The 135,777-nt window shown below is 53.7% G+C and overlaps 11 protein-coding genes and 1 pseudogene across 12 annotated transcripts in view; 6 read left to right on the top strand and 6 right to left on the bottom strand.

The window, feature by feature from the left end:
• Positions 1–294, bottom strand: part of TGM1 (transglutaminase 1) — a 17,017-nt gene extending 16,723 nt beyond the window's left edge. The window contains exon 1 of the mRNA XM_004609439.2: positions 1–294. This exon is cut by the window's left edge and continues 13 nt beyond it. Within this exon, the coding sequence (XP_004609496.2) occupies positions 1–294 (294 nt within the window).
• A 3,094-nt stretch (positions 295–3,388) lies between these two features.
• On the bottom strand, positions 3,389–9,591 carry RABGGTA (Rab geranylgeranyltransferase subunit alpha). The gene is made up of 17 exons (XM_055131483.1): positions 9,378–9,591; positions 9,193–9,249; positions 8,944–9,054; positions 8,424–8,548; positions 8,055–8,242; positions 7,651–7,854; positions 7,018–7,101; positions 6,847–6,929; positions 6,647–6,748; positions 6,435–6,540; positions 6,282–6,333; positions 6,031–6,119; positions 5,772–5,860; positions 5,569–5,685; positions 4,458–4,571; positions 4,153–4,240; positions 3,389–3,598 (listed from the first exon to the last, which is right to left on the bottom strand). The coding sequence occupies exons 2-17, from the start codon at positions 9,193–9,195 to the stop codon at positions 3,450–3,452; spliced, it is 1,704 nt and encodes a 567-aa protein (XP_054987458.1). The 5' UTR covers positions 9,196–9,249; positions 9,378–9,591; the 3' UTR covers positions 3,389–3,449.
• Positions 9,592–29,138: 19,547 nt separating this feature from the next.
• Positions 29,139–43,449, bottom strand: DHRS1 (dehydrogenase/reductase 1). 2 transcript variants are annotated; one of them, XM_055131704.1, is made up of 9 exons: positions 43,282–43,449; positions 42,443–42,606; positions 35,646–35,789; positions 35,434–35,513; positions 30,895–31,027; positions 30,541–30,684; positions 30,020–30,089; positions 29,592–29,672; positions 29,139–29,463 (listed from the first exon to the last, which is right to left on the bottom strand). In XM_055131704.1, exons 2-9 carry the CDS (start codon positions 42,590–42,592, stop codon positions 29,327–29,329), a joined length of 939 nt encoding a protein of 312 aa, XP_054987679.1. In that variant the 5' UTR covers positions 42,593–42,606; positions 43,282–43,449; the 3' UTR covers positions 29,139–29,326. The 2 variants fall into 2 exon arrangements, with proteins under 2 accessions (XP_054987679.1, XP_004609495.2); XM_004609438.2 differs by having other exon boundaries at positions 42,443–42,603.
• Positions 40,160–40,580, top strand: LOC129403430 (elongin-C-like). Its single transcript, XM_055131705.1, has one exon. It carries the CDS (start codon positions 40,232–40,234, stop codon positions 40,568–40,570), a length of 339 nt encoding a protein of 112 aa, XP_054987680.1. The 5' UTR covers positions 40,160–40,231; the 3' UTR covers positions 40,571–40,580.
• Positions 43,450–43,560: 111 nt separating the features above from the next.
• On the top strand, positions 43,561–52,925 carry NOP9 (NOP9 nucleolar protein). Its single transcript, XM_004609669.2, has 10 exons — positions 43,561–43,867; positions 45,034–45,510; positions 48,668–48,778; positions 48,979–49,120; positions 49,240–49,432; positions 50,701–50,841; positions 51,253–51,378; positions 51,529–51,765; positions 51,989–52,094; positions 52,683–52,925. The coding sequence occupies exons 1-10, from the start codon at positions 43,621–43,623 to the stop codon at positions 52,838–52,840; spliced, it is 1,938 nt and encodes a 645-aa protein (XP_004609726.2). The 5' UTR covers positions 43,561–43,620; the 3' UTR covers positions 52,841–52,925.
• Positions 52,926–52,997: 72 nt separating this feature from the next.
• CIDEB (cell death inducing DFFA like effector b) lies at positions 52,998–55,270 on the bottom strand. Its single transcript, XM_004609668.2, has 5 exons — positions 55,139–55,270; positions 54,796–54,940; positions 53,921–54,070; positions 53,450–53,640; positions 52,998–53,325 (listed from the first exon to the last, which is right to left on the bottom strand). Exons 1-5 carry the CDS (start codon positions 55,177–55,179, stop codon positions 53,187–53,189), a joined length of 666 nt encoding a protein of 221 aa, XP_004609725.2. The 5' UTR covers positions 55,180–55,270; the 3' UTR covers positions 52,998–53,186.
• Positions 55,271–57,686: 2,416 nt separating this feature from the next.
• On the top strand, positions 57,687–58,763 carry LTB4R2 (leukotriene B4 receptor 2). Its single transcript, XM_004609437.2, has one exon. The coding sequence runs from the start codon at positions 57,687–57,689 to the stop codon at positions 58,761–58,763; it is 1,077 nt and encodes a 358-aa protein (XP_004609494.1).
• Positions 58,764–63,623: 4,860 nt separating this feature from the next.
• LTB4R (leukotriene B4 receptor) lies at positions 63,624–64,709 on the top strand. The gene has a single exon (XM_004609667.3). The coding sequence runs from the start codon at positions 63,648–63,650 to the stop codon at positions 64,707–64,709; it is 1,062 nt and encodes a 353-aa protein (XP_004609724.2). The 5' UTR covers positions 63,624–63,647.
• A 1,839-nt stretch (positions 64,710–66,548) lies between these two features.
• On the bottom strand, positions 66,549–87,002 carry ADCY4 (adenylate cyclase 4). The gene is made up of 26 exons (XM_004609436.2): positions 86,882–87,002; positions 86,320–86,523; positions 83,547–83,744; positions 83,289–83,450; positions 81,421–81,570; positions 80,881–81,029; positions 80,666–80,777; positions 79,532–79,659; positions 79,221–79,379; positions 78,663–78,795; positions 78,306–78,476; positions 74,638–74,681; positions 74,403–74,489; positions 74,114–74,183; positions 73,730–73,827; positions 73,089–73,173; positions 72,849–72,986; positions 71,896–72,006; positions 71,512–71,690; positions 71,255–71,339; positions 70,220–70,378; positions 68,402–68,548; positions 68,031–68,138; positions 67,803–67,917; positions 67,218–67,342; positions 66,549–67,133 (listed from the first exon to the last, which is right to left on the bottom strand). The coding sequence occupies exons 2-26, from the start codon at positions 86,476–86,478 to the stop codon at positions 66,981–66,983; spliced, it is 3,225 nt and encodes a 1,074-aa protein (XP_004609493.2). The 5' UTR covers positions 86,479–86,523; positions 86,882–87,002; the 3' UTR covers positions 66,549–66,980.
• On the top strand, positions 84,205–84,334 carry LOC129403950 (small nucleolar RNA SNORA70; annotated as a pseudogene).
• Positions 87,003–88,012: 1,010 nt separating the features above from the next.
• RIPK3 (receptor interacting serine/threonine kinase 3) lies at positions 88,013–92,017 on the bottom strand. The gene is made up of 10 exons (XM_055131647.1): positions 91,897–92,017; positions 91,567–91,707; positions 91,067–91,376; positions 90,378–90,520; positions 90,196–90,242; positions 89,661–89,828; positions 89,505–89,569; positions 88,918–89,274; positions 88,730–88,790; positions 88,013–88,237 (listed from the first exon to the last, which is right to left on the bottom strand). Exons 1-10 carry the CDS (start codon positions 91,914–91,916, stop codon positions 88,068–88,070), a joined length of 1,482 nt encoding a protein of 493 aa, XP_054987622.1. The 5' UTR covers positions 91,917–92,017; the 3' UTR covers positions 88,013–88,067.
• Positions 92,018–128,037: 36,020 nt separating this feature from the next.
• Positions 128,038–135,777, top strand: part of NFATC4 (nuclear factor of activated T cells 4) — a 9,695-nt gene continuing 1,955 nt past the window's right edge. The window contains exons 1-9 of the mRNA XM_004609431.2: positions 128,038–128,264; positions 129,276–130,371; positions 131,917–132,079; positions 132,674–132,873; positions 133,356–133,528; positions 134,158–134,298; positions 134,971–135,026; positions 135,253–135,379; positions 135,504–135,777. The exon at positions 135,504–135,777 is cut by the window's right edge and continues 308 nt beyond it. Of these exons, the coding sequence (XP_004609488.2) occupies positions 128,165–128,264; positions 129,276–130,371; positions 131,917–132,079; positions 132,674–132,873; positions 133,356–133,528; positions 134,158–134,298; positions 134,971–135,026; positions 135,253–135,379; positions 135,504–135,777 (2,330 nt within the window). The 5' untranslated portion in view covers positions 128,038–128,164. The remainder of the gene's footprint in view (positions 128,265–129,275; positions 130,372–131,916; positions 132,080–132,673; positions 132,874–133,355; positions 133,529–134,157; positions 134,299–134,970; positions 135,027–135,252; positions 135,380–135,503) is intronic.

The raw sequence follows: 135,777 nt of genomic DNA, 5'->3' as shown, positions 1-135,777 counted from the left end.
ATCTCCGGCCGCGTTCACCGGGCTGCCCCGGGAGGGGGGCCTGCGTCCGCCCGCGCTGGAGCCTCGTTCTCCGTAGGGCTCGGAGCCCCCGTCGTCGTCCCCGCGCCGGCACGAGCAGCAGGGGCAGCAGCGAGCCCAGAAGGAGCGGCCCCGCCGGCGGGAGCGGCGGTCGGCGTCGGGCGAGGAGCGGCGGTCGGGCTCGGGCTCGGGGGACGGCGAGCCCGACCAGGAGCTCCCGCCCCAGCGGCCCACGTCCGAGCGGGGCCCGTCCGACATGCGGGGCCCGTCCGTCATGCGGCGCCCGTCCGTCGTGCGGGAATCGTCCGTCGTGCGGGAACCGTCCATCGTGCCTGCGTGGAGACAGACCCAGCGGCGCTCTGGTCACCCGCAGACTGCCCGGAGCGCGCCAGCCAGCGTTCATTGAACTTGACACCTGGATGCACCCAGAGTCCTGGCAACCACCCTAGAGCCCCTCCTCGGGGCTGCAGGGAAACTTCCCACGCCCCAGTCTTGTCCTCTGCCCCCACGACGCCCACCAAATGGGCAGCAGACGCCCAGTGGAGAAACCTGCAGGACGGGGCGGACACCTGTCACAGCCCCAGACCGAGTAGCACAGCTCCTCTCCCCGCTCCTGCTCCCTCCTCAATCTAGAAGCGCAGGCGCTGAAGCCGCTTCACCGGGACCCGTTTCTTGCCGAGAACCCCCCCTCCCACGGCCCACGCCCGCCGCGAGGAGGCCCCCTGCAGCACGCCGGCGGGGGCCTCGCGGGCTGCGAGAGCTGGGCATCCCGGCCGGCGCGCCCACACGGCTCCCCGCCGCCTGCAAGGGCTGCCCTGGGGGGGCGTGGCGCGGAGTCCCGGCGGCGGCGTCGGGGGACAGGCTCGGGCTGGCCCGCAGCCTCCTGGCTGCCAGGGGCCGGGTCTGGGCGCGCGCAGCCCGGCGGTGCCCACGGGCGCCCCTCACCTGGCGGCGGTGCTGGCGACGGCAGCGCAGAGTCCCGCGGCCGGCCGCGGTGGAGCGGGTGGGGACAGGCGCGACGGGGCTGCCGGGCCGGACGCCGCCGCCGAGTGCGAGGTGTGGGGCGGGCCGGTGAGAGGTTTATGAGGGGAGGGCGGGGCCGGGCAGGGAGGCAAGAGGGGAAGCTGCCCGGCTGTTGTACGGCCCTGCGGGGGCAGAGGCCCGGCCTCTAGGGGCCGGCTCGGCGAGGGGGCAGGCGGGCAGGCGACAGGCAGCATCCTCCTCCTTCCCCTTTCGAGGAACCCAGATGCTGGGGGCGGGGCCCGCGAGAGGGGCGGGGCCGGGGTCTGCGGGGTGCCAGGGTCCCCCTAGGCTGAGATTGGAAGGAATGGGGCGGTGCCGCCCCTGCCCGCACCAGCGCAGGCAGAGGGAACCCCTTCTTCCGAAGGCGTGTGGCAGGGTGCCTCGACTTCCCACGTCCCTCGCCAGGGCACACTCTGTTTGCCTCCCAGAGCCAGGCTCAGCCCTGCGAAACTGGCCCGTGGGCCTGGGCCTTCGCAGGGAGGTCCTGGCCTCTCCGAGGCAAAGCTGGTGACTTCAGCAGCCAGGCCCGTGGACTGGCTCCGCCAGCAGCCCAGACCTGCCGGCTCTACCAGATCTCTCCCCCCACCTCTTTCCTCCTTTCTCCAGCCCCTCCACAGCCCCTGGCATGAGTCAGCCGCCTGCTTCAAGCTTCCCGTGTCCTTCCGAGGTTAGCACAGGGTGTGTGTGTGCAAGAAGGCGCACTCCCTTCTTTGTGGGGGTGCGAGGTCCCTCTGTCGCATCAGTGCAGCCCTCTCTCTCTCTTTCTCTCCCTGAGAGGCCTGGCTGCAGATGGACCCTCCAACCTGGAGCTCTTGGGAATCCTGACCAAATGGCTCCAAGCACCTGCCCACATGCACCCGGACCCCACCCTGGCCTGGCTGCAGATGGACTCTCCAACCTGGAGTTCTTGGGAATCCTGACCAACCGGCTCCAAGCACCTGCCCAGGTGCACCCCGACCCCACCCTGGCTCTGGGAGCAATACCAGGGATACCACACAGAACCCCAAAGCCCAGAAGGCCAGTCCCTTCAGGGAGGGTCTCCTTGGGCTTGCTCAGGGAAGCTGCGGTTCTGTGTGGGGCCTGTCCCTCTGTCCCACTATCTACACTCCCTTTGGCCAGTGACAGAAGTCAGTGAGAGAGACACGAGGGAGGTGTACCAGACAGGCGGGGTCTTGGGAAGTGGGGACAGAGGGATACCCATGCCTGGCAGGGAGCCCCCCATATCCACCCTGTCCTTTTCCTGCCTAACTCAGGGCTCAGACCTGGGAGGGGTCTGTTCTCACCTCTGACCCACTCAGAGGAAAGGGCATTGTAAATCAAGAGTTCCCGGCAGCCTGAGGCAGTTCTCAGGCAGGTCAGCCAGAGTGCCTCTTGGTGGGGGGGCAGCCGCTGTTTGTACCTCACTATGGAGACAGGAAGGGGTAGGGCCCTGCAGGAGAGGGGGTGTGTGTGTGTGAGCATGTGTGGGGCCAGGTGGAATCCCAGGAAACCAGGAAAATATGTTGTCTTATCACTCTCTCTCTTGTTCAATTCACCTTATTTTCCCCACCCAGCCAGGTCTGACTCAGTGCCCCCCAGCCGCTCCCCTTTCCGCTTGCAGGAGGAGGTCAGATGCCTTGGGGCATTCAAAGCCTGGACAAGGGAGGTATGTGCAGATGTGTTCGTGTGTATGTGTGTGTGTGTGCACGTGCGTGCACCAGTGTGCTGAGAGGCACCACAGGAGGCCAAGTCCAGGCTTTGCCGACTGTCCCAATGTGGAAGCAAGAGCTTGAGTCTAAAATCCCAGACCAGGTGGAGGGACAGCTCCGGATCCAGCCCTTGGGCTCACCACCCATGGGTGTGTCCTACGAGCAGTTTCCTCATCCTGTGATGCGACAAGTCATTCACCCCAGAGAGTCTGAGGATCAAATGGGATCAGGCATTTCCAAGAGCACTTCAGCTACAGAGCGCTATTCATGGGGACTGACACTGTTGTCGTAACAGGTGGGGCCCTGGGACTCACACCTGGGAACAGCTTCCTCAGCAGGTGGCGAAGGCCCAGGGCAGAGAGGGCCTCTGGAAGGAGCAGGTGGCGTGAACAAAACTGGATGAGCCTTTTCAGCTAGAGACTTCAGCTGCTTTATAGCGCCCAAATAAGAACCTGAACCCAACCCCCGGCCCCGTCTGAGTCGAGAACGAAGTTATGTCAGATCCAGTCCGGATTCTCTCCCAAACAAGGGCGCGTTGGTTTTCTGGGACGGGGAACAAAGGCAAGACTGAGCATGAAATGAAAGCAAGGAGGGTAATAACTCTTCCCTCCTTTTCCAGGACTGATAGTGGTGGCATGGCAACAAATAGCAGTCGGAGGGAAGCATCCACTGTTTATTTGGTACCAAATAAGTTAGAGGGTGAGGCCGGGGTGGGGTCTCCTAGGTCAGGATGCTGCTGACTGAAGGCAGCAGCTCGGCCAGGCACTCCTGGGCGCCCTCGGCCTGGCACAGCGGGTTACCCTGCACATCCAGGAGGGCCAGCCGGGGGCAGGAGGCCAGGGGCTGCAGTGCTGCAGGCTGCTGGAGGCCTGGGGAAGAAGCGTCAAGGAAAGCTTGGCTGGTTCCCGATCTGCCTGCACCTATCATGGTTCTTTCCCCTTGGTTCAGCAGCTGGACCTGCAGCCGGACGCTTGGCCGAGGGCCATCTCTCACATGGCCCAGAGGGAGGCAGACTCTGGGCCCACAGGGGCAGGACTGGTAGAGACTAAGGCCCAGGGGAAAGTGCCCTGTCTGCAGAGGCATCCTGGCTGAAGTCACCCAGGGCAGACAAAAGTTGCCTTAACTTCCGGTTTTCAAGAGACATCAGAGGCATCAGAGTTCTGAGCTCCTTCCCCATCGACTTCCTGATTTTTAGAACATCCCCTGGCACCTGAGGGCATCTACAGGCAATTGCTTGTGATCTCTGACCTGAAGCAATCACCTATGCTCTTCCAGATGCCCTACCCCACCCCTGACCCCCACAGTGGAGCCTCCTCGCTGGCCTCTTGCTCTCCGAAGGGCACCCTGCCAGCCACCTGTGTCCCTACACGGCCCCTCCCCCAGCTGCTGGAGGGGGCCTGTCAGGAACCCAGAGGAAGGATATGGTTGTTGCTCAGTGCAAGTTCCTGCAGTCGGGGCAGGTTGGTGACACCATCCAGGGCCTCAATGGCGTTGTCACTGGCTTGCAGCACCTGGGGAGCAGGCAGGACAGGAAGGGGTTAGCTCGCGGCTGGCGCTACGTGGTGGGCAGAAGGGGCAGCGTGAGAGGCTGACAGTGCAGGGTCAGGCTGGAGGACAGGCTGGAGTCAGCTGGGGTTCCTGGGTTTCTTTGCAGGAAGGGGGCCTGACTTCAGAGATGGAGGGAGGGGAAAGGTGCGCCAGGACGGACAAGGAGGAGCCCAGGTTTACCTCCAGGCAGCGCAGGGCTGCCAGGGCAGGGGGCAGGGAGCGGAGCCGATTGTGCGACAGGTCCAGGTGAGTGACCAGGAGCAGCTGTTCCAGGTGGCAGAGCGCTGTCAGGTCCTGAGGAGAGGAGGGGACACTGGGGAGGCTCAGGGGTGCCTGGACATGGGTGGCTCACACTTGCCCTGAGTCCCACGCAGGCTCTGGGGGGTGGTAGGGAGGCCAGACGCTCCCCTCATGTTTCAACAGGAGATGCCCCTGTGCAGGACCAGGGGCTGACAGTGCGTATGGGGGAGGGAGGGGGGATGAGTGGGTGGGACGAGGGTGAAGGCAGAGGGGCACCGGCAGAGACAGCCATTGCTCAGAGCAGGATGGCATGGTCTGGGGATGGTCAGGCTACCTAGCAGGATGCAGGATGTGTCGGGACGAGGATTGAGACCCAGTCCTGAAAGGTTTCAGGCTTTCAGCTTTGGCCTGCTCCAGGGAGATAAGTACGGAGACGAGTGGAGGTACGTGGGGGTCCCCTCTGATCTGATCTGGCAGAGGCAGGAGGCAGTCCTGGCAATGCAGGATTTTATTTTTCATTTTGGCTTTTAGGCTAATCCCGGTGTGGTGCTGGGGTTACTCCCAGCAACACTTGAGGGACCACTGGGTGCCAGGGATTGAACACGAGGCCCAATCATGTATGTGCTCCAGCCTTCTGAGCTCTCTCCCCAGCCCTGACTCCAGATTTTAAATGGGGTGGCAGAGGAATGATGGGGAAGTGACAGAAAGTACGGCACAATGAAGGAAAAGGCTTGAAGGAAGAGGAGCTCAACCTTGACTGGGAAGCAATGTCCAGACAGGTGCCTGAGAGTGAGGGCAGAGCCAGGGGCATGTGGCTGGACTGGACAGCCTGGATGAAGGCCAGGGAGTGAGTCTCAAAACTGGCCGAGGGTGGAAGCTCAGACTTCAGGTGTTGCTATAATGTAGCATGTACAGAAATACCAAATTCAGAGCCCCAGGTCTGCAAGTTATGGAATGGTACAAACCAACATCACATCAATTTCAGAAAAGAAGGAGGCGAGCTAGCCAGGTGAGGCCAAAGGGTGGGCCAGCGTGTGCGGACAGCCCCTACCTTGCCGCCCAGGTAGAGCACACGCGCGTCGGCATACTCCATCTTCAGCACGCTGTTCTCCACCAGGAACTTGCTGCGCAGGTCGTCCATGTACGCTGCCCGCATTGGGTCCACGGCCTGGCAGGGATGGGCAGGTGAGCGCGCCAGGGCTGTCCTCGGTCCCGCAGGGCCTCCCCGTCACTGTTCCCACAAGCCAGACTTGCCTTGAGGGTCTGGAAGTACTGCAGCGTCTCCTTCTCATACAGCAAGGGGTCCAGTGCCCGCATCAGCAGAATGATGGTCAGCAGGCACCCTGAGGAGGGGCAGAGACGGTCCCTCCTGGGTACTCCTTTGCTTTCTTCCTCACACCATCCCTGCTCTCCCCAGAGGTCCAGGCCGGAAAGGAACCCTTCCGAAGGGCTGTGTGTGTGTGTGTGTGTGTGTGTGTGTGTGTGTGTGTGTGTGTGTTTGGGGGTGTCTTACACTTATTCTCAGGCTCCAGTTCCTGCAGCTCCTTACAGGATTCCAGTTCAGACTGCAGCACCGTGGACTTCTCCACTGACAGTTCACACCTGCGAATGGAGAGAAGGCCGAGGGAGGTGGGGGGTGATGTCCGCAGCCCCGGAGGCCTGGGAAGCCGGGGAATCCAGGCTGTGGCCCTCCATCTGGATCCCGGCTGCCCGTGGCCTGGCACGCAGAGCTCTTCTGCCCGTCTGTCTCCTTCCAGGGCTCACCTGAAGAGCTGCTCATCCGTGGCTGAGTCTCGGCACCAGGCCTCTGGGCGGCCTGCAGGGAGGAGTGATCACAGGAGGGGAGAGCGATGAGAAGGGGAGAGTTGGGGCGGGGGGCTGCAGCCTGGGGACAGACAGACTCGTCAGGCACGGTACCTTTCATCAGCACACACTCCTTCTGGGCATCGACAGCCATCCACACGACACGAAATGTTTGCTGGGACAACTGGTCATCGAAGGAGGCCGCAGGCAGATCACAGAGCTGGGGTCACGGGGTCAAGGAAGGCCTGGGCCTCGCGCTGTCTCTGCTCCCCCACCATTCTATCCCCCCACTCCTCCATTCTATCCCCTCCACCGTCCTGGGATACCCAGACGTAGCAGGGCCGCTTCTTGCCATCCGGGGTCCTCCACTCGACAGCCAGGGGCGCCCCATCAACCATGACCAGCAAGGTCTCTGTCCCAGGGCCCACCTGGGGACAGAGAGAGGGAGAGAGAGAAAGAACACCGTCTCCTCCACTGCGCCAGGCCACGCTCCTTGATGCTCCTCAGCCAGAGCTGCGGGCCTCACCAGGAGGGGCCGTGAGAAGGACACCGTCAGACAGGCGTCGTCCCGGCTCACGTGCAGGCAGTGCAGGGCGTCCGGGGGGTCCGCTGTAGGGAGACATGGCCTCAGGCCTTCGGAAACCCTCTCCCGCTGCTCCGAAGCCAGAAGGGTCCACCTCTCCCCACCGCTCCTCACCTCGGCCCAGGAGCCAGCGGTGGTAGAACCAGGCACTCTGATCATTGGGGTCGGTGAAGAAGGCGTTCTGCACCAGCTCCAGCTCTGCGGGGCCAGGGAGGACGGCTGGCAGTCAGACCCTGAGAACTTCTGTCCAACCCTCGGCCTGAACCCTCTCCTTGGATTACTGCCAGCTTGTGTGTGTGTGTAGTGTGTATATGTGTGTGTGTGCGCGCAGGGGGATGGCACGCCCACTGGTGCTCAGGACTTACTCCTGACTGTGCTCTGGGATTATTCCAGGTGGGCTCAGGGTGCTGGTGATTAAATCTGGGCTGGCTGCAAGCAAGGCGGGTAAGCGCCCTGCCTGCTGTACTATCACTGCAGCCTGATCTCCAGCCTTTAGCGATGAGAAGGGGAGAGTTGGGGCGGGGGGCTGCAGTCTCCTTCACCCAAGGGCCTTGCACAGGGCTGCACACAGCAGTTTTGCCTCCCCTGGTGTGGGACCTTCCAGCTCCCTGTAGCCAGGGGCTGAATCTTAGGCACTCCCAGAACCGAGTACAAAGTAGGTGCCTGGTCTACCCCCAAGACCAGGTTAAGGCACTGGGACGAGAGGGGGCAGCTGAGTTCTGGCAGGCACCCGGCAATGTTGCTTACCTCTGAGCAGTACGTCCTCAGGGAGGCGACCCTGGGCTCCAGAGTCTGGCTCGGGGTGCAACTGGGGCAGGAGGCAGGAGCGATAATGCCAGGAGGAGTAGTTGGAGAAGTTGCGGGTGATGAGGCTGTCGGTGAAGGCAAGCTCCTCCCCAGGGGGCACGGCGGCCTGTGCTGCCACGAAGCGCCGGTAGTCCCAGCAGTGAACTGGCAGAGAGGGGAGACAGCAGAGCTCAGGCTCAGGTAGGCTTTCAGAGGCCCCAGAAACGCCAGCTCTCTCCAGCCAGCCACGAGGGATGCATTCGGCGCTGTGCTCCCTGCGGTCATCAGTAGCAAACAGCAGGGACTGGCATTCCACCCCACGTAATCTGGGGAAAGCCCCAGTGCCAGGACGCAGGGGCACGTACAGTTTCGTTCATCAACCTCGAGGAAGCGGGCACACAGCTCCAGCTCCCGGGCCCAGTTGGGCTCCGGCAGGCGGCCCAGTAGCCAGCAGCGGTGGTGCCAGGTGCCATAGGACTTGGGGTTCACCCGAAGGCAGCTTTCTAGGAAGCCCAGTTCTGCTTTCACCAGAGCATCCAACTCCTCGGGGGACCTTTCCTCAGAGAGAAAAGGGGGTCAGGGTTCTCCAAAACACCACCCCTGTCATTTTGCACTTAACCCTCCACTGCCCTCCCTCCTTCTCTCTCCTGAGGGTCGCACTCCCCTCCCCCCACCCCTGGGCGAGGGCAGAACAGGGGTGGGGCATGCCTCTGGGAGTGCTGAACCCCACACACTTCTCAGTCTCCAGCCGCTGGAGCACCTCCCGCCGGCAGTTCCAGAGGGTGGCAAAGTCAGGATTGGCTCCCAGGATCTGGCTTGTCAGTTCCAGCACTGATTCGTCCAACTCCCCAGCCTGGCGCTAAGATAGAGAGGGCACAGGGTCAGAGGGCACAGGAGCTTCCTGTTCCAGAGAAACTGCATAGATTTTGTGAATCTTTTACTCTACCATAAGCTTAGGGTATGCATGGCACTTCATATGTTTCCCAGGTCTGATTTTCACATCTAAGTGGCATTTAAAACTTCTCCTTTAGGTTGCACTTCGTGGCATAAGTGCAATGACTAGCCCCATTTTATAGATGTGCAAACTGAGTTCCCATGACAGTCAGTCACTTGTGACCCGGGTCACACTGATGTTAAGTGGCAGAACCCTGAACTGGATTCCGGCAGTGTGACTCTGAAACCCAGTTCTTGGTCTTGGTGTCATGAAGGGGGCCATCTGGGAGGTGGACGGGGGGCAAGCTCGCAGCACCCCACCTTCTGGAAGACGGCCTGGGTGGCTGACTGGTACAGTTTCAGCTTCTGCTCCCGCTCCAGCCTTTTGGCCTCTGCCTGCTCTTCCGAGGTCTTCACCTTCAGGCGCCCGTGCTACACAGGGATGGGCAGGTTTGAAGGGTACAGCTCGCAGGGAGGAACACCCCGCACCCCGGCACTGGGAATTCCCAGTCTAACGGGGCAAACGGGGCCAGACCATGCAGGGCGAGGGGGCTGCGCTCAGGGTCTCACCATAGTGCCGGCTCGGGGTGCACAACCCGGGAGGGGTCCAGTGGAAGCCCGGGAAACCTGGGAAGAGAATGCCAATCACGGGCGCCCCGCCCCTGCTGGCCCCGCCCGAACCCGCGTGGAGACCCCTCCCGCCGCGGGGAGCCGAGGTCTCGGGACGGCACTGCACTCCCGGAAGAGGCGCCCACCTGGTCCGGCCTTGTCCACTGCCGGGCCCGCTGGGCTCCAGCCGAGGGGGGTCACTAAGGCGAAAGACCCGCTCCCGCGCGGAGGCTGCGGCTCCCCGGCCGCCCCGCGGCTCCGCGCACTCCCGCCCCGCTGCGGGCGGACCCACCTGCTCCGGGAGGAGGCGTGGGGGGAACGCGGAGCTGCGGTGTCTGCCACTGAGCGCAGGGCCTAGAGCGCCGTCCGCGCCCGACTCGTAGCCCAGCGCCCTCTGCCGGCGGAAGCTCGCGGCGCAGCGGTGGCCGCCCGGAAAACGCCGGCGTCGGGCCGCTGGGGGTGTACGAGTTGCGCATGCGTGGCCGTGGCGCGCGTCTAATCGGTCTGTTTCCTCAGCCCCGACGACTGCAGAAGTTCCTCCCCGGTGGCCAGAACGTGCTCTTATCGCCCTCGTATGACCACATTTTGGTGCCAATGTCCCGTTCCTAGTTGCCAAATCAAACGGAGGGTGCTGTGGTCTGTGACTTAGCTTCCGCAACCTCTTGTAGCAATGGGGGCTTCGTTCTACCGTGTGACACCCTGTCCCCGCTGCTTTGCCCCTTCATCTCTCCTCTGTATAGGTATTTGGTGATCTCCGGGACCTTTTCCTCACTTGCATTTCACTTCACACTCTTTCTGGGAGAAGGTTCACAAACCCAAGCCATTAAACTCTGCTTGGAGCTCCGTGCAGATTTTCTGGCACACACTTTCCCCTGGGTGACTTCATCCACATTCATGGTTTTAATTGCCACCTGTAAGTTGATGACACTCACATTTATCTCTCCAGCCCAAACGTCTGGCAAGCGCAAGCTTTAATTATACACAGGTATATGCATATTCAAAAGCCCATTGGATGTCACCTGCGTGTCCCCAAGATAACCATGAAGAGAAAAAGTCAAGTCAACATTGTCTCCTCTCTAACCAGTCCAGACTAAACGTTAGCCTCTCTAAAAAAATTAAAATAAAATTTTAGCCTCTTTGTTTCCCTCCCTCCACCCTCCAATTTTCTGAGTATTTCTTAAGTACCCGCTCCATTACCACTGCACACACACATTTTTTTGTTTGCTTTTGGGCCACACCCGGCTCTGCTTAGGGCTTATACGTGGCTCTGTGCTCAGGGATCACTCCTGATGATGCTCCAGGGTATATCATATGGTTCATGTGGTACTGGGGATAGAACCCAGGTCAACCTCATGCAAAGTCATTGCCTTATTCACAAATTGGTCTTTCTTAAACATAGATTCTTCAGTGGCAGAGAATATGCATTATGTGTTGAGGTTTATATGGAACCCTGGATTTGATCCCCATACGACAAATAGAATGAAATATAAATTTGGTAATGTTGAATCTCTGCTTAAAAGCTCTCTGTGGTTCCCAGCTATCTTTCAGGACTTGGAATCTCTCAGCACATCAAGACTTTGGCTTGCCTTCCCTCTGTCCTCATGTCCCGTTTGTCCTTGCTCAAAGCCCTCTCCCATTGCTGAGGCAACTACCTTCAGCTTTCCTAACACCCTAACCTGTTTTCCTCACTCTTCTTCCCCCACATTAGCTCATTCGTAACTCCGGTTCATCTTTAAGATTTAACCCAGGGGCCTGGGATATGTTCCAGATGGGTGGAGTGCATGCCTGGCATTGTTTTATCCTTGGCACTGCACCATTTGGTATAGCCCTGGTGGCTCCCAGAACCACCAGGCCCTGATCATCACCAGCCCTGTACACAGAACCCTCAGGCCTGCAATGCTGGGCCTAGCTGCAAGACAAGTTTTTAAACTCATGTGTAGCCTCTGGATGCCTTAGTCTGATGTAAAAGACTTTCCTATATACTGCCAAGGATGGTGTTAATTTCCCTGTGCCTAGCAAGTCTTGCTTTAAGAGATGGCATCTGCTATCAGAAGAAAAATTCTTGGAGGACCAAAACAACACTTTTTTGGGTCTTGCAGCCACAATACCTGGCCCTCATTCTTAGTGATTTGGAATGAATAAATTAAACATCCCATGGTGACTGCCAGCTTGCCTGGGCCTCAGACTGAGTACTCAGCAGTGGGAGAGATCTGTAACTTCCTCATGGAGGCTTTGTGGGATTCAAAATGGGCAGTGGTTTGTGAGTGTGCGAGTGTGTGTGTCTGTGTGTGTGTGTGTGTGAGAGAGAGAGAGAGAGAGAGAGATAGAGAGAGAGAAGTCATTTGCATTCAAAGTGGTGGGTGTCTATGTTGTATATGTGTGTTTACATCACATCTGAGTAAGAAACATGTTTTTTTTTTATATTCCCCCCTACCCACACACACACTCACATTGTTGTCAGTGATATTATGATGACTGGAGCTAGGCACACACACACCTGGCTATGGTGCTTGCACATTTAAATTGTGATGTTTCAACGGGGGTCACACATCAGATCATGATGCTCACACACTCAGCTGGCCAAGGCACTCACCACCACTTGCACACCTTCACTTTCCATGCTTACACATGTGCTCACCAGGACTCATTGGCACTCTTCAGTGAAGGCTCTTTCCACTTTTAGGGTTCTTTGGGGTCACTGCGTTGTTCATACCACCAGCAATTGTACTTCCTGCCTGTGGTATTTGTTTTATCTTTCAGTTGCACTGCTTGCTGGGGGTTGCATGCCTTACAGTCTGCACACCCCGGGCAATAGTGTGGCTGGAAGTTGCTTGCAGTGGGAGGGATAACAGACAACAGAGCTGCCAGCACTGGGACTGGGCTCGGTGCATGTGGCAGCAGTGGGGATTGAACTTACGACCGTAAGCTCACAAAGCTAAACCACTGAGTTCTAAGTCACGGAGCTCTTCGTCTGGGCCCTAGAAGCATATTTAAACTATATAAAGTATCCAGAATATATTTGGTTCTTTTCTAGGCACAGTAACACATTACAGAGGAGAAGAGCCACTTTTCCTGGCCTCTTGCTTGTACTTGCAGCTCCCTTGGAGAGAGTCCCACTATTTGTTGGTTATGGTGGCACTGGGCACTGTGACAGGAATTTAGCACACAGAATGACACATGGCAAGAACACGTGGTTGGAACATGGACTCTGAAGGCTGAAGGTCTGTGTACAAATCGTGGCTTTGTCATAGATGTCGGAGTGATCTGGGACAAGGTGCTTCATTTCTGGGTTGAATTTTCGTCTATTTCTTCAACCAAAACGTAGGGAAAGTGATCTTACCTGCCTGTGAAGGGCTAAAGCAAAGACTCAATGCATGAGATTGTGAAAGAGCTGAGCAGAGTGCCACACTGAGTAAGACCTCAGTAATAGTGATGGCAGCAGGCTTCTATTTTTTGTGACAAATATGCAAGGAAATTGAGGCTCAGAAAGATTAAGAGGTTATGCAGTTATTGGCCAGATGGAACCTGTGTCTAGTCTTGTTCAACCCTCTTACTTCACCAGCTACTTTTTTTTTTTTGTTTCCACCTGGTTTTGCTTCCTGCTGTGCATACTCATATTTATGCAAACAGATACCTGGAACCCAGAGGCCACAGATGCATATGTGCCAGGATGACTTACATCACAGGCTCTGCAGAGAGGAGGAGGGGGAGGCAGGCTCGAGTCAGCATGATTTGCAATGTGGAAACCGGAAAGGTTGAGTCAAGCAGGCTTGAGAGGAAGTAAGTCTGCATCTGAGAGGGTAGGCCTGCTTGGGAAAACGGCAGGAAGGCCAAGTCAGGCGTGTCCTGTGACGTCAGGATAGGGGAGAGAAAACCAAACAGACTTAGGTGGCTGACAGATGAAAACCAACCTGGTGCCTTTGGAGAGCCAAACCGTGGAACCAGTGACAAGCCTCTTCCTGGGCGGTGCTGGAGTTGGGAGTTGGATTTGGCGTCCAGTGTGGAATGAGGGCGGATCACTGACTGAGGCATCTGAGGGCCGCCTTCTGAAGAGTGTTTGAGGAAGGGTGTTGCAGTCCTCTCCATAGGGAGAGAAACAAAGCAATAATTGTGTCCCCGCTAGGCCCTACACCCTTTATTTAAAGCAGTCATTGTGTTTGTTTTCGTTTTGGGGCTACACCTGGTGGTGCGCGAGCTGAGCAGAGACCACTCAGGGCCGGGCTCAGGGGACTGTAGGGGTGCTGGGGATAGATTCTGGATTGGCTGCATGCAAGGTGAATGCCCTGCCCGCTGTGCTATCTGTCCAGGCTGATACTTCCTTTTTAAGTGCATTAATTTTTGTCCTTTCAGTATAGATAGTTTTCCCCTATCCTTTCTCCTGTCACTATTTTGCTGTGCTTGTTGATACAGGCTCACGCAACACATGCTCCGGCACTGGGTTCTGGTACCCATCGTGCTCTGACTCTTCACTGTGGTGCTTGCCAGGGCTGCCACTGATTCAGTTGTGGTATGAGGGCAATTCTGGTTGTTGTGGCTGCCAAGGGTTGCTATGGTGCTCACCTGACGAGGCATTCCTAGTGGTGAAGCTCCTACATTTTCCTTTTTTTTTTCTTTTTGGGTCACACCTGGCGATTCTCAGGGGTGACTCCTGGCTCTGCATTCAGGAATTACTCCTGGTGGTACTCGGGGGACCATATGGGATGCTGGGAATAGAACCTGGGTCGGCCACGTGCAAGGCAAATGCCCTTCCCGCTGTGCTATCACTCCAGCCCTGAAGCTCCTACATTTTCATAGTGGTGCTCACACATACCTGGTGTGTGCTGGGAGTCACATGTTCTTTGCACCGGGACATGCTCCATGTCTCTGGGTAGTACATTTGCAAGAAAGGCACATTTAGCCACAAGCCATCCTCTGGGCTACTTTTTTATTTTTGGAGGGGTAAGAATTTTCACCACATCCGTTGATGCTTAGGAGATGCTCATAGCTCAGTGCCTGGGGTCACTCCTGGAAGTACTTGGGGAGCCATATAGTCATAGGAATGAAACCTGGGCCTCCTGCATGAGAAGCCTGCACTCAGCCCATTGAATTCTATCTCTTTCTTTCTCTCTTTCTCTCTCTCTGTCTCTCTCTGTCTGTCTGTCTCTCTCTCTCTCTCTCAATGCCTGGTAAATGCTTTTGAAGCAAGTGTCTGTAGTTTTCAGCTGAGTACACACAGTGTGTTCACAGAAGCTTAACTTCCTGGTGAAGGGCATAAAACTGGAGAATACACAGTCAGAGTTCACACAGATGACTGGATGTCTGTGCAGTGTAGAATCCCATGGCCAGAGGTTCAAATAAAGACTACCTTCTTGGGGGCACACCTGACGGCACTTCTGGCTTGGTGCTCAGGGGACTGTGGGTGCCAGGGAACAAAATTGGGGTCCTTGCATGCAAAGCATGTGCTTAGCCCTTTGAGCTCTCTCTCTCTCTCTCTCTCTCTCTCTCTCTCTCTCTCTCTCGCTCGCTCGCTCGCTCGCTCGCTCTCTCTCACTCTCCCAGCCCCTGGTACTAGAGTTTGATGTGTCATGGTTTGTATCTTTGTTCTTAAGCTCCCAATACATCTTTGCACTTGTCAGTGAAGCCCAGTGTATGATTCTATGCTTAATACATGTGCATATATATGAGTTATATGACTTATTTATACTTATATATATACTTTAATTATAAGATACCCGTGGCATGCCGAATGTAGTAACAATAATGGGTCTCATTCTCCTGACCCTGAAAGAGCCTTTAATGCAGCACTGTTGGGAAGGACGAGTAAAGAGAGGTTCCTAAAATCTCAGGGCTAGGACGAATGGAGATGTTACTGGGTCTGCTCAAGCAAATCAAGGATTAACGGGATGATAGTGATATGCACATATTTATGCACATAAGATTTACAAACTATAAGAATAAATCAAATGGACAGCTCTCATCCTCCTATTTTATTTATTTTTGGTTTGGGGCCACAGCCAGAGGTGTTCAAGGCTTACTCCTGGCTCTGATCATGGGGATTACTCTGGGGACCATATATGGTGTTAGGAACTGAACTGAGATTGGTCACATTCAAGGGAAGTGCATTAACCTCTGTGCAAATTTCTCTAGCCCTTCATCTTCCTTTTTTTTTTTTTTTTTTTTTTTTGCTTTTTGGGTCACACCTGGCGATGCTCAGGGGTGACTCCTGGCTCTGCACTCAGGAATTACTCCTGGTGGTGCTCGGGGGACCATATGGGATGCTGGGAATCGAACCCAGGTTGGCTATGTGCAAGGCAAACACCCTACCCGCTGTGCTATTGCTCCAGCCCTCATCTTCCTATTTTAAACTATCCAGTCACAGGGATATGGAAAGGGATTAGTAGATTCCCAAAATACAGGGTGCAGGGGAGAACAGAGGGAAAGGGGTCAAAGCCCACCTTCTTAGAATATTTTGGCATAAATGAAAATACAGAAGCACAAAGTCTTGCTGGGGACGGGGAGATGTGGCGGACAGTACACAGGTAGGACTAAGTTGTATGGACTTTGAGGCAAACCTGCAGGGGGTAAGACTGAGGGACTTGGGACTCCTTCCCTAGAGGTCTGAGAACACGGGGTCGGGGAGGAGCTCATGCAGGGGCAGAGGGCTGCAGTGGGTCTGACACGGGGATCCCTGGAGACCCCACACGTTTGCCTGAGAGGAGGTAGGCAGCAGTGACCACACCCAGGGTGGCCTCCGGGAAGGGCACTCTGCAGGGAGAGATGAGGGGACCCGCAGCCCGGTTCTGATAGACTGAGGGTGAAGGCAGGCCTAGGCTATGGGGAGAAAAGCCAGGAAGCCAGGGACTCAAAAGAGAGGTTTGCACCTGGTAGCCCATATTAATGAGCAATTCCCATGACTACACGTGCTGCAGCTCAGTGATGAGAAACTGAGACTGCCAATCTCGCATCAGGCTGTCCAGTTCCCGAGGACTCTCTGACCCACTCTCCTGAGGCCTCGGGGGCTCTGCCCACCAGGCTTGGGAGTCAGCAGAGACAGTGACTATGGGAGAATGTGGGGTGGGTGGGGGGAGCCCAAAGGCTTCTGGGAAAAGGTGGGGCACAGTAGGGCCGCCTAGTGGGGAGAGGGCCAGCAAGGGTGTGGCCTCAAGGTGGGGACCTTTTTGGGTTAGCAGGCTCTCAAGTGGTTATATTTTCGGAGGGGGCCACTCACCCGCACTTGAGGGGAGAATGAATGTGGGAAAGGCATAGATTGTGGCAGAGGAGATGAAAGCGGAAGAGCCGACAGGGGCAGGATGGACCTCTGCTTGCCCCTTAGCTCTTGCAACATCACCTTCCCCACCCACTGCCTCCTGACACTCTCAGTGCTGAACAAGTGCCCCAGGAGAGGACGTCAGAGAGGGCTTGGCAGGACACACACACAGACACACACACGTACACACACACGCGCGCGCGCACGCGGGCATGCACACACACACGCACTCATTTCTCAATGGTCCTGAAAGTGATATGAAATCACCCGCAAGTTCCAGGCTCAGAAGCTGGGTTCCCACGGGTCATTGCTGTGGTACTTTCGAGCCATCGGCTCCATCTCAGCACAGGTTTTTTTTTTTTTATTAGTGAATCACTGTGAGGTACAGTTACAAACTTATGAACTATCATGTTTACATTTCAGTCATACAGTGATCGTTTACATCCCTCCACCAGTGTCCATTCTTCTCCATCAATGTTCCCAGTATCCCTCCCACCACCCCCAACCCCCCACCCTGCATCTATGGCAGGGCATTCCCTTTTATTCTCTCTCCTTTTGGGTGTTGTTGTTTGCAATGGAGGTATTGAGTGGCCTTCATGTTCGGTCTATAATCTACTCTCGGCACGCATCTTTCAACCTGAGTGGGTCCTCCCAACATCCTCTACTAGGTGTTCCCTTCTCTATCTCAGCTGCCTTTTCCCCCAGCATGTGAGGCCAGTTTCCAAGCTGTGGGGCAGACCTCCTGGACCTTATCTCTACTAATCTTGGGTGTTAGTCTATTCTGCTACACCGCCCTGAGTGTGACCCAAAAAGCAAAAAAAAAAAAAAAAGAAAAAAGAAACTTTGGTACATCTACACAATGGAAGACTATGCAGCTGTTAGAAAAGATGAAATCATGAAATTTGCATATAAGTGGATTAACATGGAAAGTATCAGGGGGAGACAGGGAGATGTGGTTGGCACAGGGCTGGTCAGAGTAGACCCTGTCATTTGTTTTCCTTGGGTCCAATCATGCCTTTATCCTGCCTGGAGACAGCATCAGGACCCAGAAAGATGGGGCGAATTGTCCCTAGATCCATGATAGTCAAGATCTTTTAGGGAATGCTAGGGGCATGTTGAAATGACAGGGCCAAGGAAGTGGCTCAGAGAGCTGGGACGCAGGTTCTGCATGTGGGAGCCTCAGTTTCCATTCCCAGCACCACTGGTTCACCGCAGAACTATCCCAGAGCACAGAGCCACAACAGCCCCTGAATACCACACTGAAATGACAGGGACAAGCTGCATGAATAGGAGGGAGAGATGACAATACCTCTATTGCAAAGCACAACACCCCAAAGGAGAGAGAGAACAAAAGGGAAGGCCCCGCCACAGAGGCAGGGTGGGGTGGGGGGTGGTGGGAGGGATACTAGGATCATCAGTGGTGGAGAATGAGCTGGTGGAGGGATGGGTACTCGAGCATTTCATGACTGAAACATAAGCACAAAAGTTTGTAAGTCTGTAATTGTACCTCATGGTGATTCACTTATAAAACTTTTTTTAAAAAAGGAGGGAGAGATGAGGAAGGTGAGGAGAGCCTGTGGCCAGAGGGAAGGTGACACTCTGGAGCAGGGACTCCAGGGGAACACGTATGGGGTCCTCATACTCTGAGGGGCGGCCGGCTGCTTCCAAATCACACTGATTCTATGTATCTGGAGAGCAAGAACGGAGACAGGGTCTGGCTGGAACTTATCGAGAGGATAGACTTTCCTTTTGCTTGTTTGTTTTGGGGGCCACATCAGCAGGTGTCAAGACTTACTTCTGGCTCAGCACTCAGGGATCACTCTTGGTGTGGCTTCTGGAACTATATGGAGTTTCAGGGATCGAACCCAGGTTGGCCGCAGGCAAGGCAAGTGCCCTGTACTATCACTCCAGCTCTCCAAGAGCTTCTGATCCCTGAGATGGACTCGAAGAAAATGACTCAGAGCCCGGGACACCTCCTGTGTGACTTACTTCCTCGCGGTCTGAGCACTTGGGATGATTTATCTCTTTACTACTTCCCCCGTGCCCCTGCCCTTTGTGGTTGCTGAGATGACTCTTGGTTTCTGGTGAACCAGGAGACCACACTTCTCACTGCTCCGAGGAGCCATCCACGCGCCGGGCACCCCTCCAAAGGAGGGGCAGGGCGACCGAACTCACAGCCTCCAGCCTGCCATGATGGTCCCCCAGCACGGAGCTCTCCTGGAACCCCACACTTGGGCTTCTCTTCCTTTCCGCTCCCCAGTTCCTTCTGTGAGGCTTGGGAAATCCCAGGCTGACTGACCAGGGTGCTCCTAGCAGTGCTGATCCTGAGTGCACAGCGCAGTCCCAGCTGGGAAGGAGGAAGGAACTGGGGAGAGGGCTGGGCAGGGCCCCCAAATTCCCCAGAGTAGAGGAATCTCCTCTTTCTCCCATGGCTTAGCAGGTGCTGACTCAGCCAGGGAGGGGACCTGCAGAACAGCCAGGAATTGGGGCAGGAAAGGTAAAAAGACTTCCTGAGCCAGAGCTCCAGCTTCTGTCTGGAGCCTCCAAAGTTGGCTGTGCAATAGTTGTGAACGTGGGAACATGGTCTTTTCTTTTATTTTTTTTTAATTTTTTTCTTTTATTATTTTTTTAAATTTTATTGAATCACTGTGATTCAATAGTTACAAGCTTTGGGGCTGGAGCCAATGCACAGTGGGTAGGGCGTTTGCCTTGCATGAGGCCGACCCGGGTTCGAATCCCAGCATCCCATATGGTCCCCTGACCACTGCCAGGAGTAATTCCTGAATGCAGAGCCAGAAGTGACCCCTGTGCATCGCCGGGTATGACCCAAAAAGAAAAAAAAATTAATAGTTACAAGCTTTCATGTTTGGGTTATAATCACACAATGATCAAACACCCATCCCTCCACCAGTGCACATTCTCCACCACCAATATCCCAGGTATACCCCCCCTTTCCCACCCTCCCCCTGCCTCTATGGCAGACAATATTCCCCATCCTCTCTCTCTACTTTTGGGCATTATGGCTTGCAACACAGACACTGAGAGGTCATCATGTTTGGTCCATTATCTACTTTCGGCATGCATCTCCCATCCCGACTGATTCCTCCAGCAAACATTTTCTTAGTGATCCCTTCTCTATTCCATCTGCCTTTTCCCCTCTGCTCATGGCTTCATGAAATTTGCTTATAAATGGATAGACATGGAGAGTATCATGCTAAGTGAAATGAGTCAGAAAGAGAGGGACAGACATAGAAGGACTGCACTCATTTGTGGAGTGTAGAACAATATCACGTGAGGCTGACACCCACGGACAGTAGATACAAGGGCCAGGAGGGAGCATGGTCTTTAAATCTGCCTGGAGCACTGGTGGGCACTTAACCGAGAAGCTCAGTGTGTGTGTGTGTGTGTGTGTGTGTGTGTGTGTGCGCGCGCGCGTGCGCTTGTGTGTGGACAATAGACTCAGCAGAGTGAGTGGTGCCCAGGGCCAGCAGCACAAGTCATAAGTGAGACACAAAGGCCATGGACGGAGGGAGACCTTGGAAGGTGGGACAGGGTGAAGGTGCTGGAGGGATGGGTTGGGGGAGGTGAAGGGGAGCTCTGACTGGTTTCCTGCAGTGTAGGGATAACAGGGGAATGAAAGAAGAGTAGCTCCTTGTGAAAAAGCCTTCCCTGGACCTTCCCTGTCTTATTCATTCATTCATTCATTCGGCAAACACTAGCTGAGTGCCCTTGCGCCAGGCACTGTGCTGGTCCGGGCCAGGGCAGTGAGAAACACACAGTCCCCTCTGGGCCTGCGAGGGGGCCGGCCAGTGGTGCTTCCTGGCTCCTGGGAATTCCATAGCGAGAGTGATGAGTGATGTGGCCACAAGAGTGTTGCGGCCACAGGAGTGACGCGGCCACAAGAGTCACGGTTAGAGCTTCGCCCTTGTGCTGAAGCCTGGGTGCCAGGATGCTCCTGGCCACCCTCCTCCACTCGGGGATCAGACCACGTCTCTGTCCTGACTGTGCCCCACAGTGGCCTGTGGTTCCTTGTCTGGCAGCTCACTTATGGGGTGCAAGTCCCACTGCCACTCCCTCGGCCACCCACCCAAGGAGGCTTGCCTGCACTCTGTGTGTGTGTGTGTGTGTGTGTGTGTGTGTGTGTGTGACAAACAACCCCCCTTCCACTCCGCACTCGCTGAGCTGAGCCAGGGAGAAGCAGGACCCTGGAGAAGCAGGTGGCTGAGACAGAGTTGCCTGGGCATGAGGTGGTCCCGGCAGAGCCTGATGGAGAAGTGAATGGGGAGCCACGAAGGTGAGAGACAGACAGGCTGCACCCCTAGGGCTGGGGGTGGGGTCAGAGAGGGATCCCAGGGTGGGGTGCAGGAGGGTGGTTCAGGGTCAGGGATGGCTGCACTCTGTGGCCAGGTTTCCAGGCACTGGGCAGGGAGTGGCCAGGAGGGCGAGGCACTGACGGAGTACACGGTCCCCAGTCCTTGTGCACCCTGTCATGACTCAGGCTGGACTCGGAGAGCAGGGGAGGGGCAGGGAGGACCTGGATGTGAGGTTCAGGGAGCTTGGCAGAGGCTGGTAGCCTCCTGGGTCCTGCCCAGCAGAGGCCCCTAGGGCAGCCACTGGATGGCCCTCCCCTGAGAGGGACACAGAGGCTGAGGCTAGCACTGAGGGTACTAGGGGGCATAGTCCTGGGTGTATACACTGCTGCAGACTCACTTTCTTTCTTTTTTTTGCTTTTTGGGTCACACCCGGCAATGCACAGGGGTTACTCCTGGCTCTGCACCAGGAATTACCCCTGGTGGTACTCAGGGGACCATATGGGATGCTGGGAATTGAACCCGGGTCGGCCGCGTGCAAGGCAAACGCCCTACCCGCTGTACTATCACTCCAGCCCCTGTTGCAGACTTACTGACCAGCACGCCTCCAGGGAGAGGCCTCACCTGCGGGGGCGGGGGGGCCCATAGGGCAGGAGCTTAGCGACACTGTGGACCCTCCAGACAGGGCTTCTCTGTCTATGTCTCTATCCCTGTCTTGCTCTAGCTCCATCTTTGTCTCTCTCAATCTAGCACAGTGTGTGGGGCACTTGCCTTGCCTACAGTCCACTCGGGTTTGATGCCCGACACCCCATATGATCCCCCAAGCAGCATCAAGAGCGACCCCTGAGCACAGAGCCAGGAGTGACCCATAAACATCACTGGGGGTGGCCCCCAAACAAAATAAAATACAATCGACCTCTGTCTTTGTCCCTCTCCATCTGTTTCTCCATCTCTATCTGTCTCTCTCCAGCTCTGTCTCTGTTACGCTCCATCTGTCTTACCCCATCTCTCTCTCTATCTCAGCCGCTCTATTTTTTTTTGGGGGGGGGTCACACCCGGCGATGCACAGGCAGGGGTTTTTCCTGGCTCATGCACTCAGGAATTACTCCTGGCGGTACTCGGGGGACCATATGAGATGCTGCGAATCGAACCCAGGTCGGCTGCGTGCAAGGCAAATGCCCTACCCGCTGTGCTATCGCTCCAGCCCCTCTCAGCCTCTCCATATGAAGGGTCCAAGACTTGGCCCTGATCTAGGGGAGTTTGTTGACCTTATTTGGGACGGGTGAGGATTTCTGCAACTTATGCCAGTCAGGAGCCAATGGATGTTGTGGGTTTTTCAGAAAGGGGCAAGAATAATGGCAGAAGAAACCAGAAGGTTCTAAGAGTTAGAGGTGAGCCTAGTGGCAAGAAGGTGACCAGGTAGAAGTGAGGCTGAGGGCAGTGGCAGGAACCAGGAGGACACAAATAAGGTCAAGTCGAGAGATGGGCGCCTCGAGTTGAGTGAAACGGGGTAGGTGCACCATTCTGCTGGGGACAGGGGTCATCTATAAGCCCCGCTCACACCACACCATCAACACTGCAATAGTAACAGGATCGGTTGAATCCAGACTCTCAGCTGTGGGTCAATAGTGGCCCTGAGGGGCACCACTCCTGGTGATGGCCCTGAGGGATGGACAGCTCAGTGCTTGGCTGGCTATTCGGTGCTATTTGGTCCTGGCAGTGCCAGGGGCCTCCAGGGCCACTGTGTTGGTGCACGGGGGAGCATGGGGGTGTTTGGAACAGAACTGAGGACATTCTGATGCCAGACGTGTGCTCTGACCTTTGAGCCCTCTCCTTGCCCTCTTCTACTGTACAGACCTAAAACCCTCAACAGCCCCCTCTGCCTCCCTCCCCTTCAGGGCTGTGTCCTCCGAGGCAGAAGAGAGTGAGTGACGCCTAAAAGATGCTAAGGATGTCGAGCCTGTGTGAATGTTCATCTCAGGGGGCACCGTGTGCCAGTGACAGGACTGTGCTCCTCTTCTCAAGCCCCCTGGGGGATGCGGGGGCAGTCTGTTTGTGGAGTTCTGGCTTTGCTGCTTTCTGGAGCCACTTCTCCAAGGACAGGGTGCCCGGCCTGCTGAGAGTGGACAGGCAGATGTGTTCCTCTGCATCTAATGCAAACTGCTGCCCAAGGCCGCCTCAGCCGCTGGCTCCTTCCCAGCTTCCCTCACACCCCGCCACTTCTGAGGGCTAGTCTCTCCCACATACTCCCTTAATGGCAGCTGCTAGTTTTGTTTTTTTTTTCTCCTTCTCCTCCTTCTTCTTTTGTGTTTTTGGGCCACACCTGGAGATTCTCAAGGGTTACTCCAGGCTCTGCACACAGGAATTACTCCTGGCATTGCATAGGGGACCGTATAAGATGCTGGGGATTGAAACCTATTCGGTCGCTGCAAAGTCCTCACCTGCTCAGACCCCAAACTTCCAGGTCTTTTTCTGTTTTGTTTTTGGTTTTGGGTCACACCTGGCAATGCTCAGGCATTACTCCTGGCTCTGCACTCAGGAATCACTGCTGGTAATCGCTACTTAGGGACCATAGGGGATGCCAGGGATTGAACCCAGCAGGCCACGTGCAAGGCAAGCGCTCTACCTGCTGTACTATCTGTCTAGTCCCCAGGGTCCCTTCTGACATCCAGGTGCAGGCAGGCCTGGCTCTGAGGTGTCCTCCCCTGGGCCCTACTCACCATGGGCCAGGTCAGCGTGGAGGCGGAGTAGCTGAGCGGCACTGGGGCGAGATGCCCTTCTTGTGGGTGTGGGTGTGGCTGGTGGGAGGGTCAGGCCCGGAGGAGATGGGAGGAGGTGCCTGGTGGCCTGGAGGTGGGATCTGAGACAGGGGCGAGGCTTTGCATAGCAAAGCAGGGAGATGGGAGTGAGAGAGGAAGGTGAGACCTGACAGCCAGCAGCCTGACCCCGATGCCTCCGCCCTCTGTCTCAGGCTCGCCGAGGTGGCTGTCTTGTTTCACAACCATCTTTGGGCACACAGAACGGGACCTTTGTCTCCAAAGGCTTGTTCATGCCTGTCTGCCCTTCCCTGGCTGGGTCGGAATGGGGGAGGGGGGGAAGCTATGTCAATGCCAGCTGACATAAGGGTGAGGAGAGGACTTACAGGGGACAGGACAGGGCACACAGGGTCAGGAGGCTGGTGAAAGGGTGGGAAAGTGAAGGCAGAGGGTCCGCTGAGGAGGGTCTTGTGGGGGGACTGACCCCCGGTGACTATGGGGGCAGTGGAGGCTCTCCTCAGGATGGAGACCCCAGTTACTACCTCAGAAATGTTGTCTGGGGAGTGGTCTGGAGGGGTTCCCTGAGACAGTGGTGGTGGTAAACAGAAACTCTGGTGGAGGGTGGGGTGCTGGAACACTCTTTTTTTCCCCCCAGTGCTGGAACATTCTATGCATGAAACCCTTTCATTGACAGGATTGTAAATCACGGTGACAAAAGAAAAAAAAAAGATGGGCTGGAGTGATAGTACAGCGGGTAGGGAGTTTGCCTTGCACGCAGCTGACCTGGGTTCCATCCTATAGGTCCCCTGAACACCTCCAGGAGTAATTCCTGAGTAACTTCTGAGCATCGCTGGGTGTGGCCTCAAAAAATATATATACATATATATTATACATATATATGTATCTTTTTTTAAAGGAAGAGAAATGGTGTTCAGCCTTTGGACCCCAGGATAAGGAAGGAAAAAAATCTGGGCGTAAGCAGTTAACTTTCTGAAAAATGGGGCTGGAGAGATAGTGCAGTGGGTAGGGCACTTGCCTTGCATGAAGCTGATCAGGATTCGATCCCTGGCAGCTCATATAACTCCTGGCATCCCAAGTACTGCAAGGAGTAGAGTGCAGAGCCAGAAGTAACCCCTGAGCATTGCTGGGTGTGACCTGTCACTGTCACTGTGTGACCCAAAAAAAAAAAAAAAAAACCACCCTTTTTGAAAAAAAAATAGCAGTAGTTAATTTTTCTATTGTGGCAACATTTACAAGGTGGTCAATATTCCTGCTTTCAGGGTGCGCTATCATGCCCTGACCGCTCCCTCCACCCCCAAGCAGAGAGCTGACAGCCCTCCAACACAGTCTCCCGGACTCCTTCCACCCGTCTACCCTTCCAGCACCTCCTCTCCCCCCCTGCACCATCCCCGTCTGCCTTGGTGACCTCAGTTCTCCGGCCAGAGCCTAAGGGTTTGTTTTCGCTGAGTGTTGCCCGCTCCCTGCCAAGCACTTCCCCTGGTTCCGTCCACTGGGTTGGGCCCTGTGCCGCCTCTCTACCCACTCAGCATTGCCACGGGCCTCTGACCGGGAGTGGGGCTTCTTCTGACTTGTTCCAAAAGTTGGGCTCAGAGACCTGTCTGTCCAGCCCAGCATCCAGCCCCTTCCTGCCCCAGGCAGGCCAGCTGGTCAGAGCTCGCATGCCAGAATGCCCTGGGCTCCAAGGTGGCACAGGCCCCGGTCTTTTTTTTTCTTTCCCTAACATTTGAAACTTTACTTAAACATCATGATTTACCAAGTTATCCATAAAACAATTGTTTCAGATACTCAGTGTTCGGGGCTGGAGCGATAGCACAGTGGTTGGGCGTTCTCCTTTCACATGGCCAACCCAAGTTCGATTCCTCCACCCCTCTCGGAGAGCCTGGCAAGCTACCGAGAGTATCGAGCCTGTATGACAGAGCCTGGCAAGCTACCCGTGCGTATTGGATATGCCAAAAACAGTAACAATAAGTCTCTCAATGAGAGACGTTACTGGTGCCTGCTTGAACAAATCGATGAGCAACGGGATGACAGTGACAGTGGACAGTGATTCAGTGTTCAATCCTACCACAGGTGTGACCTTCCCTCCACCTATGTCCCCTGACCTTAGTTGCTCCTGAAATAGGTCTGTCATGCGTGGGGCGATACACTAGCCAGGGGAAACTGTCTAACGGGAAGAAACTGAACAAGCAGAGAGAAGAAATAGAAATAGTAGGTGCATCTTCAGAAAACTTTTTTTTCTTTTTAGGTGTTTGGGCCACACCCAGCAGTGCTCCAGGCTTTCTCCTCACTCTGCACTCAGGGATCACTCCTGACAGCCTCAGAGGACCATACACGATGCCAGGGAATCAAACCTAGGTGCAAGGCAAGCACCCTACCTGCTGCACTCCAATCACTCTGAAAGTTTTTAATTATTTTATTGGTTTTGGGGTCAAACTTGGAGGTGCTCAGGGATGACTCTTAACTCTGCGCTCAGAGGGGCACTCTTGGCATTATTCAGGGGACCATGTGGTACTTGGGACAGAACTCAGCTCCTGCATACAGTGCATGTGCTCGACCCACTGCACTTTCTCTCCAATCCAGACACGCTTATTTTAAATGAATGGATAGCAAAATTTGCAGGCAAGCTGAAATGCCTTTACTTGGGAATAGGCAGAGAGTGCAATTTAGGCTATGCACATTTGGGAACATCTAAAACAAGTCCCAAGGAAGGATAAATTATGCGGGGGCTGGATTGGAGATGATTCAATGACACAGAACCTGCCATGCCTGTTTGAGGTCCTGAGTTTGATCCATGGCACAGTGAAACAACAACAAAAAGAACAGGTAAGAACTCTGGGTGGTCTGGAGAGATAGTATAGGGGTTAAGGCTCTTGTCTTGCACGTGGTTGACTTAAGATTGATCCCCGATATCGCATATGGTCCCCTGAGCATCACCAGTGTCATTCCTGCGCACAGAACTAGGAATAAATCCCTGAGCACATAGACTGTGGCCTAATGACCCCCACCCATGTCCATATAAAATAAAATAAAAACATTGGAAGGGGAAAAATAACATTGGAGGGGTTTTTGAGCAGAAAAGAAAGATGAGGTAAGTAGTTAATCAACAGTAAAAAACCTTAAACTACTCTGCCTACACACTATTGGTCTTCTGGCAAAAAAAAAGTTCAGGATTTATCTGGATGACTGTTCAAACAGTTGTTTGCTTGGTGGTTTTAAAAAATCAATTGATTTTGGCTCAGTCTAAAGGTCTTTGGCCCAGTTAAGACAACATAGCTAACAGTTTTCCTGTGATGACTTCCCAACACCATTAAAAAAAAAAATTGGTGGGAGGGCTAGAGAGATAGTACAGAGGGCAGGGCGTTGCCTTGCATGTGCCCGACCTGCCTTTGACCCCTGGCACCCCATATGGTCCCCCGAACCCTAGCAGGAGTGATGCCTGAGGGCAGAGCCAGGAGTAAGCCCTGAGCACAGCCAGCTGTGGTCTCCCAAACCGAAAAATAAATAAATAAAAGGTGGGGCTGGGGGACAGCTCAGAGATCTGGAGCGCATGCTCTGTGTGTTTTTATTTCCATTTCATCCCCAGCAGCACATGGTCCTCTGAGCACTGCCAGGTGTGATCCCTGAGCAATGCTGGGTGTCCCCTTTCAGGCAAAAGCAAACCCCCTCCTCTGCAAATGGTTCCATTTCTGTCTCTTTCATATGTACAAGTTCCAGAAGAGGCAAAGACTGGGAAATGCAAACCCTTTGCTGCATGCATCGAATCTTCTCCGGATATGCTTGACCATGTGGGTTGTTGTCTGTGGCTGCCGGGACTGTAATGCTCTGGTTCTCTGGCCACCAGTCTCCTGGGAGCACTTCCTTTACACCCCACTCTGTCTACGATGACTCCCTAGTGGAAGCCTGCTGCCCACAGTATAAATATGATAATTTATCTTTACTCATTTCCTCTCATTTGCTCATTTCATCTATGTGCACACCAACTTCCAATTTCATCACACTTTTGTGTCTTAGTTCCTGTTCTGTTTTGTTTCTTAATCACAAAAAGCTACACCTTCATCACATCTCTGCATCCACCCTCCCCTCGCCCCCCCCTTTTTTTTTTGCTTCTTGGGTCACACCCGGCGATGCACAGGGGTTACTCCTGGCTCTTCACTCAGGAATCACTCCTGGCAGTGCTCAGGGGACCATATAGGATGCTGGGAATCAAACCCGGGTCGGCCGCGTGCAAGGCAAACGCCCTACCTGCTGTGCTATCGCTCCAGCCCCGCGCCCCCCCATTCTTGAGGAGTCTGGGTGGGCAGGTGTCCTTCAGGTCTCTGTGGAGGCCCCCCTCCTCCCTGGTGGCTGGCTTGGTGCTAGGCATAAAATAAATGTCTCTAGAATGAATGTTCCTCATTTCTTCTAAAGCATTTCACATGGTCCCATCCCCAGGAGGCTGAGCATATGCCCCTGGACCAGCTCGGATTCAGGCTGGTGGAGGTCATTAACTCTACATCCCAGGGGCTCACCGCCAAGACCAGGCCGGGTGAAGCAGGAGGCAGGCACATCAAAATTCCTGCCGGTATGAGGGACAAGGTAAGGAGTGAGCGTGCATAAACAAACAAAAATTAATAATAACTCAATCAATCACTGTATCACTGTCATCCCATTGCTCATCGATTTGCTCAAGCGGGCACCAGTAACGTCTCCATTGTGAGACTTGTTACTATTTTTGGCATATCCAATACGCCTCGGGTAGCTTGCCAGGCTCTGCCGGACAGGCGAGATACTCTTGGTAGCTTGCTGGGTTCTCTGAGAGGGGTGGAGGAATCGAACTGGGGTCGGCCTCGTGCAAGGCCAACACCCTACCTGCTGCGCTATCGCTCCAGCCCGAAATAAATAAACAAACAAACAAACAAATAATTTATGGGGCTGGAGCGATAGCACAGCTGGTAGGGAGTTTGCCTTCCACTCGGCAGACCCAGGTTCAATTCCCAGCATCCCATTTGGTCCCCCGAGCACTGCCAGGAGTAATTCCAGAGTGCATGAGCCAGGAGTAACCCCTGTGCACCCCTGGATGTGACCCAAAAAGAAAAAAAAATGGAGAGCAGGGTGTCCCGCACTCCTGCGGAGCATGACTGGCAGGTCGTGCAGCCAATGAGCGGGTGTCCCTGAGGTGGGTCCTGACATGGGGCTGAGCAGGCCCGATGGGGCAGGGAAAAGGCCAGAGGAGGGAAAGAGTGCATGGAAATGGAAACCACCCAGCTATCAGAGCCTTTCAAATGGTCCTTAACCCTTTGGGTTTGATAACCAGCACCACAAAGTGAAAAAAAAATCGTAATTAAAACAAAGGAGGGGGCTGGAGCAATAGCGCAGCAGGTAGGGCGTTTGCCTTGCACACAGTTGACCTGGGTTCGATTCCCAGCATCCCATATGGTCCCCTGAGCACTGCCAGGGGTAATTCCTGAGTGCAGAGCCAGGAATAACCCCTGTGCATCGCCAGGTGTGATCTAAAAAGAGAAAAAAAAAAACCCCAAAAGTAGTCTGATACTTAACCCTTTGCTGAGCACAGAAGCAGCACTCGGGGCAACACCCTGAAGGCGACAGGAGACCTTTATTAGCCTCTGGAGCATCTTCCCACCCGGAGGCAGCACATGAGAGATAAGCGTTGGAAAACCAAGGCACCTTGCGGGACCCCCGAGCGGCGCGCAGGAGGCTGGCTCGCTCCACAGGAGCAGCCCGGGTGGGCAGCTGCGTAGTGGTGATGCGGGCCAGAGGCCGAGTTAGAACTTGCCAGAGGAGAGTGTCAGAAGCCACTTGGGCACTCGGAGGAAGCCGGGCAGGTAGGAGGCCAGCCAGCCCACGCCAGACACGCGGGAGAGCGCGGAGCTCACGGACAGGTAGTCTTGGACAGGGCGGCCTGCGGCGACAGGAGAGCCTCACCCCTGCGCCCAGGCCGCACCCGCCCCGTGGAGGGGACTGAGGAGGGGGTTGGGGGGAAGGGGGTGCTATGGGACGGTGCCTAGGGACAGGCCACGTGGCACTCACCGTCCACATCCCGAAAGCCGTAGCGCCTCGCCAGGTCGCAGGAGGGCAGCACCTTCCCACTCAGGCTCAGGATATTGGGGTCTGCGGGCACACAGACAGACAGATGGACTGACGCACAGACAGCAGAGCTGGCCGGCGGTGACTGGGGTAGGGGACTGAGAGGGCTGCAGGGGAGCTCCGGGCTGTTGCTCTCAGTTCCTGGGCAGCTGCTTCCTGTGTTTCTGGCTGCTGGCAGCACGGCCCAGGCGCCAGTTCTTCAGGCTCCCTGAACCCCAGGGCGGGGCACCCTGGCCTCGAGGGTCTCCAGAAGCCAGAGGAAAGGCAGGCGTGTCCCCCACTCCCTCCAGAGCTAGGCCCAGTGGCCGCCAGGCCCCCTCCCCACACCTCCACCCTTTCATGCCATCTTCTGACCCCGCCCCCCTTTTTACCTGTGGCCAGAGCCACCACACATTTGCCGCTCACTTCGGTGGTCTCCGCGGTTGATAAATCCATCTGGAACTGAAGCACAGGGGCAGAGACGCCAAGGCTTGGTTTTCCGGAGCTGAGCCCCACTCCTGTTCCAGGAGCCAGTGAGGTCGCAGGACACGGTCTGAGATCCCCGTCCCGGGCCCAAGGGCCCTGATTGCGCCGTGGGGGACTCACAGGGCCCTCTCCCCAGGGCCAGGGGCTGGGGACGCCTGTAGACCTTCCTGGTGAGTTGAGGGGGGATGGTCAGGAGAGCAGACCTGCCTCCACTCTTGGTATGTGGGGGCTGGGGAGTATCCTGAGCTCCCCGGGTCTCCCAGCCGCCTCTGGGCACCAGGACCCCCCTCCTGCCAGGACCTAGAGCATGTGTGTCATGTGGCCTGCCCAGGGTAGCCCGGGGCACATGCTCTCCCGGCCTGCGATGTCCTTCAGGATAGGTCAGCGGCCCCACACCTCCTGCCTCCTTGGCCCAGCCCTCACCCACCTTCTTAAGCACAGAGTCGGCGGTTTTGTCGGTTTTTAAACGCTCCATCAGCAGTTCTGTCTGTACCAACCCCGGCCACAGAGACACATAGCTGACCCCGTGGCGCCTCAGCTCCAGGGCACAGTCAGCAGCCATCCTGTCACACTGCAGAGGGACGGGGGGTTGGGGTTGGTGGTGGTGGGGTTTGTCAGGACGCCAGCCCTGTCACCTCCCTCCCCTGCACCGGTCCCCCTTCCCCTTTCATGGGGGAGCCCCAGGTGTCTTCCCGGGGCCATTGAGCTACTGAGCTGGGAGTATGGTCTCTGTTCTGTACCTGCCCGTCCCACCCCCCAACGGGGCCATTTGTGTCCTCACCGCGGCTTTGCCCACGCCATAGGCGGCATTGAAGAGGTATTTCAGTCCCCCGGCAGAGGAGATGATCACGATGAGCCCCCGGCCGGCAGGTACCATCATCCGCGCCCCATACACGGAGCACAGGTAGTGGCCCCTAGGAGGTGGGAGGGAAGGAAAAGGCACGGGGTGGGCCGGGCTGGCCTGGGGGCTGTGGCCCAGCGGCGGCAGCCTCTGCCCTTTAGTGGCAGGTGTCAGCAGGAGAATCAGGTGGTTTAAGGCCACATCCCAAAAATGGGGCCCTGGATCCAGGGAACCCCTGGCAGGAGGGAAATGGCCTATTTTAGAAGACTGGAAAAACAGAAGGGAAGAGCTCTGTCCTAATGGCAATAAAGAGCTCAGGGGGTAAAATGTGAGAAGTACATTGGATCTGGGGCCAGGTGAGTAGCCCAAAAGGGTGAAAACGTGTCTTGCAGGTTCAGGTTCAAGACCCCGGTTCTATTCCTGGTATTGTGTGGCCCCCTGAGCACTGCTGGGGAGGCTCCCCACATAAAAAAAAATATACAGTTCCTGCATGGAAAAACTAGACCTAGTAGAATATAATTTGTCCAAAGAAAAAGCAACAGGTAAAATATCTACTGACTTTAATCTATAGATTAATGCCTTCAGCCAATTTTAAGTGTGCCTCAGTGAGACTTTTGGGGAAATGGACTAATCTGAAGCTCAGTGAAAACAATAGCGTGAGAATATCCAGGAAAATCCTGAAAAAGGAACGGGGATGTAAGCTACTCCCTGCCACCCTGCAGGAAAATGTACAATGACGTCCTAGCTAAGTAACACAGCACAGAGAAGCCAATGAAATGAGACAGTCAAGCGACTAAATCCAAGGAGGCTTCAGCAAGTGATAAAGGGACCGTTTCAAATGAATGGGCAAAGATGGATCATCCAAGACTAGCAGCAGGCCAGCTCTTTGGTGGGTGGGAGTGTCCTGCTATCCCAAATTTTTGTTGTTGTCTTTGAGCCACAGCTGGCTGTGCGCAGGGGAACTCAGGGGACCATATGGGGTGCCACAGCTCAAACCCGGGTCAGCCATATTCAAGGCAAGCTCCTTACCCACTACAGTACTGCTATGCCCCCCATGACCTCATTTCTTATTTCAAGATTGCACCCCACAGAGTTATATATTTTGATTTAAAAAACAAATGCAGAAGCCTAAGCAATAATACAGAGGTAGGGTTGCTTTGCATGCTTGCTTTGCACGTGGCCGACCTGGGTTAGAAAACTTATACCACATCTGCCAGAAGTGATTCCTAAACGCAGAGCCAGAAGGCAGCACTAAGCATAGGCAGGTGTGGTCACCCCCCCAACCCCCAGCTCCAAAATAATAATAATAATAATAATAATAATAATAATTAGGGGCTGGAGAGATAGTACAGCAAATAGGGCGCTTGCCTTTCACACAGCCAACTCAGGTTTGATTCCAGGCACCCCATATACTCTCTGAGCAAGCCAGGAGTAATTTCTGAGCACAGAGGCAGGAATAACTCTGAGCTTCGCTGGGTGGCCCAAAACAAAAGCTTTCCCCCCCACCCCCCCAAAAAAAGAAGGAAAGAAACAAAATTAGAGGCACTGGAGAACTGGCACAAAGGGCTGAGCACCTTTTGCATGTTGGAGACCTGGATTCAGCACCCCATGGTCCTGAGCACTGCTGAAAATGATCCCTGAGCACAGAGACAGAAGTAGGCCCTGAGCACCATCTCATGTGGCCTCAATACAAAACAAATTAAAAAACAGAACTATCATATGATTCAGCAATTCTACTCCAAGTATTCACTCTAGGAATAATGTAAAGACACTGAGTCAAACACAGGCCCACTTCTGTTCATCAACACGCCATGTGCATTGGCCAAGATGAGGAAACAACCCAAGTGTCCAGTGACACATGAGTGGACAAAGAAGTGGGATATATACCACAGTGATAGACACTACTCAGCCGTGAGAAAAGGTGAAATCTAGTTTTTGCTACAGCAAAGATGTAGCAAACACCTGCAATAAAATGAACTCTGACCTCTGTCTAGTGCCAGGCACAAAAGTCAGATCAAAGTGGATTAAAGACCTCAGTATCGGGGGCTGGAGTGATAGCACAGCGAGTAGGTCGTTTGCCTTGCACGCGACCGACCCGGGTTCGAATCCCAGCATCCCATATGGTCCCCTGAGCACCGCCAGGAGTGATTCCTGAGTGCAGAGCCAGGAGTAACCCCTGTGCATTGCCAGGTGTGACCCAAAAAGCAAAAAAAAAAATAAAAAAAAAAATAAAGACCTCAGTATCATACATGAATCCATAAGGTACATGGAGGAAAATGTAGGCAGAACCCTCCATAACATTGAAGCTAGAAGCATCCTTAAGGATGAAACACCACTGATAAAGCAAGTGGGAACAAACATAAACAAATAGGACTACATCAAACTAAGAAGCTTCTGTACCTCAAAAGAAACAGTGACCAAAATACAGAGAGAGCCCACAGAATGGGAAAGAATATTTACCCAATACCCATCTGATAAGGGATTAATATCCAGGATATACAAGACACCAATAGAATTGTACAAGAAAAAACCTCCAACTCCCTTGGGACTGGAGCAACAGCACAGCGGGTAGGGCATTTGCCTTGCACGCAGCCAACCTGGGTTTAATTCCCAGCATCCCATATGGTCCCCTGAGCACTGCCAGGAGTAATTCCTGAGTGCAGAGCCAGGAGTAACCTAACCCATGTGCCGTGCCGGGTGTGACCCAAAAAAGAAAAAAAAACCTCCAATCCCATCAAAAAATGGGGAGAAGAAATGAACAGAAGCTTCCTCAAAAAAGAAATACAAATGGCCAAAAGGCACATGAAAAAATGCTCCACACCGCTAATCATCAGGAGATGCAAATCAAAACAACAATGAGATATCATCTCACACCACAGAGATTGGCACGCATTCAAAAAGAACAAAAGCAACCAGTGCTGGCATGGATGTGGGGAAAAAGTGACGCTCTTTCACTGTTGGTGGGAATGCTGACTGGCCCAGTCTTTCTGGAAAACAATATGGACGTTCCTTCAAAAATTAGAAATTGAGCTTCCATATGACCCCACAATACCACTTCTGGGAATATGTCCCAAGGGTGCAAAAAAGCACAGTAGAAATGACATCTGCACCCATATCTTCATTGCAGCACTGTTCACAATAGCCAGAATCTGGAAACAACCAGAGTGCCTGAGAATAGACGACTGTTTAAAGAAACTTTGGTACATCTACACAATGGAGTATTATGCAGCAGTTAGGAGAGATGAAGTCATAAAATTTGCTAATAAATGGATGGACATGGAGAGTATCTTGCTAAGTGAAATGAGTCAGAAAGAGAGGGACAGACATAGAAGGACTGCACTCATTTGTGGAATATAAAATAATATAATATGAGACTGACACCCAAGGACAGTAGACACAAGGGCCAGGAATATTGCCACATAGTTGGAAGCTTGGCTCATGAGTTGTGGGAGAAAGCAACTGGAATAGAAAAGCGATCATTAAGACAGTGATGGTTGGAGGAATCGGTCGGGATGGGAGATGTGTGCTGAAAGTAGATAAAGGACCAAACATGATAACCTCTCAGTATCTGTATTGCATACCATATGCCCAAAAGTAGAGAGAGAGTATGGGGGAAATTGTCTGCCATGGAGGCAGGGGGAGGGGTGGGATGGGGGGTTTACTGGGGACATTGGTGGTGGGGAATGTGCACTGGTGGAGGGATGGGTGTTTCATCATTGTATGATTGAAACTCAAACATGAAAGCTTGTAACTGTATCTCACAGTGATTCAGTTAAAAAAAAAAAGACGTAGCAAACATCCACAGGTGGAAATACATTAGGAGAAATGCATATAATGGGTAATCTCATGCATCCGTGAAATAAAGCAAGGGAACAGGAACAGAAATAGCAAGCAAGAACAAACCCCTAGACTCCAATGCCAGAACTGCGGTTACCACTGCTGGGGAGTAGTGAGCTAGAAGGATAGAGGGGGGTGGTGGGTTGTGGTGGAGGCTACTGACACTTTGGTGGTCGGAGTGGTATGATAATATTGTACCTTGGGAAACATAAACATTTCAGTCTTGTAAGCCAATGTTACCTTGGTTTAAAAAAAAAGAGGAAAAAAATTGAGTCTCACAAATGATAAAGATAGATGGATTAAAACGACCTCTATTTACATTCATTAAAAGCAGCTATCAGATGGGGCTGGAGCAATAGCACAGCGGGTAGGGCATTTGCCTTGCACGCGGCCGACCCGGGTTCGATTCCCAGCATCCCATATGGTCCCCTGAGCACAGCCAGGAGCAATTCCTGAGTGCAGAGCCAGGAATAACCCCTGTGCATTGCCAGGTGTGACCCATAAAAAAAAAAGCAAAAAAAAAAAAAAAAGCAGCTATCAGAGCCCGAGGCATGCTTTACTAGATGGTTAGATAATGTCTAATATGGTTGAGACATGACCTAGCTCAGTGAGTGGTAGGTGCAGGGACCTGGGGTCACGTACCTGAGTCCCACATTGTTGACATCATCCCAAATGGAGGCAGGACAGTTCCAGAATTCCTTCCCAAAGTGGTTCATGAGTGCCTGGAAGACACAGGGTGCAGCAGGGACGTGACGATCTGAAGGCAAGGAGGTGGCAGGAAGGCTGGCTCATGGAGTGGGGGTCCCAGGGGAGAGATCCAGAGAGTGAGGCTGGGGTCAGAGTTTGAAGCCTACCTGGACCCCGGCATAAGCATTGTTCACTAGCACGTCCAGGCGCCCGTTCTGTTCCCGATCCACCTGCTCAAACAGGCTTTGCACTTCACTCTCCTGGCTTGAATCACACACCACGGGCACACACCGGCCGCCTCGGGCTTGTGCCTGGTTAGGGAAGAAAGAAATGCAGTCTGACATTCGGTGTGAGAGATGACACGTTCCCCATCAACACCCGACTAAGGAGAGGGAGCCAGCCTGAAGCAGAAGGAACAGGCGGCCGATACCGCCCCCTGGTGTCTGTTTGAGGAGTTTCAGGACTGCTTAGTTTAGAAAAACGGATTGGGATCTCAGGTTTAAAACCGACATAGCAGCTCTATCAAATGAGACTCTGCGAGCCAGAAGGGAATGGGGTGATATAGTACAAAAAACTCAATGGAGTGAACATACTACCAAAAAATCAACTATCCAGCTAGATTATCACTCACATTGAAGGGACAATATAGAGCTTCATGGACAGGCAACAATTTAGGGAATTCATACCCTTAAAACCAACCTTGCAAAAAGTGTTAAAGGAGTTTTAGGACAGGACAAACTTCTCAGCATGCAGAACTGACTAAGATACTCACTCATGGTTGCCCTTTGCTAGATTAAGTACTTACTCTTAGCTTGCTAAGGGATTTATAGTGAATTAAGTCTCATTTATATTATATATGCTATGTCTTACTAGTACTCCCTTTCTTAAGATAAAACACTTTGTACTTGTATAGGCCTATTTATATTTTTCCCTTTAAGTTTTCTTATTCTTATTTTTTTTGATGGGGTGAGCATACCCAGGGGTGCTCAGGGGTGCCAGGGATAGAACCTGGGTTGGCTGCATGCAAGGCAAATACCCTACTAACTATTGGCCCCAGTTTTCTTAATTTGTTTCACTCTTACTAAAATTTATACTTGTAGGCTTTACCTATTTCATGTAAACTCTAAAATGCATTAGGAAAGAATTTTAAAAATGGTTATATTAATGACAAGAAAGAAAGAATTATTACCATTAATGAGACCCAAGTACAAAATAAAAGTTAGTGCAAAAGTATCTCAGATACCAGAAATAAAAACTTATCAATGTAAATGATTGTAGGTATTATATTGTATTAAATGATTTTAATTTCTTTATATAGGTTAAAATCAGATAACAATCAATCATCACAAATTGACTTTTATTGACTTGTTTTCTGATAATGGCATTTGCCATCCCTCTAAGTATTCTTGGAGCAAGCAATTACTGTATCATAGTATCACTGTCATCCCGTTGTTCATTGATTTACTCAAGTGGGCACCAGTAATGTCCCTATTCCTCCCAACCCTGAGATTTTAGCAGCTTCTCCTTACTCGTCTTTGCTAATGATTGGAGGCTCTTTCAGGGTCAGGGGAATGAGACCTATCGTTACTGTTTTTTGGCATACCGAATACGCCACAGGTAGCTTGCCAGGCTCTGCCATGCGGGCAGGATACTCTCGGTAGCTTGCTGGGCTCTCCAAGAGGTATGTATACATATTTTGGAGCAAGCAATCTGAACTAAATTTGTTTTGTTCCTGCTAAGAGGACAGGCTGGGGATAGGGGTAGGGAAACTGAGGACATTGGTGAAGGGAATGTCTAATGAGGGAATCTCAGTGGTGGGATTGGTGTCAGAACATTGTATGCTTGAAAAAACTGTATTACGAATAACTTTGTAAATCACGGTGTTTTAATAAACATAAATTAAAAAAAACAAAACCAACATTTATTGAGGCCTACTACGTGCTGAGGGATGCTCTTGAGAAATTAGTGTATTCCTCCTTGTCCTTGGTCTTTTCCAACTGGGGTGCCTTTAGTTCCCGCCTTCACCACTCCCAGAACCCCTACTCAATCCCATTCCTATTCAACAACACTCCCTCCTGGTAATTGAGAAATCAAGCTTTCAGGTAAGACCTACTTCTATGTCTTGCTTTGCCTCATCCTCTACAAATGTTTCCCAATCCCCTTAGCTCAGAGGGAGATGAGTATCCCTTACCTTCTAATCTTTTTCCTAACTGCTTATCCATCTCTGGTCTTTCTGCCTTAAACGGACTCTTCATACTGCACTTGGTATGAAATACCTAAAATACAAAACTGTTTGGGGCTGGAGCAATAGCACAGTGGGTAGGGCGTTTGCCTTGCATACGGCCGACCCGGGTTCGATTCCCAGCATCCCATATGGTCCCCTGAGCACCACCTGGAGTAATTCCTGAGTGCAGAGCCAGAAGTAACCCCTGTGCATTGCCGGGTGTGACCCAAAAAGCAAAAAAAAAAAAAAAAAACAAAAAACAAACAAACAAAAAAAACCCTGTTTAAGATCTTCCAACAAGGATCATCTTTTAAGAAGATAAAGCCCAAGTTATCTACTAGGGTTTTCTGGTGGTTCTCAGGGCTTATTTCTGGCTTTGAGCTCAGGAATCACTCATGGTGGGCTTGGGGGACCATATGGGTGCCACAGTTCGAACCCAGGTCAGCCATGTGCAAGGCAAATGCCCTACCCACTGTACTATCACTCCAGCCCTCTTCTGTTTTTATGTTCTGATGTTATTTATTGCAATCGCCACAGTCTTTGCTCTTCTCCCTGTTCATCTAGCTCCCTTTGCTGAATCCTTTTTCCTTTTTCTTTTTTTGGGGATTACACTCAGCTGTGCTCAGGGCTCATTCATGGACCTACACTTGGGAATCAAGTCTGATGGGGCTTAGGGGACCATATGTAGTGTAAGGGATCGAACCTGGGCCCATTGCATGCAGGGCAAGTGCCTTACCCCCTGTACTATCTCTGGCCCCTGAATAATTTTTCTTAAATTCCTTTTCCTAGGTCTTCTCTTCCAAGGTTAAGTTGAAGAACCACTTCTAGAATGTCCTCCTGAGCCATTCTCCAATTACTTTGATGCCCACTGCATGCTTCTAGGGAACTGTGCACACCTCCTCCTTATGGCTTACTTGGTTCACGTGACATTGCAATGGTTCATTTCTCCTGCTCACCTCATGCCAAAGTCTCATTTAGAATCACCAGTTGAATCTTATTAATCTTTTTTTTTTTTTTTTGCTTTTTGGGTCACACCCGGCAATACACAGGGGTTACTCCTGGCTCTTCACTCAGGAACCACTACTGGCGGTGCTCAGGGGACCACATGGGATGCTGGGATTCGAACCCGGGTCGGCCGTGTGCAAGGCAAAAGCCCTACCCGCTGTGCTACCGCTCCAGCCCCGAATCTTATTAATCTTGATAATCCCAGTGTTTCACCCAGTGCCTTGCAAATCAAACATGCTCAAATCTTTAACTTTGATTTATAATAATAATTAATAATAATAATAATAATGTCAAGTGAGATGCCAGCCCCTTGCCATCTCAGAAGGCCTACCTGCACATATCCTGAACCTCTGCTTGCCCCTCTAGCCCTTTAAGTGAGGTTTATCTGCTGAATGACATCTCATAACCCTTTTGGAATCTGAAGCAGATTCCCTTTCCTTCCGGTCAGGGCCAGCAGCCTCTGTGTCCGTCCCCCACCATCTCAGCAGGCACATTTCTACATCTCCTGACAGTTTAACTCATCACACCTCACACTGCTCATACTGATACTTCCTCACTGAGTGAAGACAGGCAGCAAAGGAAAAGAGCAACTCCCAGACTATTCCCTCAGAGGCTCCCAGAGGGGCTAAGATTCACCCTCAGCACAGCAGAAGCACAGAAGTCCAGTGGGGAAGACTCAGAAACCCACGAAGTCCAGTGAGTGAAAACAGTAACACAGAAGGCCCAACCAGCACCATCCAGCTCTGTGAGCACTCAGAGAGTGACTTTAGTGACACCATGGTGAGGATGTTTAATGAGCTCAAAGAAGTGGCAGAGGCAGTCAGCAAAGTACACGAAAGTACGAATGTGAAAATGAAAAAAACAACACTCGGAAGTTACAGGAATGAAGAGCATGGGTAGATGATATTAAAAAAAAACTAAGGGGCTGGAGTGATAGCACAGTAGGTAGGGCGTCTGCCTTACATGCGGCCGACCCAGGTTCGATTCCCAGAATCCCATATGGTCCCCTGAGCACCGCCAGGGGTAATTCCTGAGTGCATGAGCCAGGAGTAACCCCTGTGCATCGCCGGGTGTGACCCAAAAAGCAAACAAAACAAAACAAAACAAAAAACAACCTAAATAAAGCTCTGAGCAACAAAATAACAGCAGTGAGGAAATCTCTATAAAACAAGAGAAAGAAGAAGTTTAAAAGGAAATACGTAGCATGAGAACTATGGAATGAGATCAAAAGGAATCATATAAGCATCATTCAAGTCCATGAAGGATAGGAAGACAAATTCAATGAAGAATGGATATTTGGAGAAATCATAGACAAAAACTTCCCAGAGTTGAGGAATACAGGCATCGAGATCCAAGAGGCCTGCAGGATTCCAGCAAAAATAGACCAAAACAGACTGGGGGTTGGGGGGGCGGCCCTGGAGCTGGGGCTGTGGTGGTACTCGGGGCGCGGCTGCGGTGGCTGCGGAGCTGACGAGAAACTCCTAAATTTCCTCTGGGAGTGAAGTAGAATTTCTTAAGAACATAATGGATGGAGAAGAGAAAACCTATGGTGGCTGTGAAGGCCCTGATGCTATGTATGTCAAATTAATATCCTCTGATGGCCATGAGTTTATTGTAAAAAGAGAACATGCGTTAACATCAGGAACAATAAAAGCCATGTTGAGTGGCCCAGGTCAGTTTGCTGAAAATGAAACCAATGAAGTCAATTTTAGAGAGATCCCTTCACATGTGCTATCCAAAGTGTGCATGTATTTTACCTACAAGGTTTGTTACACTAACAGCTCGACCGAGATTCCTGAATTCCCAATTGCACCTGAAATTGCACTGGAACTGCTGATGGCTGTGAATTTCCTAGATTGTTAAATAAAGTAAATTATAATAAAAAAAATAGACCAAAACAGAAATATTCCAAGACACATTGCACTTAGAATGACAAAACCAAAGACAGAGAGAGAAAGCAGAAAGATCAAAAGAGGAATGTAAATACCAAGGAAAGCCCATAATATGTTCAGAAGATCTATCAAATGAGACTCTACAAGCCAGAAGAATATGGAAAGATATAGTGCAAAAACTCCACAACATGAACACCTCATCAAGAATAAATACTGTATTCAGCTAGATTATCACTTAGATTTGAAGGAACTACACACCGCCTCGGAGACAGGGAATTCATAGCCTTGAAACCAGTTTTGCAAGAAGCATCAAAGAAGCTTCTTTAAAAGACAAGCCAAATGTCTCAGCACTTTTCCATTGAGTATGGCACTCACTAACGGTGCCTATGGTTGCCCTCTACTAGATTACGAAAGGCATGCTTACTCCTAGCTTGCTAAAAGATTGTATATCTTGTCAATAATGAGTTAATGTTTCATGAAGAAAACAAAAAGCTGAGAACTGCTCACGCACCCATAGGGGCTCCTGCTCTAAACCTGAATCCTGCCTACCCGAGGAAGACACCCTTTGCCGTCCCCATGCATCACCTGCGCCACCACGAGGGGATGGCTGCGATCTCACTGGCCTCCAGCACCATCCCACCTGAGCACCCCTGAGGCCCCTCAGCCAAGCACTCCCACAGCAATGGACACATGGCAACCACGACGATGCCCACCACCTTCTACTTTGGCTGCCAGAAGGCAGAGCTGCTGTGTTCGGGCCTGGTGATCAACAGCGCCTATTACCTGGTCCTCACTGTCCCGATAACGTCTGTCTTGGTGCTCTGCTGTGAGGGCCTCAAGGTGGCTGGAGAGAAACTTCTGTACAGGGCCCAGAGTGCCCCCCCCCACATCCCCGGTGGCAGCTACTGAGATGGCTTCACCTGGTGCAGACCACCCTACAAGTCCTCGAGGACATGTGACCATGCCTACAGCACCTGCCTTACCCTGGCTATGTTGGCAGGGGACACCTGCTCTCCCGCTGGAAATTTGCCATGCTCCTTGACCTGGATGTGGCAAAACCTTACCACTCACTGGGCAAGCTGCCAGGTGTGGCAGGTGCCACAGGTTGTGGCTGCAGGACAGGATACCTCTTCTGTGCCCCTACCTGCCTTTGTCCCTCTCTGCTCTTTAGTGCAGGCTGAGCTGATCTGCTCTCTCCTCTTTCCCAAGGAAACCCAGACACCAAATTGCAATGAAAAATCTTGAGTCTTTGGACTCAAAAAAAGTCAAGTGAAAAGGTGGTATTGGAGTCTTCCCTGGAGTAGAGGAGAGCACAAGTGCATCCCTCTTGAGTGGCAACCCTCAATCCTTGTCACCCCCATACAAAACTACTCAGAAAACTCAGGAGGAGGTAATGGTTAATAGGATTGAAGTTTCTTGCCAGCTCTTTGACCCCACGATGAATAGACATTCAACTTTTGGAGGGGCAGGGATACACCCAGCACTGCTCAAGGGTCATTCCTGGCTCTGTGCTCAGGAACCACTCCCTGTAGGAACCACATGGGATGTCAGGGATAGAACCTGGGCAGGGATACACCCAGCACTGCTCAAGGGTCACTCCTGGCTCTGTGCTCAGGAACCACTCTCTGTAGGAACCACATGGGATGTCAGGGATAGAACCTGGGTAGACCGAGTGCAAGGCAAATGCCCTACCCGCTGGACTGCCGCTCCAGTCCCAACAATCACCTTTTGCGGGAGTGGGGCATAGGGAAGACAGTGGTGCTTCCGCCGAGGGCGGTGGAGGGGCAGACATGGGGGAGGGGGAGGATTCTCGATGCCCCTGAGGCTGGAAGTTCACACTCACCTCCTGCGCGGTGGCCTGCAGCGTGTCCTGGTGGCGCCCCGTGATGTACACCGTGGCGCCGGCCTCACAGAGCTGCAGGGCAATGCCGCGGCCGATGCCCCGGGACGCGCCGGTCACCACGCACACTTGGCCCTTCATAGCTGCAGCCATGACTCGCGAATCTACTGGGTCAAAGACCTACTCTCACCGCGCTTCGCCCGCCTGGCATGCCCTCACCCGCTACCCCGCATGCTATCGCAAAGCGAGCCCGACCCCAGCCCAGAGCAAGTGAGGCCTCCCCAAAGCAAAAAACCAAAATCAAGAACTATCCCAGGGAGGCCTTATGGGAAGGGGATACCCCGGTAATGATAAACGGGGCAGGCACCCGGGCTGGAATTCTTTTTGGTTTTGGCTCTTGGGCCTCATCCGGCAGTGCTCAGGGGTTACTCCTGGCTTTGCACTCAGGAATTAGTTCTAGTAGTGCTGGGGGGGGGGGTACCTCCCTGGATGCGGGGGATTGAATCCGGGTCGGCTGCGTGCAAGGCAAATGCTCTACCCGCTGTCGTATCGCTCCAGCCGGGGGCTGGAATTCTCAGAGAGTGACCACAGAGTGATGATCACGAGACAAAGTCAAGACGTGGGCGGGGCTGTCAGCTGCATCCCCTCGGAGACGGGGTGGTGGTGGGGGGTCTCCGGGTGCGGGATTCCACCCTGCAGTCCCCTGGTCTTGCAGCAGCGTCAGGGGCTGAGACCCTGGACCTGGCCCAGTTAGGCTGAGCTCGGCGCGGTTCCGGCTCAGAGTGCGGAGCTCCAGGTCCAGGGACTCCGAGGCCTAAGTCGAGGGACCTCTCGCCCCTTACCTGCCACCGGTGCCGCCTAGTTCTCCCAGATCTCGAAATCGAGACCGGACCGCGGGGGCGGGATGAGACAGCGAGAAGTGAGTCAGAGAAGGAAGGTGAGTGCTAAGGCGGCTGCCCGGGTTTGGCGGGTGATCCTGGCGCCTAGAAGAGGCGTGGCTGGGCCGGAGCAGGGCGGGGCCGGGCGGGCAGGGGGCGGGGCCAAGAGGGACACACCCACTCACGCCCGCTGGGAGTCGTCGCGGGGCTATGACGTTTCACGCGCGTCCCCAGTTCGCCGGCGTGTCTGAGCCCTGCGGGAGCCGGGTGAGCTCTCGCCCGCTGACAACCCCCGCTGCACCCATGGGGCTGGCTCCGCGCTCCCCCCACAAAGCGGGGCGCCGGTTCCAAGCTGGCGGCACCCGAGGGCGCGGGGCGAAAGGGTCGAGGCGGCCCCCAGCGGGGCGCCAGCGGCCACCCGGCCCGCCGCGCGAAGGGCGCTCGGAGTCGGCTCCGGAGGCGCCCCCTCACCTGAGCCCCGAAGCCCTGGGATATTTTCGCCGAGCGCTGTCGGCTCTGAAAGAGGCTCCCACGAGCGGAGAAGAAAGAGGTAGGGAAATTTAAATTTGAACAACGACCCTCCCCCCATCCCTTGCTCAACTGAATCTCCTCTCCCCTCAGCCCCTACTTTTTTTTTGGGGGGGGGTCACATCCGGCGATGCACAGGGCTTATTCCTGGCTCTGCACTCAGGAATTACCCCTGGCGGTGCTCAGGGGACCATATGGGATGCTGGGATTCAAACCCGGGTTGGGCACGTGCAAGGCAAACGCCCTACCCACTGTGCTATCGCTCCAGTCCCTCTGCCCCTACTCTTATAGCTGTCTCCTAAACAGTTCTCTGCATACTCACCTCTTGGCCTCTGTGCCCACTAATCGTCAGCCTGCTGAATTATTCTAATTATTTTTCCTTATTCATTTTGGTGTCGGGCCCACAACCTGCAGTGCTTAGGGCTTATTCCCAGCTCTGTGGTCAGAGATCATTCCTGGTGATGCTTGGGGGACCATATGGGATGCCAGGGATTGCACAGGGATTGACTGCATGCAAAGCAAGCACCTAACCCCTGTGCTATCCTTCCAGCCTAATTTCTTTAAAAACATGAAGAGTATACTCTTCTCAGCCCACTCACTGCTGAATCCCTACACCTCCCTACAGCAAACCCCAGCGCCCCCATCAGAAGAAAGAGGTAGGTTGGAGATGGGACCAAGAGAGGAGCTTCTGGGCTTATAAAAGCCAGGGCCTAAGTCCCGAGAGATAATATTCGAGGTCCGGGTAAGATGCTTGCCTTGCACGCCATCTCTTGGCACCCCACATGGTCCCCTGAGCCTCAGGAGTGATTCCCCTGAGTGCAGAGCCAGGAGTAACACTGTAACACTGTCATACAAATACGCCATGGGTAGCTTGCCAGGCTCTGCTGTTCGGGTGGGATACTCTTGGTAGCTTGCCGGGCTCTCTGAGAGGGACGGAGGAATCGAACCCAGGTAAGCCGCGTGCAAGGCAAATGCCCTACCTGCTGTGCTATCGCTCCAGACTGGACTGGAGCCAAGAGTAAGCAAGAACACCCAGGGGATGGGCAAGGGCATTTTCTTGCATTCCCGTGGCCAGGGGACTTGGTTTCCTCTCACCTCTCCTCGTCCTCTCACTCTGCACGCCCCGGGATGGAGCGTAATTTATGCTCCTCTGCGCCTCTAACTCACTTCTTTTCCTGGTGTCCTCAGAGCTGATGGTGCGCAATGTGTTGAAGGAAGTGGAGGAGCAGGCCCTCGCTTTGGCCCTGAACCGGACCGGCAGTGAGATGTTGCAGGAACTCTTGGAGTTGAGCCCCCAGAAACCGCTGTGCCGAGTGTGGGCCGCCCTGCGCTCCAACTTACGCTTGGTGGCGTGTCACCGATGTGGCGTGCATGTGTTGCAAAGTGCTCTGCTGCAGCTGCCTCGACTGCTGGGGAGCCCGGCGAAGGATGTGCCGGAGGAGGAAGAGGACGAGGAGGAGGGGGAGGACGAGGAGGAGGGAAAGGACGGACCCTTGGAGACCCTGGAAGAGCTGGTCCTGGGTCTCGCCTCTGAGGTGTGTGCGGACTTTCTCTCCTACTGTGGAGACACACACGGCAGCTTCGTGGTCAGAACTCTGCTGCAGGTGTTAGGCGGGACTGTTCTGGAGTCGGAGCGAGCGAGGCCCCGGAGCTCCCAGGCACCCGGTAAGTATGACCCACCAGCCTAGTGGGGAGCTTGCGGAAGGGAGGGTGTAGGGCATTTAGCAGTGAGTGGGCTGAGAAGAGTGTACTCTTCATGTTTTTAAAGAAATTAGACTGGAGGGATAGCACAGGGGTTAAGGTGCTTGCTTTGCATGCAGTCACTTCCTGTGCAATCCCTGGCATCCCATATGGTCCCCCAAGCATTGCCAGGAATGATTCCTGAGCACAGAGTCGGGAATAAGCTCTAAGCACTTACTGTGGGCTCATTTGGTGTTGTGGGCCCAACACCAAAATAAACAAAGAAAAATAATTAGGATAATTCAGCAGGCTGACGACTAGTGGGTACAGAGGCCAAAAGGTGAGTCTACAGAGAATTGTTTAGGGGACAGCTGTAAGAGTAGGGCAGAGGGGAGAGGTGATTCAGTTGAGTAGGGAGTGGGGCAGGGAGGTTCGTTGTTCAAATTTAAACCATAACCCACAGTAAGAAAAAAGTTATAGGGCTGGCAATATATCTCAGTGGGTTGAGCAGGCCGGGTGTGATCCTCAGCACCGCCTGTCGGCCCCACTAACACGTCTCCATGAGGAGCACTCCAGAGCACAGCCTGGAGTGGCCCCAGAGCACTGCCTGGTGTGGCCCAACCCCAATTGTTTAGTTATTGGTTTGGGGCCACATCTGGCAGTGCTCAGGGCTTACTCCTGGCTCTCTGTATGGGGTCACTCCTCGTGGTGCTCAGGGGACAATATGGGGTGCTGAGAATTGAATTGAGAATTGAAGCTTGTCACATGCAAGACAAGCTTCTTAAGTTGTTGTGTCTTATTTCTCCATCCTCCCTCCCCCCTCCCACACCACCAGTTGATCAGAGGAAGTGCATGCTTTGTATGCTAGAGCCCTGAGTTTGATACCTGATACCACATTCTTCCCGAACTAGTATCAAGACTGACTCCAGGGGCTGGAGCGATAGCACAGTGGGTAGGGCGTTTGCCTTGCACATGGCTGACCGGGTTCGTCAGCATCCCATATAGTCCCCTGAGCACCGCCAGGGGTAATTCCTGAGTGCCGAGCCAGGAATAACCCCTGTGCATCGCAGGATGTGAATCAAAAAGAAAAAAAAAAAAGACTGACTCCAGAGTGGGGGCAGACAGTCTCTCTCCAGCCCCCTATACTTCTGGAGTCCCCGGCAGCCACACCCACATGTGAACTCACTTACCATGTAAACTTATGCCCAGTTAAACATTCTGGAGTTTCTGGAGTGCATGGCTGCAAGTACCAACAACTCTGAACTCTATAATACTGACATCCCAGTAGGAGCACACCAAATTAGATGGAAAAGTAACATAGCTGCCAACTAAGCTTAAACAAAACCACCAACCAAAAGACTCCATTAACAACAACAGCTTAGTAAATAAACCCTCAGACAAGAACTTAATGTGCCTTTAGTGAGATACAACAATTTTCACAAATTTTCTTTCATTGAAGTATTTGATAATTGCATTAGCCATTTGGTTGTAATAAACAATATAAAATATTTTGTGCCTGCTAAGGGGGTAAGCAGGTTGTGAAAATAAGTGGTTGTGAAAATGGGACAATGGTGGAGGGAAGGTCACACTGATGATGGGATTGGTGTTGGAATACTGAATGCCTATAATGAATGCATCATGAAAACCTTTGTAAACTATGGTGTTTAAATAAAGGGTGGGGTGGGGACCAACCTCAGCACCATCAGGTGTGACCCCGAAACAACAAAGAAAAGAAAAGAAAAGAAACTTAACTCAGGCTCCAATTCAAGAAAAGAGTTCAGGAGACTACTGTTTTTTTTTTTTTTTCTTTTTTCCTTTTTGGGTCACACTCCAAGATGCTCAGGGGTTACTCTTGGCTTATGCATTAACTCCTGGAGGTGCTGGGGGACCATATGGGATGCTGGGAATCGAACCCAGGTCAGCCGTGTGCAAGGCAAACGCCATACCGGCTGTGCTATCGCTCCAGCCACCCAGGAGACTACTCTTAACTATGTGCAGATCACTTAACATTCTTTCCTCTTTAAAGTTGCCGTCCCTTCCCTTCCCTTTGTTGCTGCCTTGGTGGCCAGGGTCACACTAATGTGTGACCCCACAGGGGATCTCAGCAGTTGTGTTCATTTCACTGGGGTTCGGAGGGGAGCATTGGGAGGTATGATTGGAGGGGGAGTGGCATTGGTGTTCATGCATGTGATTGCTGGGAAGGGCTGCAGGACTCTGCAGGGTGGGCATACACACTCCCGTGGCACGTGAAGCCCCACACTGTAATGCTGAGTCCAAACTCTGCATGTGAGTGGCACAGGGGTGGAACTCACGGACTTCTGTTTGCTAGGAAGGTACCTGTAGCCACCGAGCCATCTCTGCATTGTTATTCTGTCTGTTTCTTTCTCACTCTTTCACTCACCCGTGGCTCCAAGCCCATTGCTTGACCAGTCACTGTGGGCAGAACTTATGAGAGCCTGCACTACTGGTGACCGAACTAAGGGTTCCCGCCTGCAAAGCCTGCACTCCAGCCCTTTGATCCATCTCTTCTGCCCTCACTCTGTTCCATTTAAAATATACTGGTTGAGGGGCTGGAGCAATAGCACAGTGGGTAGGGCGTTTGCCTTGCACGCGGCCGACCCGGGTTTGATTCCCAGCATCCCATATGGTCCCCTGAGCACCACCAGGAGTGATTCCTGAGTGCAGAGCCAGGAGTAACCCCTTTGCATCGCCGGGTGTGACCCAAAAAGCAAAAAAAAAAAATACTGGTTGAGGGGCTGGCGAGGTAGTAACAGTGGACAAGGCACTTGCCTCACATGGCCAACCGAGATTGATCCCTGGCATCCCATATCATGAGCACCAGGAGTGATCCCTCGGCACCACCAAGTATGGCCTCAACTCTGGGCAGGTAAGGGTTGGAGAGTCAGGATGAGGCTTCATAGTTCCTGGAACCGCTTGATTTCCTGGCTTGAAAGATGACTGTACCCTGTGGGCTCTAGGGAAGCGGCTGTCGTTTCTTAGAAATCTGACAATAGAAACAACACAGGTCATTTGTGCACGTGAGCAGAGACGTGAGTTGTGCCTGGTGTGCGTCTGCACTCGGCATCCACGGCAGGGTCTGGACGGTGCCCTCACCCCTGCCGTGTTCTGCATCTCCCTTCAGAAGCACAGAGGGCCCCCGCGCGGGAGTGTAAGCCCACTGACTTCGAAGTCCCTGCAGCCTTCCTGAGCCGCCTTCAGGATGTGTGCTCCTGCTTTCTCAAAGACCTTGCTGGTAAGGATGGGAGGGAGGAGGACCCAGAATCTACTTCCATCACACCAGCCGGCCCGTTTCCTGCCCCTTCCCATCTGGTCTCACGTTGCAAAGACACTGTCTAGACCTGTCCAGTCCTTCTGGACCGGATTGCGGTTTGTACATCAGATCACACGGCTTTGTGGAGCGCTGCTTTTATTATGTTGGCCCTGTCCCCACAGTATTTGTCACTGACAAGATCTCCAGCTTCTGCCTTCAAGTGGCCTTGCAAGTCCTACACCGCAAACTGCCCCAGGACTGTGCCCACCTCTGCAGCGCCGTGATCAGCTACCTCAGCAGCCGCCAGTCCGCAGCCGATGGCAGGTAAGGTCAGGACCTGGGCACCTACCAGGCTGATGGTGCCAGGTGGAGCGAAGAGGGCGAGGGACGGGAGGTGGGCGGAGGGGGGCGTGAATTGGGCCTGAGGAACTCTGTGTCCCTAGCCCCCTGCTGCTCTTCCTGCGGGATCAGACGAGTTCCAGGCTCCTGGAGCAGTTGCTGCTTGTGCTGGAGCCCCCAAGGCTGCAGAGCCTCTTTGAGGATCACCTGCGGGGGCAGCTGCAGAGCCTGGCTGCGCATCCTATCGCCAACTTCCCTCTGCAGCGCTTGTTAGATGCGATCACGAGCCCGGCATTGGTGAGTCGAGCTGCTCAGGTCTGTTCTGTACCCAAACCCGTTGGAGGTTTGTTCCCGGCACTTTTAGTTTTTCGTGTTTGTGTCTTGGTCAGTGTTCCTTCCAGCCACTGTCTTTGAAAATGTATTCCTGGGGCTTTCCCAGGGCCTAGTAGAAAGTGGCATCTTCCCAGAAAAGCTGTGTCCTGGGTTCTCTCGGGAGCCGGAAGTCTGACATACATGGAGTTGACAGCTTGAGATTCCATGGTCCACTCAGACACCTACCTGCAGATTTACAGGAGAACCAGAGCTGCTGCCAGGCCTCTGTTTCCCTTGGCCGCTCGGCCCCAAGCCGTCATTTCTTTGCATCTCACAGGCTGGGAGCTGGGGAGGAAGAATTCTGGAATTCTAACTCTAGAATTTGGCCCTCCTGGCAGTGTGACCACGAGAGCTCCTCCCCATGTGACACAACCCCTCTCAGCTCCCCTGAAGACTGTCCTAGACTTGAGTCAGTGTCTCAGTGCTTTTTTTCTTTTCTTTCTTTCTTTTTTTTTTTATAATTGGGGGCATCCTTGGTGGTGCTCAGGGCTTACTCCTAGCTCTGTGCTCAGGGACTGTTCCTGGCAGGGCTCGGGGAAACGTGATGTGAGGGATTGAACCTGGGTTGGCTGCATGCAAGACAAGGGCCCTACCCATTGTACTAGCTCTTCAGCCCCTTTCTGCTTTGTCCCTTTGGTATTTGAGCCACACCTGCCACTGTCTAGGGGCTGCTCCTGGGGGTACCTGGGGAGTGATATGTTGTCAGGGGCCAGAGAGACAGCTGGATGGGCTGAGCACACACTCTGCATGCAGGACGCCTGGATTGATCCCGACACCACCAATTGTGACCCGAGGACAGAAAAACAAAATGTGCAGTGCCGAGATCAGATCCAGGCCTCCAGTGGGCAAAGTACATGCTCCAGCTCTTTGGCCCATTCCCTGCCCCCTCAGTGATTTATTTATTTGGGTGTGTGGGGGGGGGCATCATACCCAGCAATGCTCAGGTTTCACTCCTGACTGCACCCAGGAATTACTCCTGGAGATGCTTGGGGGACCATATAGGATGCCAGGGATTGAACCCGGGCCGGCGGAGTGCAAGGCAAAGAAATGCCCTACCCACTTGTACTGTCACTGCAGCTGGTGATTTATTTTAAGCCACGGGTTATCAGCTGCCTTTAGCAGTGTGATTTCTCTTAGAGACTAACCCACAGTTACCCAAGTACCAAAAGTCCTTCCTCCGTGTCTCTCCTCAGCTGGCCCCCGTCTTTGAGGAGCTGAGCCCTGCCCTGGAAGCTGTGCTGGCACAGGGTCATCCGGGCGTGGTCGTGGCCCTCGTGGGCGCCTGTCGCAGAGTCGGTGCCCACCAAGCCCAGGTGCTGCAGCTGTTGCTGGAGGTGAGTGGGCGTCATTCAGACGTTCCTGCCTTCAGTTCTGCTTCTCACCTTGCGGGTTCTTGATACCTTTGGCTCAAGTACTCAAGATTCTCTCTCATGCTGACTGTGTGCATTTGTGATCGTGAAGGGTCCAGCGCCCGGGGAGTTCTCAGGTGCCAGGGGGAGAACATGAGGGAGGCCCAGGGACTCCTGAGAGTCCTGAATTGAGAACTCTCTCCTCCGGGACTGTCACCAGAAAGTGAATTTCAGGAGTAGATATCTATTTGGCATCTTTTGTGTTCAGGGGGGTGGAGGAGGTGGGGCAGGCTGGCTGAGCTGCCCGCATGGAACCTGTATTCTCTCAAGGCAGGTGAATAGGCGCCCCGTGGAGGCTCTAGAACAAGGGTCCAGCTCCTCTGCCCTCCCCTGCAGGCATTCCACTGTGCAGAGCCCACGTCCCGCCAGGTGGCCTGCGCGCCCCTCTTTGCCACCCTGCTGGCATATGAAGTGTATTATGGCCTGACGGAGGAGGAGGGCACGGAGCCCTCGGAGCACCAGGTGAGTCCGGGAAGCAGCCAGGTGGGTGGGCCCTGGCCTCCCCTTTCCCTCCCCCCAACACACACGTGAGGGTGGCGAGTCTGAGGCTCATCCCGATGGAGTGGACAGTTCAGCGGCTGCCTCCTCCAAGCCCCGTCTCTGTCTTCCCAGGCGGAAATGGCCGCAGACCGGGCCCTGGGGGACGTGACGGTCCCGGGGTCCCTGCTGCTCCAGCATCTGCTGCACTTCTCCACGCCGGGGCTCGTGCTGCGCAGTCTGGGCGCCCTGACAGGACCCCAGCTTCTGGCGCTGGCCCAGAGCCCTGCAGGCTCCCACGTGCTGGACGCCGTCCTGACCAGCCCCTCGGTGACACGCAAGCAACGCCGCCGCGTGCTGAAGACCCTGAAGGTCAGTTCTGTGCCCACCCCCATCTATGTCGGGCACCGCTCCCCCAGGCCTGGGCTCAGGAGGGAGGGGGGTGGCTGTGCGGCTCCTGGACCCCTGGGCACATGGCCTTCAAGTCCCAGAGACTCACCCTTCAGGCCGCCCCCTCGCACCGCGGCCCCAGCACGGGCTCTTGTGGTCGGCCCTGGGGGGGACCTGCTTTGCCTTCTCGCTTGTCTCCGTGCAGGGACAGTATGTGGCTCTGGCCTGCAGCCGCCACGGCAGCCGCGTGCTGGACGCCATCTGGAGTGGAGCTGCCTTGGGGGCCCGGACAGAGATCGCTGAGGAGCTCGGTGAGTGCCTGCTCTCCCCTGGACCCTCCCCGACGTCCCCTGATGTGTGTGTCCCTCCCCCCCCCCCCCCGCCAAAGTGCTCGTGTCTGCACGCTCGTGCCAGTGAGTGGACTTGTCTCAATTCGGAGGCTGACTCTGGCTGTGGACTCTCAGCCTGCTCGCCTCTCCCCTCTGCTGCTTGTGCAATCCTTTGCTCTCACCTTTCTCCCACCCCAAGCCAGGCTCAGGTCTAGGAAAAATGGACCTTCGTGGTACAGTAACTGAGCACCCATACCTTGAAAGTTGTAACTATGTCCTAAACTACAATAGTTTTTTTTTTTTTTTTCCAATGGACCTGGGCAGGGAAGGTGTTTGACTTGCATGTAGCTGACTGTCTTCAGCCCCCAGCACTACATAGGGTCCCTCAAGCACTACCTGGAGTGACCTATGAGCACAAAGCCAGGAGCAACCTCTGAGCACTATCAGGAGTCCTCCTTCCCCCCAAAACCCAAACAGTTTCAAAGTGGACCTTCCCTCCAAGTAGAGCTGCTACGAGCATTTTGCGGGTGACTTGATGGGGACACTGAGCTCGAACGGTTCCCTTTCCAGGGGAGCGGAACCAGGAGCTGCTCAGAGACCCTTTTGGCCACCATGTGGCTCGCAACGTGGCCCTGACGACCTTCCTGAAGCGACGAGGGGCCTGGGAACAGCAGCAGGGGGCCGTGGCCAAGCGCAGGCGGGCTCTGGAGTCCATCCTTGGAGACTAAAGCCTGACCGAGGGGCCCCGGACTTTCCCGAGCTGGGACTGCAGTCGAGTCTTCTTAGTAAATGTTTTTATATTTTTATTGGAAATGTTTTCTTGCTGTGTTCTGGGGGAGTGGGGGGGGGGGTGGGGGGAGGGTGTGAAGCACTGTGGCCTCTCAGGGTAAGTGGGAAGCTGGACTCCGTTCTTCAACCCGGGCAAGATGAGGGTGAAGCCCTTGCTTATGGGGTCCGAGGTCCGTGGGGGCCTTGACCCCCTTGTCTCCCATGTCCGAGGGTCCCTGGCCCAGACATGCTCCCATTCCAGAGTGTGCCCGGGTGTGCGCCCGGGGCTGATGCCTGAGGCACTTCTCAGTGGTGGTAGAGCCGGTTCTGGTTCTGCCGCTGCAGCTGCTCCACCCCCTCCACCACGTGGCGCAGGGTGGAGGAGACGCCCAGCAGCACGCTGCCCATGCCCTGCAGCAGAGTGGACAGCCAGCGCAGCAGCTCCCTGTGGGCAACAGGACAGCGTCAGCCGGGCTGAGAGGGTCCCAGAGGCGGGTGCCGGCGGGTGGGGGCAGGGGTAGGGAGGGAAGAATGCGGTGTGGAGGGGGTGAGGGTGGGGGGATGAGGACCTGAGGACTTTCTTGGGGCCGAGTCCCTGGAAGTCACAGCTCATGGAGTAGAGCCCGTAGAACGTGGCTTTGACATTCAGGCTGCCGAAGAGGTCTCGAGGGTTTTGCTTGTACACGTCAAATGTGATGCTGGCGATGTCCTTGCTGTGCTTGGGCTTCTCCCGGCCTAGGCCATATGACAGCACCCCACTCTGTAGGGCACCCCCATCAGTGCCGCGTCCCCTCAGCCTACTCAGAGCCCCCATCCATGCCGCATCCCCTCAGCCTGACACAGCACCCTTGTCAGTGCCACGTCCTCTCACCTGACAGCACCTCCATCCGTGCCACATCCCCTCAGCCTGAGCCTCAGCACCCACTCCCGCCATCCCCAGGAAAGTGCCTGTGCCAGCTTTCCCAGGGTGCGCCACCCACTCCCCCCCCCCTTCCGAGAGCAGGATAAGCCTGGGAGAGAGACAGCGGGTGTGGCCTCACCCTGAGAGGGCTCCACCTCTGCCCGGGCTCCAGCACCATCAGGCACGTGTCGTCCTCCAGCATCTGGAAGAAGTCCTCACTCTCCACGGTGGTCCCGTCCTCCTCCAGCACCAGGGTGGGCTCCCCGCGCAGCGTGAGGGTCTCCAGGGCCTGCAGGTGGCAGGAAGCAGGCGGGCAGAGGAGGCCCAGGGCCAGACCGTGCCCTCTTGGCAGCTGACACCTGGGCGTGGCTGCATACCAGGACGGTTGGCAAGCCCAGTGCTTTGCCGGCCCCTCAGGGCTCTGCCTAGGGGCTGTTGTCGAGGGGCTGAACCTTTTCCCCTACTGCTTTGCTCCAACCCCAATGTGTCTTTCCCCAGTCCCTCCAAGCCGCTGCGGGCTCGGAATTGGAGTTACCCAGACTCACCCTCCCCTCAGCCTCAGCTGAGTCTCAGCTCACCTCTGGGGCCTCCAGAACTTTTCCCATCTTTAAGTAATGTACCTAGCACCAGGTATCCAGTGAGCATTTCACACTCATCATCCTCTCCCACTTCTTCCTGCATGCCTAGGAGGTATTATTCCCACTTGATTGATGAAGAAGACGTAGCTTTGGTAAATTCCCAGGGTTTGGTTTTGTTTTTTGACCAGCAAGTGGTCGAATAGGATTTGAGAGCCGTACATGGCCATACATGGTCGTATAAGTCCATGCTAACATCTGGGTTCCATTCCTCTGCCCGTTCTGTCTATTCCCCTGCTCTCTGGTGAGGCTCCGTACCCTGCCCTAGCCCTCAGAGGGCTGGATGGCCATGGAACCTCAGCCCTTTCTGCTGGTCAGCCCAGGTACCCACTCTTCTGTCCCTTGGCTGACCCTGAGTTGGAGCACAGGGACCACCCACCTTCTCCAGCAGTTCCTGGTATGTGGCTGCGGTTAACCCTTTCCTGATGGTCCGCTTGTGATCACAGACACGAAAAGGTCGCGGGGGTGGGGGTGCAGGGGTCCAGACCCTTCGGCCAACCTCAGAGCTGACGTTTGAGACGGACCTGGTGATTGGGGAGAAAGGGGCGGGGGGGAGGGTTTCTGGGTTAGGTGGGGGGGAACGGTGAGGTCTAGGTTCGCAGAGGGAGAGGGATCGAGACCTGGGGTGCAAGTGGGGGGAGGAGGGTCAGGACAGACCCCAGCAGGAAGAGAGGTGGGGAAGGCCCACTCCAGAGTTGGGAGGAGGGGAGAGTCGCGCTCACCTGAGCAGGCTGCTGGGGTTCAGGGAAGACAGGAGCTCCATGGTGGCTGTGAGGGGGCTGCCTGTCCTGGTGGGCTGGGTGTTTCTCCGCTGTACGGGTGCTGTTTTCTACTACAGAGCCGGGCTCTCAGGCCCTGTCAGGTGGGGCTGAGTCAAGTCGGACTCTGGTCCCTGTGCCTGGCCAGGAAGAAGGACAAAGTCCAAGGGGAGGGAGAGAGGGAGGAATCTGATGGGGTCTCAGGGAAGGCTCGAGGCCCAGACTTGCCCAGCAGATGTCGTGGGACACTGCGTGCTGTGAGGGCAATCAGGAATCCTAAAAAGAGGTTGGAACCTATGGGTGTCTTTTTTTTTTTTTTCTATAGAGGTTTTCTAGGGACAGTTTTCAGGCTCCCAGCCTGTGAGAAGCGGCGCTATGTGATCTGAGGTGCGTGCTGCCACCTGCTGAGAAAGCCAGGAACTGCAGCTTTAGGGCGGCTGGGGAGTGGGTGAGGGTGGGGGTCATGGGGGTGGAGGGAGGAGGAGGGGAGGGGAGAGAGAATGCCCAAAGGTTGTGGGTCCAGGCTCCCTGCCTTCCTGCTTTCCTGTTCCTCCTGGGTTTGGGTCTGGGACTGGCTCCATATTTCTCTAGGCTCCATTTCCAGAGCTGTGGGACAGTCACCTGGATCAGTCACATCCTCACCTTTCTCCTTTGGCCACTGCATGGGCATGAGGTGACATGAAAAGGGGTGGGGGACACGTCCTCCGATGGCATCAGGACTTGGGCTTTCGGCAAACCACATCCCATCTCTGCTTTCAGCTGCAGGTGATCCAGACCCTTTCTCAGAAGCTGGGACACCGGGACTGGGAGCTCAAGTCTCTCTGTTTCCGGGAGGAGCCTTGTCTGAAGCTACGGTAGCTCACTCAGCCCCCCTAAGGACAGGCTGCAAGTGAGCACGGCATTGGGCTGCTGGGGAGTGCACCCGGGTATGCACAGCCTGGCCTTCTGGAAGGTTCCTGTGTTTAGTGGGGACCTCAGGATCACACGCTCTGTGGTGTTTCTCTTGCTCCCCTTGCCCTATGCCCACACTCCTGCTTCCTGAGCTGCCCTGCCAGATACAGGACTAGCCTTCCCCTGAATCAGCCTCTGCTCTGGAGGCACACAAACTGCAGCCATCCTGATGTCCGGGCTCCCAAGGGGCCCCCAGCACTGGCTGTTGACTGGGCCTTCTCCCAGCTCCTTCAAACCCATCGGGTCTCATACATATATGTTGGCTTTTTGAGTCACACCCGGCGATGCTCAGAGGTTCCTCCTGGCTCTGCACTCAGGAATCACTCCTGGTGGTGCTTGGGGGACCCTATGGGATGCCGGAGGAGATTAAACCCCAGTCAGCTGCATGCAAGGCAAACACCCAACCCGCTGTACTATTACTCCAGCCCACTGACCTCCGATATTTTATTTTCCGAGCGCTGCCTGGCCTCCACCCAGAAGCTCCTGTCGGCCGCGCCCTTCATTTCTTCTTGGCACTGTTGTAGGTGGTAATGTGGTTCTTCATGGTTGGTTACGGGGGATGATGCTGAAACCAGTTATAAGTCCCTGACCCCTCTGTGTGATGTCCCCTTCAGCCCCCCAGAACTTCATGCCGTTCCTGGGGCAGGGCTTGAGACAGGAAGTGAGAGGAGTAGGTGGGAAACTGAAGAAGGCAGGTTCAGCGCCATATGGAGCCTGGACCTAGGCAACGATTGAGCACTGAGAGGGAAAGGGCTGGGTGACCTCTGTGGGGCGCAGGCCACGGAAGGCCGGAAACCGTGAGGGCTAGTGGAGGAGAGTACTGGGGTCAGAGCTGGCCATGGAGGGGGGGAGAAGCTGGACCCAGGGGCAGCATGCAGGGGACTCTCTGCTCACCTCGCTGCTGGGAGCCTGATCTGCATCTATGCAGCTTATCTGGTATCTCGGAGAGGAAGCTCTCGCAGGCCTGGACAAGTTCACCATGGGAAGGAGCGCAGGGCTGCAGGGAGGGGCCTAGGGAAGGGCTGGAGGACTCACACCTCTCCCTCCCCACTCTCGCCTCACCCTCTGGAAGCCTGACAGGCACAGCAGGAGCAGGAGCCGACTCCTGGGCCACGGCGGTCTGGCCTTGCAGCTCCCCCAGACCCTGGTCCTGGCTGGGTAAGCGAAACTGCCTACGTGCCTGGGCCTGGCCACTCACTCTCATCACTCCCAATCTGCGGAGAGAAACAGTGTGTGTGTGGTGGTGGTGGTGGTGGTGGTGGGGGTGGGGGTGATTCTGGGGTGGAGATGGGGAGATGGTGCACGTACACAGCGTGTCCCAGGAACTCTGCTGAGTCCCAGGCAGATTTTGGGGCTGAGAAGGTTGTGACTGCGATGTGGCTGACAGCGCAGGCGGCTTAGGGCCCAAACAGAGATACTTGGGGTTCCAGTTGGGGCAGGCTGCAGGGGAGTGGCAGGGAGTCAGCCCCTTCTCTCTCCCCTCACCCCCAGGCAGCACAGGCAACGCCCCACCCTGAATGCCGGATCTGGCCCCTTTCAGGTCCCCCAGAGGTGCAGAAGGATGTCGGTCTGCTACCGCCCCCCAGGGAACGAGACGCTGCTGAGCTGGACAGCCTCGCGGGCCACGGGCACAGCCTTCCTGCTGCTGGCCGCGCTGCTGGGGCTGCCGGGCAACGGCTTCGTGGTGTGGAGCCTGGCGGGCTGGCGGCCGGCGCGCGGAAGGCCTCTGGCGGCCACGCTCGTGCTGCACCTGGCGCTGGCCGACGGCGCGGTGCTGCTGCTCACGCCGCTCTTCGTGGCCTTCCTGCTGCGGCAGGCGTGGCCGCTGGGCTTGGCGGGCTGCAAGGCGGTGTACTACGTGTGCGCGCTCAGCATGTACGCCAGCGTGCTGCTCACCAGCCTGCTGAGCCTGCAGCGCTGCCTGGCCGTCACCCGGCCCTTCCTGGCGTCGCGGCAGCGCAGCCCGGCCGTGGCGCGCGGACTGCTGCTGGCCGTCTGGCTGGCCGCGCTGCTGCTCGCCGCGCCCGCCGCCGTCTACCGCCACGTGTCGGGCGACGGCGTGTGCCAGCTGTGCCACCCGTCGGCGGTGCACGCGGCCGTGCACCTGAGCCTCGAGACCCTCACGGCCTTCGTGCTGCCCTTCAGCCTGGTGCTCGGCTGCTACGGCGTGACGCTGGCGCGGCTGCGGGGCGCGCGCTGGGCGGCCGGGCGCCAGGGCACGCGGGTGGGCCGCCTGGTGAGCGCCATCGTGCTGGCCTTCGGCCTGCTCTGGTGCCCCTACCACGCTGTCAACGTCGTGCAGGCCATCGCCGCTCTGGCGCCCCAGGAAGGGGCCTTGGCGCGGCTGGGCGGGGCGGGCCAGGCGGCTCGCGCGGGAACCACGGCCTTGGCCTTCTTCAGCTCCAGCGTCAACCCAGTGCTCTACGTCTTCTCGGCGGGGGACCTGCTGCCCCGGGCCGGCCCCCGCTTCCTCACCAGAATCTTTGAGGGGTCCGGGGAGGCCCGAGGGGGCGGCCGCTCTAGGGAGGGCACCATGGAGCTCCGAGCCACGCCCAAGCTGAAAGTGGTGGGCCAGGGCCAGGGCAATGGAGACCCCGGGGGCGGGGCGGAGAAGGACCTTCGGGGATGGGGACCCTGATAGCCCAACCCCTGGCCGGGCCTGCCCCCTGCCGACCCCTTTCCGGCCCAACCCTCCGAACTCGAGGAAGCGCTCTGCAGAGCCTGGGAATCCCTCTCTGCGCATCAGCGAGGGGCTGGCTGGGCAGAGTCATTGTATACCTGGGGCAGGTCCAGGTACCCCCACACCAAGGAACTTCAAGCAGTGGTGATGGTGAAGTGAATGAAGGTTCTGGGCTTGCAGGGGGGCATGTGGGCATGCACCCCCCCAACCACCGTGAAGCAAGGGGCCCTTGCCCGACCCCGGTGTCTGTGTGTGCCCCTCTGGTGGCCGTCGTGCACAAGCCATTCTGAAGGCGCCTGTGGTCCAGCAGGGGCGCCCAGACCCACCCGCTCTGGAAACCAAGCAAGCGCTATGGGAAGGAAACACGCGGGGTTTGGGGGAGGGGAGGACATGGGCTCCATTCTCTGCGGTGTGTCAGAGCCAAGTGGTTGGGGGCGGGGGTGGGCAGGGCGCTGAGTGTGGGGTTTGAGAGGAGGGTTTCCTGTTCCATCTGTCTGGAGTCCTTCTTTCCAGAGTTGATGGGTGATGAACCGGCCCTGGGAGCCTTAGAATTTCAGACTTAACCTTCCTCTTTGGGGTCCACTCTCCACACAGAGGCCACTGGCCTGTCAGGGAGGCCCCAAGCAGGTGCTACTCACCCTGGGCAGGCTACTGAGGGTAGGGGGGAGCAGTGAGGGTACTGAGGACAGGAAGTTTTCAGTGCATTGTCTCCTGCCTCTCTCTTCTGCCTTCTCTGCTCTTTTATTTGGGGGCTGGGGGTTGGTGTTCAGGGACTGCTCCTGATTTGGTGCTCTAGGCTCACTCTTGGAGGTGGAGTGCTAAGGATTTTAAACCTGGGCCTCCTCCATGCAAAATGTGGGTTCAGCTAATTATTACTATTACTTGTTTTAATTTTTTTTGAGGGGGGAACCACACCTGATGATGCTCAGGGAGCGGTTAATCCTGGCTCTGAGCTCAGGGATTCCTCCTCCTGGTGGTGCTCAGGGGACCGTATAGAATGGAACCCAGGTGGGCCTCAAGCAAGGCAAGTGCCCTACCTACTGCACTTTCTCTCCTGCCCCAGGGCTCAGCTTACTGAGCTGTCTCTTCAGCCAGATAAGATAGTGTGTGTGTGTGTGTGTGTGTGTGTGTGTGTGTGTGTGTGCGCGCGCGCTCGCGTGCGTGCTTCATGGATGGAACCCAGGCCTTCCACATACAGGGCATATGCTGTACCACTGACCTGCGTTCCTGGCTTTGCCAAGTCTATCTCCTCCTAAGATAGCTCAGCTATTCACTTTTTTTTTCTTTTTGGGTCACACACACCCGGCGATGCACAGGGGTCACTCCTGGCTCTGCACTCAGGAATTACCCCTGGCAGTGCTCAGGGGACCATATGGATGCTGGGAGTCGAACCCGGGTCGCTGCCTGCAAGGCAAACTCCCTACCTGCTGTGCTATCGCTCCAGCCCCCAGCTCAGCTATTCTTGACCTCCACTGCCACACCCAGTACTTCTCACCACTTGCTTTGGGACTCTCTTTAGAGCTAAATGCTTCTCTGGATTCTGACACTTTGTAGTTGTCATTTTTGGACCACACCTGGCGGTGCTTAGAGTTCAGGAGAGCTGGGGGTCCATAAGAGTGCCTGTGGTACCATGTGGAGTGCCAGGGATCAAACCTGGGCTAGCTGTGTACAAGGCAAGCTCCCTACCCACCGTGCTATCTCTCCAGCCCTGGATTCTGATACTTTTTTTTTTTTGCTTTTTGGGTCACACCCAGCGATGCTCAGGGGTTACTCCTGGCTTTGCACTCAGGAATTACTCCTGGCGGTGCTTGGGGGACCATATGGAATGCCGGGGATCGAACCCGGGTCGGCCGCATGCAAGGCAAACGCCCTACCCGCTGTGCTATCGCTCCGGCCCCGGATTCTGATACTTTTGAGTGTGGGGTATAGGATAGGATTCTTTAGGATTCTGTAGACTAGTGAACTCATAATAATGTGCTCAGGATTTTCCCTGTTTCAGCACTAAAACTCTTTTGTCCCAGTCCCACTGTCTGCCTGGTGACCTGAGGGGTCACCCAGTCTCTGCTTTAGTGACTTTTGCACCACCCAGGCAGAGGGCAAATGGGAACAAAGGAGATCCAGTCCTCCATGTTATGCCAGGGGCATAGCTTGGCACTTGAGTGACAGTGGTAGTGCTTAGAATGTCTATCTTGAGTGGAGGAAGGAAGGGCATCGAGGGGCTAGAGAGATATATCCCTGTAGCACGGTCATCCCGTTGTTCATTGATTTGCTCGAGTGGGCACCAATAACATCTCCATTGTGAGACTTGTTGTTACTGTTTTTGGCATATTGAATATGCCACGGGTAGCTTGCCAGGCTCTGCCGTGTGGGCGAGATACTCTTGGTAGCTTGCTGGGCTTTCTGAGAGGGGCGGAGGAATTGAACCCAGGTCGGCTGTGTGCAAGGCAAACATCCTACCTGCTGTGCTGATTCCTCCATCCCGGAGAGATAGATAGTACAGGGTTAAGGCGTGTGCCTTGCATCACACTGGTTCCATTGCTGGCACTGCATATGGTCCCCCCAAACACCAGGGTGAGCACAGAGCTAGGAGTGAGCCCTGAGCACCACTAGGTGTGGCCCCCAAAACCAAAAAGAAAAGAATGATCTGTAAGAGAGATGGAGCTGGCGAGGCTGCTGAGTCAGAAACTTCCATCTCCAAACAGCCCAAAAGGGCTTTTCCTGCCAGCCCTCGCTGGGGCAGAGGCTCCCGGCTTGCTCTGCCACATCCCCACGACTCACACCCCTGTGCGGTCGAAGCTCTTCCTCAGTACTGCATGCACTTCTTGCGGTTTCATGCTCTGGGTTTCATCACATCCTCTGCCCCACAGTTCCCGGGACTGCTCCGCTATGGCTTTTCTTAGCAGAGGGACCGAGGGCACCAGGAGGGCGAAAGGACCGTGCTGACGCCACTGTGCCCAAGAGCCACACAGCACCTTTCTGAGAAGTGGCAGGGGAAGGGAAGCAGGTGGGCTCAGGTCCTGCTTGCAGTGAAGACTTTGCCATGCTGAGCGCTGCATCAGAGGTGGAGGAAGCAGACAGCCTCCTGGCTTCTTCTTTTTTTTTTTTCCTCTCCTGGCTTCTTATCACCGAGGGGTAGACAGAGTGGCCTGGGGACTGCTGCTCTGGCCGCTTTCCTGGTCCCCTCCCGCTCCGCACTGCCCCCCTGGCCATCAGCTGCCTGAGCTCCTTCATGGTTGTCCTTATGTAACTTTCTCTGTTTCTAAGGTGAAGCTGGGCAAGGTGGGGTAGAGGCAGTGCTGGGCTCCTTGCCTGGTGCCCAGGGCTGATGCAGGCTCAGGTGGCAGGGCAGCCTAGTGGGCAAGCACATGAGAAACCCACAGGCAGGCAGAAGCAGGGCATAAGGAAAAAGGGAGGAAACGGGCGCTTGGGGGACCAGCTGGACTTTGGCTTCTACCAGAGAAAAGGGAGGACTGGTAGAGTGAGAACAGAACCAATGGAGAAGGAGTGGAGGGTGGGGTACTGCAGGGTGCCCCCCTCCCAACTCCACTCATGGCATGATGACATGTACCCAAGCCAAAGACCAGGTGTGGCCCTCTCACCCATCTGGTGACCTAACTGTGCTCCAGACCTGGCCACAGCTGTAGTCGATACTTCTCGATAATCTTGAAATCTACATTGTTCACCCCAAATACCAAGATACTCAACATCCTGGGCTCACAGTCTGAGCCCGTTGCCCTCTCTGGCTTCCATCCTTTGGTCTCTCCCATGATGTAACTCAGGACTCGATTCAGTTCTCCGGTCTGGACCTGCAGTGGAGACCACACCCTTGGTATTCACTCTTCTCACCCCTCTTTCCTCTCTCACTGCCCCTTCCTGGACACTTCTGCTCTGGCCCCACCCCTTAGGGGAAGGTGGGGGTTCCCTTGGAACAGAGCCTGTCCCCCCACGGTGGAGGGAGAGGGGAGGCGCTTCAGCTCCACCCTTAGGAACATTTGCCTTCCCCCCTCCCCTGCCCCCCGAGGGACTTCCTCTTGGGCTGGTTTAGCAGACGGCACTCAGACCTGGGGCCAGGCGCCCCTGGCACTGGACAGAGTGCGTGTCAGCTGCACCACGTTGCCCTAAGCCCCAGGATTGGCACCAGCTTCCGACAGTACCGGGAAAACCTGTAAGTAAGAATCCTGGGTGTGAGGGTGGAGGTAGGGGGCAGCTCAAGAAAAAGGTGCAGCGAGATTTTAGAGAGCATGATGGGCGGTGGGGGGGAGGAGAGAGAGCCTGATGGTTAGATAAGTGAGTCTGGAGAACTTGTCCTTGCTGCCTTCCTGGGGGTCCTCCCATCCCTGAGGTGTCTAATGCACCCTGGGCATTGCTGGGGAGAGGGGGGAGGTGACTGGAGGCAGTCAGAATGACAGAGGGACCAAACAGCCCGGCATGGGGTAGAGTGACTAGCTTTTAAGGGGTGTAGCATTGGTGGAAAAAGTCCATCCCCAGCCGCGCCCCCCCCAGGCTGGCTCTGAGTTTCAGGGTCTCTTAAGGGGAAAAGGGCTGAAGGGCCGGGAACCTTGAGTGCTGTTGCTCATTATTTTGCAATTGGGTCTGTGGGCAGGAAGGGGCCTGATGGCCCAGTTAGGAAATGAGTCTTTGTGCTCAGCCAGATACCCTGAAGTCAGATCCGCTGGCAGTGTACAGTGGGGGGGTCTGGAGGGGGCAGAGCAGGGGAGGACACCAGAACTTTCGACCTGAGAGGCCTCAGGACCAGAGAGTCTGGAGCCTCAGGAAGCCCCCCCCACACCCCACCCCTCCACCTCATGGGCGTTGTCGGGCCTCACCCTCCAGGTGCTTCCAATGGCTGCCAACACTACGGGCCCCGCCGCGCCCTCCGGAGCAAGGGCCTCCTTCATCCCGTCGCTGGCCAGCTGCCTCCTGTCTGTGGCGCTGGCCCTGGGGCTTCCTGGCAACCTTTTTGTGGTGTGGAGCATCCTGGCAAAGATGCGCAAGCGCTCGGTCACAGCCCTGCTGGTGCTGAACCTGGCAGTGGCCGACCTGGCCGTGCTGCTCACCGCCCCGTTCTTCCTGCACTCTCTGGCCCGCGGCACCTGGATTTTCGGCCTCTTTGGCTGCCGCCTGTGCCACTACGTCTGCGGCGTCAGCATGTATGGCAGCGTCCTACTTATCACCACCATGAGTCTGGACCGCTCGCTGGCTGTGGCCCGGCCCTTCCTCTCCCAGAAGCTGCGCACCAAGGCGGTGGCCTGGCGGGTGCTGGTGGGCATCTGGGTGGTGTCGGTGCTCCTGGCCACGCCGGTCATCGCCTACCGCAAGGTGGGTCTGACGCCAAACAACCGGACAATGTGCTTCTCGAAGTACCCCACGAACAACGACAAGGCTTTTCACCTGCTCTTCGAGGCCATCACCGGCTTCCTGCTGCCCTTCGCGGCCATCGTGGCCAGCTACTCGGACATCGGGAGGCGCCTGCAGGCGCGCCGCTTCCGCCGCAGCCGCCGCACCGGCCGCCTGGTGGTGCTCATCATCCTGGCCTTCGCCGCCTTCTGGCTGCCCTATCACGTGGTGAACTTGGCCGAGGCGAGCCGCGCGCTGGCCGGAGCGCCCCTGATGGCCTCGGACCCCGCGGGCAAGCGCCTGAGCCTGGCCCGCAACGTGCTCATCGCGCTGGCCTTCCTGAGCAGCAGCGTCAACCCGGTGCTCTACGCGTGCGCGGGCGGCGGCCTGCTGCGCTCGGCCGGCGTGGGCTTCGTGGCCAAACTGCTGGAGGGCACCGGCTCTGAGATGTCCAGCACCCGCCGCCTTGGCACCCTGGGCGGCCAGACCGTGCGGGGCGCCCCTGTCCCGGCCGAGCCGGGTCCCACCAACAGCCTCACGGTGTCCCGCGACGACCCTCCGGAGTGAAGCGCGCAGAGCCAGGATCCGGGGCTGTGGCGGAAGGATGGAGGACGCATCGGCTGGGGGTGCGGGGTGCCCTTGCGGGGGTCCTGACCCGCTTCTGTGGCCCAGGAGAGGACCAGGATGGCGCGGGGAGGGTGGAACGGGGCGCGAGGAGAGGGAGGGGCGTGGCGGAGCCAGGGCCCGGCTGGGCGCGCAGCTCTATTAAAACCAAGTCTGAAATCGGGGCGACTCTGAGAGCCAGGCGTGTGTTATGTGGGATTGTGGCGGGGGGGGGGCGTACAGGAGCACCCTTCTGGGGGTCCCGCTCAAAGATTGAGAGGCATCTTCCCCATCACTGTGCCGTTAAGTTTTGGGAGAGGCATTAGAAACAGACCTAGGGGGAGCTGGAAAGACCCTGTGAGGCTAAGACTCTTGCCTTGCACACCGCTGACCTGGGTTTGGCTCCCGGAACCCCATATGATCCCCTGAGCCCCAACAGGCGTCATCCCTGAGAGCAGAGCCAGGAATAATTCTTGAACACCACTAGGTGTGGCTCAGAAACCAATACCAACCAACCAATCAAAAACAAACCCCAAACCAAATCCCCCCCCCACCAAAAAACCCCAAACAAACAAAAACCGCAAAACCCAGAACCCAGACCGAGGGCCCAAGAGAGAGCGCAATGTGCAGGAGGAGCCTGTGCTTTGCAGGCCGGAGGCCCAGGTTTGATTTCCTGCCACCGTGTGGCCCCCTGAGCACCCCCGGAAAACACCTGTGAGCGCAGAGTGGGGAGCAGCCCCTGAGCACTGCCAGGTGTGCCCCCCAAACCAAAAATAATAAGATGAAATAAAATAAAAATAAAACATACATATAAGCACCTCTCCACACCCTTCTGTGGGGTACGAGTTACACTTTGAAGCACTCCGGAGGGACCACGGTACAGATCAGTGCAGTGGACCTGTGGGGAAGCCTGTGGCAACAGGGCCTTCCAGGCCTGCGATAGCATCACTTAGCTTGACTTCCTGCCAGCACTCTCCCCTCTCAGCAGGAGATGCTCTGTGCCCATGGCTGAGCCCCTCCCTGCCTGCCAGCTCCCAGCCCTCAGATCTTATCCCCTCCATGTCTGCACATCAACCTTTCACCGGCCCTCCCCGCCTCCCCCCCAGATGTACTCTGGCTCAGGGTGGGGGCTGAGGTTTCTCTGTATGCACGAGCACCCTCAGGAACAAGAATTCTCCAGAGGGGGCTGGAGAGGTAGCACAGGGGTAAGGCACTTGCCTTGCATGTGACTGATCTAAGTTCCATCCCGGCATCCCATATGTTCCCCCCAGCACTGCCAGGAGTAAGTCCCGAGCGCAGAGCCAGGAGTAACCCCTGTGCATCTCCAGATGTGACCTAAAAACAAAACAAGCCCCAAACAGACCAAAACAAAAAGAATTCCCTAGGGTACAAAGGATGGGACATTCTTCCCTTGGAGGTCACTGTCGGAGAGCCTGGGTTGACTCTGGGCCAACATTTTAGCAGCAGTGGCAGTGTTGGATTATTAGAGCTACTTCTTCACAGTCAGAGCAATGCAGAGAGCAGAGAGCAAAACCCAAAAGTCCGCATGCTCTCCCTGCAGCCCACCTGGACCTTCCCCATGGATCCCAAAAGATGAGCAGGTGGGCATAAACCACAGACGCAGCAAGACCCACATGCATGTATGGGATGGCCGCAGAAGAAAGCACAGGGCGTCTGAGGGACCGGAGGGCAGGGGAACCCCCCAACTGTTCACATGTTGTCCCTGCGAAGCCTGGGTTCGTTTGGCCACAGCAGCTCAACAAGCAAGGATCTAAGCTAAGTGTCTGGGCCTCTCACCCAGGCTGCCTCGTTAGCACCTGCTCAGTGCTTACTCAGCATTTGTAGAATGAATAAAGGTAAACGGCACTTCCCTGGCGGTGCCTTCCAGTATCTGTGGGTGGGGAGCAGGAAAGGACAAGTCCAGAGTTTTGAGTCATATCGCTAAAACCCTTTATGCTTCCCAGATGTACATGTGATCAGAGCAGGGCTGGCGAGCAAACCAGGAGGCGGCGGCCACCCTCTTCCTCGCTGGTGACAAAGATTCATTCCTCTCCCACATGTCCAGGCCCAGGCTTTCACACACTCTCTCTGTTTGGCCTGGGGAGAGGCTGTCTGGTGGGGGTGCAGGGGGAAGGGGACACCCGGCTCTCCCAGCAGCCCCTGACTTCAGCAGGCTCCGGTCCTACCCGTCTCTTTGGTGAAGCTCTGAGAGGTGGAGCGCAGGCGGGCGGCGTCTCAGCCCAGGGTGGCCGAGGGAGGACCGGCTCGAGTGAAGTCTGTGTTCAGGAAGTAGGTGCAGAGCTGCCCCTTGCCCTTGACCTTGATGACACCCCGGCTGTAGCAGGTGTAGCCTAAGGACTGCAGCGCCCCAGCTGTCTCTTCAGTCACCTGTGATGGGAGGAGGCTGAGGGAGTGAGCGCGGGGCCCCATCCTGATCCCCCCAACAGTCCCTTCCACCGTGTCCCCCCTCACTTGGATCTTGCCCAACACTCCTGTACTCTCCATGCGGCTGGCCACGTTCACTGTGTTGCCCCAGATGTCGTACTGTGGCTTCTGGGCTCCAATCACTCCAGCCACTACAGGTCCATGATTCAGCCCTGATGAAAGGCGTGGTCAAGGGCCGTGGGAGACTGAGCACAGGGGGAGAAGGCACTTGCCTTGCAGGAGGCCAACCTGGCTCCATCTCTGGCACCTTGTGGTCCCCAGAGCAGCCCCAGGAGTGAGCCCTGAGCAAACTGCCAGGAATAGTCCCTGAGCACTTCCTGGGATGATCCCCCAAACCATCCGCCGCCCCCCAAATGGGATGACCTAGAGAGGAACTGATAGGGTTTGGGGAACAGAAGGAGGGAAAGAGGAAGTTCAGGGAAACAGAGAGAAGAAACCTTGGGAGAGGACAGGAGGATACGGCTTAGGGCAGGGATGGGGTGAGGCCCAGCAGCTTTTTGCTCCACTGGAAGGGGAAGTCTGCAGAGGGGCCGGGGTGACCCTGGCGGCTTACATAGGGTCTGAACAGGGGGCACTTAACGAGGGGGGGTGCCCGGAAGGAAGGGTCCTTACCCACACGCAGGTGGAAGTTGTTGAAGGAATGCTTGTTGATAACCTCCAGCTTAGCCCCCAGGGCCATCGCAAATTCCACCATGGTGCCCAGGTGGCTACAGCTGCGCTCAGCATCCTGACAAAGGACCGGCCAGCACGCCAGGTCAGTGAGGGCCTGGGAAGATGCCCCACGGACAGTACCCCCAGGAGAGCCGGGAGAAGCTTGGTCTACAACGAAGGGGGTACTACCTGCTGTGCATCCTGCCCCGAGGTGGCATTTAAGCCTGTAGCCGCCATGTAAGTGCTGCCAATGGTTTTGATCTTCTCCACACCACTGAACTTGGGCTTGGAGAGTAGCTGGATAGAGAGAAGACTCTGTCCCCGTCCCTCTCACTCTCTCCCTGGAACCCAGCTTCAGGCCCCTGGGGGCTAAAGGGTTCGTGGTGTGGGCTCGGGAGGCAGGAGGGACAGTTGGGAGGGTGGAAAGTTGCCAGAGAGGGCAGACTTGGGCAGTCCATGAAGCAGAGGAGGGCTGAGGGTTTGCGAATGGAGAGGGCAAAGCAAAAGAAGGGGCTGGTGGGAAATTCTGAGATCTGGGGGAGTTGGGAAGGGGTGGTCACCTCATCAAAATCAGCAATGATCTCATTGAGTAGCCGCAGACACTCGAGCCCCTCGTGGTTGATGTTGGATTCAGAGTAGAACTCCTTAAAGTCAGGGACCGAGGCGAAGAGCACACAGACGCACTCGTAGGACTGGTGGTAGAGGTCCTGGGCAAGGGCAGGGGTGGGTGGGTGAACTGTGTGGTTTGTCTCCTTCTGCTTGGGGCCACCCCTCTCCAGTTAAGGACTGGGACAGAGGGAGTCCCAGTGACTCAGGCATCCCAGATGAGGCCTCAGTGTGATTCTGAGAGCAGAAGATTGAGGTCAGGCTCCCCTCAGAACAAAACCCAGGGAACCACGCCTGGAACTGGTATCCCCACAACTCTTTATATCCCAGACAAAGACAGTCAGTTGCACATTTGCAAGAGAAAAGCAAAAATAAATAATATGGAGAGTGGGGCAAAGGAGAGTGAGGGTACAGTGGTAAAGATGTGACCAGATGAGATTGTCACCCAATGAGTGCTTTACGGTCCTATTTTTTTTTTTTTGGTTTGTTTTTTGTTTGGGAGACGCACTCAGCGGTGCTCAGGACTTTCTCCTGGCTCTGTGTTCAAGGGTTACTGTTGGCTGGGCTCAGGAGACCAATGGGCGCCAGGGATTGAGCTTGAGTTGGCCTACCCACTGTACTATCTTTCTGATCCCCTGCTTTAAGGTCCACTGATGGCACTAAGCTCTAGGAGTAAGTCAAGGACAGAAACAGAATCAGCTACAAGCGTCCCAGTGTCTATAAGGAGTCTATGAGTTTCTGCTCTGATTTTGAGAGCAGAGAGCAGATAATGGGATCCTGAGACTATGAAATTACTCTGCACCCCCCCATGGTTTCTCAAACACATTCCACCCCACTCAGGCCAAGAGTGTTTCTGTTGCGTAGAAGGTGACATGTTGGCAAAAAGAAGAGAAAACAGGGGCCCAGGAGTGGCTCACATGGCAGATGTATCTGCCATGTAAGCATGAGGCCAGGCATTCCATGTCCAGTGCCACCCAGGGTACCAAGTATGGTCCTGCAGCTCTGCAGTTTGGGTCCTGAGTGCCCTGCAACATGACATGCAGTTCATGGAGCACTGTGGCCCACCAGGTGTGTGAGCACCACAACTCAAGTGTGAGACCCTGGGTGAGCACCACAGCTCATTGCAGCAAACAACAACAACAGCAACAATAACAACAGAAAAAAGGGGAGAGAGAAGGGGAATGGAAAAATTAAAAAAGATAGTGTGAATCAAATAAGGCACCAATAGTGCAAATAAAGGGCAACCTCATGGGCTGAGGCTGCCAAGGTCCTGGGGTCTCTAGGGCAGCAGGACCCATTCCATTGGAACTTTCTGTTCTGCTGGGAATTCCGTTTCAGTACTGTCTGGTCGGGTGGCTGCCAGCCCCCAACAGCCACTGAACACTTAAAATGGGCCCCTTGAGAGTGAGGAACTGGATGCAGATTCAAACAGCTCCACCTGACTATTGGCGACGTGCTGGATAGCACAGGTCCCGGAAACTGGGTGATGCACAACCTCCACTCAAATCCCTCCAACACTCCATGAAGCTTCAGAATTGGGGGGCCATGCACTGAAGACAGCACTCCTACAGAGTGAGAACTCAGGAGGCAGATTCTCTGTGCTCCCCAAAGAGGGAGCCTAAGGTCTGGGATCGACAGAGGGCGGCACCTGACAGGTACAGGGTGGCTGTACCCTCCTGCCCAACTCGCCATGTGGGGGGCCTCCAGCCCAGGAGGCCACCAGTCCAGGGCCAAGAATTTCCTGGGGCTCCGATGTCAGGGCGGGGAGTCACCTCATTGCGCCGGTTCTGGCCGATGAACTGGGGGGCCACGTGTGCCGGGAGCACGTTCTCCAAGAGCAGCCGAGTCAGGTTCTCCATAGTCTCAGTCTCCTCCCGCTCCTGCCGCAGCTTTTTCTTCCACAGGAAGTCCAGGCGGCAGTAATATTCATTCTGGGGGGGGGGGCACCCGGAGGCACAGGGAGACAGTGCAGGGAAAGTCCCAGTTCCTGAGCATTCTTGTCCACTCCTGAGGGACTCCCTCTACTCACCCCGCTTTTGGGAAAGGTCCTCAGAGATGGAGACTACCTTTGGAATCAGAGGAGTAGGGGCGGGGGCAAGGCTTTCTTCTTTTTTGGGGGGGGGCGAGTTTGGGCACACCCAACAGTTCTAAGGGCATACTCTTGGCTCTGTGCTCAGGGATTATTCCTTTGGGGTTCAGGGGACCATCTGGAATGCTGGAGATTGAATATGGGCTGGCTACATGTGGGGTAAGTGCTCTACCTGCTGTACTACTATTTCAGGCTCCACTATTTATGTATTTATCTTTGGTTTTGGGATGATTCTCAGGGTTAAACCCTGGCTCTGAACTCAGGAATCACCCTTATGGTCTCATATGGGATGCCAGGAATGGAACCCTGGGTTGCTGCATGCAAGGCAAGAGCTCTACCTATTGTACTATTTCTCCAGTTCCTCCTCCATTATATATATATATATATATATATACATATATATATATACATATATATATGTATATATATAAACGTATGCTTAAGAAAAAAAATATATATGTTTTCCTTAAGCATACTTTTCCTAGTTGGGGGAAGGAAGGGAAGGGAGAGAAGCAGGCACACCCTCAGATGAGTGAAATGAAGGAAAAGAAAGGAAGCAGGAAGGTTCATTTAGAAACTTCCAGTGCATACACCATATGGGCTTATCCTGGGAGATGTTAAGATTCAGGCAAAGGGAAAGAGAGGCCAAGTCATTTGGCCATGGTCCCAGCCTCACCTGTCCCAGGAAGGCCCCAGAGCGCTGGGCGCAGTGACTTACCTGGCGGGCCAGAAACAGGAGGGTGAAGAAGAAGATGAAGAAGGAGACAGCGCCCACCAGTTTGGGCTCCTTCAGCACCCCTGGCCTGAGGAGGCCAAGGATCAGGGCTGCCCCTTCCTGGTGCCCTTCTCCCCGCTCCCCACACCAGGCATCCCTCTGCCTCCCTCCCCTCCCACCCTGGGGGTGGTCCAGGAGGTTCCCCAACAGGCCTCCCTCCTCCACAGGACCTGGCGCCTCTGTCAAGTGGACACATGTACCTGGAGGGGCCCAGGTAGAGGCGGGCGATGAGGCAGTCGGACAGCCAGGCGTGGGAGTGCAGGAAGAGGGAGCAGGAGGCGGCCAGCCCGAGCAGCAGCAGCAGAAGCTTCAACTCGAAGCTCATATGCAGGTAGACGGAGCAGGAGAAGAAAGCCAGCACGCAGCAGTGCATGGAGTACTGCGGGCGGCCGGGCATTAGCGGCAACCAGTTGCCCTCCCTGCGCCCCACCAGGGCCCAGCCACTCCAAAGAGCGGACATGCACACAGACACACATGCACAAGCACACACAGGCACGCACTGAAGGGGCAGGTGTGCCACGCCCCCAGGACAAGGATGGGGTGAGGGGATCTGGAGGGGACAACTGGGCTGTGGGTCTACTCACGGGGATGCTGATGAGAGGCAGGGAGCCGGGGAGCTCCCAGGAGAGGTTGGCGGCCACCGAAGACGTGTTGTGAGTGTGGAAAGGACAGCTAGAGGTCGCCGGTAAGAAGAACTGCAGAAGGAAGTGAGGGATGAGGAGAATGCCGCGGGGGCCCCAAGCTGAGATCGTCACTGTCAGGAGGCCCGGCCGACTTCCCCCAGAGCTGGAGACTGGTTTCTGGTTGGAGAACCTTAGCACTGGGAGCAGTGTCAAGGCTGGAGGAAGTGGGGCTGTCATAAGCACTAAACATCTGTAGATTTGGGGGATGATTTATATCTGGGGGTGTCTTTCAGTGTTCAGGGACCCCTGGTAATTCTTGGCCAACTTTTCTGGTCAACACGAGGGCCCAAGGATGCAATGTTGCTTGAACCCTGTGGTTCTGGGGGATACCTGGGTCCGCCCGAGTAGTGCTGGGGGCCTCCAGGGCTACACCAGCGATGCTTAGGGTGGCAAGGGCGGCGTGTATGTGACACCAGGAGTTGAACCTGGATAGCACGTACAAGGCTGGCACCCTGACGCGGTTCTACCTCCTGGACCCCATCAGTGGTTTTCCACCAGCTGCTCAGTCTCCCTGGACCTCATCTGCCGCCTGGGATTGCTAAGGTGTCCTCAGGGATAGATTTCAAGGACTGGTTCTGAGTTCTGAAGACCCCCAGCTGAGCCTCAACTACAAAAGCCACCACCAGGATGCTGAAGAGTGAAGCTCCGGCCTCATGGAAAGGAGCAAAGATGTCCCCAGAGTGCTGGTCACGATAGTTCCAGCCCAGCAGGTGGCAGTGGGCGCCATTTCTGTCCTTTCACGCTTGCTCACGTCTCCATGTCTCCATCCCACCCTTGCCTGAGTCCAGCTGGCTTTGCAAATCAAGAGGCTCCCGGTGGCCCTGACGGAATGTCTGGGTCCCCTCTGTCCTTACCAGGCTGATGATGGCCATGGTGAAGACCAGGAGGATGGTGGCCGTGCCCAGGGCGACTCGCAGTCCGGGCCTGGTGGCCACCAGGCCAGAGAGGACAGGCAGCCAGTGCAGCATCTTGGGACCTTTCAAGACACACCTCTGTGGAGAGAGGGTGGCATCTCAGCCAGCGGGCAGCGGTGCCCAGTGCAGCTCAGCTGGGCTAAAGGCCCAGCTGATCCTGCTGCCCCCGACCCACCTCACCGTCAGGTGCTCTGAGAAGCAAACGAAGAGGAGGAGGAGGAAGAGGAGGAAGGTGACACTGTAGGTGATGGTCAGAGCTGGGGGCCTGTGGGGGAGAAGAGGGAGAAGGTGAGGGGCGGAGGAGGGCTTACAGCATGCCCCCACCCACTTCCTGTCAGGAGACATGGGGAGCTGCCTTCCTGTGCCACCGATGGGTCTATCTGAATGCACAGTGGAGATAATGAGATGCAGAAAAGCCTCTGGGGTCAGGCAAGATTGGGGGAAGCATCGGGGCCAAACCGGTGGCCAAGTCTACCCATGCCAGTCCCTTCCTTCCTGCTTGAGCTTTGAGCCCAGCTGTGTGGGAGAGTGAAGAGCTCCCTCCTGCGTTCAATTATTCTGATTTTTTTTTTCTGCAGGGAGAACCCCCACCCCCACCCCATGGGAACGCTGGGTGCTGGAGTCAGGCCTGAGGAGACACAGGGGAAACCGAGGCAGGCTTGCCAGTAAGATGAGGGCCATGATGGTCCTTGATTGCCCAGAACGAGCGTTTCCTTGGGGGTCAGGACCCCAGGGTACAGGGAAGGGGACAAGGGTGTGTCGGATCCGGCCTCTGGAAGAGCTCGTGTGCGAGGCGGGGGCCGCCCTACCTGGGGTCTCACCTGTTGGTCACTAGCATCTGGATGATGAAGTTGGAGAGGAAGACCACAAAGGTGCAGGCTGCGTAGTACTTGAAGGCAGGGAGCGCGGAGAGCCGGTACTGGAGAATCAGCACAGGGGTGGGAATGGGGTGCACCTCACTGTGGAAGAGTCCGCCCCAGCTGCCCCCACTAACCTCCAGCCCAGTGCCAGAAGTCGCTAGCAGCTCCCCAAGGAGTCCCCTGCCCCCCCTCCCTCACTCCCCAGTAGTCAGCCCATAGACACACACTCCTGGAGAGAGGCTCAGTCACAAACTCAGTAGGCTTCAGGGTCTGCCCCTTCCCTAGAGCCAGGAAAGGGAAGTTGGGGCGTCCCCTAGCCCTGGCGCCCCCCCTCCCCCAGCGTACCTCTTTTTCCATCTCCTTCTCACGGAAGAGCAGTGTCAGTGGGCTGAAGTCCTTCGACTGTTTCCACTGGCTGGGGGCGGGGCAGCGGGAGGGCAGTGAGCCCCATCGAGGAGAGGCAGGGCAGAGGAGAGGCAGGGCAGAGGCAGGGCAGAGGAGAGGCAGGGCAGAGGAGAGGCAGGGTAGAGGGCGCAGTCAGATGAGTCTTTCCTGGAGGAGATGAGAAGCCCCCTACTTCCCTCCAGGACCCCGGGTATCCGCGGCCTGCCCAGCCCTGCCCCTGTCCCCATACTTCTGCGAGTTGAGCTGCTCGATGACCTGGAAGAACTTGGCATCCCCTGTGTCCAGTTCATCGTCGAGTCCCCGGGGGGTGCGGCTCCTGCACAGGAAGTGCCTGACTGTCACCACACACCCTCATAAGCACCTGGACAAAGCAGGAATCCCACCCCAAACCCACCACCCCCTGGGGGAGCATGGTAAGCATCTCACGGAGGGCCCCCAGGTCAAAGCTGCCAGGGTCTCCTCACCGGTCCAGGCTCCACTGGGGGCTGAAGGAAGCCAGAGCCTTCTCCTGCAGGGAGAGCACAGGGAGGGGAAACGGGGGTGCGTGAGGCCTTGCCTAGCTGCCCTGACCTTGACCTTCCTGTTTCTTCTGCTTCTAATGAGACTCTGCACTGGGGGAGAGGGGGAGTCACTTCTACTCCTTGTAGCTTCCTTCTACATGGTCACTCATAAGGCAGTCTGTCCCTCGCACGGGCTCTGTGTGCAGACTCCCTGGGGATAGCACAGGTGCCGGAGGCAGGAGACGTGCTACAGACCCAGGGAGCCAACAATCCTGGTGGGTTTAAGTTGAAGTGACAAAGGTTAGCACAGCAGGTAGAGCATTTGCCTTGCACGCGGCCGACCCGGGGTTCGATTCCTCTGTCCCTCTCAGAGAGCCCAGCAAGCTACCGAGAGCATCCCGCCCGCATGGCAGAGCCTGGCAAGCTACCCATGGCGTATTCGATATGCCCAAAACAGTAACAAGTCTCACAATAGAGATGTTACTGGTGCCCGCTTGAGCAAATCGATGAACAAAGGGACAACAGTGATACAGACAAAAGGTCAGAGAGATAGTACAGCTGGCAGGGCGCTTGCCTTACATGCGCTGACCCAGGTTTGGTCCCTGGCTCCCCATATGGTCTCCTGAGCCTTAGCAGGCATGATTCCTGGGCACAAAAGCCAGGAGTCAGCCCTGAGCACTGCCGGCTGTATCACCCCCTAACTTTCCCCTCCCCCCCAAAAAAAAGTGGAGGGGCTGGAGCGATAGCACAGTGGGTAGGGCATTTGCCTTGCACGCAGCCAACCCGGGTTCGAGTCCCAGCATCCCGTATGGTCCCCTGAGCACTGCCAGGAGTGACACCTGAGCACAGAGCCAGAAGTAACCCCTGTGCATCGCCGGGTGTGACCCCAAAAAAGCAAAAAAATAAAAAATAAAAAAATAAAGTGGAAGTGACAAGACCCAACATTCTGACTCTCTGAGTGACCTGGGGTGAGAGGTGGGCTGAGGTGGGGCACGAAACAAACCATGGCGAGGAAAGCAGAAGAGGAAGAGAAACCCACTGGTACAGTGATTCTCTGCAGATAGAGGGGTGCAGCGCTGGTGCAGAAAGAAGGGGTGCAGCAAGGGTGCAGAGGGAAGGCGCAGGGACTTGGGCTGGGTCGGCCGGGGCAGAGGGGAGCGTGGGAACTTCTGTTTCTTGACTCATCTGAAGGCAGCTGGTCACAGGGGTGGCAACATCCCCTCAACTGACACCATCTGTATGTGCAGAGCAGGGTAGGGGAAGAGGATGGCCCTGGGCCTGCGGTTTCCAACCTTAGGTACTCGCAGGAAAGCAATGTCAGTCAGGCAGCGGCAACTGGCTCACAGACGTCAGGGAATTCCTGCTGAATGGGCAGGAATCAGCCACTGCGGATCAGCCCTGAGAGCCGCTGCTCTGGGGGTGTTGCTACGCCTTCAGTTTTGCTCCCCTCTCCAAGTCACCTACATGCTCCCAGTGCTCATGGCTTACTTGAAAGCAAGGAAAACTCTTATCCATCTTTATCTCCCCAGGAACCAGTTCCGTGCCTGCCACATGGCAGGTGCGCCAAATCATGGAAGGAGGAAAAGAAGAATTGGGTGGGTGGGAGGCGAGGTAGAAATCAGCACATATACTGCCCCTGGGCCCCTGGAGTTCTACACTCTTTGTGACTAAGCTGATTGTGATTCTCAGGCTTTCTAACATCTGACTACACCTCCTGGAACGGGGACGAGAGGTGAATTTCTGGGCTGGGGAGGTCGAGTTTTGAGAACTGTCCTTGAGCCTGGGGCTCCCACTCCTTCTCCTGGACGCATGTAGCCTGCACACCAGCAGTGGGGGCTGGGGAGGTCTGGCACGGAACAGGAGCGTCTCCACCATGCAGATTGTACCCAACATTGTCCCAGACTCTAGGCTCCCAGCAACCCCACTGGCCACCCACCATCCCCTACTGAGGTCCCGACATGCAACTATCCCCCAGGTCTTCAGCCTGGCACTTTAGACCCTTCTCCACCCCATGTAGAGGCTCAAAAGGGGTTCATGCTTCCCTGAACCCCTTATGCCATTGGCTTCCGATTCCCCAGCCCTCCTGATTTCTGCTTTTTTTGTGATGGAACAGAGAGAGAGAGAGAGAGAGAGTTGAGTCATTTCAAAAATCCCAGCTGTGTCCACTAGCTTTGGGGAAGCTCTGCAGAAAGAAGCTTGAGGCCACTGACCAGCTCTTGGGGAAATCAGATAAAAGGGAAACTAGGCTGAGGAATTTTTATCCTGGGACATCTCAACTTAGAGGTGTGACCTGGGGCCCTCCATGAGGGGTCATTGGTCAAAGACCAACTGCCCTGAGAACCAGTCTATAGGGGAGATCTAGGATTCCCCAGCAGCTGGTGGGTTTACAAAAGAATCAGCAAGTAATGGGTCTGGCCCATGATTAAAACCAGTGGCTTAGTTTTAACGCTTTTCCACCTGTAGACCAGCTCCTGTCTGCACTGACCTGATTCCAGCAACCAAGGGCTTGAACACTGTCCTGGAGGGAGGGATAGGTGCACCCCTTTCCTCTGTCTACCTCCCCCTACTTGTGTACACACACACACCACTCACTCATACACACACACTAACACACACTCACTCATACACTGGCTCATTCACACACTCATGCACACACTCTCACACTCTCTCATTCTCACACATGCTCACACACCGTCACACTCACACATGCTCAAGTACACTCACACGCACACTCACAGTCACACTCATAAATGCTCATGCACACTCACATGCACACACTCATACTCGCTCACTCACATATGTTCACACAGTAACACACACGCTCATGCACACTCACACTCTCATGCACACATACACACTCACACTCACTCTCACATACTCATGTACATTCACACTCGCTCACACACTCAGTCACACTCATACATGCTCACGCAACACTCTCACACTCACATTCAGTCACACTCATACATGCTCATGCACAACTCTCACATTCACACTCGTACATGCTCACACACTCTCACACTCACACTCAGTCACACTCATACATGCTCACACACACTCACACTCAGTCACACTCATACATGCTCATGCACATACACACTCATACATGTTCACACACATTCACATGCACACTCACACATGTTCACAGTCACATTCATACATGCTCATGCACACACACTCTCACACTCAGTCACACTCATATTGCTCAAGCATACTCACCTGCACACACACTCTCGCACTCGCTCACTCTCACACATGTTCGTGTGCACACACACTCAGTCACACCCCCTCTGCCTGCTCATGGAGACTGCCTTCCTGAAGGCCATGTGAGCATCTTACTGTCGCCTCACTCTCTCCATGTTTCCGTGCCAGAGCAGGACACCCGGTCCGTTACTGCCCTAGTCGGAGTGAGGGTTGGGGAAGAGAGGTTGCAGCGAAGGCACTGAGTTAAACAGTGTGTGTGACCCAGGCAGGGCCAAGGGGAAGTGTGCTCTGTGCGTTGGGGTCCCTGGGGAGCTTCCTGAGCATAGACTAAGGAGCTGTGATCCTGGGCTTGTGCATCTTCTCCCCAGCCTGCTTGGAGGGTGGTGGTCTCTGCCCTCTCGAGGGGCCCTCAATGGAAGAGCACATACCGGGAGCGGGGTGGAGGTGGACACGGGGCTCTCCACGTGGCTCAGGTGAGCAAAAGGCTTGGCTGCACCCCAGGACTCCAGGTAGCGGGTCATCAGCAGGGAGGGGCGCATTTTGGGGCCCTCAAGAGAAGACAGCAAGCCTCCGGCGGTGCCCTTTTCATCCTCCTCGGCCTGGGGCAGAGCTGGGTGTCAAGATCGCAGGCCTGTCCCTTCTCCCCACACCCTTCGGGGCTTCCTGACCCCTCTGTCTCCCGCACCGCATGCACTGGGACTTGGGGACTCAGTCTCTGGCTGAGTAGGAGAGACTAGGGTTGTTGGCCAGGGATGCTCTGGTAGGGGTCCCTGCTCTGTTTTTACCCGGGGATCGATGACTAGGTAGGTAGGCTCCCCCAGATCCCGAAGGTAAGGGTCCCGGTGTTCCATAGCTGCAGCCTCCACCGCGTAAGCCCCTGCCAGTAGGGCCAGGGTCGCCCCTGTGATGTGGACCCGCCTGGAGAGAGGAATGGCCGGAGTCAGGAGGAGGCACCCAGACCCCTTATTCCCCACGGACTGAGCCCGGGTTCCGACTGCTCTGGATTGACTCTCTCAGCTTCAGTCCCTGCACCTCTGTGCCCCACTGAGCTGTTTGCAACACTTTTTCTGGTGGTGAGGGGCGGCATCCGGCAGTTCTCCGGGACTACTTCTGGCTCAGGGCTTGGGTGTTGCTCCTGGTGGTGCTTGAGGGACTATGCATGGTCAGGATTAGACGGCGGGGTGGGGGATTGCTCCCACATGCGTAACCTGTGCTCCAGCCCTTTGAGCCCTCTCTGCGCCCTGGGGTTGTGCTTATTCTAGTAAGGAACAGGAGATGGGTGGCATCATATGGAGGAGCCCCAGTGACCTCTTCCTGCTGTTTCCAGGAGCTCCAGGACTTACCCTGGCACGCCACCTGCCTCCATGTGATTGGCCAGCGTGACATCATGGGACCACACGTCATACTGCCACTTCTGCAGCCCGATGACTCCGCAGAGCACGCTGCCAGAGTGCACCCCCACACGCATGTTGATATCTACGCCCGTGGCTGCCCGAAGCTTCCTGAGCACAGAGTGTGGGGGTCAGTTCAAGTGGCTCCCTCTGCCCTACCCAAGCCACACCTCTTCCTCTGCCAAGTTTCCATGACCCTGTCAGCCTGCTCCCTGCAGCCCTCACAGGCTGTGTCATGCAGGGGCCAGCCCGCCCAAGCTGACCTGATGGCCCGACACATGTCCAGCCCCATGCGCACGCAGTTGATGGCGTGGTCTGGCAGCGAGAGTGGCAGGCCTGAGACACAGTAGTAACAGTCTCCCAGGATCTTGATCCTCATGCATTCATGCTCCTGGGGTGGGGGGGAATGAGAGGGCTGGAGAGAGCGGGCGTGGATGTGGATGCTGAAGGCCAGCTGAGGCAGCGCATGCGAAGGTCAGGTCCAGGGACTGGCTGTGCAGTGTCTTCCCCAGAGCATCCCTGTGTATGGCTCACCCCAGCCAGATTCGACCCTACGAAAGTACCTTCAGGACTGAGAGGGGGTTTTTGGGTGTGTGTATGGGGGTGCTGACTGAGATTCAAGATCTGGTTACTTGGGGGTGTCCCTGGGCTCTGAGAGGTGGTAGGAGCACTGCCACTGGTCATCCATAGATTCAAAAATTCTCCCGTGAGTGTGGAGCTTAGCAGTTTAGTGGCAGTGTCCAGAGACGCCTATGTCAGTGCTCTGTGTGTTCTTGGGGGGGGGGGCCTGGGAGGTGTTTGGGGGATGTGGAGAGGTCTCCCCAGTTCTGAAGTTTCTGTGGGTTCTGTGGAGGGGTCTCCCTGCCCTGTGTGGGGGTCTGTGGTGAGGTCTTCCCAGCTCTGGGGGATTTGTGGAGGGGTCTTCCCAACTCTGGGGTTCTGTGGAGGGGTCTCCCCAGTTCTGGGATTTCTATGGAGCGATCTCCCCAGTTCTGAGGGTTCTCTGGAGGGTTGTCCCTAGTCCTGGGGGTCCTGGGGGTCCTGTGGAGGGGGTTTCCCTAGCTCTGGGAGTCCTGTGGAGGGGTCTCCCTGCTCCTGGGGAGTCTATGGAGAGGTCTTCCCAGTTCTGGGGGGTCTTTGGAGGGGTCTCCCCAGCTCTGGGGGTGCCTGTGGAGGGGTCTCCCCAGCTCTGGGGGGTCTATGGAGAGGTCTTCCCAGTTCTGGAGCACAGGGTGAGCAGTTCTGTCCCTGGGGATGTCTGAGAAGGGTCTCCTCGGTCATATGGGGCACCCAGTAACCCGCCTGACCTCTGGACCCTGCTTGACTCTGAGGAGGCTGCCTAGACTGAGAAGGGGGTGTGGAGGGAGGGGGGGGGGGAGGTGGGGGGCCTCTCTGACCTTGGCAATCTGGTCAAACTTGCCGAAGAGCTCGTTGAGCATGAGCACCAACTCCTTAGGTGAGCACTCACTGGCCAGCCGCGTGAAGCCCACGATGTCGGCATACAGCACGCTGGGTGGGGCGAGGGGTCAGTCCCGCAGGCATCCTGCGCCTGCCTTCCTCTGGCCACCATCACCCCCACTCACCCCTTCCGTCTCGTCACCCTCCTCCCTACCTCACTCCCTGGTGTCTCTTGACATAGAGGCTGTGGAAGTTGTTGGTACTCTCGGGCCGGGAGCCCTGCCCAGCCTGCAGCCGGGCCATGATCTCCGCCTTCATCTCGCGGGCCAGGTAGGCCGGAAGGATGGACAAGAGAAGGTGTTCCTGGGGGAATGTACTATGAACGCCGACCCTCCTGCTCCCCAAAGTCCGGACCCCCTACTCTCGGAACCACCTTGGCACCCACACAGTCCTCCAGACCCACTACGAGCTCCAACTCCTGGTCTTGCCAGCACGCCCTCCCTCCCTCTCCCCACCCCCTTCTTCCCCCACCACCGCTCCAAGCTGGGCTCAGCACCCCACCCTGCTCTGAGCACCTGAATTCGCGGCACCAAGGACGGACTGAGAGCCCCTGGTTTAGTACCAGGGCGTCCTGATGTGCTTCCACAAGCTTTGGCTGGAGCTGACGACAGCCCCAGTTGGGCCCCGGAGGAAAGAGAAGCTCAGAGGCCGCCCGAAGTCATGCGCATCCCTCTCCCGCGCCCCGCCCGCGCACCTGGTGCTTCTTCTCGGTGTCCAGCCGGCGGCGCGAGTGCAGCGAGGTCAGCGCCTCCCGGAAGGTGGCGCGCAGCGCGCGCTCCATCAGCGCCTTGTGGTACGCCCCCGCCACGTTCCCGCACAGGAACAGCACCGCGTTAGCCGCCAGCTGCGGGACAGGGGGCCCCAGCGCGATGCGCGCCGGGGGAGTTGCCCTCTGAGAGGCCTGGCAGGGACTACAGCACAGACTACAGGACGGCAGGTACAGAGAGAGGCCGAAGTCCTCTTCCCGGTTGCTGCTGGAGGTGCATCCCCAATGACGCCCTCCCCCCAAGCCCTACCGCGCCTCCCCCTGCCCCCCATCCCCCAGCTCCAGTACCAACACAACCTTCTCTCTCTCTCTGTCTCTCTGTCTGTCTGTCTGTCTGTCTCTCTCTCTCTCTCTCTCTGTCTCTCTCTCTGTCTCTCTGTCTCTCTGTCTCTGTCTCTGTCTCTGTCTCTGTCTCTGTCTCTCTCTCTCTCTCTCTCTCTCTCTCTCTCGCCCCCTCCTCCCTCCCTGCCTCCTTTTTTATTTTTTATTTTTTGTTTACTTGGGGCCACATCCTCCACTGCTCAGGGGTTACTCCTGGCTCTGCACTCAGGGATTATTCCTGGAGGTGTTCCGAGGACCATATGGGATGATCAGGATAGAACCTGGGTCTGCTGCATGCAAAGCAAGCACCCTGCCTTTTGTACTATCACTCCAGCCTCCTTCCTCCCTCCTTCTTTCCCCTCCCTCCCTCCCTCCCTCCCTCCCTCCCTTCCTTCCTTCCTTCCTTCCTTCCTTCCTTCCTTCCTTCCTTCCTTCCTTCCTTCCTTCCTTCCTTCCTTTCTCTCCTTTCTTCTCTCTTCCTCTTTTTTCTTTCTCTTTTTCCCTCCCTCCTTCTCCCTCCCTCCATCCCTTTCTTTCTTCCTTCCTTCCTCCCTCTTTCTCTTTTCCTCTCCTTTTTCTCTCTCTTTTCCTCCCTCCCTTCTTCCCTCTCTTGCCCTTCCTTCGTTCCTTCCTTCGTTCCTTCCTTCGTTCCTTCCTTCCTTCCTTCCTATCTTCCTTCTTTCCTTTCTTTTTTTTGGGGGGGTGGGTCACACCCAGTGATGCTTAGGGGTTACTCCTGTTCTTCTTTCAGGAATTAATCCTGGTGCTTGGAGGACCATGTGGGATTCTGGGAACCAAACTTGGGTCAACTTCAAGCAAGGCAAATCAGTTGCGTGAAGCTGACCCAAGTTTGGTGTACTATCTGCTGTACTATCACCCCTTTCTTTCTTTCTTTCTTTCTTTCTTTCTTTCTTTCTTTCTTTCTTTCTTTCTTTCTTTCTTTCTTTCTTTCTTTCTTTCTTTCTTTCTTTCTTTCTCACTTCCATCTCCCTCTCTTTCTCCCGCTCTCCTTTCCTTCCTTCTTATCTTCCTTTTTTACAGTGCTGGGGATTGAATCCAGGACCTCACACATGCAAGACAAGTGCTGTACCCCTGAGTGGTTGAGTGACACTCCTGGCCAGGCTAAGTCCCTTTTCCCTCCCCGATGCTATAGACTAAACCCAGGATATCACACATGCAAGGCTGAACCACAACTCCACCCAAAAGACTGAGAAATCTTTTGTACCTTTTCTTCTACCACAGCAGTCTTGTCTCTCCCCCACCCCCAGCACAAACTCCTTAAGTTCCAGCCTTTGCATTTTCCATGAAGCTTCCCTCATCCTGGTGAGCACCGTGTGGAGACAGTGCTCCCACTCCTCAAGGCAGGCATCATGCCATAGTCCCAACTTCCAGATCAGCAAATGGACAGTGAATGCCTAAGGAAAGCAACAAGTGTGGCAGAACCATCGGGCTCAGCCTGACCCTCCTGTGCTCACCTGTGGCAGCAGCGCGGGCCGTGAGTCTGGTTGGGGCCCAAGATAGAGACCGACGGCCAGCAGGTGTGAGAGTGATGAGGTGAGGCCTGCAGCGACTGCATCCCACATGCCCAAGGGCAGCATAGCGTACACAGTGAAGATGACAAAGAGGAAGAAGGACACCTGGGGCGGGGGGGGGACGGGACTGCTCACTACCTGAATTCTGATTCCAGGTCCAGACGGCCCCCTTCCCGCTGGTCTTCCTGGTCCACCTCTCACCTGGTCCCAGGCGCTCACCACACCCCCAGTGAACAGGAAGCTATGACCAAGGGCAAGCAGTGCCACCCACACGAAGCCCGAGAGGGGTCGTGTCCAGCGCTGCAGCCACTGCTCACGGGAAGCCAGACCCAGCAGCAGGGAGAAGCCGCCCAGAGCACACAGCACAATGGTCAGGAAGCCTGGGTCTGAGGTCAGCTCCTGTGCAGAGGTGGGGGACAGAGAGGATGGGAGACAATTTTGAAAACTGGGGTCCTTCCAAAGAGAGGAAGAAATCCCACAGCCAATTTTGAAGCTGTAAACCCGAGTATCAAAAGGAAGCAAGCACCTCTACTTGGCATTCAAAAGAGATGATTTGTCTGAAACTGTCTCTATCCCGATTCTGTCGCTCGGACTTGCAGTATCACATGATTGAATCTGTTTTTCACACTTGCATGCCACAGGGGCTCCTGAGCCTGGGCCCATCTCCCTGAAACACCTGGTGACCACCCCATCGGCTGGATGTGAGTCTGTATGTGAATCTTTTCATGTTTGCCCAGTGTGAACCCACAATCTTTCTGGTGAGTCCTAGATTTCTTATCTATCGAACAGAAGGCATAATGCTAGCCTGACATGCCAAAGCAACCAGAAAATCCTAGCTCATAGAAGGCATAGTATAAATGTACTGACGCCGACTACGTTCTTTCTCCTGAGACCCAGTGAGCACTGGATGCACACAGCAGCCACCTGGGGAGTGTCTACAGCCTGATCTGATGCTTTTGCAGGCTTCCCCAAGGGACCTGGAGACAGTCCTTACCAGTGGACATTTATCTCTGCACCTCCCCAGCTGTTCCCAGTTCTTTTTTTTTTTTTGCTTTTTGGGTCACACCTGGCAATGCACAGGGTTACTCCTGGCTCTGCACTCAGGAATTACCCCTGGCCGTGCTCAGGGGACCATATGGGATGCTGGGATTTGAACCCGGGTCGGCCGCGTGCAAGGCAAACGCCCTACCCGCTGTGCTATCTCTCCAGCCCCTGTTCCCAGTTCTTAACCTCTGAACAGATAGATGAGGAGCCTTTGGAAAACCCTCGGGACTACCCTGCCCGGCTTACAGAATGAGGAATATGTGGTGAGCTCTAAGTAGGGGTGCATCCAGGTTCCCTAGCCTTGCAAGTTTTATGGGGGAGGGGGATGGGCCACAGCTGGTAGTGCACAGGGCTTACTTCTGTGCTCAGGGATCACTCCTGGTGGGACTTGGGAGACATATGGGGGTGCTGGGGACCAAGCCCAGGTCTGCATGTGCAGGGCAAATGCCCTACCCTCTGTGCTATTGCCCCAGACCCTGGATGAATATTTTTGGTTTGTTTTGTTTGGGTTTGTTTTCTGACGCACCTAGAGGTGCGCAGGGGCTGTTCTCAGCTTGCCAGTGGAGGTAGCTCCCAGCAGTGCTCAGGGAGCCATGCAGAGCAGGAAATGGCGGATTCTGCACCCGAGCTCTCTCCCCAGCCCTGCAGTGGATGAATCTGAAGACTTGGGGCTCATTTTGGATGACTGTGGGGCAGGTACATCCCTAATCATGGCCCCTTTAGACAAATATGAGCCTTGAACTATTGCAAGCTTCAGAACTTCCCCCTCCTCAATCATGCCTGCCAATAAACCCTACATCCTATCTTCAGGGGAAAGTGAACAGAAAGAACGTATGTGTTCAAATCTGGTCAATGGGCTCAGCGAAGGTTCTGAGTTCAGGAACAGTTGCAGGGTAATAGGCAGCAGGGGGCGCTCTACCTTCCTAGGTCCTGGACTGCTCTCCCACCACCCAGCTCTGGGCATAGATACCTTTTGCTGTCCCACCCTTTGTTCCTAAAGCTTCCTGGGCTTCAGTGTGGACCAGCTGGTCGTGTTCTGCGATTCTCTTCCCTTTTCTCCCAAGAGGGAAGAGAAAAGTTGGAGCAGTTGCTTCCAGAATGGACTAGAAGACAGACATCCCTCTCCTCCCACCGAAAGAAACTGGAAATGGATTTATTTGGGGATTCGATAAGAAGGGAAAGAGGGCAGTTTCTGGAAATGTTGTGGGCATTACTGACCCGAAGGCCCTAACAGAGAAAGAAAACCTGGAAGCCAATTCCAACAAGGACCAGTATAATACCACCCTCCCCAACACATCCCCCCTGCCCGCTCCCCAAGCAAAAAATCCACTGTAGGATTTACTCTAGGGCCGGCTGCCCACAGAAGCTCGGGAGGACTGTTGGTCCCGAGGGAAGCTGGCAGCATCCAGGTCTCGGCTCTCTTCCTATGTGGACCCAGAGGTGGTGGTGTGGGAGGTGGTGCTACTGCCCGGAGACCTGGCTAGGGTCCCGCGATTGTTTCCCGGCTCCAGGCAAAGAAAGCGCAGTTCTAGGAAGCCTCGCGGGTCTGCAAGCCCCACAGTGACCCTAAGAAGCCCCTCCAGTCTGCGCGTCCCAGTGTGACTCTAAGAAGCCCGGCAGGTTTGAAGGTTTGCACTCCGCAGTTCGACCCTCAGTCGCCCCTCCAGTGTGCACTCGCCCCAGCGCGACCCTGGGAAGCCCCGCCCGTCTGCAGAGAAAGTGCGACCCTGGGAGACCCAGCCAGTCTGCACGCCCCCCGGCCCCCCCCTCCCCCGAGATTCTCAGGAAGCTGCGCCGCCGTCTGTACGCCGGAACGTGATCCCTGAAAGCCCCCGCCGGTGTGCAGAGAAAGCGCGACCCTAGGAAGCCCCAGCGCGCCCCCCAGCCCGGTCCCCACCCCTCCCCGCCCTCGAGGGGGCTCCCCGCTCACCCTGCCGCTGGCCCAGGCGACCGCCAGCAGCGCCAGGAGCGCGCCGAGCACGATGAGCAGCAGCAGCAGCATCAGCGGGTACTGCTGGCTCAGGCTGTAGTAGGTCTCGTAGAAGAGGTCCTCGCTGGGGGGCGGCCGGGGGCTGAACAGGCGCGCCATGCTCGGCCCAGCCCGGCTCTCCCGCGGGGCGCGCGGACGCCGGGGCTGGGGGTGGGGAGCGCGGGATGCGGGACCAGGTTACCTCCGGCCCCGGCCCGCAGCGCCCCTGTCACCCGGACCCCAGAGCCAGCCACCCCGAGACCCCATTTCCTTCCGGGAAGCCCTCACCCCCGCCACTCCGCCCCCCAGCCCTCACCCAGGTCGCGGTAAAGAGGTCTGAGCAATCCGGGGGCTCCTCCACCCGCAGACCCAGAGGAGAGAAGGACCCTAAGCCAAAGTCTCCTCGCCTGGGCGGGTGGGCATGGTTTGCGGTGGAAGCAAAGCAGCTCTCACCGCCCCCCCCCGCCCCCCGCCCGGACGAGGGTGGGGGGTGTCTCCCTTCCACCCCCTCCGCCAAACTCACTGCCCGCAGGCCGCTGAAGCTGGTGGGCTCGGCCCCGGCGGGAGGGCGCGGGGGGCTCAGTGCCGAGTCACGCTCGCCGCCCTGAGCGACAGGCGCTTCCCTCCCGGCGCCGCGCCCCCTCCCACTTCCCCGACGGGACGGGGCCCGGCCCCTTCCCGTGTCCGGCTGCTCCTCGGCCTCCGCCCCGCGCCTCTCGTCTCTCCCGCGCCACTGCCCTTCCCCTGGGCCGCCCGGAATGCCCATCACGGGAGACGAGACAAGACGCAGGAGTTGGGGTGAGCCCCGGGGGGTGTCCGGGGTCCCAGTGAGGGTGGGATGCTTGGATGAGGGGTGACTGTGGGGCGGGCTTGAAGGGACACGGGGCCAGAATGTGGGGAAACCGGCACAGGTGGGGGTGGATCTCAGTTAGGATGGGGGCAAGCAGGGGCGTTGGGGGAGGCAAATTTTTCTGTCCCCTCCTGAGCTGAGCCTCTGAATGTTTGCACCATGTCTAGCGGGCTTTTGTGTATGTTGCTTTGTGGAGCCTATGACTTTCCTCTCCCGGACACCAGCTGGGAATCAAAGGGCTCCACAGCTGGGACTCGATGGGGGTGTGCCCGAGTGGTGGAGGAAAGAGACTGCGGGGCGGGGGGCCTGACCTCCCCAAAACCTGAGCATATTATGTGCTGTGTGACGGCCAAATTTGAAAGTTCCCACGGAATTCCCTTCCCAGGACACTGCTACAAATCGCTAAGACTAGAAAAAAAGGCAGTGGGGAGGGCAGTGAGTGGGGCCCAGCCTGACCCACAGGGTCTGGGTTTAGGTCTGAGCGTCCAGAGGAAGTGCTTCTCCCAGAGATTAGAGTCTGGTTGCTGAGATTCCTTCCTGCCTCCGGTTGGGCGCTGACCCCATGTGCCAGGCCATTGTGGCTCCCCAACCCTCAGTGTCCAGCTTCCTGCCTTCATGAGACTAAAGAGACCCCTGTCCTTCCCTGGCTATAGGTTTCTTAGTCCCCCCCCAACCGGGCCCTGGACCCTAGATGATGAAGTCACAGACTCAGTTAAAATTATCTTCTGTTTATTGACTCCTGGAGGTACAAGGTCAGTTTGGGTGCACACCTCCCTGAGGCTCACTGCTTCAGTTATTTCTAGTGATAATATTATACCAGCACCATGAGACAGCTCATCTGCAGATTCCCCAAGTTCCGCTACTGGTGGGGTGGACGGGGCTGGCAGGGCGGACGGGGCCATGGAGGTTTCAAATGGAAGACCCGGGTCGTCCTGGCCTGCGAGGACGAACCAGGGGCTTCTGGGAATGAGTACATTTGGTTGTTGTTTCCAATCTGCACCGCTTGGCAGCCTTGTATGATAACAGGCCCTTGAAGAGAAATGGTGGTGGGTGAGTTAAATTATCAGAAACTCAAGAGGAGAGGGCAGAGGGCAGCAGCCGCCCAGGTTCACCCTGGGAACTGCAAAGTCAGGTCCATGGGACCCAGTGACGTGACTGGGTCTACACGGGCCTTTTTGGGCTGCCCCTCAGAACCAGTTCTGAGACTTCAGAGGACTGGCCATTGATTTCCATAACTCTGATATTTGGGTCTTTTTCTACTGGGAGGCGCTCTGGTCCAATAGTTAGGGAATCTAAGGGTTCACAAAGTTGGGGCTGGGGATGTCCCAGGGGCCAAATCTTGGCTTCGTGGTAACCTCAGCATGATTCCGTTGCATGGGTGTCTTTCAGTTTCTTCATTCATGAAACAGGAAGGGGGTAGGTGACCTCTTACCCCTCTGTCCCCTCTCCCCAAGGTACCCGATCTAGATACAGTCTTGAGGAAGAGCAGGTGGGAAGAGGAGAGTGAGGATGGGTAGGTACCTGGTGCCGAACTTGATGACTGTGCCCGGTAATGCCCGAAGCTGCTTTGTCTCCCAGCCTCCTGTGAATAACACACAGCTCTCAGCTCCCTGTCTCAGAGCTGTTCCCTCACTGCACACCTCCTCACTCCTGAGGGAACAGGAATAACAGACATCCTGCTGTGTCCCCTAGTCCTGCCATGGTCTCACCTGATTCCCTGAGGATTCATATCTTGAGTTGGGGCTGGAATTGGGGCTTCTGAAAGATGAGGTTTCTGCAGTTTGGGGAGGTCGAATTGGGGCTGATGAATTGGAAGTAGCCCCTGCTGACTGGACACGATGAATTGGTTCCCGCTGTGTCTCCAGTCTCTCAGCAGGATTTGTAAGTCTTTCAGGAGCAGAGTTGGGGGACTCTGTCAATCTCAGGGTGCTCAGCGGCTCAGAGAGCATGCAGGTACTGCTTGCTGTGGTTCCTCTAGGGCCATCCTGTTCTGTTCCTCCGAAGTCTGACTCAGAGGTAGTTGACCCCCCATCACTGCTTCTGTTCTCAGACAGGTACCTCTTCACCTGCAAGGATGGGAGTGCAGAGTGGGGAGACCAGAATTAATCCCACCAAAGTGGCTGGAGGTCTAGCATCGGTTGACTATGAAATTAGCAGTTGAGGTGGGGAGAGAGGAGGTGGTGAGGTCAAGGCATAAAGATGAATGGTGGGGAGTGGGGAAGTCGCTGCGTGGCCCAGGGAGCCAGGGGTGCCATCCTGACCATCTGCTGGGGGGGGTGGGAGTATCAGCCCTCACCTGGGACACTGCAGCATCCATGTCTGTCACCAGATTTAGGACTTTCTCAGTTGGCGGGCAGCAATCTGGAGAAATGGCAGAGTGGCAGTGGCAGCTGGGCAGAACTTACCTGGGCAGGCAGACCCGGGCCAGGCGATCAGTGGGCTACCGGCTTACCCTGGAAGGAGGGTCTGTCCTTAGATTCAGGGCTCCAGCAGCGCTGCATTAACTCCTGCAGTTCTTCCAAGCCTGGCCGCTCAGAGCTGGGCTGAGGCAGGGCGGTCAGCGGGGGGCGGTTGTGCCTCCAGCAGACTGAGCCTATCATCAGCGAGGACTGTGACACAGCTGGAGTAGGTTGGGGAGGGGAAGAGAAGGCCTCAGGGTATGAGTGACCACTGGCTCCATCAGATGGAGAAGCAGGGACTGGAGTTCAAGGGGCACTGGGAAATCTGGGCAGCAGGGGAAGCAGGCAGAGGAGTGCTTGGGGGCTCAGGGTCAGAGGACCCTGAGGTATCTCTGCCTAGAAGTTTTTTTTGGGGGGCCACACCCAGCGATGCTCAGGGGTTACTCCTGGCTTTGCACTCAGGAATTACTCCTGGCGGTGCTTGGGGGACCATATGGGATGCTGGGAATCAAACCCTGGTCAGCTGTGTGCAAGGCAAACACCCTACCCGCTGTGCTATCGCTCCGGCCCCTCTGCCTAGAATCTTACTCTCGACTTCTCTTCCAGCGAGCATGGTCCACAACAGGATGCCAAAGCTGCAGGAAACACAGAACTGAGGGCTGGCCTGAGTGGTAGCCAGAGTCCTCTCCCTCCCCAGTTCCACCAGGCTGGAAGGACCCAGGGAGGTGCAGCTATTGGGGTGCAGCTATGTGCTAGGAGCAGCACCTCACCTGTAAACATCACTGGCCCTGGTGGCCCTTCGATTCACATCCAACAGTTCTGGGGCCAGGTACTCCAGGGTACCCCCTCCTTCTCCAGGTGCTGCCCCTGACTGGGAGCCTCCCTGAAATGTGGACAGGCCAAAGTCTGCCACCTGCGAAGGGAGGGAAGAGAGCATTAGGGAGGACTGGTCAGGGCCAGGCAATCCCCAGAACCCCAGAAGCTTCTCCCCTTCCCCAGAAGCAGCAGGATGCCTTGCCTTCAGTAGAGTAGGCACGTCCTTGGAAAGCTGGTGTGGAGGGTTAAGGGAATGGTAGCCACGCCCCCCTCCCCTGGGCCTGGGTTGGAGCCCCTTAACCCATGAAGTTGGGTTAAGGGGCTTGCTAGCCTGGGGAGTCCGCAAGCGGTAGATATGGGGAGCTCCTGGACTGATCCTATGAGTCATGGCCTCTGTCACCGGGCATGCGGACACCTGTGCTGGCTCTTGGGCAGCTGTGGAGTGAGGAAACTCAGCCCACCCGAAGCAGAAGCAACAGCAGCAGCAGCAGCAGCAACAGCAGCAGCAGCAGCAGCAGCAGCAGCAGCAGCAGCAGCAGCAGCAGCAGCAGCAGCAGCAATAGCAGGGGCTAAGCGGGGAGTGCCCAGCGTCCTCGGGCGGGGCGGCGTGGGGGGGGCGGGGCTGGAGAGTGCAGGGGCTGACCTTGGCGTGCAGCTCGGAATCCAGGAGGACATTGGAGGGCTTGAGGTCCCTGTGCAGAAGCACCGGGTTCAGGCTGTGCAGGTAACACATGCCGCGCACCAGCTCCCACAGCAGGCGGCAGAGAAGCGGCCAGGGGCGCGGGCACTTTGGCTTCAGCAGCCCGGCCAGGGACCCGTTCTCCATGAACTGGGTCACCAGGGCAGGCCCTGCCTTGCTGCCCCACTGCAGTTCGTTGGTGACCCCCAGCAGCATCACCACGAACTTGTTCCGTAGATTGGCCATGGCTTTGACCTCCTCGGATATGGATTCCCTACAGTCCAGGGGTGTGCGGGGGGGCGGGGGGCGGGGGGAGGAGAGGTTGCCACGGGGCTCCGCTCCGGCTCCCGGGGCGCGCCCCCTTTCCTCCTCCCTGTCCCAGGCCCGAGCGCGCTGCCTCGCCCGTCCTGGGCCGAAACGCGCGCGCGCGCGCGCGAGGGGGGCCCGCTGCACGGGTCACTCACGCGTTCACGATCTTGACCGCCACGTCGTGCGCCCACGTCTTATGCTTTGCCTTGTACACCCTGCCGAATCCGCCTTCGCCGATGAACATCGGGTTCTCCAATTCCTCGACGGGCACCAAGGGGGCTAGGTGGCCATTTTGCCTGAAAGAGGAGGGTCCCCCCTTACGTCCCTAGCAATCCGCGCTCTCCGCGCGCGCCGTCCCGCACCGGCCCCGGTGAGTCCACAACCAGGTGCGGTCGTACCCGCGGCCTCGGGCGCGGCGCCCCCTGTTCCCCGCCCGGCGTCCCCAATGCGCGCGCGCTGGGTGCCGGATCTTCCTCTCCACTTACCATATACTGTCCGCCTTCATGCTGGCGCAAGGGGAAGTGTCCAGCCCACCGCATGGACTGGTTTTGGAACTTGGGGTCTGCTGCAGAGAGGGGTCCGGGAGGGGCTCTGGAGGGTGGTCCATGTCTAGTAGTTTCCGGTCACTGGGCCCCGAAGGGCTGTGGCACTTCCTTCTGCGACCCGCGAGTCTAGATCACGCCTCCAGCGACGGGGGGCGGGCGCGGGCCTGGGGTGCTGCCCCGGAACTGATGCTTTCCTTTACTCCGACTGTGTGAACTCCGGCGGCGGTGGCGCGGTCAAATTAGTGTTATTGGACGTTCAGGAGTCTTAGGAGTCCTAACCTTCCAGGAACCCGCAATCAACACACTCGGGGTAGCTCGTGGTGGAGAGCGGCTGCTGTTGAGGAGGAGGGTGTGTGTGTGTGTGTGTGTGTGTGTGTGTGTGTGTGTGTGTGTGTGTGTGTGTGTGTGTGTGTGTGTGTTGGAAGCGGGGGTTCTGGCTTTCCTACCGCTGCAGCAGACTTTTACCATGTACCTGCGTGCCTTGAGACTTGCCGCTTTCTTGCTGCTTTTACTGCTTCTTTTATAGAGAAGGAAATGAATGAAGTCCCCTCACCTTGGTACCTTGGTGCCCTGTGCCTTGGACTTCAGACTTGACTCAACAGGTTGTGCAGTTTTAGGGCTCTGATCTGACTCACCAGGTTGTCCAGTTTCAGGGTGGAACCCTCAGTTTTCGGGGGTCTTAAAGATGCAGGAGGCAGTGATGCCTCTTCCAGGGTCCCTGGCGGCCCTTCTAGCTGGCCTTGTTTAGGTGAGCTCCTGCAACACTCTTGATTTTCCTATTCTAAGACCAAGACTCAGGCTCTGTGGCCAGCTAGGGCGTAGTCCCAGGGTTGCTAACATGGTGGTGTCCATAAGTGGTGAGCCTTGCTTCCTGCTCCCCTGTGCCAATCTGTATGAATGAACCGGTTTGTAATTCATATTTCCCACTCATGCATCCTGTGAAGAAGGTCCTTTGTGAACTCAGGAGCTTGGGGGACCTTAGGGTTTAGGATAGACAACAGGTGTTTATATTTTACCTGCTCTGGTCTGACTGTGAGCGCAGGGAGCTAGACGTAGCTAGTTTGAGACCTTCAGTCTACAAGCAGGACACAAGCCTGGGGGTCACGTACCAACTCTCAAGGAAGAGGGCACCTCAGCATGCATTTTCATCCTTCTAGTGGTCTAGAGCTCTGTTGGTTTGGAGCTAAAGTGGCCACAATTAACTGTGGCTTCTAGAGCAAGTAGGGTCTCCAGAATTCACACTGTGCATGTTGGCAGAGCAGGCCCACATGGTAGAGTTGTTTGAGTCCCTGGCATCATATATCATTCCTCCAAGCTCTACCAGTGGTCACTTTTAATCACAAAGCCAGGAATCAGTACATCCCCTCTCTCCTGTGCTAATCCATGCAAATCCCATTGTTAGTAATTCATGTTCCTGACTCATGCATCCCTTGGAGAAGGTCACTTGTGGACTCAGGAACTTAGAGAAACTTAAAATTTAGGATAGCCCCTGAGCACCCAAAATCCCACCCCTTCCTAAAGAAATTGGTGGCAAGTGCCCAGTAACTATTTGCTGTATTTGTTGTTAGATTAATAAGTGAACAGCCAATACTTAGGGAGTTTCCTGAAAAGCTGATTGCCCTAGCTGGAGTTCCGTCCTCACTGAGAGGAAAGAAAGAAGAGATTGGCTTCTTTATCATTTGGGACTCTCATCTGCAGCTCAGACCTTGTACCTTGGAAGTGCAAGAGTTAGGAGATATGAGGCATTACTTTTGTAATTCTATTGAAGAAAGGCCCCAGGATGCCATACTTGAGGTGGTTGACTGAAAAAGTGAGGAGGGTGTTTATAGACCTTTTAAGGTCTAAGTTTTTGGGTGTTTTTCCCTTGCAATCAGTTGCACATCAGCAGTGCTCAGGGCTTAAGCCCAGCTTTGTGCTTAGGGATTACTCCTGATGGTTCTTGGGGGACCATATGTAGTGCCACGAATTGAACTGGTAGGTTGTATGCAAGGCAAGCACCTTACTCTCTGTACTATCTCTCTGGCCCCCAGATCAGAGTTTTTGTTTTTGATTTTTTGGCCTTTGGCTTTTGGGTCACACTTAGTGGTGTTCAGTAAATTTTAAAAAGATGGTTAAAGAAAATTGTTTTTTTAACTATTTCAAAATAATTTCTGAGGTGATAACCTGGATTGGTTATCCTAGAATACCTCTCCAGAGGTTATCTAGGGTGTTGTTAACCTTGAATTTGGGAAGTCCACGTGGGTATCCCCATGAGAACACTCTTCAGTCTGCCCTTTCCTTTGTTGGTTTGCTTCTGGGAAATTCCTGTTTGCTGTTGAAATAATGGGATGCTTTTATTGGTCACAACTCTGGGCTGAGGTTACTCAAAGGCTGGAGCACAAGGGGAAGCCCCAGGTTGGATCCCTGGCACTGTGTGGTTCCTCCAGCACTGCTGGGGGTACCCCCAGCCCCAGGTCCACAAGGTACGCTTCCCCCATCAAACCCAGACATAACAATTAAAGAAAAATTAGGTCAACAAATCAAGACATTTCACTCCCCTTTAAAAGAGAGTGGGGTAAGGAGAGAACCTGGAGTGTTCAGAGATTCTTTTTTTGGAGGATGCACAGGGGTTATTCCTGGCTCTACACTCAGGAATTACTCCTAGCAGTGCTCGGGGGACCATATGGGATGCTGGGAATCGAACTGGGGTCGGCCGTGTGTAAGGCAAACGCCCTACCCTATCACTCCAGCCCTACATAAGATTTTAAAATTCATTAGTGATGCCAAACCCCACACCAGGCTGTTTCACTTGGGGTGCCCGAGAGGGGAGTGGGTGAGAGCCCTCCTGCCCCAAGTGACCCAGCCCCAGAAGCCGAAAACCTCCAGAACTCAACTGCCACCATACTCAAGGCCGCTCTCCACACGTTCTGACTGAGCCTCACCCATGAGTGAACCTATTCCTGGACTGAAGCACCACAAATGCTTCATCAAACACTCCATGGGACACACCCCACCTGTACTCCAAGAGTACCACACCACATTTGATGGGGTTCAAAGTAGTAGGCAACCAATCTTAGAGGGCAATATACATTTTTTTTACAGATATATACATAAAAGCACACAAGCCACAACCTTTAACAACATGTTAGTGAATCTCTTATAGAGGGTCTTAGAGGACCCTGTTGAAATAGAATAGTCTTCACACTCTTTCCTCTAAGGATACTTTCTTGTAGCATTTTCAGTGGTTTTTCATAGCAAACAATACAAAATATATTATTTCAGTTCTGCTTTGGGACAGGGATTAGGGTTTGGATAGAAACATCTGAAATTAGGTGGTGGGAAGGTGTAATGGTGGTGGGATTGGTATTTGAATATTAAATTTAATGAAATATTGTGGGACTCCTTTATAAAAAAATAAAAATTATATTTGTGAGCTCTCAAGAAAATAAAAGGCATATTTTATTTTAAGGGCATATTTCTGGTACCAACAAAACAAAAGCAAACAAAAAAATAAAAATAACAATGGAGTAGAGGAGCCAGAAATTAGAACTTGGGGGCTGGTGGGAGGTATGAGATTTGGGGGAGTAACAGGAAAGAAGACTCGAGCTCTAGGAAGGTGGAATAACTAAATGTTCGATATCCTGACTCCTCCCAAAGGAGATACCCACAAAGGGGCAGCATTCTTCATGGAATGGACATGCCTGTTTGAGGGAAGGCGCCTACCTGAAAACCTGTCTAGACTACTGCAGTGGGTGCTAACTTAATTTTTTTTAAAAAAATTTATTAGTCAATCACCATGAGGTACAGTTGTAGACTTACAACTTTCGCGCTTGCATTTCAGTTATACAATGATCGAGTACCCCTCCCTCCACCAGTGCCCGTTCTCCACCACCAGTGATCCCAGTATCCCTCCCACCACTACCACCCCTTCCCCTAGTTTTTAATTTTTAAATGTAGTTTTTAATTGAATCACCATGAGATACAGTGACAAAGCTTTCCTGATTGAGTTTCAGTCATACAATGATTGAACACCCAATGCTCCACCAGAGCACATTCTCCACCACCAAAGTCCCCAGTATCCCTCTGGCCACCTCCACTCAACTCCCCCTCCCCTGCCTCCATGGGAGACACTTTCCTTCTTACTCTCTCTCTCTGCCTTTGGGCGTTATGGTTTACAATATAGATACTGAAAGGCCATCATGCCCAGCATGTGTGAGGTCGTGAATTCCACCCTTGCACTGTATCATCCTTGTCCTGCAGGTGTAAACAACTCTCCTGGGGCCCCTGCTCCCAACTGCAGGTACAATCAGGCTAAGCATGGGCAGGAGTGAACCAGGGCTTCAGGCTTGACTAGCTGTGATCCCTCTCTTACCAAAATAAAAAAATTCTGAAAGAGCTGGAGAGATAGCTCTGAGGGTAGGGCACTTGCCTTGCATATGACCAAGCCTGGTTCCACCCCCAACACCTCATATGGTCCCACATACAGTAGAGCACAAGTCTGTATGTGCATGCAAGTTGGGTTTGCTCCTATGAGCATCACCTGATCCAGTTTTATTTTTTAATACTGTGTTACCTGATTTGATTTGATTTGTGCTACCTGTTGGACACAAAGAAATCCTTCTGCTTTTATTTTTAAATTTTATTTTCATAAAGTTGTTCACAATAATTTATTACATTCAATATTGCCCCACGGGCAGATATAATTTATTTTGTATTGATTGTTTTGAATAGTATAAGATGTCTGTAAGGGTCTGTCTCACAGTGATTCAACAAAAAGCAAAAAAAATAATAATATGAGATATTGCGCGGCCACAAAAGTAGCCGTGCGCTCCTGGGATTCTAAAAATTAATATAATTGGGGTCCGGACCCATTTCTGCAGTAAGCTGCTCAGTTCTGAGATTCACTTGTGAGTCTCTGGATCATGGCCATTAACGCTTAAATGGCACCCAGTGGCAGTTCTTGGGCATGATAGTCAGGTCCCAGGGGGCTGGGAATGGCATTTTCAGTCACTGGTCCCACATACCTGGGTTTTTCAGCGGATTTATTCTCTTGCATGGGGAGCCCACAACGGGCCCGTGAAGATCGGCTGTGGTGGCAATTGGTTTCTGACAATTTGGGGCTGCTGGGGTTCATCTGGTGCAGGCGGAGAGAGAGGACACCTGCTCCCATCTGAGGTGTGCAGGTGAAATCAGCCCAGCGCATGCTCTGAAGCCATCTCCGCAGCGAGCTGCTTGGTTCCAAGATTCATTTGTGAGTCTCCAAGAGATCCTTCTTAGTAAAGGTGACAATCACCTTCATTCAGAACATTTTATTTTATTTTATTTTTTTCTTTTTGGGTCACACCCAGCGATGCTCAGGGGTTACTTCTGGCTTTGCACTCAGGAATTACTCCTGGCGGTGCTTGGGGGACCATATGGGATGCCGGGGATCGAACCCGGTTCGGCCGAATGCAAGGTGAACGCCCTACCCGCTGTGCTATCGCTCCGACCCCCAATTCAGAACATTTTAAATGCGGTGTATAAAGAAAATCTTACAAGTATTCTGCAACCCAAATTACAATAGCTTGGAAAACAACCTTTAGAAAACAAAAGTCAATGTAAAAAAGACAGATGGAAACAACTAGAACAGGGCTGGAGCGATAGCACAGCAGGTAGGGCGTTTGCCTTGCATGCGGCCGACCCAGGTTCGATTCCCAGCATCCCATATGGTCCCCCAAGCACCACCAGAAGTAATTCCTGAGTGCATGAGCCAGGAGCAACCTCTGTGCATGGCCAGGTGTGACCCCCCCCCCAAAAAAAAACACACAAAGAAACAAAGAAACAACTAGAACAGTACAGGCGTTATATGGCTTCGGGTTGACAGGATTTTTTTTTTTACTGCATCATGAATATCAGGAACCTGTTCCTTCAGCTAGCTTCATTGCTCAAGATCTTAAGAAATATTTTTTCTTCCTGGCTTCATTTGTCTTTCTGTATCCATCCAATATTCTCTAATATCAATTAGGACTTTTCCTTTCAAGTCCTGAACACTCATGTAAACCTGCTTTTTCCCACTCTGAAACATGCTCTTATTTCTGTGGGTGCCACTCATGGAGGTGGCTAGGGCTCTGAGAGTTCCACCCATCATTTTATTTTGTTTTGTTTTGTTTTTTGCAGAGTTCTCTGGAGTAACCGGCTTGTTCACCTAATTGTCAGAGTTGCTGCCAGAAGAGCTTGAAGAAACAAATCCCTCTGACTTCAGCATTACTCTGCTCCTGGAGCTGAAACACTTCCAAGCATGCTCACTGACAAATGCCAGATCCAGGTTTAAGACCTGAGTGCAGCCAGTTGTGGCCCCAAGACAAAAACAATGTATGTAACCATTGAAATAAGAGCGGCAACACTTGATTGAACAGAAGATACCCATAAAGAGAGAAAATATGTACTGAAATATGGATCTGAAGAAATTCTCCAGAATGCAGCAGGAACAAACAGGAAAAATTAGGAGACAAAAAATAAGGTCTAACTGATCAAATTGGATTCCCCTGAGCAAAAAAAAAAAAAAAGGAGTGGGAAATGGAGGCAAAGAAATATTTGAGGAGAAATAGCAGAGTTTCCAAGAATTGATGGACGGGGGGCCGGAGCGATAGCACAGCGGGTAGGGCATTCGCCTTGCACTCGGCCGACCCGGGTTCGATCCTCGGCATCCCATATGGTCCCCCAAGCACCACCAGGAGTAATTCCTGAGTGCAAAGCCAGGAGTAACCCCTGAGCATCGCTGGGTGTGACCCAAAAAGAAAAAAAAATTTAAAAAAATTTTAAAAAAAGAAAAAAAGAATTGATGGACGATCAGACTATAGAAGTATAGAAAGAAGAAACTTTATATGAAGAAACAAACATTTAGATACATTTCAGTGAAGTTGAAGAAACATGAGGACAAAAAAGCCCCAAACTCATGGTGAGTTATGGGGGTGGGAGGGAACCTGGGTACACTGGTGGAGGGAAGTTGACATTGGTGGTGGGATTAGTGCCGTAACATTGTGTGCCTGAAACTAAACAATAAATAATTTCATAAATCACAGTGTCTTAATAAAAAATTAAAAACTTAAATCAATGTTTAGAAAGAAAAGCTACAAATTCTACAATGAAAGAATACAATGAAACTGGTAGCACACTTTTTAGCAGCCAGTGTGAAAACCAGAAAACATTGGAATGATCCAAGTTGCTAAGAGAAAGGGGGTCAATTATCATAGATTTAGACAACAATCATAGATTACAGCCTGAGATGTGGCTCAATGAAAAGGCACATGTCTATACATACATGCAACTTAGGTTTGATTTCCTGTAGCATGCAAAGAAAATGAAAACCAGGGATGGAAGATTGCCCACCACTCCCCTCTCTGCACAGAAGAGTGAGAAACCAGAGCTGTCGGTTCTGCCCCAGCTGGTCCTTGGCAGCTCCATCTGGAACCTAGATGTTCTACACGAATCTTTAATAAGAATTTTAAAGACACATTCACAAACATACACACAGCCTGTTAAACTGTATACCTAGAAAATTATTTTCTTCTGGAACACATACTTTACAAAAAAAACACCTTTTTTGGAGGTCAGGGGTCATTGTGATCAGGGGTCACTCCTACTCTGTATTTAGGGGACATAGGTGGTGGCACTCAGGAGACCACAGGCGTGATTGGAATTTGCGGTCATAGCTGCATGCCAAGCAAGCATCTTAATCTTTGTACTGTGTCTGCAGCCCCTAGAAAAGAAAAGAAATGTGTGTGTGTATGTGTGTGTGTGTGTGTGTGTGTGTGTGTGTGTGTGTGTGTGTGTGTGTGTGTGTGTAGGGGGATTGAGCCACACCTGGGCTTACTCCTGGCTCTGTTTTCAGAGGTCCTTCCTGGTGGTTCAGAGGACCATAGTGCTAGGAATCGAACCAGGGTAGGCTGAGTACAAAGAAAGTACAACCTATTCAGCCCTATTTGTTGGGGTGGAGTGGCGGTTGTGCCATACCTGGTAGTACTCAGACTTACTTCTAGCTCTGTGCTCAGGGACCGTTCCTAGTGGTGCTTGGGAGATCCAAATTTGCAAATTTGGATCTCTGCATGCAAAACAAGTGCCTTCTCCCCTCTCCTATCTCTCTAACTTCCTAAAAAAGAGGAAAAGTGAGGGTCACACTTAGCAATTCTCTGAACTTACTCCTGGCTCTATCCTCAGGGATCACTCCTGGGGGACTTGGTGGGTACCATATTGGGTACTGGGAATCAAACACGGTTTAACAGCATGCAAGGCAAATGCCCTACCCACTGTACTATTGTTCTGGCCCCATAATTTTCCTTGCATGCTGCCAATCTGGGTTCAATCCCCGGTATCCCGTATTGTCTCTGGAACACTGCCAGTAGTAATTCCTGAGTGCAGAGCCAAGAATAGCATTTCCAGGTGTGACACAAAAAGAAAAAAAAGAGATTATTTTAAATAAATGAAAACTGGGTTTACCAATAGACTCCTCCCTAAAGAGATTTCTAGTAAATATGCAGCAAGAAGACAAAATCTTAACCCAGACACAATATGTGAAATGCAAGAACATGTGAAATGGCAATATTTTCAGTAAGTTCAACCCCAAAATAATTCAATTTATATAAGACCCAGAGAAAAGAGACCTATAGAGGCAGACTGGTATGGGGGTTGGAGGCAGGTAGGGAGGGTGGCAGGAGGGAAACTGGGGACTTTGGTGGTGGGAAATGTACACTGGTGGAGGGATGGGTATCAGAACATTGTATGACTGAAACCTAACATGAACAACCTTGTAACTGTGTATCTCACAGTGATTTAAGTCAATTAAAAAAATTTTTAATGAGATGGAATGGTTTATTGATTTAACAAGATATTGTAGGGGCAGAGTTAGAATGGATAGGGCATTTGCCTTGCATGTGGCTGACCTGGGTTTGATCCCTGTTACCCCGATAGTTCCAAGAGTGATTGCTAAGTACATAGCCAGCAATCCTGAGAACTATAAGGTGTGACTCAAAAACAAAAACAAAACCAAAATGGTATCGCAGAGCTGGAAAGAGACAGAGTGCAGGAGTGCTTGCCTTGTGTACAGCCGACCCAGCTTCCATTCCAGGGACCACATACGGATCCTTCCTGAGCATCACCAAGAGTGATACCTGAGCACAGAGCCAGGCCTAAGTCCTGAGCAATGCTGTGTGTGACCTCTACACTGCACCCCCTTCACTGCCGCCCCAAAGGTAGCTGTTACCCACAATTCCATAGGTGGATCTAAGTATTCAAAGAAGATGAAAGCAGCACTTAAGAAGGTATTAGTACATCAGTGTTTATTGTCACATTACTTAAATGGCCAAAAGGTGGAAACAATGCAAATTGTCCATCAAAAAATGAATGAATATGCACAGAGCAGTATATTCATAAAATGAAATACTAGTAATCTTAGAAAGGAATAAAATTCTGGCACATTCTGAAAGATGGGTGAAACTTGAAGCTATTTGTTAAATAAGTCAGTCACGGATGGACAAACATTGTATGATTACACTTAGGAGGCACTTAAAACAATCATATTCTCAGTAATGGAAAGGGTTTTCATGGAGTGGGCGGGGTAGGACGAAAGGGGAAGTTACTAGTTAAAGGGAACAGACTTTGGTTTGGGAAAGGAAATCATCTGATGGAGATAGTGGTAATGGTTATGAAACAAAGTGAGTGTACTCAATACCGCTGAAACGGGTATTTTAAGAGGGTTGACAGAGTGGATTATGTCATGTGTATTTTACTATAAACGTATAGTTATGGGTATTAGGGGACATGAAAATTTATAGTAATAAACACTTAGCTCTGATGAGAACATTAAATTTTACTAGCAAAATAAAGAAAGGTAAGTGTGTATGTGAATATACTTAGAGATATATCCAAATGGACAAATATAGAAATGCTTAATTATTTCTGACTTTTGATGAACGGGTGGTTTTAGTTCGCATGTGTGGATATTTGTACTTTTTGTAAACTGGGGACCAAGCCCAGGGTCTCACACATGCAAGAAAAATGCTTTAATGCTGAACTATATTCCTGGACCTATATTTGTACTCATATCTCTATTGCTGAACTTTCCTGAAGTAACTTTGTGAAAGTCAGGTAGTAATACTACATTTCAATCCCTGCCTTTCCCCAAAATACATGAACCAAGAGATGTCCCGCCTGCCCCAGCCCAGTTCTGAAAATCTGGAAACCCTATTCTGGAAATCTATTCTTTGCTGCTCCCTCTCAATTTCCTGCAGCTCTATCTAGATCTGTAGGCACCAACTTGAACCCATGATTTGGGCTCCAATGATGAGAGTGTAGATGGACATAAACTTAGCAGATCAGATTCCAGCAAAGATGCCCTGAGGTGGATATGACTCAGCTGGGAGGTGGTGGTGCGGGGAGGTGCCACCTTATTCCTGAGGCCCCAGCACAGGAGTGTCAGGCTAACACTACTTAGATAGAGCATTGCCACTGTCACTGCTGGGAGAACCCCTGTCATCCCTGTTGCTCATCGATTTGTTCGAGCGGGCACCAGTAACGTCTCTCATTGAGAGACTTATTGTTACTGTTTTTGGCATATCCAATACGCACGGGTAGCTTGCCAGGCTCTGGCGTGCAGGCTCCATACTCTCAGTAGCTTGCCAGGCTCTCCGAGAGGGGCGGAGGAATCGAACACGGGTTGGCCGAGTGAAAGGCGAAAGCCCAACTGCTGTGCTATCGCTCCAGCCCGGGAGAACCCCTGGAGGGAAAAATTGAAAAAGAAGGAGAGGGAAGAGGAGGAGGAGGGGGAGGATGAAGAGGGGGAGGAGGAGGAGGGGGAAGAGGAGAAGGATGAAGAAGGGGAGGGGGAGGAGGGGGGAGGAAGAGGAGGAAGAGGAGGAGCAGAAGGAGGAGGAGAAGGAGAAGGAGAACAATAATAACATTAACAACTAGGAGTACAATTAAAAAACCAAAGGCCTGAGTGATGGCACATCGGGTAGGGCGCTTGCCTTGCATGCAGCACCCGGGTTCAATCCCTGGCATTCCATATGGTCCCCTGAGCATCGCCAGGAGTAATTCCTGAATGCAGAACCATGAGTAACCCCTAAATAATGCCGGGTGTGACCCCAAAAACCAATAAAAACAAAGAAAAATGAGTGGTCTTCTTTCTCCTCCTTTGCATCATTATTATATTATCACCAACAATGACAAAACCCAGACTCCTGTAGTTTGTTTTGTCTGAGACTCCTGGCTTAGTGCTCAGGAGGCAGGAGAGCGTGCAGTATTGGGGATTAAACCGAGCTTCCTGCATGCAAAGCTTGCACTCCAGGCCATCGAGTCACTCTTCCAGCCCATAAAAGTGAGTCTTTCTTTCAAGCATGATAGTTTAAAAAGTGCTTTCATAGTAAATCATTATATCCTGTAATGGTCAGACTTACTGTCAAGTTTTTCATATGAAGAAACAAAAAGATCTCATTTATTTATTTTTGAGCCACACCCAGTGGTGCTCAGGGCTTACTCCTGGTTCTGTGCTCAGGGATCACTCCTGGTGGAGCTCAGGGAATCATGTGGGGGTACTTGGAATTAATCTGGGTTGTCTGTGTGCAGGGCCCTGTCCACTGTACTATCTTTCTGGCTCTTCATTTATTTTTGTTTGGATGTAAAAGAAAGAGATAAACATTTTTTTCCTTTTGGTTTTGAGGCCACACCCAGTGATGCTCAGGGGTTCCTCCTAGCTCTGTACTCAGGGATTAGTCCTGGCAGTATTTGAGGGACCATATGGGATGCTGGGGATCAAACCAGGTTGGCAGTGTGCAAAGCAAGTGCCCTATCCACTGTACTATCTCTCCAGCCCCATTTTTTTTTAACTGCAGTGAGGCAGATCCCTCCCACTGGCGCCAGACTCTTCAGGGAACTCTTATCTTTGCTCCCAGCTGCTGGAAAACAAAACCCCTCACCATATGGGAAAAGGGCACAGCTCTGAACACAGGAACTCTCATTTCGGGTCGTGGGCTGCACAGAACTTGGAAAAGTCACAAAACCAACCCCAGGGGTATCAACCAAGAAGGATTGTGGGGAAACTGGACCATTTGAAAAGGGAGAGTATGAATTATAGTAAGTACCATGTATTTTGTCTTTAACTGGGTTCTTGGCATAGAGCTCCCCAAAGTGCTGGAATTTCCTGTGATAAGAGCAATAAAGGTGTTTTTGAAATTATATCAATTAGTGGTGTTTGGAAGAACCTTAGGTAACCCGAGGGTGTGGGCTCTTTGCCAGGGGAGCGAACCATGTGATTGAAACTTCCGTGCCAGCCCCAGTCTCTGGGAGAGAGAGCACGCAAGGGGCGGGGGAGTTTTGATGGAATCACCAGTGGCCAATGACTTAATCAATCACGACTGCCTATGAAGCCTTTATAAGGTCCCAAAGGGATGAGGTTCAGAGCGCTTCAGAGAGATGGCCAACAGGTGGAGATTTGTGGAGAGCATGCCACACCCAGAGCACCTTGCCTTTCTACAAGGCTGTTCCTTTTCCAATAATCAGGGACTCCAGGAAGTCACTGTGTGCTGTGTGCGAGCCACTGTAATCATCAAAACCAAGGTGACTGTTGGACTCTCTCGTCTATAGCTGGTTAGTCAGAGGCGCGAATAACAACCTGAGTGAGCACGGATGCGTGGGTTGAAAGGGGAAGGAAAGGTGTGGCAGTCTTGGAGGCTCGATCCCCTCATCTGTGGGAGCTGATGTCACCTGCATGTAGACAGTGTCTGAATCAAGTAAAATTGTAGGACACACTGCTGGTACCTGAGGCTGGCTTCTGACGTGGCTCTCTCTTCTTCTGGGGCCACCATATTGGAATTGGTGCAGATTATTAGGATCCTCCTCCACTATAGCCCCTATTTTTCTTGGTTTTTTTTTTTGTTCTTGTTCCTTCACTAATATGCTTTTTATGCCTTTTTGGGGGGCAGAGGGAGGGACAGTGGTGCTCAGGGGTTCCTCCTGGTTCTTCACTCAGGAATTAGTCCTGGCAGTGCACAGGGGGCGCTATGAGATGCTGGAGATTGAACCAGAGTTGGCCGCATGCAAGGCAAGTGCTCTAACCACTATACTATCATCCCGGCCCCTTAGGCTTTTTTTTTTTTAATAAGCATCCCAAGTAGGCCCCTTTAATCTTGTTTTTCCTTAGCAATGCTTTCACAGAGTCATGTTGCCGCAGCAGAATGGAAGGCCTTTGCAGTGGCGCTCCCTAGCTTGCCCGTTCCCAGCTTCAGGTAAGGATGTCTGGAAATGAACTTCTTTGAACAACTGTCACTGGGAAGTGTCCATGTCCTTCCAGCAATCCTAGCCCACCTCTGCCAGTGGGGAGGCAATCTCGCTTTGCTTACTGCATCCAGTGAATTTTTGAGATCTCACTTCTGTCTTCTCCCAGCCCCTCTCATCCCAGCAGTGCTGGCCATTGCCTTCCCCTTGCTGCCTTGACTGCAGTTATAGGGAGTCAAGTCTAGCCTAGTTGTCAGTGGTTACAGGCTCGGAAGCCAGAAACCTGGGATTGAATTCTGGCTCTGCTGGTTACTGGCTGGTTGACATCTAGCAATATGTTCCATGTCTCTGAGCTTCAGTTAATTATAGTACCTATTGGATTGGGTACTGGGCAATGTAGAGAGGGAGGGGGTCTTATAGGTGAATGTTCAGGACATGGTGGGGTTCCGGGAATCACACTCAGGGCCTCTCGCTTGTGAAGAACATGCTCCAGGTCTCTGAGCTCTTTCGCCTGCCCTGGATTGGGTTAGCGTGAGGGTGAACACAGCACATTTCCAGGTACAGATTACAGGTTAATAAGGGGTAAACACCAGATGAACACTTGGGAATGGGGCGGGGGGTGGGGGGTGCAAATTGTAGAGCAACTACTTTGCATGTGTGAGGCATGGAGTTTGAACCCTTGTAACACCTGGTCCCCCGATATGCACTGGTATAGATCTGATCACCCAGAAGGACTGTCTGCAGTACCCCCAGGCCTTTGAGCCCTGCTGGGTATAGTTCCTATAAGATAAATAAATAAACAAACAAACCCCACACACATCGGGAGGGACTGGAGAGATAGTATAGAGGGGAGGGCATTTGCCTTCACTTGACCAGAGTTCGATCCGTGGCACCCCATATGATTGCCCCAAGCCCTCCAGGAATGACTCCTGAGTGCACAGTCAGGAGTAACCCCTGAGAATCACCTGGTGTAGCCCCCAAACCAACCTCTCCCCCCAAAAAACCGCAATCAACAAACAAAATAAAAACAAAAACAAAACACCATCTGGGGCTGAAACAACAGTACAGTGTGTAGGGCACTTGCTTTGCATGCGGCTGACCTGGATTTCTAATGAACCCTGGGCCCCACCAGGAGAAATCCCAGAGCTCAGAGCCAGGAATAAGCCCTGAGCACTGCTGACTGTGGTCCTCCAAATGAAAAACAGAAACATCCGGGGCTGGAACTCAAGGGGCTGAACTCTGGGGGCTGAGCACACGCTTTGTCCGCAGGTAGACTAGGACTTACCCTTGGCCCCCACTTCTTGCTCCCTGCCCGTCACATCCAACCTCCCGGCACTGCCAGGAGCAACCTCCAAGCACAGAGCTGGGAGTAGTCCCCTGAATACCGCACGATGTGGAGCCCCAAAGCAACAATAATAAAAATCTGTATCATTCACATGATCTTTTCCAAGCTGAGAAGTATGTCTAGTTCATAATTTGTAGAGAAACGCTTTGACAACCACCCAGCGAATCGGAGTCTTTCCTTCTCCCCGTAAATTCCCGGACCCACCCTTTCCTTCCCGGCCACTGTGGTGACTCACCCCTCAGGTATTCTCCCTCAGCACCCCAGATGGCAGTCCTGAGGGAGCATGGAAGGAAGTCAGCTGAGCCCCTGCCCCGGGAGTGAGCCTCCGTTCCTCCTAGTGACAATGCCACCGAGAGCTTTTTGCCCCTAAGATGCGGACTGTGGGCTCCAGTCTGTGTTTGGGGCCTGGCGCAAACTGTTTTAGTTTCCTGTGCCACGTTTTCAGGCCCCCTTTGATTGGAGCGGACCCCGCCAGCGTCCCCTGCCAGGGCCCTGCCCCGTCTGGTGGAGGACATGGTCAGTGCCCCACTCCTGTCCTTCTGAGGGCCCAGGGTGATAGTTCTGCATGTGCCCTCTTATGGACATTTTTTCCCTCCCTGACTCACTCTTTCTGCTCCCTCCTAGCCCGGGACCACCCTCCAGGAAGTGTCCCATTCTGTTCTGGGCACTGTTTTCAGGAGAACACAATCCAAGCTCTCTGCCCCTGCTTCCTCTTCATTGTTTCCCCTCTGAATGTCTTTGTAATTAGGACCTCTCCCAGTCTGGAAAGAGAGAGGAGAGGATGGGAAAGGAAGGGAGCAGAAAAGGACTTGGACTGCCTCAGAGATACGCCCACCATTCTCCAGAAGATCCTAGGGACACTCTCACCTCGCTCTCAATGTGAGTAACAAATCTACACGGCAGATGCACATCACCCCATTTTATGTTTAAAGGAAGTGGGATGCTTGTGAGAGGTCAAGTAACCAGCCCCACCCATGTCATCTAAAAACAGTGCAAGGGGGTAGAGGGATAATACAGAGGTAAGGTATGTGCTTACATGCAGCTAGTCTGGGCTCATTCCCCGGCATCATACATGGTGCCCCCAAGCCCTGCAAGGAGAGATCCCCAGGGCAGAGCCAGCAGTACATCCTTGGCACAATCAGGTATGGCCCAAACATAAAAAAAAAGAAAAGAAAAAGAAAACCCCAAAAGAAAACCAAAGCAAAATAACTGCGCAGAGCAGGATTTAAGTCTAGACCTGTGCCATTCTTGCTATTTACTTTTATGGGTGAGGCCCTTTGATAGACTCTGGAAGCTGGACTTTGAATCAAGGGAGACTGTCAGGCCTTCTTATTAGGCCACACCCTGAGGCTGAGGCTGGGGGTTTAGGGGGATAATGTAGGCAGGAGATTGACCCCCACCTCCTGCATGTGAAACACGCTTGCAGCCTTCTCTGGCCCCAGAGCTGTGAGGCTTTTTCAGATGAAACATTTTAACAGCCTTATTGAACTGGAGGACATCCAATATGCTGCATTTCTCTGGGGTCTAAGGTGCACGTGGCCTTATACATACTCGAGTCAAAGCTCTGATGAGGAATTTTCGTTTGTTTTTGAGTCACACTTGGCAGTGCTCAGGGCTTACTCCTGGCTCTGCACTCAGAAATTACTCCTGGTGGTGCTTGGGGGACCGTATCGGTGTTGGGGGTCCAACCCACATCAGCCATGTGCAGGGTGAGTGCCCCACTTGCTGTACTATCGCTCTGGCCCCCTCAGATGATGAGTCTTGATACGTGTGTATATGCCTGTGAAGCCAACACCACAGTTCTGATAATGAGCAAACGCATCATTATAACCCATGTTTCCTTGAAGCCCTTCTCATTCCTTTCCAACCACTAACCTGTTTTCTGGAACCCTGTCTGGGCTTGCATAAGCTATTTTATGTAAATAGACACATGATTTGTATTTTTTGTATGTCCTTTTATGCCATCTGATTATGTTGAGATTCATCTGTAATGGGAATCTATCAATAGTTCATTCTTTTTATTGCTGTGTTAGTTTTCTGTTGTATCATGATTTCTTCAGTCATTCATCTCCATGAATAATTTTTGGTTATTACTAATAAAGACTTTATGAATATTTGTAAGCAAGTTTTTGCATGAAGATGATTTTATTTATTTTTTTCCTCACAGGAGAATCCAGACCAGTCAAAATTACTTTGGCACCTCACTGAGGATTTAGGGGGCGTGTGGGATAGGTCAGGGAAATAACTACTATGATAATTATAGAAGGAGGTGGTCACTCTGGACCAGGACTAGGTTCTGAATGGAGGGAAAGTGATATGTATGGGACTTTATCAGTAAAAGTGATTGCAAATCATGTAAATTACAGTATGCAGATATTTGGGCAGGCAGGTGGGTGGTGGGGTTGGAAGGAAATAAAAAAAATAGTGCCTGTTACAGAGTTAGGTCAGGGCCTGAAAGAGAAGCTGGAGACATTAGTGGAGGGAGGTGGACACCGGTGAAGAAATTGGTGTCTGTCTGAATGTTGTATGCCTGAAACTCAATCCTGAATAACTTTGTTACTTGTACTTCACAGTGATACAAAAAAAGTTAAATCACCTTGGAATAAACAGTTACAAAGATGTTCATGACTAGGTTTCAGTCATAGGAAGTTCCAACACCCGTTCGCCCCCCCCCCCCCCCCCCCGTTTCCCTCCTTCCACACCCCACTCCCTCTAAGGCAGGAACTTTTTTGGGGGATCACACCCAGCAATGCACAGGGGTTACTCCTGGCTCATGCACTCAGGAATTACTCCTGCTGGTGCTCGGGGGACCATATGGGATGCTGGGAATCGAACCCAGGTTGGCTGTGTACAAGGCAAACCACACACTACCCACTGTGCTATCCAGCTCCTAAGGCAGGAGCTTTTCTTCTCTCTCTCTCTCTCTCTCTCTTTCTCTCTCTCTCTCTCTCTCTCTCTCTCTCTCTCTCTCTCTCTCTCTCTCTCTCTCTCTCTTTCTCTTCCTCCCTCCTCCCCACCCCTTGTGGTTGTTATGGTATAGGTACTGTAAGGGTATTATATATACCCCTGCTAGTGCAGATGCAGAAAGGGATTCTCATTTATTGTTGGTGGGAATGTTGATTGGCCCAGTCTTTTTGGAAAACAATATAGGCATTGATCAAATAACTAGGGACTGGAGCGATAGCACAGCGGGTAGAGCATTTGCCTTGCATGCAGCCGACCCGGGTTTGATTCCCAGCATCCCATATGGTTCCCCGAGCACCGCCAGGAGTAATTCCTGAGTGCAGAGCCAGGAGTAACCCCTGAGCATCGCCAGGTGTGACCCAAAAAAGCAAAACAAAACAAAACACCAAAAAAACCTAGAAATTTAGTTTCCATATCACCCAACAATACCACTTCTGGAAATATACTCTGGAGAATCAAAACCACATAGCAGAAATGCCATCTGCACTTCTATGTTCACTGTAGCACTGTTCACAACAGCCAAAATCTGGAAACAACCTTCATGCTTGAGAACAGACGACTGGATAAAAAAACTATGGTACATTGACACAATGGAATACTCTGCAGCCACCAGGAAAAATGAAGTCATGATTGATTTGCTTATAAACGGTTAGAGATAGAGAGTATCGTGCTGAGTGAAATGAGTCAGAGGAGAGGGACAGATTTAGAATGATTGTACTCATTTGAGGGCTATAAAAAACACAGTATAGGACTATTACCCAAGAACAATAGAAAGGAGGGCCACGAGCACTGGCCTGCAGTTGGAAGCTTGTCACAAGTAGGGGTGTGGGGGAGAGGTCAGTTAGGATAGAGAGGGGACCAATATGACAGTGACAGTTGAAAATGATCAAGAATTTTGACAACAATTAAGTTCTGAAAGTGCTGAAAAAATTTGATACCAATTTTTTTAAGTACTTTGGCACCAGGGATTATGTTCAAAACCTCCCCCTCCCCCTCTCCCCCTTTTTTTTAATGGGGAGGCCTCTCTCAAGTGATGCTGTAATTGAAAACAGATTGGGTGCATCAGCCCTAGTCACTGAAGACCTCACTGTTTCAAGCTAAGACCTCACTTTAAAAAAATTTTTTTAAATCAAATATCCATGAGGGGCTGGAGCAATAGCACAGCGGGTAGGGTGTTTGCCTTGCACGCGGCCGACCCGGGTTCTAATCCCAGCATCCCATATGGTCCCCTGAGCACCGCCAGGGGTAATTCCTGAGTGAAGAGCCAGGAGTAACCCCTGTGCATCGCCGGGTGTGACCCAAAAACCAAAAAAAAAAAAAAAAAAATCAAATATCCATGAGACACACCATGACAAGACCTCACTCTTGTTGTGGGTGCTTCAGAGCCATTTTCTGGACCTTTCTGGGTCAGATCCCCTAAGAGCACGTTGTCAGGGTCATCTCAGAGCACAAAGGAAGCTGCAGGGCCTTGCAATTGCCAGAGAAGCATTTAAGTCTCTGAGTTATCTTCTGGCCTCTGGACATACTTTTATTCATTTGGGTTAATATCAGGAGTGAACTGACTCAACCGTAGATCAGTACTTATTAAACTTTCCCTTTGGAGGGGTGGTTGGTGAGTGGGGAGCACACCTGGAAGTGTTCAGGGTTTATTCCTGGCTTTGTGTTTCGGGATCACGCCGGGTGGCTCTCAACGGACCATATGTGGCAGCAGGAATGGGGTGCCAGTCAGCCACATGCAAAGTGGATGCCCTACCCTCTGTGCTATCTTTATGGTCTTATTTATTTATTTATTTATTTATTTATTCATTCATTCATTCATTCATTCATTTTTTTTTGCTTTTTGGGTCACACCCGGATGCACAGGGATTGCTCCTGGCTCTGCACTCAGGAACTACTCCTGGCGGTGCTCAGGGGACCATATGGGATGCTGGGAATCGAACCCGAATCGGCCGCGTGCAAGGCAAACGCCCTACCCAGCCCTATGGTCCTTATTTGACTTTGAAGGACCTGCCAAATGTTTTTTCAGAGTGACTGGAGTCTTTTTCATTGTCACCAGCAAAGCACAAGAGTTACAAATCTTCTATAGCCTTTCCAGCACTTGGTATGTTCAAGTCTTTTATGTATTCAGTTGCTCTTTTTGAGCAGTATTGCAATGTGGGTTTTATTTCCATTTTCCTAATGACTAATGATACTGAATTTCTTTATCTGGTTACTTACCATCCATGGGTCTTCTTGAAGTATCTGTTGAGCTTGCCCTCCAAACATTACTGGGTTGTTTTACTTTTATTGAGCTATAAAATTACTTTATATATTCAGGCTACAAGCACCACCCCTTTTTTTGTGGTGCCAAGAATCAAACAGGACCTTATACATGCAAGGCAAGTGAGCTATTGCTTAGGTACATACCAGGACAAGCTGTTTTCTACCTTATAATGGCTTATCTTTTCATTTTCTCTTAAAATTTTCATTTATTTTTGTTTGGCTTTTGGGGGGGCCACATCCAGTGGTGCTCAGGGCTTATTCCTAGTTCTGCACTCAGGGATCACTCCGGGCAGGCTCTGGAAACCATATGGGGTGCTGGGAATCAAACTTTGGTCAGCCGTGTGCAAGATAAAAGTCCTACCTGCTGTGCTACTCTCCGCCTCCACCCAACTTTTATTTATTTTTATTTTTTAATAATACCTGGTGGTGCTCAGGCCTTACTCTTGATTTTATGCTCGTGGATCAGTCTGGTGTTGCTTTGGGGACTCTTGTGCCACGGCTAGAACTAGCATCCACCAGGTTCAAGGCAAGTGCCTTAATTAACTCTCCAGCCCATTTCTTTTTATATATTTTTCCCCTTTTAGATTTATTTTTGTTGTTTGTGGAACACCCCTGATTTGCTGGGGCTATTCCCATCTCAGTCTCATTTCTGGCAGTGCTGAAGGTCAAAATGTGGGGCCCTCACGTGCAAAGCATGTGCACTAGTTCTTTGATTTATCTACTGGTTTCTTCTTTTCTTTTTTTTTTTAAGATTTTTTTTTTAACGGTTTTCTTCTCAGTTCCAGGGATCCAATCTAGGGCATCACACGTGCAAGGCAGATGCTCCATTGCTGAGTCACATCCCTGGCCTTTTTGTTTTCTTCATGTTTTTTTTAAATTTTTTAATTGAATATCCGTGAGATAGACCATTACAAAACTGTTCATGTTTGGGTTTCAGTCATACAATGATCCAACATCCATTCCTCGACCAGTGTACATTTCCTACCACCTGTGTCCCCCGTTTCTTTCCCACCATCCCCCGACACCCACCTCTGCCTCCCACCGCCCCCCAGCCTACCTTTTCTTCTTTCTCTCTCTCTCTCCTTTTGTGCATTATGTTTTACAATACAGGTACTAAGAGGTCATCATGTTCGTTCAGGGCCTTCAGGACTTTTATTGGGAATGTAAGGCTAGAGGAGCTTTTTCAAATGAGAGGCAGCTTTGGGGTGTGGATGTGGCTTTGAGGCTTCCTGAAATACAGGGAGGTGGGGGAGGTGGCAGGACTGCAATCCCTGGATGAGCAGCAAGCGCCCCGTGGCGAGCGCTCCCACCAGGACTGGCACAGGCTGTGATGCCTTGGGAAACTCTATGATTGGTTTCCCGTCTTTCCTCCCCCGCTAGCCACATTACTTGGTTCTCTTCCTCTGCCTTCAAAGCCCGCAACACTGAATATTTTCTCTTTTTGTCTCACTTCTCTCTTTTCTGCTGCCGTCTCCTTCTTCCATGTTTTTGAGGGGAGCCTCCCACACAGTGCTCAAGTGGCCTGGAGATCACTCTTGGTACATACTGGGTTCAGTGGGAGGCCTTAAGAATGCATAACTGGTGGGGCTGGAGTGATAGCACAGCGGGTAGGGCATTTGCCTTGCACACGGCCGACCCAGGTTCGCTTCCCAGCATCCCATATGGTCCCCTGAGCACCGCCAGGGGTAATTCCTGAGTGCAGAGCCAGGAGTAACCCCTGTGCATTGTCGGGTGTGACCCAAAAAGAAAAAAAAAGAATGCAGAACCGGGGCTGGAGAGATAGCACAACAGGTTGGGTGCTTTCTTGCATGAACTAGATGGGGAGTTTGGTCCCCAGCATCCCATATGGTTCCCCAAGCACCTCCAGGAGTGTTTCCTGAGCACAGAGCCAGGCGTGAGCCCTGAGCATTGCCAGGTGTGGTCTGAAACCAAAATCAAAACCAAACCATACAGAATGCAGAACGGCTCAGGTCCTGAAGAGCTGGGGTCTAGCAGGGCCATCTGGCAATGCTTGGAGGCCATGTGATGCAGGGATCAAGCCCAAGGCCTTGCATGTGACCTAACTCTTGTACTATCTCCCTGGTTCTCCTTTTTTATGAATTTTTTTAGAAAGGAAATACCTAATGTTTCTCAGGGCCTACTTCCAGCGGTCTCAGAGGATCAAACCACACAGTGCTGTGAGTGATCTCCCCAACTCTTCCACTTCCCACTTTAAAGGATTTATGATTACATTAGGGGCACTCAATAATCACAAAGCCCTTATTTAATCACATCAGCAAAGTTCCTTTTGCTACGTGAAATAACATATTGATAGGTATCTGGGGTAAGAATGTGGACATCTAATAACAAGAGATCATTATTCTATTCACCACATCTTGTTTCTCAGAGTCACGTATTCTGGTATGGAACAAACAAAACCATATGTCAATCACCAGGTCAAAGTACAAAACACACTTAAACTCAGTATAGTCTCTTCCTGATGGTAAATTAAATGATTGTTCATAAACCATTTCACCGACTTTAGATGATATGCAACAAAGCCACCAAGGCTGTGTGTGACACAAGGTATAGATTATGAAAGACTGAGCAAAAGGAAATGAGATGCTTTCAAATTCCAACAAGGCAAGCCAAGTGATATTCTGAGGGCAACTAAGCAGTGGGTGTGAGAAGGACGTTAAGTTTATGGTGAAAATTGGGGCTGGAGTGATAGTACAGCAGGTAGGGCATTTGCTTTGCACGTGGCTGACCCGGGTTTGAACCCCAGCATCCCATATGGTCCCCTGAGCACCGCCAGGGGTAATTCCTGAGTGCATGAGCCAGGAGCGACCCCTGTGCATCTCTGGGTGTGACCCAAAAAAAGAAAACAAAAGTTTATGGTAAAAATTTAGGATTTTCTGTCTATGGTATTGAATAGCTAAAAGGAAGAGAAAGAAAAATATTTCAAACTGGAGAGACAGTACAGAAATTAAGGCACTTGCTTCGCACCTGGCCAACCCAGGCAATGCCACCAGGAATGATCTCTGAGCTCAGAGCCAGAACACAGGTTAAGTATGATCCCAAACAACAAAAACAACAACAAAAAACTAGGTTTTCAAGTAAGGTATTGAGCCCAGGGCCTCAGACATTCCAAACATAGGCTCTGAGCTATGTTCCCCACTTGAGAACATACTTTTAGAGGCTATAAAATGAATTGCTATCATTACCTTTGACATATAGTGCAAATGCTCAGCCCCCACAACATTCAGCATCTACCTTTTGCAATGTCTCAGTGGTTTTGCCCTTTACCTGATGACACATGAAACGTGTCATCATTGCTGAGGAAAGAGCATCGCTTGTTGGAGTGGACACTTCAGGCCACCTCACAGACAGCATCCCTAAAGCAGGAAGACCATGTGGCTCACGCCGCAGCTTATCAGTTGTGAAAAGAACTTGCTTTGCTCTGTGTGATACCTAATGAGAATAACTAGTGCGTAGGTAAAAATATCCTATGGGAGCGTTAAAAAGACAATATAGGCAATTGGAATTTATAAATAAGCTCCAAAACAAGTGATATAAAGTAAATATTGTGTGTGCCATGTGCCCAAGGGGGCAGGTTAGGGATGGGAGGGAAAATGGGGACATTGTTGGAGAGAAGGTCACACTGGTGGTGTTGGAATACTAAATGCCTGAATCTACTGTGCAATGAACAACTTTGTAAATCATGGTCTTCTTAATAAAAGTAAATTAAAAAAATAAATAAACTCAAAAATTTATTTCTCTAATGTACAGAAACAAGTTTATCTTCATCTTCTTTTGTAACAGAACCTGGCTTTTACAGCTGGACATATGCTAAGATTATACAAATATATAATTATATATAAATAGATGTATGATATAAGTATATAAATAATAATATAGATAATATACATATATTTCCCAGTCTCCTATGCAGTTCTATGTGGCCACATCACTAACTCTTGTCAAAATGGAAGTATTTAAGTATAAATGGTGTGGGAAGGGAGAGGGTATAAATCCTTTTGCCTCTCTTCTTATAGATTTAAGTATACATGTTAAGGGGGCTAGAGTGATAGTACAGTAGGTGAGGTGCTTGCTTTGCATGTGGTCGATCTGGGTTCAATTCCTGGCATCCCATATGGTCCCTGTATATCACCAGAGGTGATTCCTGAGTGCAGAGCCAGGAGTAACTCCTGAGTGTCTCCAGGTGTGACTCAAAAAAAGTAAATAAAAAAAAGAAAGAAAAAGAAAACTGCATCTTATGAGTAGACTTTGATACCCTCCATGAAGGGGAGGCTAAGGATGGTGGCTCAAGAGAGAAAGAGCTTATATACTGGTTGTTTGTGGCACTGCCATATGAGGTCTCAAGTGCCTAACTGCAGAGGCTTTCAGTGAGAGAGAAGCAAATTTCTATTTCCTTTAGGTCATGAGTATTCCAGAGTCTTATGTCATACATAGCCAAGCCTAATTCTGATGAATGCAACTAATTATGTATCTTCTTTGGGCAGTCTTTCAATTGAATTGGTCAATAAATTATCTTTCATCAATCTCTGACTCCATCAATCTCAGAATTTAGCATAAAGCATGGAACGATTGAGATATTTAATATCAGTATACCTTAAACTTGAACATTACTGTAATCCTCTTACCAAAATTGCAACTAAGTTGCCCCAAACAATTTAGATGTTCAATAGATGTGAAGGGTTGAATATGCAAATATAAAATGGTCATATCATATAAAATAACTGGGTAGCAACTAGCACAGGAAACTATCCTCTTATTTGGAACTAACAGACCCAGGAAGTTAGGTCAGACCACTCTTAAATAAGCATTCTACAGAGCTAAGAGGCTGTAGCAATCATTCTCAAATAGTCAGGTTTTGATTAACAAATGACAGCTTCCCTAAATTTGTCCCTTTGAGCTGAGTTGAGAAAGCCATATGAGCGCATCTTTGTGGAATCACTTAGGTTGTCCTACTGCCCGTTAGCTAATTTCCTATAGGTTCCCCAGGCAATCAATAGCTTCCATTCAGGACACAACTGACACTTTCCCTTTTCTTCCCACAATCAAAATTTCCCACTCCATTACCTGACTGTGAGTCTCTGCTGAAATGAAATGCAGGTGAGTCCTTTGCGAAAGGCATCTTGGAATAATCTTTGCATGTTGTCATTTGATTGGTTTTCATTTGTTTCCACAACTGTTTCTTGAATCAATGAAACAAAAAGTAAGGGACTTTAGTAAATAGTCAACATTCTACAGAGTTGATAAATAGTAGAGTACATAGACATACAACTGATTTTTATATAATTATTTTATTACAACTGGATATGGATTATGAATGCTGTGCAAATACTGTGAGATGAGAACTGAGATCTAGATGTAAGTAGAAGTTAATCATACCAAGAAGGAGGTTTGGAAAGAGAGACCCAGGCAAGAGGAGAGCATCTGCAAAGCCCTGGTAGCAGGAAGGGCTTGAGGCATCCCAGAGCTAAAATGCCCAGCTCTCTGAAGACACTGTGCTTCTGAATCTCCAAAACCACTCTGGTTCCCTGTCTTCCTGATGCCTGACTTGCCTTTTTTCTTTGAACTCTGTGAGCTGTCCTTTTAATCTACTCCCTGTTCACTGAAGTTAGATGAAATCAGTTTCTACAGATTCCACTCCAACATCTTTTACTCTTCTCATTGTTTCATCATTGTTCTCATCTCCGAAACTATCTCATTGTTCTCATCTCCGAAACTATCTCATTGTCCTCATCTCCGGAACTATTACTTATTGTGAATTGACTGAAACCTCATCATGCATAGCTTTTTAATGGTCTATCTCACAGTGATCCAATAAAAATATATATTTTTTAAAGAATCCTGAAAAAAAAAACAAACAGTGTATTTTCTGGGCCTTGGTTTTATAGTCTCTAAGCTCTCTGAAGCACAGCATCTTATAGCCTACTTCTCCCTCTCGAAGAACCTGGCAAGCTACAGAGAGTTTTTCTGCCCGCATGGGAGAGCCTGGCGAGCTCCCCACAGCGTATTCATATGCCAAATACAGTAACAATGATGGATCTCATTCTCCTGACCCTGAAAGAGCCTCTAATGCTGCACTGTTGGGAAGGATGAGTAAAGAGAGGCTGCTAAAATCTCATGGCTAGGATGAATGGAGAGATTACTGGACCTGCACGAGGAAATCGAGGACCAATGGGATGATAGTGTTAGTGATCTAATTTTTCACTTTTATGTTTTACCTCCCTGTGAGGTAGTAGGTACCTGGGAAGAGGTACTCATTTCTGGGAGGATATTTTTCTACTACATTTGATCAGGCATGAGGTCCAGGAAAGAGACAATGAACCTGGAATTGGCCCTGAGATAGTGTTTGAGATTATAGTTTCTGAATCTAAAGGGTTTGAGATTCAAGGGTCTGGGAGGGAACAAGTGTAGAGGGATGTGGGTGTTTCTGACCAGGAGACCAATTGTGACTCCTTTCCCACCCCTCCACCCCAGATGGATACCTACATATGTTTATGCTATTCCACATGCTTTTCCTTTGGGGTAGTTGATATTCTGTCCACCGGAGGTGCAGGCTATGTTCTTACCCCCTGGTTCTAACTAGTGGCTACATCTGTGTGTGTGACTTTCAAGGCTAAGTTGTGAAAAAGGATGTAGCAATGTCTGGCTCTCTCTCTCTCTTCCCTCTCTCTCTTTCTCAAACTTTTTGTGCTATATAGAAGCCAAGCCACATGGACAGTTACATGCATGTGGTATAGCCTGTTGCTCCAGTAAAAGTCTTAGCTGTAGTCAACATCAACTACTTGACATTTGGATGATTCTAGCTCCTTGGCTACAAGTTCCCGACCAGCCATTGTGGAGAAGATAGGATCCTTCCTGCCTGCATGCTGTCTGAATTTCTTTCTCACAGAAACCATGAGAGATCATAAATGATCATTGTGGTTAGAAGCCACAGCTTTTTGGGACTGATTTATTACCTAGTAATAGAAATGAACACACAATGTGAAAACTTGAAGTGTTTATTTGTGCCTAAAACTGTTCAACCAAGGAAACATTTGAAAGCTGTTAGCAGTGACTCTAGAGAAACAAAGACATAGTGCAATTTCTGGAATTTATTGTGAAATAAACTTTTTATGGATCTTGCCAATATTATCCTTAGGCTTAAGACTTTTTTTCCTACTTACACACATTGCTTCCTGTGAAGAAAATTTCCACAACTAAAACGAATGTTTAGACGTGAGAAGGAATGAAGTACTGATACATGTTACAGCCTAGCTGAACCTTGAAAACGTTTTACTAAGCAAAACATCCCAGACCTCAAAGGTGATATACTGTGTGACTCTATTTTTAGGAAATATCCAGAAAGGATAGTCTTTATTTCTTGTTTCTGTGGTTATTGTTTGTTTGTTTTGACTTTTGAGTCACATCCAGTAGTGGTCAGAGGTGACTTCTGGCTCTGCACTCAGGGATCACTCCTGATGAGGTTGGGGGAATCATACGAGATGCCAGGAGCTAAACCCGGGTTGGTAACATGCAAGGCTAGTGCCTCCCCTGCTGTACTATTGCTCCAGTCCTGAGACGGAAGAGTCTTTGGTGACAGAGAGTGGGTCAGCAGTATCCTGGGACTGAGGAGAGGGCAGGAGGGATTTCTTTTTGGGGTGATGGAAAACTAGGTACAGTGACAGCTTTACAACTTTGTGAGGGTATGAAAACTCTCTGAATTAACTTAGAATAAGTGATATTTTATGGTATATTAATTATCTCATCGAAAAGTTTGTAAGATTAATTGGAGTTCAAGAAACCTTGGGTGAGCCAGACCAATTAATCTGGATGTGTTCTCTCTGATAACCTACTTCTCCCTCTGGGAGAAACTAGCAAGCTACTGAGAGTTCCTGCCCACATGGGAGAGCCTGGAAAGCTTCCCATGGTGTATTCATATGCTAAAGCCAGTAACAAGCTGGATCTCATTCCCCTGACCCTGAAGGAGCCTCCAATGTGGCATTGGCATCATTGGGAAGGCCGAGTGGAGAGAGGCTTCTAAAATCTCAGGGATAGGACGAATGGAGAGGTTACTGAGCCGGCTTGAGAAATCGATGATCAACAGGATTTTGTGATTGTGATCGTGATCATGATCGTGTTCTCTCTATACCCAAATAGATATCAAGTTGACAAAGTCATTGAAAACTTGGCAAAAGAGTTTTGATGACTTTCAACAAATTGCAATTTTCAACAGGAATCGCAATTTTATAGTTAATTCTTGTGATAGAGTAATTATGAGTTTTCCCTTTTTACTTATTAAAAAAACTGTGAAAGGGGGCTGGAGTGATAGCATAGCGGGTAGGGTGTTTGCCTTGCACGAGGCCGACCCGGGTTCAAATCCCAGCATCCCATATGGTCCCCTGAGCACCGCCAGGAGTAATTCCTGAGCGCAGAGCCAGGAGTAACCCCTGTGCATCGCCAGGTGTGACCCAAAAACAAAACAAAACAAAAAAACTGTGAAAGCCCCATGGCTCAGCAGGGGAGAGCATGTTTTACATACATGAGGCCCAGAGTGCTATCCCTCATACAAGTCTGACTGACCAACAACAAAAATGAAAAGCAGAGGAATAAAATAAGGGTTATTCCATTATTTTTATTTTCTTAAGCTGTATCATTTTAATACACTATATATACTATATATATTTACTCACATTATGATACACATGAACTCAGTAAAATTTTTTTACTCTGCATTTATATTTATTAATATTTAGCTCATGAGTTATACTGAAAATAATCTTTTTTTCTCTACCAGAGATTTTGAAAACCCTGAGACTTTAAAAGTGTTATGACCCAAAAACAGATGACTGGCTAAAGAAACTCTGGTATATCTACACAATGGAATACTACGTAGCTGTCAGAAAACATGAAGTCATGAAATTTGCATATAAGTGGATCAACATGGAAAGTATCATGCTGAGTGAAATGAGTCAGAAAGAAAGAGACAGACATAGAAAGATTGCACTCATATGTGGAATATAAAGTAGCTGGGAGGTACAAGCTTACAATGTTGCAATTTCTGACAGCTATTTCTCTGGACTTAGTTACTAAAATACTAAAATACAGAAATCCAAAACCATGTGGCTGCTAGTGCGGCCTCCTGACATCATATCTCTTCATTCTCGGCAATGGAAAACAAATTATCAAATGCTTTCTTTTCAGCAGATCGACTTTAGGGGAGAGAAACTCCAAATCAATAATAGTTTTTTGTTGAAATATTGAATGTAATCAAAGTAAAGTGAAAGTAAAGTGAAATTTACCAGTTACACATGCGGGGTGGGGGGCTGGGAAAGTCGGGGGAAGGGGGGAGGTATACTGTGATTCTTGGTGGTGGAATATGTGCACTGGTGAAGGGATGGATGTTCAAGCATTGTATAACTGAGACTTAAACCTGAAAGCTTTGTAACTTTCCACATGGTGATTCAATAAAAGAATGAATTAATAAAAAAAAAAGTGTTATGATCTGGGGCTGGAGCAATAGCACAGTGGGTGGGTCATTTGCCTTGCATTCGCCCAACCCAGGTTCTATTTCTAGCATTCCATCTGGTCTCCTGAGCACCGCCAGGGGTAATTCCTGAGTGCAGAGCCAGGAATAATGCCTGTGCATTGCTGGGTGTGACCCGAAAAGCAAAAAAAAAAAAAAAAGTGTTATGATGTCAGGGCCAGAGAGTGGTTAAGGTACTTGCCTGGCATGTGGCCAACCATCTCTGCCACCTCATATGGTCTCCTGAGTTTACCAGAGTGCAGAGCCAGGAGTAAGTCCTGAGTACTGCCAGGTGTGGCCACCCTCCAAAAAACAACACCCTCCCAACAAACAAATGCCCAAGTCAAAAACAAGTGATCCACTGGGGCCAGAGAGAAAGTTCAAGTAGTAGAGCTGCTGCCTAACCTGTATAAGGCCTAGAGTTTGGTTCCTGGCCCCTGCACTGAATCACACACAGGACCAGAGCCAGAGGGACAGCTGTGTCATTAGAACACCTGTCTGGTCAGCATAAGGCTGAGTGTTCATCTCCTGGTGCTGTCACATTCACTCGGGTTCTGAGAGCTTTGCTGTTTATACCCAACTAAAAGCTACAGCCCTAGTAAGAACCGCAACCAAAGAAAAAGTGAGATCAGTTTGAGCAGGAAGTACAGGCCTGGAAAGCAGATTAATCAGCATGTGAGTGAGCATCGTGGCCAACCTCCAGCTCCTACCTTGCAACCACAATGAGTTTGAACACCCCAACTAAACTAAACAGCTTTGCATGCAGCTCTCATGGCCTCTATCCTCATTACTTTATATGGCCCCCTGAACCCCACCGGGAGTGACCCCTGAGTGTAGAGCTAGGAGTAAGCTCTGGCCAATAAAGGGTGCAGGGATCCAATCCAGGTCAGCCATGTGCAAGGCCACATGCAAGGGCAAGGCTCTGTTCTCTCTCTCTGGCCCCAGGCATCTCTCTCTCCCCCACCCCTCCTCTCTCTCTTTTTCTCTTTCTCTTGCTCTTTGGATAACACCTGGCAATGCTCAAGGTTTACTCCTGGCTCTGGTTCTGCACTCAGGGAAGACTTCTGGCAGTCTCAGAGGACCATATGGGATGTCGGGGATCAAACCTGGACTTGGTCATGTGAAAGGCAAATGCCCTACCAGCTGTACTATCGCTCTGGCCCCATTTCTTTCCTTTTCCTTTCTCTCTTTCTTTCTTTCTTTCTTTCTTTCTTTCTTTCTTTCTTTCTTTCTTTCTTTCTTTCTTTCTTCCTTTCCTTCTTTCTTTCTTTCTTTCTTTCTTTCTTTCTTTCTTTCTTTCTTTCTTTCTTTCTTTCTTTCTTTCTTTCTTTCTTTCTTCCTTTCTTTCTTTCTTTCTTTCTTTCTTTCTTTCTTTCTTTCTTTCTTTCTTTCTTTCTTTCTTTCTTTCTTTCTTTCTTTCTTTCTTTCCTTTCTTTCTTTCCTTCCTTCCTTCCTTCCTTCCTTCCTTCCTTCCTTCTTTCTTTCTTTCTTTCTTTCTTTCTTTCTTTCTTTCTTTCTTTCTTTCTTTCTTTTCTTTCTTTTCTTTCTTGCTTGCTTGCTTGCTTTTTCTTTCTTCCTTGTTTCTCAATGCTTACTGCTGGCTTTGAGCTTAGGGATCACTCTGGTGGTGTTCAGGGGTCACAATTGAACCCAGGTCAATTGTGTGCAAGGAAGGCACCTTACTTGTTTACTATTTCCAAGACTCCTGCTGCATTTTCCCCCTTGTCTCAGTCTTAGTTTTCTCAGAAACCCCACCTTTAAATATATATATATATATATATATATATATATATATATAAAAAAGAGTTTTGCCTTTTGGATTATACCCATCGATACTCAGGGGTTACTCCTGGCTCTGCACTCAGGAATTACTCCTAGCGGCGCTTGAGGGACCATATGTGATGCTGGGGATTGAACCCCAGTCAGTTGTGTGCAAGGCAAATGCTCTATCTGCTGTACTATTACTCCGGCCCCCAGAAGCCCCACCTTAGAGTTCTGTTAGAATCCTGCAGGTGCAGTCAGCACTGAACAAGGATCCATGGGGTCAGGGTTCCAGATCCCGCTCTGTTACTAACACAGTTTTCTGAAAGTTATTAAGTCACTCTATCTATCAAATGAAACGACCAGTAACTTTGTCACTGTATTCAGGGGCATGTGGTGTACTGACAGCAGATCTCCAAGTCAAGGGCTCACGTAGGGAAAAGCAGCTGGTGGAGGTGATGTCAGTGGGCCCCAAGGGTGGCTTATGTGTAGTGAGAAGGAGAAAGACGGTCACTTTCTCCCAATCTGCCTCTGCCACCAGGGACCCAGGGTTACTGGGTTCTTGTCTCAACTCGCAGAAAGGAATTTCAGGAGTAGACGAACAGTGAAATTTACAGTTTTTATTTGGAGGTTTTGAAGGGATGGAGGAAGAGAAAGTGGGAGAGTGGAGAGTAATGTCTCAAGAGAGAACCCGGGCTTCTCCAAGGGCAGAAAGAGCCCCTACACACATCCCAGCATTAGATATGAAAGCATGAAAGTACACATCTCAAGAGGGGGGATGCGGGCGACACATGTTCTCGGCCACATAAGGCAGAAACAGCACATGGGTTAGGACTGCAATGAGCTTCCTTTGTCCGAGGTGGCCTCTTATTTTTTTTTAGGTGAAAGATTTTTTTTTTTTTTATTGAATCACCATGTGGAAAGTTACAAAGCTTTCAGGCTTATGTCTCAGTTATACAATGCTCTAACACCCATCCCTTCACCAGTGCACATTTTCTACCACCCAAAACCCCAATATACCTCCCACCCCCCCACCCCGCATAGCTGAGAAATTTCACTTCACTTTCTCTTTACCTTGAATACATTCCATATTTCAACACAAAACTCACTATTGTTGTTGGAGTTTCCCTCCCAAAAACAGCCCTGCTGACAAGGAAGCATTTGATAATTAGTTTTCCATTGCTGAGAATGAAGAGATATGAATGAAGAGATATGACTGCTATTGCGGCTGCGCAGTTTAGGATTTCTGTATTTTAGTATTTTAGTAATTAAGTCCAGGGAGATTTATGTTAGAAATTGCATCATTTCCCTTCCTGGGGCAGCATGGGGCTATGTCTTAGTTAACAGTGTAGAGACATTGCTGCAAGCAGCTGCTGGTACCAAAAGTAGTCTAGCTGGCCTCTGGATCGTGGTCTATCAGCAGCAGAGCAGCTGCACAAACGTGTGGCCCCAAGGTGGCCTTTATAGGGTTTCTCAACCTGCCCCCATGTGGGGCAGCTAGCTAGGTAAAAGTCCGTTGCTAGGGAGGTTACCAAGAGGGTTGGGAGTGGTGATGGTCTTCTTTGAAATTCCTTTCCTGACTTTTGTTTCTGCAAAAGCTTCTGTTGGAAGGGGTTGGTCCAGCCTCCTCAGGGTCTGTTACAGTCTGGCACCAGTTCTCCATGAGGTCAGAGCTATTACTTCCCAGGAGATTTACTGCCATTGCCTTGGGAAGGGCTTTCCCTATCTGCCTGCCTACATCAGAGGAAGAAAAATGCTTGGAGCATTTTTGGTTTGAATGTTGTGCATACTTTTATGTATGAAACGTCTGAAGTTGTGCATGCTTTTATATATGTTAATAACTGCATTAAATAGGGGACAATAACAGTTTGCTACTTTTTTTGGGGGGGTCACACCCAGCTATGCTCAGGGATTACTCCTGTCTCTGCACTCAGGAATTACTCCTGGCAATGCTTGGGGACCATATGGATGCCAGGAATTGAACCAGGCACTTACAAGGCAAATGCCCTACCCACTGTACTACAGCTCCAGTCCCTGATATCTATATTTGAATAACAGGAGTCGTTAACAAGAAGAATGTATCTTATTTGTAATTAAAAAAAAAAAAAGCAATAGCTTCCACGTCCAAGACGGGGAAAGCCCAGAACCAAGTTGCAAGGTAAGAAAAGTTCAGGGATTGGAGAGATAGTACAGCGGGTAAGGCATTCGCTTTGCACGCGGCCCAACCGGGTTTGATTCTCGGTATCCCATATAGTCCCAGGAACCTCCAGGAGTGATCCCGGAGGATAGAGTCTGGAGCACCGCTAGGTGTGACCCAAAACAAAACTAAACTAAACTAAACTAAACTAAAAGCAAAGCAAAGCTGAGCAGTGTCCAGGTGCGCGCGCTAGGGGGCAGCGTAGCGAGCGGCCGGGCTTAGCGGGCGAGAAACCTGCGGCCGCGGGCGGTGGGGGCTGCTGGGGCTTTGTGGTCGCCAGGGGGCAGAAGTGTGGGGCGACCCCAGCACACTTAGCACTGTCCCCCACCACCACACCCCCACACCCCCGTGAAAGCCCCTGATTCTGTCCATCTGTTGCAGCCCAGACAGAGCCGACAGTGGATTTTCAGCGTCGAGGGGACGCCCCCCTTGCAATCCCCACCTCCCACCGCCCCTCCCCCCCCAGAGGCTGGTCTTCCCGCTCCTGGGTACCGCTCAGCAGCTCCGCCTCCACCCGCAACCCCCCAACACCCGCCGAGGGGAAATTGAGTCACTGGGAGGCGAGGCCAGAGCCACCCGGGGAATGTGAGCCGACGCCAGCCCTCGGGGGCCTTCCAGATGCTCAGAGGAGGGGCGGGATCTCCAGGAAAATAGACACAGGGGGGTGACGGGGGTGGCTGGCCAGGAGCCGGGCCAGACACATGGAGAAACGCTGCCCAGGATCAAAGGAAATATGACATTTGAAAAGAATGTGCGCGTCTGCCGGAGCTGCGGAGGGGGTGGGGCGCGCGGGGATCGGGGGCCGGGCTGCCGGGGGCCCTTTCCGCCTCGGCTCCCCAACTCCCCCCGCCCCGTCTGCACCCCCTCTTAGGTGTAGGCTGCGGGCGGGGCTCGGGGTGCTCCTCTCTCCCCCCTACGCCCCCCCCCCCCGCACCTCTGCCCTTCCTTTCGTCCCCTTCGATGAAAAGGGGAGGGAAATGTAACCGGAGGAGAACGACCCAAGCCGGGTGGGGGCTGGCGGGAGAGAAATTAAAAAAAAAGAAAAAGAAAAAAGAAAAATCAAACCAGGCCGCTTCCTCGCTCGGCCTCGGAACATTCTCTCCCCGCCGGCCCGGCCTCTTCTCCCCGCCCCTTGAGCGTCGCGGCCCTGGGCTCGCGGCCGGGGCAGCTCCGCACGTCACTGGGGTCCCCGGGGGCTGGGGTGGGGGTACCCAGGGCGGGCAGAGGGAGGACTCGAGCGGAGGGAGGGGAGCGCGGCCGAGCACACCCCGCCGGCCCAGCCCTCCCCTCTCCCCGGCCCCGCCGAGCCTGTTTCTCATTAGAGTAACGGGCGCGGTCCCCGCCCGGCTCCCGTGTGTTTGTAAACGTCTGACCCGCGGGCCGCCGCTTAACCCTTCGGGAGCGGGGCTGGGGTGGGGGCTGGGGAGCGGGGGGTAGGTCCGACGGCTGCTGCCGCGCCGGAAGGTTCAAGGCTGATCAGTCCAGCCAGGTGCCCGGGTGGGGGCAGGGTCACACACACACACACACACATGCACACACACACACACACACACACACACACATACACACCGTGCACCATGCACAGTCCGCCGGGTGGGGGCAGGGTCACACACACACATACACACACACACCGTGCACCATGCACAGTCCGCCGGGTGGGGGCAGGGACACACCACACCACACACACACACACACACACACACACACACGTGCACCGTGCACAATCCGCCGACCGAGTCGCTGAGTTCAGATCCGTGTCGCGCTGCAGCGCCCCGCCCTGCCTGCCCTTCCTGCAAGTTCCAGTCCGAGTCTTCCTTCCTCCTCCCGCCCAGGTGACAGGTGTCCGGGCCTGGGGGCCCTCCCGGGCTCGGGGCTTCGGGCCCCTGGTAAACCTGGCCAGGATTTTTCAGAAGAGCCGGAGCTAGATGCCTTCGCCTGGAGATTTCATTCCAGACTAGAGCTGTCGGGCGGAGGGAGCCGACTTCCCGCGGCGGCTAATTAATGGCCCCTCGGGTGGCCGGGACAAGGGCGGCGCCAAAGCCCGGCCTGGATCGCCGCCCAGCAGGCCTGGGGACCTTGGAGCCGGTCCCTAACCGGACCGATCTCTCCACTTGCTGGGACCATCGCTGGGGGACTTGACTCGGCCCTATGAACGCTTCCAGAAGGCCCGGGCAGCGGGAGCCCAGGCTAGAGACTTAAAAGAATTGACCTTTCCCTTTTCAGATCAGCTGGAATCCCTCTGTACACCAAAGCCTGACTGGCCTCCTTAGACCAACGGAGTCGAGTCACCCCCCCCCACACACACAACCCCCTCCCCCTTGCTCACAGCAGTCTGCACCAACTCTTCAAGTGAAGATCTTTAGTGGAACTCGGACACGGTGGGTCCACTAAGTGGCCCCTTTAAAGAGCTCGGACCTGGAGCCCCAGAACTTAGACTTGGTGGTGGTAGTGGGGCCGCGGGGTGGGGTGTGCGTTGTGGTGATCTGGGGAAGTGATTGTCACGACAGCGGGCCAATAGGCATCATGATGGTCTACCACGCTTGAGGGACCGCTTTCCAATTCAGTTTTCCTCTCTCTCTCTCTCTCTTTTATTATTTTTTTTATTGGGGGAGGGACTGGAGGGAGGACACAGGGAGGGAGGGAGGGAGGGTGCGGGAGGAAGAGGGGCGCGTGGTTTTCCCATCTCATCCCTGGAGGAGGGGCTGGAGCATCCCGGGCAGCCAATCAGCGACAGGCTGGGGGGGGCGCTTTGAAGAAGTTTGGGGAAAAAAGTTTGGAAAAGTTTCTATAATAACGAGGGGGCGTCCGGAGGGAGGCGGCAGCAGCGGAGGAGGGGGCGTCCCGGAGAAGGGGAGGGCGGGAGTCGCGGGTGCAGCTTCGGCAGCCTCCTGCGCTCCCCCTCCCACCCAGACCGGGACCGGGGGCTCTGGCCGGACCCATGGGGGCAGCGAGCTGCGAGGATGAGGAGCTGGAGTTTAAGCTGGTGTTCGGGGAGGAAAAGGAGGCCCCCCCGCTGGGCGCGGGGGGGTCGGGGGAAGGTTAGTGCGGGGCTGGGGTCTTGGGGTCAGCGCAGGCAGGGCCTGGGCACCCCGAGTCTAGGGCTCCTGGGGCAGCGAGCCCGGGGTGAGGGATGAGGGGGTCAGAGGTTGCTGGGAGTCGGGAGGACTCCGGGAAGGGGGGTGTACGGAGGTGAGGCCGGGGGGCCGGGCACCACTTTCTCCTTTTTAGGCTGTGACTGGGGTGGGGGTGGGGGTGCCCTTGGCCGCGCGCCGCCTCCAGGCCGGGCCGACTGTCACCGGGATGGGGGGGCGGCGGGCGGAGCGGGGCCCGCAGGCGCCGGGCGCCGCCGAGGGTAAACCGAGGCAGGCCGGGGAGGCTGCGGCGGGGGACTGGGGGCGCTCTGGGGCCCCGCCGGCGCGACCCTCCCCCTCCCCCGTCTGGCCGCAATGAGTCGCAGATGGCGGGGACTGAGCCGGGGGCGGCGGCCGCTGCTCGCACGGCATCAGCGCGGCCCGGCCCCCCTGGCCCCCGCCCCGGCCCGGGGCCCCTCACGGAGCGCCCCCTCGGCGGCGGGGGAGAGGAGGGCGGAGCCAGCCCCGCTCGTCACCGCAGCCCTGGCGCCCCCCTCTCCCTGGGCCACCGTTGCGATGGCAACTGGGGCTCCTGCCAGCGCCGTTTGGGGGTTTGGGAACCGCTGCTAATTGGGTTCATGTGTGAGTCGTCGCCCCCGGCCCAGCCCCGCGCCTCGCTGGACCCGCCTCCAGGCCCAGCCAGGCCCGTCCCGACCCGCCTCCCGCACCTTCGGACCCGCCCCGGCCGGTACCCCGGGTCCCAGGCCGGCAGTCGGAGCGAGCCGGTCCCCGAGGGGGAGGGCCTGGCACGCCCCAGGCCCAGCTTGGCCTTTGTCTGTGCGGCTGGACGGGCATCCCCCCAGACCCATCCCTGACCGGGGAAGGGGCGAGCGAGCGAGGCAGCAGACACGGGCGGGGAGCGGGGGCCCGTCTCACATGCTTCTCCCCCCACCCCTGTGCCCCCGCCCGTTTCGACAGAACTGGACTCCGAGGACGCCCCGCCATGCTGCCGCCTGACCCTGGGGGAGCCCCCTCCCTACGGGGCCGCCCCCATTGGCATCCCCCGGCCCCCGCCGCCGCGGCCGGGCATGCACTCGCCGCCGCCCCGGCCCGCGCCGTCCCCGGGCACCTGGGAGAGCCAGCCGGCGCGCTCCGTGAGGCTGGGGGGCGCGGGCGCGGGCGCGGGGGGCGCCGGGGGCGGCCGCGTGCTCGAGTGCCCCAGCATCCGCATCACGTCCATCTCCCCCACGCACGACCCGCCCGCCGCCCTCGACGACCACCCCGACGCCTGGGCCGACGGCTCTCCCCGGGAGTACCCCGCGCCCGAGGGCTTCGCGGGCTACCGAGAGGCGGGGGGCCCGGCCGGGGGCCCCTTCTTCAGCCCCAGCCCGGGCAGCAGTAGCCTGTCCTCGTGGAGCTTCTTCTCCGACGCCTCGGACGAGGCCGCCCTGTACGCCGCCTGCGACGAGGTGGAGTCCGAGCTGAACGAGGCGGCCTCGCGCTTTGGCCTGGGCTCGCCGCTGCCCTCGCCCCGGGCGTCCCCGCGGCCCTGGACCCCCGACGACCCCTGGAGCCTGTACGGCCCCAGCCCCGGGGCCCGGGGGCCCGAGGACAGCTGGCTGCTCCTCAGCGCCCCTGGGCCCAGCCCGGCCTCCCCGCGGCCTGCCTCTCCCTGCGGCAAGCGGCGCTATTCCAGCTCCGGGACCCCGTCGTCGGCGTCCCCGGCTCTGTCCCGGCGGGGCAGCCTGGGGGAGGAGGGGCCCGAGCCCCCTCCACCCCCTCCATTGCCTCTGGCCCGGGATCCCGGCTCCCCCGGTCCCTTTGACTATGTGGGGGCGACCCCCGCCGAGAGCATCCCGCAGAAGACGCGGCGGACTTCCAGCGAGCAGGCGGTGGCCCTGCCCCGGCCGGAGGAGCCCGCCCCGTGCAACGGGAAGCTGCCCGCGGGGCCCGAGGAGGCCGCTGCCCCTCCTGGGGGCCCTCGGAAGGAGGTGGCTGGCATGGACTACCTGGCCGTGCCCTCCCCACTGGCTTGGTCCAAAGCCCGGATTGGGGGACACAGCCCCATCTTCAGGTGAGGGGCGCCGTCCTGCTGTCCCCAGCCAGCTCACTTCCAGTTCCAGAGGAAAGCAAAAGGGTGGGTGGGACGACAGGTCCTAGTTGGCTGCCTTTGGCATTGTCAAAGGAGAATCAGGCATGGCCATTTACCAAGTTCCCCGGAGGAGCTTCAAAGGCAGCCCAGGAGTGTCTGTGTGTGTATGTATGTATGTGTGTGTGTGTGTGTGTGTGTGTGTGTGTGAGAGAGAGAGAGAGAGAGAGAGAGACAGAGACAGAGACAGAGACAGAGACAGAGACAGAGACAGAGACAGAGACAGAGGAGAGGAGAGAGATAATACAGTGGGGAGGCGTGCTGGCCTTAGCTGACCCAGGATTGATCCCTGGAACCCCCTATCTATGGTCCTCTGAGCCCGACCAGGAGTGATCCCTGAGCACAGAACCAGGAGTAAGCCCTAGGCACTGGCAAGTATGGCCCACAAACAAACAAACAAAAATAAATGAAAAGCATCCTTTCTCAACAATTTACAAAAGGATAGTCATTCCCTGTGGGCCCTATTAAATCCCCCTCACCCCCAGAAGATCTCTTAGGTAAGGGAGGGGCTTCTCTAGGAAGTTCCCCCACATCTAGCCCGGGGCTGGAGAGGGGGCTAAATTGCTGGATTTCATTCCCTCCTCTAACTCAACTCCTCAGGCCTGGTTTAACAGCAGAGCCCCTTTGAACAAAGTTGTATCTATCTGCAAGTGAAAGAATTCAATTAAAACAAGCCATTGTTCACTTTCTTCTCCCCAGTTTACCCTTAAACTTTGCCCCCTCTCATTTCAATTAGTCCTGAATCTTGACAAAGCTGATTTTTAAAAAAATTAAGCTGACTGCACACAGGAAAACCTTTCCCAGGGAAGACAGGCACACTTCTCTATCCCCTATTCCCCTAGATTCTGGCAGGACAGGGTCTCAGCGCTCCAAAACTATTCTCCCTTGGAGGATGGTTTACCCGCATCCCAGCCCCTAGAGCCATGCAAGAGGTCAGCTGTGACATGAAAAATGTGTCGGGCGATGTCAATTATCACCTGGGAGCAATGAACAGTTGGGATAGGGTGGGAGTCACTAAGCTCAGTCCCCTGAGAGGCGTCCCTGCTGTGGTCCCCAGTTCCCTGGAGCTGACTTACCTGACCCCACAAGGGGGAGAAGTGGTGCTGGCTGGGTTGGGCTTAGTCTTGTGCATCACCCACAGGCTTGTATGTCCCCCCCCCCTGCATTCTACCAATTCCTTAGTCTGTAAAAGGGGTTCACCTCTGAAGTCCTTCCTAGGCTCTTTCTTTATGTGACTCTTCCTACTGAGATCTGGAGGATGAGGGTGTGCTTGGGGTTCCTCTGTACTCAGGGGAGTTTTTGCCACCCCAAAACCCTGTGTTGGGGGCTACTAGGAGGGCCTCTCAAGCCTGACACCCTTTTCCTCTCCTCCTCCCCAGGAGTGGGGGGAGGGGCTGCATGCTGGTCCTCCCTTACTCCTGTGACTCCTCCTCCCCACTGACTCCACTCTGTGCTCTCTTGCTCCCACAGGACCTCTGCCCTCCCCCCTCTGGACTGGCCCCTGCCCAGCCAGTACGAGCAGCTGGAGCTGAGGATCGAGGTGCAGCCCAGAGCCCACCACCGGGCCCACTATGAGACGGAGGGTAGTCGGGGAGCTGTCAAGGCTGCCCCTGGCGGCCACCCCGTGGTCAAGGTAAGGGGCAGAGGGCCGGCCTTTCTCCTCTCTGGTCCCGGATCCTGGTGCTGCTGTCCTGCTGGGCATGCCCCTGGCTCTGTCCTTTCCCACACTCCCAGTCAGCACTGACCCTGCCGGCAGACTGGGGAGGGGCTGGGGGGCTGGGGGGTGGGGAGGATGCTGGCTTCTGAGGACCCGGATGCACTTTCTCTCTCCTCCATCCTCCACCCGCCTCAGCATCCCGTGGGACAGCAGTGTCCCTTGGACTCTGGAAAATGGTGGCCTGCCAGCTGTGGGGGAGGGCTTAGGCTGAGGCCAGAGTTCACTGGGAGTTAGGTTGTCCTCTGTTGAGTTGGGCCTGTCTCTTTTGGAAGCTTTTCCCCCCCCTCTGCCCAACCCATTTGGGGCTTTGGTCCAAGAAAAACACAGCAAATTCCAGGCCGTGTTTTCTCCACAACTGGTGCCCAATTCCCCCTGGGAACCCCTTCCAGGATGTCCTTTATCTTTCACCATCCTCACCCCCTGGTGGGATGAAAACCCAGGGATGGATGAAAGCAGGGGCCTGGAGAGTGTGGGAATTTCAGTGGGGTGCCCGCTCTCTCCCTCTGCCAGCTCCTGGGCTACAGCGAGAAGCCCCTGACCCTGCAGATGTTCATTGGCACGGCGGATGAGCGGAACCTGAGGCCTCATGCCTTCTACCAGGTGCACCGGATCACGGGCAAGATGGTGGCCACGGCCAGCTACGAGGCTGTGGTCAGCGGCACCAAGGTCCTGGAGATGACCCTGCTTCCTGAGAACAACATGGCAGCCAAGTAGGTTCTCGCTCACCTCCTCTCAGCCTTCTCCTTTGGACCTACGCTAGTTTGTTCCTGTCCCCTTCAGAGCGAGGTTGTAGGGATGCAGCGATTGAGAGTGCAAGCCGGGGTGCTTACCTTGCTCCCCACTGATCTGGTTTGATCCCTGGCACTCCATCTGTTCCCCTTTCCCTAGCCCCACCAGGAGAGATCCCTGAGCTCAGAGCCGGGAATAAGCCCTGGTCACCACAGGGTGTGTCCCCCCACACCAAAGCCCACAGGCAAATAACAGCAAGAAAAAGAGCTAGATTTCATCCTAGGGAGTCGGTTTCTCACCATCCAGAACTGGGCTCGTGGGGCCTCTGGAGAGGGTCCTGTCTGGGTTAAAAATCGCCCCCACCCAATGATGCAAAGATCATTCAGGGCTCAGGTGGGCAGGAGAAGGGGGACCTTCCTCCTTGGCTTCAGCTAGGTGCTTGCATTTGGTTCCCTGCCCTCAGCATCGACTGTGCGGGAATACTGAAGCTTCGGAACTCAGACATCGAGCTGCGCAAGGGCGAGACAGACATCGGGCGCAAGAACACGCGTGTGCGGCTGGTGTTCCGTGTGCACGTGCCACAGGGCAGCGGGAAAGTCATCTCCGTGCAGACGGCGTCGGTGCCTATTGAATGCTGTGAGCAAAGAGGCACTGTGCCCCTCGGTCCTTCACCACCGTGTGTGTGTGTGTGTGTGTGTGTGTGTGTGTGTGTGTGTGTGTGTGTGTGTGTGTGTGTGTGTGTTCACCACCCCCCATACTGCCCTGGGCTCTGTCTCTGCTGTGGAGTCTGCCAAAGGCCCAGTCCTGGGGCTGGAGCCATAGCACAACGGGTAGGGCATTTGCCTTGCACACGTCTGACCTGAGTTCGATTCCCAGCATCCCATATGGTCCCCCGAGCACCGCCAGCAGTAATTCCTGAGTGCATGAGCCAGGAGTAACCACTGTGCATCACTGGGTGTAACCCACAAAAGAAAAAAAAAAAGGCCCTGCCCTGACTTTCATTATGGATGCAATGTCAGTTCCAGGGTTGCGCCCAAGGACCCACACTTTCTGTTGGCCCCTGGATGACTAACCCTCTGGCTTCCCTTGTGACTGTCTGCCCAGAAGGAGCTCCTTGCATGGTCTGGGGGACCCCAGGGTGCTGCTGGTTTGCTGATGCATCTGCTCCCCAGGGTCTAAAGCACTTATTACCTCAGGGAGATGGAGGGGGGCAGCAGGGGCCTTGACCCGCTGCCCCGCCAGGCCTTCCCTGCTCTGCCCCACAGCCCAGCGCTCGGCCCAGGAGCTGCCCCAGGTGGAGGCCTACAGCCCCAGCGCCTGCTCCGTGCGCGGAGGGGATGAGCTGGTGCTGACTGGCTCCAACTTCCTGCCAGACTCCAAGGTGGTGTTCATCGAAAGGGGCCCCGGTGAGTAGCCCAGAGCTTCGGAAGGTGAGCAGGGGTCTGAAACGGGCATTCTTCCCGCGAGAGGAGTCAGCATTGTGCAGTCAGATCTCTGAAGAGCAGCGGAACCTCACAGCGCCCCCCCTCCCAAACCCCAGCCCCTCCGGAGTGCAGGACAGGGAGTTTAGCTCTGATGACCAGAACTATGAGGGGAGATCCGCAGGATGGATCTATTAAGGTGGGAGTGGGAAGACTGAGGGGTCCAGGGCACTCATTAACCCAAGGCCTCTGCCCCCCACCAGCAGTCTAGCCCCCCCAATACCCCCAGCATTGTACCCTGGGGTCTTGTCTGAGCTGATTCAGAGGTTCTGGGTGGTGAGACTTTGGATCTCATTGCCTTCTTTCAAGCTGGAACCCTTTCTGCGCTTGGCTGTCCTCCCCGCCTCTCTCTGGGAGGGCTCTTTGGAGAGTGGGGGACCCCCCAAGGCGCCCGTCACAAACTCCCTTTGCTGCCCGGGCTGGCGCTGCCATTTCTCTTGGTCTCTGTTGCCTGCTCTGTGCCTGGGGGACAGTTTCCAAACCCGCCTCTTCCACGGCTTGGAGTAAACACACAGTGGGCTTCTCTGCGGGCCGGGCAGGAGGAGGTGGGGGGGCCGGGCCGTGGAGTGATGCTGAACCCCCTGCTTCCCCGCACAGATGGAAAGCTTCAGTGGGAGGAGGAGGCCACAGTGAACCGAGTGCAGAGCAACGAGGTACCAGGCCCCGAGGGTGCCCCTCCTGGGGCACAGATGGGGCTGGGTGGGGCTGGGGGAGCAGCTTGGAATGTCTCCGCTGGGTCCTTGGCGTGTGGGTGTGGCCACCGGTGCCCCCTGTTCTCTTCTGGAGCAGACAGCCTGGCCACAAAAGTGGGTGGAGGAAGGGGCGAGGAGGAGGGGCTGGGCTAGTCCCTGAGCTCCCTGCTCCTCTTCTGCTCCCCAGGTGACGCTGACCCTGACTGTCCCCGAGTACAGCAACAAGCGGGTGTCCCGGCCCGTCCAGGTTTACTTTTACGTCTCCAACGGACGGAGGAAGCGCAGCCCGACCCAGAGCTTCAAGTTTCTGCCTGGTGTGTTCCAGGAGCGCCCAGGGTGGGGCACGGAGAGCTGGGGAGCCTGGGCAGACAGGGGGCTGTGGGCAGGGGCTGGAAAGGGGGTTTCTCAGCAGGTTTCCTCTCCGTCCTCCCCTCCCAGTGATCTTCAAGGAGGAGCCGCTGCCGGATTCATCTCTCCGGGGCTTTCCCTCAGCGCCAGGGCCCCCCTTTGGCACTGACATGGACTTCTCACCTCCCAGGCCCCCCTACCCCTCTTATCCCCCTGAGGACCCCACTTACGAAACTCCTTACATGTCAGAAGGCTTCAACTACGGCACGCCGCTTCTGTACCCCCAGACGGGCCCCCCGCCGTCCTACAGACCTGGCCTGCGGATGTTCCCGGAGACTGGGACGACCGCAGGCTGTGCTCGTCC

The sequence above is a fragment of the Sorex araneus genome, chromosome 3, assembly GCF_027595985.1.
Source record: "Sorex araneus isolate mSorAra2 chromosome 3, mSorAra2.pri, whole genome shotgun sequence".
NCBI classification, from domain to species: Eukaryota; Metazoa; Chordata; class Mammalia; order Eulipotyphla; family Soricidae; genus Sorex; species Sorex araneus.
This window is presented reverse-complemented; position numbering and strand designations above follow the sequence as displayed.

Excerpts from the sequence above, each read along its gene's own strand:
- RABGGTA (XM_055131483.1), bottom strand. Across the intron at positions 5,861-6,030 it reads ACTGGAGCCTGAGAATAAGT|GGTGCCTGCTGACCATCATT; the intron begins GTAAGACACCCC and ends GCCCCTCCTCAG. Across the intron at positions 3,599-4,152 it reads ACTTGCACTGAGCAACAACC|GCCTCCAGCAGCCTGCAGCA; the intron begins ATATCCTTCCTC and ends CTTCTTCCCCAG.
- LOC129403430 (XM_055131705.1), top strand. The coding sequence starts at position 40,232 with ATGGATGGAGAAGAGAAAACCTATGGTGGCTGTGAAGGCCCTGATGCT.
- DHRS1 (XM_055131704.1), bottom strand. The coding sequence starts at position 42,592 with ATGGCTGCAGCTATGAAGGGCCAAGTGTGCGTGGTGACCGGCGCGTCC. Across the intron at positions 35,790-42,442 it reads TGCAGGCCACCGCGCAGGAG|GCACAAGCCCGAGGCGGCCG; the intron begins GTGAGTGTGAAC and ends TTCCCTAACCAG. Across the intron at positions 35,514-35,645 it reads ATGCTTATGCCGGGGTCCAG|GCACTCATGAACCACTTTGG; the intron begins GTAGGCTTCAAA and ends TGTGTCTTCCAG.
- NOP9 (XM_004609669.2), top strand. The coding sequence starts at position 43,621 with ATGGGGCTGGCTCCGCGCTCCCCCCACAAAGCGGGGCGCCGGTTCCAA. Across the intron at positions 45,511-48,667 it reads CCGGAGCTCCCAGGCACCCG|AAGCACAGAGGGCCCCCGCG; the intron begins GTAAGTATGACC and ends ATCTCCCTTCAG. Across the intron at positions 48,779-48,978 it reads CTTTCTCAAAGACCTTGCTG|TATTTGTCACTGACAAGATC; the intron begins GTAAGGATGGGA and ends CTGTCCCCACAG.
- CIDEB (XM_004609668.2), bottom strand. The coding sequence starts at position 55,179 with ATGGAGCTCCTGTCTTCCCTGAACCCCAGCAGCCTGCTCAG. Across the intron at positions 54,941-55,138 it reads AACCCCAGCAGCCTGCTCAG|GTCCGTCTCAAACGTCAGCT; the intron begins GTGAGCGCGACT and ends CCCAATCACCAG. Across the intron at positions 53,641-53,920 it reads AGAGGTGGAGCCCTCTCAGG|AGTGGGGTGCTGTCATATGG; the intron begins GTGAGGCCACAC and ends GGTGCCCTACAG.
- LTB4R2 (XM_004609437.2), top strand. The coding sequence starts at position 57,687 with ATGTCGGTCTGCTACCGCCCCCCAGGGAACGAGACGCTGCTGAGCTGG.
- LTB4R (XM_004609667.3), top strand. The coding sequence starts at position 63,648 with ATGGCTGCCAACACTACGGGCCCCGCCGCGCCCTCCGGAGCAAGGGCC.
- ADCY4 (XM_004609436.2), bottom strand. The coding sequence starts at position 86,478 with ATGGCGCGCCTGTTCAGCCCCCGGCCGCCCCCCAGCGAGGACCTCTTC. Across the intron at positions 72,987-73,088 it reads GCTTCTCAGAGCACCTGACG|AGGTGTGTCTTGAAAGGTCC; the intron begins GTGAGGTGGGTC and ends CTCTCTCCACAG. Across the intron at positions 68,139-68,401 it reads TCATTGCTGATTTTGATGAG|CTACTCTCCAAGCCCAAGTT; the intron begins GTGACCACCCCT and ends CTCTCTATCCAG.
- RIPK3 (XM_055131647.1), bottom strand. The coding sequence starts at position 91,916 with ATGAAGGCGGACAGTATATG. Across the intron at positions 89,570-89,660 it reads GGACAGACCCTCCTTCCAGG|ATTGCTGCCCGCCAACTGAG; the intron begins GTAAGCCGGTAG and ends CCATTTCTCCAG. Across the intron at positions 88,791-88,917 it reads ATGAATCCTCAGGGAATCAG|GAGGCTGGGAGACAAAGCAG; the intron begins GTGAGACCATGG and ends TGTTATTCACAG.